Source organism: Pinus tabuliformis, chromosome 2_2 (genome assembly GCF_031772625.1).
Source record: "Pinus tabuliformis cultivar Carrire ecotype Pingquan chromosome 2_2, CPIR1, whole genome shotgun sequence".
Lineage (NCBI taxonomy): Eukaryota > Viridiplantae > Streptophyta > Pinopsida > Pinales > Pinaceae > Pinus > Pinus tabuliformis.
In genome coordinates, this window is record NC_142300.1 from 137170290 (window position 1) to 137314468 (window position 144179).

At 38.5% G+C, this 144179-nt stretch overlaps 1 pseudogene; it reads left to right on the forward strand.

The window, feature by feature from the left end:
* The first annotated feature begins 3742 nt into the window (after nucleotides 1-3742).
* LOC149191689 (DNA mismatch repair protein MSH6-like) lies at nucleotides 3743-120240 on the forward strand (annotated as a pseudogene).
* The last annotated feature ends 23939 nt before the right edge of the window (nucleotides 120241-144179 follow it).

The following is a 144179-nucleotide window of genomic DNA, read 5'->3' on the forward strand; positions in this document are numbered from 1 at the left end:
TAGATAACATGGTCACTTCTATCATCACCATATTGAACCAACACCATACCAATGGTATTGTCAGCGAAGGCCAATTATAGGATATAATCACAATGATAATTTAGAGGATGCAACAAAGGTGCACTAATGGGGGAAGCCTTTAAAGCATCAAATGAATTATGAGAAATGTCATCCCAAATGAATGGGATTCATTTCTTTAGAAGGCAAGTAAAACCATTGGTAAGATCGACATAAATAGGGACGAAACAATGAAGAAAATTTGCCTTTTCCTTAAAACTCTGGAGTTGATGTAAGGAAGACGGAGGTGGAAAATTGACGATGGCCTCCACCTTGAGAGGATCAATGTGGATGCCCTATTTAGAGACTACAAAGCCTAGGAGACAATACAATTCCATGAATTAGACACACTTATGAGGATTCAATCGAGTATTCTAGTGTTGACAACAAAGAAAATTCGCCCAAAGGTGAGATGGATGGTCTTGACGTTTAAGCGAATTTGCAGGTAAGTCGTCAAAATATGGCTAAATGATATTTTTAATATCATGGAAGGAATTAGACATAGCCCGTTGGAAGGTTACACCAATTTTTTTCAAACCAAAATGAATTTTTTTGTAGGTGAAAGTCCTCCAAGGATAGATGGAGGTAGTTTTGTGTTGATCGACAAGAAGGATATTAATATGATTATATCTCGAGAACCCTTCCATGAAAGAGAAAATGTCACTCCCATCACATTCATCGATAATATGGTGAATGAAGGGAGTAGGATAATTGTCCTTGGATAGGCTCGGTTGATATCTTGATAGTCAACACAAACTTCCTTTTTTCATAGTTACCAAAAAATTGTTGGAGACTCAATCTGTTAGTGGAATAGGAAAAATAAATCCAGATTTTAGAAGTTTTTCAACTTCTCCCTTAATGGAACTTGCCTTCTACAGGTGCACTAGATGAAGATGTTTTCATACATGTTTCATGTCTAGATAGGTGGGAATCTCATGTACCATGATACTAGGATCAATGCTAGGAATCTCTTTGTAAGACCAGGCGAAGACATTGCAAAATTATTTGAACAAGGTTGTGTAAATTTTAATCTCATCAGGAGAACAGGCAGCCCCAATGTGAATATTTTTTACAACCCTATGTTTAACTAAGATACCGATGAGCATGGTTTCTGAAATATTGCCTAAATTACCTTCAAAAAACACTTCATGAACCAAGATAGGTGTCTGAAACATAGTAGTCATTTCAGGGAGAAAGTAAAGTACCTAGACAAGTAGGAATTGACCCAGGGCTAGGAATAAAATAGGAACGATGATGAATATAATTCAAAGGGGCTTCTTCTAGAGACACGACTTCATAAATGATTTTGTCGATCAGGAAAGTCTTGTTCAAAGGATATTCAGAATTAGAAGAACCAAGCCAAGGAGTTTGTATATACGAGTCTAGGGAAAATCTCGATTGGTCATGAGTTGTGGAGGCAACTGTAGAAGCCAAAAGGACAATTTGATAAGCTTACTCAACTAGGCTAAGCAACATGGTGTCGCAAAAATCATTGATCTATTCAGGACAAGGAATAATCCATGGGTCATAAGTAGAAGAGATCATGTTAATTGAGGCAACATTGGAGGGAGGAGGAAGCGAAAAAGTTCCCATTAAGGCAGGATCCTTGAAAAGGCCTGTTCCAACACTTTCATAAGGGATATTGGTTTTCCCAACATAAGTCACATTTCCTATTGCAGAATCAGAGGAAAACAAAGCTAATTGATCAACAGTGACAATTTTCCCTTGATGGGGAAATGAAGTACATAGAAGAGAGATGAGACCACACAAAACATTACATGAGTATAGCTCTGACCAAGCATAAGGTTTTAATTGAGATTAACATCAACAACCTTGACATATAAATTAATTGTCTTTCCCTCCCAATGAATGGGTAAGGAGTTGAGAATACCATATGGATGGAAACCTCAACCATTGAAAGCTTATAAAGTGTTTGGAGACTGGTTGAGAGGAGAGGAACCAATGTATTTCCAACATGAGATGGAAATGATTCTTGCCCATAACAACAAATTGTATAAGGAAATAAAGTTGAGGTGGAAAGTGAGGGACATGGTTTTTGAGATCGAAACTAACCAAATTAGAATCTATGGGATCAATCCCTCCAATAGCAGATAGATGAGCCTTCCTTTGTGATGGACACATTTGAAGGAATTCCAAAGCCGACATCACCGAAGGTGCTTGAGCCAAGTCTTATACAATGCTGTAGTGTTGGATAGCTCACGCATTCAGTTTATAGGACGATTTCCAAAGAACACCTTTAGGGGTTGGTCAAACGATGGAATCAGTGCTAGGTTTATCGATGTATAGAGGACCATAACTCGATGGAGTGGAGGAAGAGGGTACATTAGTGGTATCTTTCTCCACTATAGGTTTCTCAGGGGGCAGATAATAGTTTGATCTCGTGGCTACATAAATCTATTATGAGACACTCATAAACACTTAAGAGCTTCAATAGGCTTGGGAATGTGGTTGGTCTACTAATTGTGTCTGCTGAGATGAGAAAGGTTCCTTAAGCACATATGGTGTCCCTATAGTGCCTTTCATAAGATGACTTACTTAGGCATGGTGGGGAAATCCTTGGTGTGATTATCTTCATAAAAAATAAGGCAAGTATACTTAGGTTTCCGTTTGGGTGTGTCATCAGCTGATTGTTTTGGGAATCATGTTTAGGGGTAATCTTGATTAGTTTTTCCTTTACTCTTCTTCTTTTATTTTGAGGATTTATATTTTATGGTAGACTAAAAAACATTTACCTTTGAGGATTTACCAAGATTCTTAGGAGTATCAACAGTTTTCAAAGATGCAGCGACCATAGTAGATTTAGGTTTTGAAGAGTTAGCCAAAGTACTACTAGACCGCAGATCCATAGATCCAATGATGCCATCTATGGGTGTTGAATCTGTCGACTGAGAAGAGGTAGGGCTAGTCGAAGGTCACTAGGCACTAGGTAAGATATCATATAATGTGCCAGATTGTGAATAAACCAAATCCAGATACTGGGCATGGGCAATAGCCTGTTCCTCAGACACACAGTCACCCATGGATATGTATTTAACAATAGGAGGTATGAATTATTTTGTCAACCATTTAGTCAATAGCTGATCTGGGATATTGAATTTGATAAGATGACACCTACGTCTCCATTCATGGATATGATCATAGATGTGAGTGGAAGTCGTCTGTTGCAAGGACGTTAGGAGATGGGTTCTAACTTCATACCAGACATGTAATTGAAAGTGAGTGAGGATAGCCATGACTAAAGTATTGAAGTCTTGAAAAGTACCATGAGGGATCTCTATGTACCATTTGGTAGCATCACCCATTAAACTGTGCTGGAAAAGACATAGTCAAATAGAATCGTTGACCCAAGAGTTAGAGGAACACCATGGATGGTAAGTAATAATGTGTGCTTGGGGGTCTTCTCCAGATTTACTTTAAATTGGGGAAATCAATAGGAATTTTGGTTGGCACTGGAGGCCAATACTGTGAGTGAAGTATTGGGTCATTTTTTAGCCTTGACACATTTGGTAATTCCAACGTCACCAAAAATGGTGGTTGTGGGATGTATGGAGTATAAGGTCTCTGGTGTGCGCCAAACTGAGAATTCTCACTCGCTGAGTTAGGGTCTGCCCCCATTGTGGTGGATTTTTTCCATAAGTCATTTTAACATAAGGACTTTGACCATATGGAGGTTGATGATATGGAGTTTGACGATAAAGAGGCTGACCATAAAGTGGCTAAACATACTGTGTCTAGTGACCATATTGGACATATGGAGTCTGTGAATTAAATTGACAATATTGTTGTTGGCCTTGTTGCATTTGATGCTATTGTTGCAATGATTGTTGGTAAGATCCCTATTGGAATTGGTAAGGAATCTGTTGTTGTGGTCATGAGTAAGGTCCTTGTTGGGGTGGAATAGGAATTTGTGGCCAGGGTTGCTGATAAGGTCCCTATTGGGTTTGGTGAGAAACCTGTTGCTGTGGCTGCGGGTAAGACACTTGTGACTGTGGTTGTGGGTAGGAAACCTACGTATGTGGCTACGGGTAAGACACCTATGACTGTGGCTGCGGGAAGGGTCCTTGCTACAATTTAATAGGAAGTTATGGCCATAGAGGAGGATTACTAGTCCCATAAGCCTGTTTCATTTTAGGAGCATACTGCATTTGAGGACCTGCCTGTTGATACGGAGTTTGGAGATGTTGTGAACCTATAGGAGTATAAGGTTGCTAATAGGAAGGTTGAGTCAAAGGGATTTTTTAAGCTTGTAAAGGTTTCCATCCAACATTTCCTGATACATATGGAATTGATGTTCCACCTGGGTTAGAAACAACACTAATGGGTTGACTTCCCCCAAGAGGGGGTGTGTAGCTTCCACCAGAAGCAGTAGGTGTGTAGGGCAGAGGATAGTTCCCCCCATGCATTGGGATAAATGAATTTGTATGTTTTCCTCTCACATTAGGATCCACAATTATTGTGGATATATAAGGAGGAGAAGAAAAAATCAGACGAACGTGAGTTTCACTTACTGACATTATAGGTTGGATAGGGGTCTGTGCAGTTACTAGAATTTTTTCCACAAATGAGTTGGTAGTAGGCATGACACCAAAATACCAAATGTGATTGTGAAATAGTGAAGTTGCACCATAATTATCTAAAAAAGAATCTCCGAGAGAATTATAACTCGGTGGAACCAAGGGCATATGTAATGAAAGTAGCTCACAAAATAGAAGAAAAGGTAGATCAATGAATTCAAAATCAGACTCTTCAAGGGGTAACCTCCTTTACATTACACAAATGAACAATTCATGGATGATACAAATGACAAGACATCCTTTCTATATATAGGAGTCTAAGGGGTCCCAATACAATCAGAGCCTACATAACAATAATATTGTAGGGGCACAAAAATAACAATAGTGTGCTTCTAAAGGGAAAAATAATAAAAACATGGGGACTATATGGGCACAATAATACAATAAGGGGGTTGCACTAATAACAACGGGTTACACAAGTAGTATAATGACCTAACATGTCCCTCTCCTTCAAAATGTGTTTTTCTCAACACTTGAGTAGTTTTGGATGCTTCTATATAAAAGTGTCATCCTCCCATGTGGAATCTTCAGTGGATAAGTTCTTCCACTTGATGAGATACTCTTAAATTGATCGATTTCATAACTATTGATTTCTTGTTTTTGTGACTACTTCAAGTTCCAATACGATTTTTCCTTCCTCATCAAGTTATGGCAATATTATTTGAATTGGGATCTTCTACAACTTTTGAATGAGTGGCCACACTTCTTTGTCACTCTTCCATTCATCCCTTGCTTCATTTATCCAATCTGGTTGGATAATCGAAATGGCACAAAACAATGCTTCCACATCCTCATCCTTTCTTAAGAGTGCATCTGCAACAACATTTTGCCTCCCTTTTTTGTAGATAATTTCAAAGTCATAACCCAACATCTTTGTGACCCATTTTTGTCATTCTTCTAAAGATAATATTTTTTATAAAAAGTATTTAAGACTATCATGATCCTTTTTTACCTTGAAGTGTCTTCCCATTAGGTAAGGTTTCCATTTCTTAAGTGCATGTAGTATTTCCAACATTTCCTTCTCATAAATAGCTTTGTGTAAATATTTTACTTTGATTGGATGACTTTCGAAAGCAATGGATCTTTCTTCTTGCATTTAAAAAACACCAATTCCATTTCTCGAGGCATAACATTCCATAATAAGGGTTTTTGTGAAGTCTTGCGTAGCTAAGACCAGTGCTTGGAACATTGCCTCTTTAAGATGTTCAAAGGCCTTTTCTTCTGGAATCCAAGAAAATGCATATTTATTTAGCAATGTTGTTAGAGGTGATGCTATTCTCCCATAATTCTTAACAAACTTGTGATAATACCTTGCCAACCCGAGAAATCCTTGTAGATGCTTTATGGATGTGGGAATTTTCCATTCCTTAATGGATTTAATTTTTCTAGGGTCTACTTTAACACCTTCATGAGATAAAATATGACCCAAATATTCCACCTATTGTTCTCCAAAGAAACATTTGGAGATTTTTGCATATAATTTTTTCTCCTCCAATAGTTTGAGCACCTTGTCAACATGTTGAACATGATCCTTCCCAAACTTATTGTAGATTAGTATATCATCAAAAAATACTAACACAAATTTTCTAAGGAAGGGTTTGAAAATGGAATTCATCAAACCTTGAAATGTAGAATGTAGATTGATAAGGCCAAAAGGCATGACAAAAAATTCATAATGAACCTCTTGAGTTCTAAATGTTGTTTTTGGAATGTCTTCAGTCTTCATTCTTATTTGATGATATTCTGAACAAAGATCCAACCTTGTGAAGTAAATTTCTCCATGTAATTCATCCAATAATTCATCAATGACAAGAATGGAAAATTTATCTTTAATAGTAAGCTTTTTGAGCTCCCTATAAAGTGGACACATGCACCATGATCCATTCTTCTTGTGTACCAATACCACTAGAGAAGAGAAAGAACTTTGACTAGGTTGAATTATACCAATCTCTAGAATTTCTGCAACCATACGTTCAATTTCACTCTTTTGGGCATATGGATGTCTGTAAGACCTGATGTTTGGGGGAACACTTCCTGGAATCAAATGAATAACATGATCATGATCATGAATATGTGGGAGGCCTTTGGGAGTCTCAAATACCTTGGAATAATTGTCCAGAAGTTTTTGTATATATGGAGAAATAGATGATTTTGATGTGGGAACCTCTAGTGAACATAATTGTGAAATTACGTTCCATTGTTCTTTATTTAGAAGATTTTTCATGATCTTAGAGTTGATTATCTTTCCTGATTTTCTTGCGATACCCTTAAATTCAACTTTCTTTCCTTCCAAAAAAAATTTCAAGAAAAGTTCTTGAAAATTAAAAGCTATCGTACCCAAAGATTATAGCCATTGGAATCCTTGTAAAACATTAGCACCACCCATTGGAATGGAAAGCATTTGACTATTCAAGACATATTCTCCCACGGATAGATTGATATTATGGCACTTTCCAGAGCAATTTATGGTTCATCCATTTGCAACCATTACTTGACACTCCAGTTCTGGATATAGGAAGTAATTCCTTTCCTTGGCTATCTTGCAATGAAAAAAATTATGGGTACTAGCTGAATCAATCAACACTATTACATTTTTTTTCTTGATATTCCCTTCTATCTTAGGAGTTTGAGGAGTGGTAATTCCTATCAATGCATTACAATATCTGGTCAGAATAATTTCTTCTTTCTCTGGGATTGGTTCCTGGCGTATATCCTCTTCTTTTGACATTTATTGTTCATTTTCTTGCTCCTCTTCCACATCTATGTAAATTAATTTCTTCTCAGCACACTTATGAAATTTAATGTATTTTCTATCACAATTGTGACAAAGTCCTTTTTCTCTTTTTTCTTCCAATTGTTGTGGTTTCAAACTTGTAGGTGTCAAAAGGCTAGGAGCAACAACACTTCCATATTTATAGTTATGAGTGCTAGGATTTCTTGTTGCCATAATTTTGCTTTCAATTTTTCTTGCCAACCTGTATGCCTTCTCCAATGAATCAGGTTCCCAAAGGAAAAGCTCATGTTGGATGTTATCATTTAAAGTCCTTATGAAGACTTCAATCCTATTCTTCTCTCGAATATCATTTACCCTTATATTCAATTTTTGGAAGTCCTCAATGTGCTCTGCCATTGAACCCTTTTGTTTGAGATTTATCAATTGGCTAAAGAAGGTGTTGCTCTTTGTATCCTCATAATGTGCTATCATTTCCTCTGTGAAAATTGACTAGGTGATAAGTGGTTTATCAGAACAAATCCCTCTATACCATAAAAATTGATTCAATTATAAATATAAAGATGCAATATGTTCCTTTTGTGGCAGTTGCACATCATGTAGATCAAAATATTGCTCCATCTGTAGTGTCCAAGTTACCGGATCCTTGCCAACAAATTTTCTCATATATATATTTGGAATATGGTGGGTCTTCAATCCAACATTAGATTATATGAAATCATGATTAACATTTCTTTTGTTCTCATCATGTGTATGCTCTACTAAATTTTCAACATTAGGAAGCCTTTCTTGTAGTGACTTTGTCCCACCTTCCTTCAAACCTTCCATGTATTTCTTCAAATATTTCACATTTCCATTCAATTTTTCTTACACCATTTATCTTATTGACCATATCTTCGATCACATTCTTGAAATCATCCCTCCAATTTTTCTTACTAGGTGTTTCTATTTTCTTGATTCGAGTCATTCTTTTTCTTGCTTTTAGGAGGTCAATCTTGAATCTTTTGTACCTCTGACATTTCAAATATCCAAGGTCTGAAATTTCCACCTGTGGTATTACTATGCGTCCTCTTTCCAACTCCACTAGTTTTGATCGAAATTGGAGTCTCTAAGAAAGAGTTATTCCCAATCTCCCAAGATGACCAAATTATATACTTTTTCAGTAGAGTGAACTTGTATGAAGTTCCATGTGTCACTGGTTCGACCTTTGGACCTGAAAATGATATAAATAAAACTAAAGTCCGGCCTTTTTTTGTAACATCTTACTAAATTTCAATATGATGCTTAGAGAGACAGTTATGACGATTTTCACAGGGTCACTTGTTTGGGATGTAATTTAGGATACTGTAAAAACCCTAACTTCCTTGGATCATATCTCTGCAAATATAGGGAGACAAGATCTGAAATTCGTAGCCATGGTTTATTATGATTTCAACTCAAACAGGTTTTAATTTCAAATTTTGAGACATCGCAGAAAAAATTTTATTGCAAAAATTCCACGATGATCTATTTGGAGCAACAAAACCCTAGAATCCAAAACTCCGATACCAAATGTTATGCAACCAACTCACAAAATAGAAGAAAATATAGATCAACGACTTCAAAATCAGCCTCTTCGATTGGGAAACCTCCTTTATATTACACAAATGAACAATTCTTGGGTGATATAAATGACAAGACATCCTTTCTATATATGGGAGTCTAAGGGGTCCCAATAGAATCAGAGCCTACATAACAATAATATTGTAAGAGCACAACAATAACAATAGTGGGCTTCTACGGAGAAAAATAAGAACAACATGGGGACTATATGGGCACAATAATACAATAAGGGGGCTTCACTAATAACAAGGGGTTACACTAGTAGTATAGGGACCTAACAACATACTACAATAAGGAGGAGGTGTACTTGCCCCCATTGTCATGTAGGGAGTGGAAACATAAGGAAATCCTTCAGGAGGAAGCAGTGACAAAGAATCAACCTTTGTACTAGGAATGCGAGTTTGAGAAGTTTCCACTAGAATACCTTGGGGTGTTGACACTAAAGGTGGGTTATCACCTTTTGTTGCCATGATTGGGAGTAACTCTAGGTTGGGAACCCCAGTTGGTCTAGGAGAAGGACTTAGAGGTACGTTGGGAATATAAAATGAATTATACAGATGTGGAGGTGATAAATACATAGAAGAATCTGATTCAAAGAGTGGATTAGAAGCCCCTGATCGGGGTGTGACAGGATGCGAGACCCATGTGAGGATCGTTGTTATGATTAAACAAGTGTGGAGTAGGGCGGGTGACCCACCCAATGCAACCACTCGCTGAAGGTAATTAAGGGACTGACGACCCGTAACTAAGTGGCAAAGTGGACCTCAAGAGTGATAATTCAAGTTTTGTAAGTGGTGAGTTTGGTGGTAAGATTGGCATTTTTAATGCAAACGTTGTGGTTTCACCTCAAGAGATGTGGTAAGGTGGTGAAGATAGCTTGTGGGACTGGAGACCTATGCCACAGGTAGAGCACCTAGGGTGACAACAAAGGCATGATGGAACAACTCGGTAACTGGTTTGCCTAAAATGTAAACTCCTTTGGCTCTAGAATTACTGGTTCTCACTTTAGTGAGGGCGCGAGAGGTACCACAATCGTTGGGCGAACCATTCTAGGACAGAATGGTGAAGGCAAAGGCTTGTGCAGGAAGCAATGACGCCATCGCAACAACATCCAAAATGACAAGAAAGGGAAAACTCTGTTGGCTTCGTCCAGCAATCCCCAACGTAAAAAAGGAAGGAAAACAGGGGAGGATAACATGCAATATCATGCATGCTTACAATACTGGATCAATGACACAAGTGAAGTCTGTCATCTCATCATGGGAGGTGGAATTGAAAGCCAAGGTGGCTATAGAACTAATTCCAACAGAGGACTGGGAACCTTTCATAATGGAACCTGGACACACACGCGAAAGGCTGACTCTGTTCAAACAATCAGTCCAACTTTATTGGGTAATGAATATGTTACTAGAAAGAGCTATGTCGAAAACCCAAAACATGGATGGTCCCCAACAAACCCAAAAATTTGAACCGAGCCTCAAGGACGTTCAATGGGAAATACAGGAAGTACATGTGCTATTTTGTTGCCTAGGTAAATCCTCTCTATAGACAAAAACGATCCCGCTAGCCTAATGAGTGGGTCTAGCAACTGAAGTGACAACATACTAGACACTTTCCTAAGTTGCAATTGAAAAGAGAGACAAAGAAGATGGCCTACCTTGTTATGATGTCATCCTGATTTCCTTTGTTTAAGACCTTGAATCACTCGCATCACTTGCTCATTCTTGCTTCTCTCAGCATTTATGCACCTTCACAAGAGATTAAGACACAACAAGGCATGCAAATATAAATAACATATTCAAAAACAACCTACTTAACTGATCAAGGAATGTTAAGCTAAATTATACATGAACATACACATTTAGGAAAAATGAACCAAGAGTTGTATATTAATAGAAAATAAGGGGAAGCATACAACCAAGCCTTGACATTGATAGGCTCTCCTTGAATGAATATCCAAGTCCAAGATATGCTCTCTAAGCACTCCTTATCTAAGCCAAATGAATAACATATAGGCACAATCTTGGCATAATGGTGTAAATAGGCAAAGACCAACCATTTGGGAATGGGAGAGGATGAATTTATAGGTTGCGAAAGGGAGATAGGACCTCTCCAAAGATAGGATTAGGCCCTAATCTCAAGGAGGTAGCTCATAGGGATAAGACCAAGAGGCCAAGTTGGGAGGATTCAACCTTATCTATGCTAAACAACATCCATCTCGTCACTCTGGAAGCTTCTAGATCACGAAGCTTCTCATCCTCTTTTGGAAAATTACCTCTTTGGGATCATTGCGGGTATGCAAGGGAATAGAGCGATACCATCGCTGGTCAAGTACAACGCAACATGTGACCATCACTATTTTAAGCCTTATAAGAGCAATGTTTCTCAATTTAGATTTTTAGAGCTATTTTTTCAGGGAAAGCTCAAGTCATTTTCTAATCAATGTCTTAGGAGGGAAATGAGTTGTATACCTGAATGAGTACACTACATAATGGTAATGTTTTAGGCACTTTTGAGTATGTCACAGGGAAGTGCGGGAGGTGTGACAAAATACTGTGTATCAGATGCCCCTAAAGCATGAACGCAGAACGAAGAGTGATGATTGAGATGCTTCATGAGCTTTTGCAAGGACGAGGGCACACACTATCAGGAGACTTGCAAATCAAGGACACATATACATATACATATATGAGATCAAGACATGAATCTATGGGATGGGTGAATCCATCTAGATGATGAAGACTATATGAAAAGATCCATGGTATGGGTGCAACCGTCCAGATAACGAGTATCATCATAAATATAAAGTCCCACAGTATGGTCACAACCATATTTATAGAAGTAACATGTGTACAATCATGAACAATACATAACTCCACACATCCTAAGTTATATCAGACAAAACTGAGGGTCTTGCGCTCCATCCCAACCTGATCAAAGTACGAATTATAACCTGCGAATGAACGTGTCATAGTCGAACATGCTATAAAACCTCCTGATTACTAGCCATTGATGTGGACTGTTAATAGGCACGAGAGGAACCACCCATAATGAAAAAGGCTCTCAAGGTACGAAAGTACAATCCATGAATGTGATAACGAAGCTGAAGTCGAATACTCGTCGAATCAACTGATCGAAGGCTAGTAGTGAAAACCTATCATCAGATGCGAAGAAATTTTCATCGAGGAATGAAAGATCTAAGGTACTAAAAGGGAGTTTTTAAGTCATCTTCCTGGATAATGATCTAAAGTCAATAAGAAGCGACCCATCGAAGGATAGTCAAAATGAGTCTCCCATCATCGACATGAAACAAGGAATAAGGTGGAATGAAATGAGTAGGATCCAAGAATATAGAAAAGAGTCAGACAATGTACAGATAATATACTATACATAAGACTTCTCTTGAACATATCAACAACACGAGTCTGGAGTGTGGAAACATTTGACTCAACATAGGACCAAGGGTCACAATGAGGAAGTGGAATAATAAAATGAAGGTGAAATGGATTACCCAAAAGTGGAAGGACAAGTTACTGAGTGAGGATGTCCCAAACCCAACAAGAGAAATAGATGAGCGTCATGTTCAAGAGAGACATGCTGGCTATACAAGATATGTTTCACTTTCACTTTTTCCCCACTATTTCTAGTGAGTACTTCCTTATTTTTACACAAGTTTGAACAGGATATCATATGCTTGTCGTATAAGTTCATTCTTCGGATGAATCCATCCAAGTAAGTTTTATGGGTCCTAGGAAGGAGAAACTCGGTCTCATCATGGTGACAAGTCTTTTGTCATAAAAAATTTAATGAGTTTGACAGAAGAATAACTCAGTGTCTTTCTCACATTTAAAGAGTTTGAAAAAGAGATTAAAAAGAAAACTCTGAAAAGGTAGAAAAAAATGTTTGAGAGAACCTCTTGACCATATCGACCAAGGTGTACCTTTTTCATAAATAGTCAATCATAGCCCAAAAAAGGGGTAAAAATTTACTAAGATGAATTCAATTCATTTAATTTAACGAGTTTGAAAAGACAAGTACTCGAAAATCTTTTCATTTTTGAAGATTCAGAAAAGAGCTGAAAGATTACTCTTCCTGGAGGAATGAGTGGTATAAAAGAATAACAATTGGTTCTAGTAATGATGGAACTACTTAAAACATGTAATGGTCAAGAGGTTGGCTAATAATACCACTCATTGCATATGTTACTCAAGAAAAGGTAAAACAACCAAGTGAAAGCATATGATCAGCCAAAGAGATGGTGATGATGGAATGGACAAACCAAGGCTAATCTGGCAAAAAATTGGCTGATAAAAACAACAATCATGAGATGTAAAGAGATAAATGGTTTCATTTTTACACAAGCTTGAAACATTAGAAAATATTCTTGATTATACTTGAAGATGGTTTCATTTTTACACAAGCTTGAAACAGAAACAAACTATGCTTGGATTTGGTTTCATTTTTACACAAGCCTTAAACAAAGATAAACTATGCTTGAGATAAGTTTGCATGCCCCCAACATAATGACTCAATATGAGGTACATGCCTCCCCAAGCTTCACTTCATTCACCTAAGTAGACTACTGGTTATTAACACGTGGATGGAATGAAGGTTCACTTACGAGATCAAGTGAAAGATTCGACTGGGATTTTACGAGATCTAATCAAAGACTCGAATTGGAAGGGGATTTGTTTTATTTTTTAACGAGCTTGACAAAGGAAAAGAACCATGATCATGACACTTTGTTTCATTTTTTAACAAGGTTGACATGGTAAAATAACTATCCTCATGGGGACCTATTTCATTTTTTAATAAGGTTGACATAGTAAAATAACTATCCTCAAGGTCCTTGTTTCATTTTTTAATGAGCTTGACACGAGACAAGGAACTCTGATCCAAACCCCTATTTCATTTTTTAAGGAGCTTGAAAAAAGACAAGGAAATCTACTCCAAATCCATTGTTTCATTTTTTAAGGAGCTTGACACAAGACAAGGAATTCTCCTCCAAATCCCTTGTTTCATTTTTTAAGGAGCTTGACACAAGACAATGAACTCTACTCCATGGTCCTTGTTTGATTTTTTAAGGATCTTAACACAAGACAAGGAAATCTGCTCCATGATCCTTTGATCACAGATCAAAAGAGGCCATGGCTTCCAAGAGTTTCTCATTAGATGGGAGAACAACACTCTAGAAGCTATACATTTCGAGGGATCTAAAGGAAAAATTGGGCTCAAATGCCCCTAGTACATGATGTACTACATCACCTATTAGATCATCAGTAGATGTGGGCATGGAATAGGTGGCCATGTAATAAACCTCTTTCATATAAGAACCATTTAGGGAGGATGGTTGATGGGGATTTTTCTTAGGACCAATGAATGTAAGCTAGTCAATGATCTCAATATTTCCTTTATGTGGGAAACATATTACTCGAAAGAGGGAGGAAACAAGAGCTCCCACGATGTAAACATAGTGACAACCAAGGAGTAGATTAAAATCTAAAGGGCCTTGGACAACCATCATGTCTATATAGTGAATCTTTCATCCCAAAGTAATAGGAAACTTAGGAAGGATCCCTAACGGCTGACTGGTTCTTCTGTTAAAAGCTAAAAGATTTTGGGTGACGAGGAGAAGATGAGGAGAACCTAAAGCTTGCCAAGAAGTTGAGGATAGGATGCTAACATATGCATCCTTGTCTATGACTATGCTAGGTACGACCATATGGTAAGTCTGTATTGTAATCTGGAAAGGTACATAAGATTGAAGGCGATATCCTGCTAGTCAACTCCAATCAAAAGAAGTGACTAAACTACTTAGAGGGGGTGTCATAGGAACATGAGAGTTGTTCTCTTGCACTATTAGAATAGGAGAACTTCTCTCACTCACCTAGGGAACAAGAGGATTTCCCTCTAGTTCATTCGAAATTGAAGAAACCAGAAGAACCTGAGCAGTATGGGGTTCACTCTCTACCTGAAAGGTGCAGTTAACTAAAGGTGGAGTCAGGTTTACCGTTTTATCAACCAATGGTAGGTCAAGAATGGACTCATGAAACTCACTTTCAGAGAGAGTGGGGTTGACCAAATATGACTTTTGATCAATCACTGGATCAACTAGTGAAGGATCAGGGGAGAGATTTTGATACTAAATCAGAATATGAGGTTGAGAAGCTATAAGGTTTTCCAACTCTTTAGAAGATTCATCCATAAGAGGACAAAGTTTAATGGGATGATTACCTTCACACAACTTATAGGGAAATTTGATTTTTCCATTTTTCCCATGAGTTTTACTGTGTTACTAGTTGAGGCTTTATCACCAACATGATCACCAGAGGCTGATGAAAAAGGTCGATGTGAACCTGTGGACCACACTTCGAAGACCTTGGGAATAACAAGATGATCTCGAAGAAGGTGGTCACCCTTACATAAAATGCAAGGGAATTTTACTTTTTGGGGCTTGTTGGAATATTTTTCTTCATTAGTTGCATCTGTCACAATAACTTCTTGGTTGCTCCCTTTCTTATTTTCCTTATTCTTCTTCGTCCTCTCCTTCTTCTTCTTCTTAGATTCCGAGTTACTATAATGCAGACTTTCACCAGACAAAGAGGAAGAACGAAGTGAAGGAATAGGTGAAGAAGGCGAGGGGTCAACTTTAGGATCAACATGAAGTTGATCTTGTTTAGGTGGAGGAGAACTTGGTTGAAAAGAAGTTTGGACACTCAGAACCACCGAGGTTGAAAAAAACCAAACTGGTAGACCAATGGTCAATCTAGGAAGGGACAAAGTTGCCATATAAGGAGCACCAGTATTTCCAAAAGAAGAAAAAAAACAAGGATTCCCATTAGAGGGGTTTCCTTGACTCGTAGACTCAGGAAATGTGGCCATCAGTATCAACCTAAGATCTACTAAGGAGTATTTCCACAGGAACGATGTTGTTCTGTGGTCAATTAATTTTAGAATTTGAAACAAAAACTTTGTCTTTTCATGTTTTAAGAGTCGAGAAAAGGATGAAAAGGTGACTCTAGTTTCTTTTGTTGGTTTAGTGAGCTTGAAAGGATAAGTGCTCGATGATATTTTCAAGTTCAAGGAGTCAGAAGAGATCAAAATGACTACTCAGGATACTCTAGGAAAAAGGGATTACCAAGTAACTGTGAATTGCAATATACACCTTAGCAAATAAATTTACTAAGGACTTGACGTACGTGCAGGAAATCTCCCCGAATGTTGTTTTTGGTGTATCATGTTTACAGGGAGACAGACTCAGCTTCCTATGGATAAAGGTTTGCAACCTATGAGGGTATCCCTTTATATAATTGATCATTCGAGAAGCACAAATCCATGCTAGCACTGTCTAATGCAAGAGAGAAAATTGGTGAGTTTTCTAGATGCCGAAACACATCTCTTAGCCTAGACCACTAAGTATGAACGTTAATGTTCCAAATTCTCCTTAGATTAATTGATAGATTAAAAAGTTTATCTTCAATTATGTTTTAGTTTTGGGCTCAAAAGAATGTCACCTGTTACCTATGATGCAATTATATGAGAAGAGGAACAAATTTCATTTCTATGAAAGCTAGACTAATCAAGGGAAGAAATTTCAACCAATAATACATCAAACAAAATGCGTCATGCAAAATATTTACCTTCCACTAAATTTCACAATGAAAAATGTGAAAACAAAATCTAATCTTTCATTTCACTAAATGAAATGCCAAGATGTGATCCTATAAGAAATGAAAATCTCTTTCCTTTCACTTTTGTCTTCCAAATGCAATTTCAAAAGTAAAAATGATTTTTAGTTTTCACTATCCTAAATGCAATTTTTCAAAAGAAAAATAGTTTTGACTTTCCTAAGATGCATTTATATGAATTATGCTTTTCTTTTCATTTTTAATGATTTTATTCACCTAATATAGGTGTTAGCTTTCAATCACTAAAAAATGTGATATATTTTCAATTATGAATCTCAAAAATAACTTTTCAATGCAACTAATCTAATGAATTTTCACGAAAATTAAATTTTGAAATACAAGCTAAAACAAATGCAAATTGATTTTTTCAATGATTCCCATAGAAAACAACATTCAATCAATCAGAAAAACAAACATCTCATTGACACCAACAAAAAACAAGTCATGACTAACTGACTAGAAACCCTAGAACTCAATCAAATTTCACTTCAAAGCCGATGAGACAAATTTTGTAAATTAGTTAAGACAATCAAGAAAAAGCACCATAAACACTCTAGAAAATCACTGATAGAGGACACAAAGGCTGAAAAAAAGAAGAAAAAAACCCCTATTTTCTCCTATACTCTAGGATCATTGCACCTTTCACAGGCAAAAGAGCAATAATTGGGACTGTACTTAACAAATGTGTGATGTCATCGTCACTTTCGGGGATAAACCCGCGATGGGTGAGAAAATTGAGGTGTATGTCACAGGAAAGTACAAGAGGTGTGATAGAATACCTATGAAAAAAGTACCATAAGAATCCTTGTCTTAACCGCATGGAAAAACAACTACAAAGTCTACAACAAAATAAAATGCTAGGTTAGAGTGCAAAGGACCCTGCCCTGATAGAAACATCTCATGATTGACTATTGAGAATTCATGAAATTTATGAAAGTTTTTTTATGTTTTTTGTTGTTTTTATGATTTGGATGGATAACATTTACATTGTCAGTAGTACATATAGATGGGTGATGGATATGGAAACATGTAAAGCTTGGATAGATATACTGAAACAATTTATGTTTTGGATGGATTATGATGCTGATCAGTGGCCAAAAGAGTTGGTTTCCTTTAGGCTGGTTAAGGATGCTAGACATATTTTTGTAACCTGCTTTACATATGATTAATAGAAAGATACTGCCAATATTACACAAAAAAGCAAAAAAACAAAATAAAAGAGTGGATTAGGAGAAAAAATTAAGTAATCTGAAATAGAGTGAGGGCTAGCCAGAGGAGAGTCATGGGACGAGCTTATTGACTCTAGAAGTGGTTAGGAAGTAAGAGGTTGGATTCTTAGGACAATACCAAGTTAAAATCCTTGGTTTTTAAGAGATTCAGGCTCAATGTTATTGATACTTACAACTCTAGGTGAATCGGGTGCATTATTACTTATATCCGAGGTCTTGTTTGGGACTCTTCATGGTTCTAACACAATGTCTTTTCAGAGAATGAATCAGAAATGTTTGTTGGTGAATGCTTTGGACTTAAAACAAATTTTACAATTAACCATTAATTTTGAGGACAAAAGGAGGTTTTCGTTTCATGGGTAATTGGTGATTCCATGGTCAATTAATTTCATTTATAAAAATTAATAAATCAAAAAGGGGTAAAACTAGGCATAAAGGATTACCAAGCAACCATGAACTTCTATATACACCATAGCGGAACCAAGGAATTAAAGTACAACAACGAATCTCCCTAAATGTTGTTTTCATTGTATCATGGTATATAAGGTAGTAGACTCGGTTGTGGATGTATAACAACCTATAGGGGGCTCCCAAAATATACGTGATGGTACATGGGAGTGCTAGTCCATAGTAGTGCTATCTAATGAATAACCATTTGATGAGAGCATTCCCATATAATTATATATGTGGAGCACCTCTGATATACCCAAAAGTACTAGAGAACGGTCCTATACACTTCCGTACATGGAATGGGATTTCACCTCCGAGATACAACACTCAAAAACAATGACAAATACTATGTTTTATGACATCGGAACATGTCTCTAGCCTAGACCTTTAAATTTTTTTTATTAATGAAAAATTATCCTTAGGTTAATTGAAGTAAATTTTAAGTTGATCTTCAATTAAGTTTCAGTTTTAAGTCTCAGAAAACAATGTTGTCTGAACACCTATGATGCAATCTAGAATGAAGAAAATATTCTTTTCAATTCGATGAAAGCTATATAACATAAGGAAGAGGTTCACACACTGATGCAATCATCAAGTATGCAAAAAACAAATCTTCCTATCTTTCACTTTCACTTTCAATATTTCAATAAACCCAACAAAATAAAAATTCAATTCAATTCGTTAGCTTGCAACTACATGATTTTTTCACTTTCCTTTTCAACGCACTCACCAAAGTAAAAATGAATTTGATTCAAATGTACCTACATGAAGACGTTTTTCACTTCTCTTTTGAATGAATGATAATGCACTTATTTCAGCTTTCTGAATCAAGCAATGTGATCTATGCTTAATTATAAACCAAAATGACTTTCCAATGCAAATTAATATAATGCAATTTGAAAAGAATTTTTGAAGTAAAAGCTAAAAAAATGCAAATGTTGTTCCTTAATGATTCACAAAAGAAAAAAATGCTCAATCAACAACAAAATCAGTATCCCAATGACACAAACAAGCAGTAAGTGATGAATCCAATTGACCTAAAACCCTAAGAACTCAATTAGACTTCAATTCTAGTACTTCAAAGCAATGGGATGAATTTTGCAAATTAATAAGACAATAAACCAAAAAACTACAAATCCAAGCACACAGGACACGGAAAGATCGTAGAGGTCAAGACACATTGGAACCTACTGACATAGACCCTAAAATTTCAAAAACTTTGGGGATTAGCACAACTGTTACAGTGAAACCTGTGCTAACAGGGCTTTCAGCTTGACTTTTATTAAGAAAATTGTGCTCGTAGTGCAACTGTTCCAGGAATACGGGTTGGACGAGAAAGGAAAGGAAAAATAAAAATAATTTCAAAGAAAAGTCCAGAATTAACACTTTAAATGACTCATAACTCAAAGTGTCGACCTATACAGAATCCAAATGACTGATGACTAATGGTTGGCCAAACTAATCAAATAGACCAAACACAAGAGATAGGTTGAAAGGGCTATAGGCTCCTTAGTGGAGTCGCCATTTTTTTGTGAATACAATCCCTTCCATGGACAAAAGTGATCTCTCTAGTCCTATGAGAGGATCTAGCAACAAACCAGACAAACAAGTGCATGCTTTCCTAGTTGATATTGGAAAATTCAAAGTAATAATGATAACCTACCTCACTCTGATACTAAGCACTCGTTGATGTCATCATTAGCCTTCTCACTTCTAGGTTAAATGCTCTTTATGCCATCACGAATGAGTATCTACAAGGAATATCAAACAAGGGAGACACAATCATACATAGCATAATTCATTCTAACATGAACTACATGACACATTAAAGAATATCATGCTAAATGAATAATAATTTATACACTTATGGAAAGTAAACACCAGATGTATTTATTAATATAAATGAGGGAAGCATACAACCATAGGTGCCTTGATGTTGGACGCATCATTTGTGGTGGATTTCCATGTCCAAGCCAAGATCTTAAAACACTCCTTCTCCTTAGTTAGATGGGCAACATTTAGGCATATTTTCAGCATAGGAATGCAACCAAGAAATGAAAAAACAATTGGGGAGAGAAGGGATTTCATTTATAGGAAAGGAGAAGGACTTATGGATCCACAAAAGAGGCAATAAGGTCCACATATCAAGGTGAATAACCCTAAAGGTAGGATCAAGGACTAAAAATGGGAGAACTTGACCATATCCTTATTCAACAACATCCAACTCGCCGTTCTCGAGGCTTCTAGTAAGTGAAGCTTCTCCTCCAATTTAGGAAAAAAATCCAGAAGAGGTTCAACGCATGTTTCCTATCAAAATCCATGCTAGTAATGCTAGTTCAACATGACGCAACAAGCCATCAGCGTAGTCCAACAATAATGCAAAATATGTTGATCCTGAAAACTAGGGTTTTAGGAAAAATTCTTCAGAATTCTCTCAGGGAAACTTTTCTTCTCTTCTTGAGGGATGTTTCTATATGTGTTTCATGGTGAGTACACTGACAACTTTCATCATTTTGATGCTTCAAGATATAGGATGGGAAGTGTGACAAAATAATTTGTAACACATAACACAATATTTATCTAGGGGAAAAAATGCTAAAAACCCCGACTATCTATGTTGCACTAATTAGAAGATCTGAGAAGAAAATACAATTCTTGTTTGACCTCGAACAATTCCTACACTAGTACAATCCATCTCTCTTCTTCATAGTCTGACTCTAAACAACACTTAGCCAATTTACTAGCCTTCGAGGCCCCTACTTCCTTGCATAATTCTTGAGAGAATTAGCCTCTATTTAATGTGGAATTTCTCATCCATAACTACAGAATCTATTCATAGGCCCTCAAATGGTTGCATGCACCATCTGTACAACTCAAAATTATAAAACTGATAGTACAATGTCCCTGAACTCTAATCTCAATTGGGTCTTCCTTTGAACGGACATGCATGAGTTATTTATGAGTGAATCTTCAATTAACTCATGTGCTATTGTGGATGCACTGGTGCACTACCCCACTACTAGACCGCTACTAGTTCCTCCAATAGTTAGAACTAGTTTAACTGACCATAACTCAGTTAGACTGAGTTATTAATTACAATTCAAAAGAACTCAGCTTGGGCCCCTAAAATTTAGGGACCACTCTACATGAATCTAGATAGATTTCCAACTCGAATTTATTAAGCCAACTAAGTCAACTTAACTTCGTTAACTATTACAAGTTGATATGATAATAGAATTTTGATTTAATTTGCAATTTAATTCAAGGAAAAATTAAATTAGAATTTATAGATGATATTTTTAACATTTCTTATTGTTATTCCGAATAGTTTGAGGGACTTGTTATTTCATTTCATTTTGCGCTAGAGATATGTTATCTTTTAAGAGTTGGAGAAATTGTTGTTGTGTTAGGTCCCTATAATACTAGTGATTACCCCATTAATATTGTAGTTGTATCCATTATTAATGTTGTTGTGCCCCTATTGTCCCCATATTGTTATTACTGTGCCCCATAGAATCCCACTATTGTTATTTTTGTGCCTTTATATTATTACTGTTACGTTGGTTGGGTTATATTGTGACTCCTTAGACTCCTATATATCGAAAGGAGGTTTTGTCATTTGAATCATCAAAGAATCATTCATTTGGGTAATGTAAAGGAGGTTACCCCCTCAAAGAGGCTGAACTCTAAGATGTTGATCTATCTTTTCTATCTTTTTGTGAGCTGGTTTCATAACATTTGGTATCAAAGCTTTGGATTCTAGTGTTTTGCTGCTCCAAATAGGTCATCGTGACATTTTTGCTATAACTTTTTTTTGCGACATTTCAAATAAAATAAAAACCCATTTGAGAAAAAATCACAGTAAACCTCAGGTTTGAATTTTAGAGATTTTTGCGCTATATTTGCATAGATATGATATGAGGAAGTTGGTATTTTTGCAGACTCCTGAATTACATTCCAAATAGGTGACTTGAGGAAAATCGTCATAACTTTCTCTCTGAGCATCGGATTGAAAATTCATAAGAAGGTACAGAAAGAGGACAGACTTTAGTTTCTTGTATATATTTTTTAGAGCCAAAGGTCAAAACAGGGACATGTGGCACATCGTTCAAGTTCGCTCTACTGAACTAGTCTATAATCAGGTCACTTTGGGAGATTTGGCATAACTCTTCCTTGGAGAATCCAATTGGGATCAAATTGGTGGAATTGGAAAGAGGACACAGAGGGCTACTGCAGTTCATAATTTCAGAACTAGATGATCTGAAATTATAGAGATACATCAGAAACAATATTGAGCTCCTACAAAGTGAAAAAAGGTGTGTAGATTTTTTAAATTTTTTTCTTAAGCTTGGTTTGAAAAATTATTTTGAAGGAATTCAAAGGGAATAGTAGAGCATTATTATCGGTAACTGATGTCCTGAGGAAAGAAAATGCAAACACCTAGTAAGCAACCTAAAAGCTCTAGCATGACTCATGAAGAAGAGGAAAAAATACTACATGATATATCAAAATTACAAGACCAAGTGCAACAAATTTCACTCTCACAAAAGCTAACAGAAGCTAAGATAAATGGCGTGGAATCTAAGATAAAGGGCATGGAAGCTAAGATTGATGATTTGAAGATAGATTTGAAGGCAAATTTGACAAATTTTCTACAAGAAATACTTACTAATCGTGAAAGGGTAGTAAAGAAAACTCATGATGCGAACAAAAGAAATGTTAATCATGATTTCATAGACTCTAATGTTGGATCAAAGACCCACCATATTCCAGAAATCGATATTAGGAAGTTTGATGGCAAGGATCCCACAACATGGATATTACAGATGGAGCAATTTTTCGATCTCAATAATGTGCAAAACACACAAAAGGTACGTATTGCAACTTTATATTTGGAACCAAATCAGTTTGTATGGTATCAATGGATTTGCTCTCATAAACAAATTATCACTTGGGCAATTTTTACGGAAGAATTGACAACACATTATGAGGATACAAAAAGCAACACTTTTTTTAGCCAATTGATAAGTCTCAAACAAAAGGGTTCAATAATGGAGCACATTGAGGAGTTCCAAAATTGAACATAAGGGTAAAAAATATTCTAGAGGAGCATAGAATTGATGTGTTCATAGGGACTTTAAAGGATAATATCCAACATGATGTTCACCTTTGGAAACCTGATTCATTAGAGAAGGCAATTAGGTTTGCAAGAAAAATGGAAAGCAAAATTATGGTAACCAGGAAGCATACCACTCACAACTATAAAGATGGAAGTGTTGTTTCCCCTAGTCTTCCACAACCTATAAGGTTGACACCACAACAATTGGAAGAAAAAAGAGAAAAATGGCTTTGTTACAGTTGTGATATCAAATACACTAAAGGTCATAAGTGTGCTGAGAAGAAATTATTCTACATAGATTGTGAAGATGAAGAAGAAAAGGAGCAAGAAAGGTCAAAATAAGAGGATATACTCCAGGAACAAAGCCTAGATAAAGAAGAAATGAATCTGACCATATCTTGTAATGCATTGGCTGGAATTACCACTCCTCAAACCATCAAGGTAGAAGGACAAATCAAGAAGAAAAAGGTAATAGTGTTGATTGATTCAGGAAGTACCCACAATTTTATTCATTGTAAGGTAGCAAAAGAATTGAATTTCTTCCTATATCCAACACTAGAGTGTCAAGTGCTGGTTGTGAATGGAGGAACAATAAATTTCTTTGAAAAGTGCCATAATATCAAGCTATCCATGGGATAATATGTATTGACTAATGTGATGCTTTCCATTCCAATGGGAGGTGTTGGTGTTGTACTAGGAGTCCAATGGCTACAATCCTTAGGTACATTAGCTTTTAATTTTCAAGAAATTTTCATTAAATTTTTTGTGGAAGGAAAGGAAGTTGAATTAAGGGGTATTGCGGGGAAACCGGGAAATATAATCAGCTCTAACGGTATGACAAAGCTTCTAAAAAAGGAACAAAGAGGTGTAATTGCATAATTATGTTCGCTAGATGTTTCCACATCGAAATCATCTATTTCTCCAGTTCTCCAAAAAGTCTTGGACAATCATTCCAAGGTATTTGAGACTCCCAAAGGTATCCCACCTATTCATGATCATGATCATGCTATTCATCTGATTCCAGGAACTGTTCCTCCAAACATCAGACTGTACAAATATCCCTGTGCCCAAAAGAGTGAAATTGAACATATGGTTGCAGAAATGCTAGAGGCTGGTATAATTCAACCTAGTCAAAGTTCTTTCTCCACTCTAGTAGTATTGGTGCACAAGAAGGGTGGATCATGGCACATGTGTCCGGATTATAGGGAGCTCAACAAGCTCACTATTAAAGATAAGTTTCCCATTCCTGTCATTGATGAATTACTGGATGAATTACATGGATCAATTTACTTCACCAAGTTGGATCTTCATTCAAGATATCATCAAATTAGAATGAAGACTAAAGACATTCTGAAAACAACATTTAGAACTCATGAGGGTCATTATGAATTTTTGGTCATGCCTTTTGGCCTTACCAATGCACCTTCTACATTTCAAGGTTTGATGAATTCCATTTTCAAACCCTTCCTTAGAAAATTTGTGTTAGTATTTTTTGATGATATACTAATCTACAACAAATCTTGGAAGGATCATGTTGACGATGTTGACAGGGTGCTACAACTATTGGAGGAGAAACAATTATATGCAAACAGATCCAAATGATTCTTTGGAGTACAAGAGGTGGAATATCTAGGTCATATTGTATCTCATGAAGGAGTTAAGGTAGACCCTAGCAAAATTAAAGCCATTAAGGAATGGAAAATCTCCACATCCATAAAGCATCTGTGAGGATTTCTCGGGTTGACAAGGTATTATCGCAAGTTTGTTAAGAATTATGGGAGAATAGCAGCACCTCTAACAACATTATTGAAGAAAGATGCATTTTCATGGACTCTAGAAGCAACAAAGGCCTTCGAACATCTTAAAGAGGAAATGTGCCAAGCATCGGTCTTAGCTACACCGGACTTCACAAAAACCTTTATTATGGAATGTGATGCTTCAGGAAATGAAATTGGTGTTGTTTTAATGCAAGATGAAAGACCCATTGCTTTTGAAATTCGTCCAATCAAAGGAAAGTTTTTACACAAAGCTATTTATGAGAAGGAAATGTGGGCAATACTACATGCACTTAAGAAATGGTGACCCTACCTAATGGGAAGACACTTCAAGGTAAAAACGGATCATGATAGCCTTAAATACTTTTTCGAACAAAGATTATCCTTGGAAGAGAAACAAAAGTGGGTCACAAAGATGTTCGATTATGACTTTGAAATTATCTACAAAAAAGGGAAGCAAAATGTGGTGGCAGATGCACTCTCAAGAAAGGATGAGGATGTGGAACCATTGTTGTGTGCCATTTCTATTATCCAACCAGATTGGATAAACGAAGCAAGGGAGGAATGGAAGAATGATGAAGAAATGTGGGCACTTATTCAAAAGTTACAACAAGATTCCAGTACATCTGATACATTTAGCTGGAAAAATGATTCATTATGGTATAGAGATCGCTTATACCTATGTAAGAATTCCTAACTCAAACAAAAGATTCTTATGGAATTGCACACTTCTCCCTTAGGATGGCACTCAGGATTTTTAAAAACTAACCACAGGGTTAAGAAGGAATTTTCTTGGGATGGCCTTAAATCGGATATTCAAAAGTTTGTGGCGGAATGTTTGGTTTGCCAACAAAATAAATTTTAAACAATTAAGACCACGGGTCTATTACAACCTTTATCCATTCCAAGCCAACGTTGGGAGGAGGTTTCAATGGATTTTATCATAGGTTTACCCAAGTCTGAGGGAAAGAGTGTCATCATGGTGGTAGTTGACAAACTTACCAAGTATGCACACTTTTGTGCATTATCACATCCATTTAAAGCCAGTACAATTTCTATTGCATTTATGGAAACAATTCAAAAGCTACATGGAAACCCAAAGATTATTGTAAGTGACAGAGATCCAATTTTCACTGGAAATTTTTGGACATAATTATTTTCTTGTCTCGGTACTCAGTTAGCTCATAGCTCATCTTATCATCCTTAATCTGATGGGCAAACTGAGATAGTAAACAAATGTTTGGAAGGATATCTTTGCTTCTTTGTATCTGAGAAACAGACACAATGGGTCAAATGGTTGCCTCTGGCTGAATGGTGGTATAACACTTCCTTCCATACATCAACAAAAATGACCCCATTTATGACCCTTTATGGATATCAACCACCATCCATCATATCATATTTAAGAGAAAATTCTAAGTTTCAAGCAGTGGAACATCACATCGAGCATCAACAACAAGTCTTCCAACTCTTAAAAGATAACCTCGTGTTGGCGCAAAATAGAATGAAACAACATGCAGATCAACATCGCAGCAAAAGAAGTTTTGATGTAGGTGATTGGGTATTCTTACGACTAGAACCATATAAACAAATGCCCCTCAAGAAAGCTAAGAAGGATAATAAATTATCACCAAAGTATTATGGTCCGTACAAGGTGTTGCAAAATATTGGTACTATGGCATACAAATTGGAGCTTCCTGCAGCTTCTCGAGTGCACCCAGTTTTCCATGTTTCATGTTTAAAGAAGGTTATAGGCGACAAGCTCCCAATTCAAACAATATTTCTAGAACTTGATGAGGAAGGAAAAATTATATTGGAACCGGAAGCAGTCACAGAAATAAGAAATCGATAGCTACGAAATCAATCAATTTCGGAGTATCTCATCAAGTGGAAGAACTTATCCACTAAAGATTCCACATGAGAGGATGAGAATTTTATACAGAAGCATCCAGAACTACTCAAGCATTGAGGACAACATTTTTTTGAAGGAGAGAGGCATGTTAGGTCCCTACAATACTAGTGAATACCCCATTACTATTGTAGTTGTATCCCTTATTAATATTTTTGTGCCCCTATTGTCCCCATATTGTTATTACTATGCCCCATAGGATCCCTCTATTGTTATTTTTGTGCCTTTATATTATTATTGTTAGGTCGGCTGGGTTATATTGTGACTCCTTAGACTCCTATATATAGAGAGGAGGTTTTGTCATTTGAATCATCAAAGAATCATTCATTTGTGTAATGTAAAGGAGGTTGCCCCCTCTAAGAGGCTGAACTCTAAGGCGTTGATCTATCTTTTCTATCTTTTTGTGAGCTGGTTTCATAACATGTTGATGCTTGATGTGATATTCCATTGCTTTAACCTTGGAATTTTCTCTTAAAGTTGATGTGATTTATGGTTGATGATATCCATAAAGTGCAATGAATGTGGTCATTTTTGCTGTGGTATGGAAGGAAGTGTTATACCACCATTCTGCCAAAGGTAACCACTTGGTCCATTTTGATTGTTTATCTGATACAAAGCAATGAAGATATCCTTCCAAACATTTGTTTACTATCTCCATTTCATCACATTTTAGATGATAAAATGAGCTATGATCTAATTGAGTACCAAGATAAGAATATAATTATGTCCAAATATTTCTAGTGAAAATGGAACCTTTGTCACTTACAATAATCTTTGGGTTGCCATGTAGCTTTTGAACTATTTCCATAAATACAGTAGTGACTATATTGTCTATAAAAGGATGATATAATGCACAAAAGTGTGCATACTTGGTAAGTCTATAAACTACCACCATTATGACACTCTTTCCTTTGGAATTTGGTAAACCTGTGATAAAATCCATTGAGAACTCCTCCCACTGATGACTTGAAATGGTTAAAGGTTGTAACAAACCTTGGGTTTTAATTGTTTCATCTTTATTTTGTTGGAAAACTGAAATTTCTGCCACAAACTTCTAAATATCAAATTTGAGTCCATCCCAAAAATATTTCTTCTTGACCCTTTGGTAAGTTTTTAAAAATCCTGAGTGCTCTCCCAAAGGAGAGGTGTACAATTCCAAAAGAATATTTTGTTTGAGTTAGGAGCTTACATAGATATAAAATATCTTTGTACCATAATGAGTCATCTTTCCAAATAAATGTATCAAATGTATTGGGTTCTTACTGCAACTTTTGAATGAGTGTCCACACCACTTTGTCATTCTTCCATTCATCCCTTGATCTAGTTATCTAATTAGGTTGGATAATATAAATGACACAAAGGAATTCTTAGACATCCTCATCCCTTCTTAAGAGTGCATTTGGAACAAAATTTTGCTGACCCAAAATCTTTATGACCCATTTTTGTTGCTCTTCTAAAGATAATCTTTTTTTCCAAAAAGTATTTAAGACTATCTTGCTCTGTTTTAACCTTGAAATGCCTTCCCATTAGGTAAGGGCGCCATTTCTTCAAGGTGTTTAGCATTTCCAACATTTAATTCTCATAAATAGGTTTATGTAAATACTTTCCCTTGATTGGATGATTTTAAAAAGCAATGGGTCTTCCTTCTTGCATTAAAACGACACCAATTATGTTTCCTAAGGCATCACATTCCAAAATAAAGGTTTTTTTGTGAAGTCTGGTTTAGCTATGACCAAAGATTGGAACAATGCTTATTTAAGATGTTTAAAGGCCTTAGGCCCTTCTGGAGTCCAAAAAAAGGCATCTTTATTCAATAATGTTCTTAGAGGTGCTTCTATTTTCTCATAATTGTTAGCAAGCTTATGATAATACCCTGTCAACCTGAGAAATCCTCAAATATTATTTAGGGTTGTGGGGATTTTCCATTCCTTGATGGATTTAATTTTGTTAGGGTCTACCTTAACACCCTCGTGAGATACAATATGAGCCTAATATTCCACCCTCTATACCCCAAAGAAAAATTTGGATGCTTTTGCATATAATTGTTTCTCCTCCAATAGTTTAAGCACCCTGTCAATATGTTGAACATGATCATTTTGATATTTGTTGTAATTAGTATATCATCAAAAAATTCTAACACAATTTTCTAAGAAAGGGATTGGAAGTGGAAATAACCAAACCTTGAAATTTGGAAAGTGCATTAGTAAGGCCAAAAGGCATGGAAAAAAATTCATAATAACCTTCATCAATTTTGAATGTTAGTTTTCGAATTTTTTTTGTCTTCATTTTAATTTGATGATATCTGGAATAAAGATCCAACTAGGTGAAGTAAATTTCTCCATGTAATTCATCCAACAATTCATCAATGATAAGAATGGGAAATTTATATTTAATAGTGAGCTTATTTATCTCTCTATATTATTGACACATACACCATGATCCATCCTTCTTGTGAACCAATACTACTAGAGAAGAGAAATAACTTTGGTTAGGTTCAATTATACCTTCCTCTAGCATTTTTGTAACCATACATTCATTTTCACTCTTTTGGGCATAGGGATATTTTCAAGGTCTAATGTTTGGTGAGACACTTCCTGGAATCAAGTGAATAGCATGATCATGATCACAAATAGGTGGGAGACCTTTGGGAGTCTCATATACCTTGGAATGATTGTCCAAGACTCTTTCGAGATATGGAGAAATGAATGATTCCAATTTTTTAACATCAAGTGAGAATAATTTTGCAACCACACCTCATTGTCCTTTCTTAAAAAAATTTGGTATGCAATTAGAGCTGATTATCTTCCTCGGTTTACTTGTGATACCCTTAAATCAATTTCCTTTCCTTCCTAGAAAAAATTCAAGAAAATTTCTTGAAAATTAAAATATATCATCCCCAAAGATTGTAACCATTGGAATCCTAATACAAAATCAACACTACTCATTCGAATGGAAAGCACTGGATTATCCAATATATATTCCCCCATGGTTAATTTCATATTATGATGCTTCCCTGACCAATTTATAGTTACTCCATTTGCAACCATCACTTGACACTTTGGTGCTAGATATAGAAATAAATTCATTCCTTAACTATCTTACAATGAATAAAATTATCGGTACTACTTGAATAAATACTATTACCTTTTTATTCTTGATATATTCTTCTATCTTCATAGTTTAAGGAGCAGTAATTCTTGCCATTGCATTACAAGATATTGTCAGATTCCTTTATTCTTTATTTGGGGTTGGTTCCTTCTGTATATCCTCTTCTTTTGATGCTTCTTGTTCCTTTTCTTGCTCCTCTTCACAATCTATGTAAAATATTTTTTTCTCAGCACACCTATGACCTTTAGTTTATTTTCTATCATAACTATAAGAAATTCCTTTTTCTCATTTTTCTTGTAGTTGTTGTGGTGTCAACCTTATAGGTTATGGGAGTCTAGGAGTAACACTTCCATATTTATGGTTGTGAGTGGTAGACTTCCTTGTTTCCATAACTTTTCTTTCAACCTTTCTTGTTATCCTTTAAACTTCCCATGAAGACATCAATCATATGTTCCTTTGGAATATCAGTTACCTTGATATTCAATATTTCGAAGTACTTAATATGCTCGACCATTGAACCCTTTTGTTTGATATTTATCAATTAGCTAACGAAGGTATTTCTCTTTTCATCTTCATAATGTGTTATCAATTCCTCCATAATTATCCAAGTGACAATTGATTTACAAGAATAAATCCATTGATAGCATAGAAAGTGATTTGATTTTAAATATAAAGATGTGATACATACCTTTTGTGTGTGTGTCACATCATGTAGATCAAAGAATAACTCCATCTAGAGTATCCATGTTATGGGATACTTATCATCAAACTTCCTCATATCGATCTTTGGAATGTGGTTAGTCTTCAACAAACTATTGAAGTCTCTAAAATCATAATTCATATTCCTTTTGTCCTCATCCTTATTTTCATGGAATACCTTATTCCCACTAGGAATCCTTTCTCACAACAATTTTGTCAAGCCTTCCTTCAACCCTTCCATCTTGAAATTCATCAGTGCTTCCATATATGCTTTTAAACCATCCATTTCCCCTTTTAAACCATCAATCCTAAAATTCATCATCGCTTCCATTTCATCTTTGGTTACTCTTTGCGAGAGCGAAATTCATTTCACTTGGTCTTGTAAATTTAATATAGCATGTTGCATTTCTTCCTCTTCCTCATGCGACATACTAGAGATTTCTATTAGCTTACTAGGTGTATCCATTTTCTTATTTAGAGGCATTTTATAACCAAATAATGATGTCTATGCTTCAATATTCGCTTTGAATCACTTCAAACTAATTATCAAACAAAAGTTATGCAAATTTTAAAAAATACATACCTTTTTCTTGCTTTTAGGAGCTCAATCTTGACGCTGCTATATATCTGTAATTTCAACTTTCCAAGGTTTGAAATTTAATTTTGTGGTATCCCTCTATGTCTTCTTTCCAACCTGACTAGTTATACCAATATTGGATTCTTCAAGATAAAGTTATGCCAATTTTTCCAAGATGACCTGATTATATATTGGTTCAATAGACTGAAATTATATGAGATGCCACACCTCAATGTTTCCTTCAGCCCTAAAAATGAATCAAGAGAAACTATAGTCCATTTAATTTCAGTCACATTTTACGAAATTCAAACTCGATGCATGGAGAGAAGGTTATGATGATTTTACTCAAAAAACTTGTTTGAGACAAAATTATGGAGCATGCAAAAACCCTAACTTCCTTGGACCATATCTCCAAAAATATAGGAAGCCAAGTTTTGGAATTTTTACACAATTTTCATCAATATTTTAGCTCCACATGGTCAAAATTTTAGGTTATGGAGCCTTGCAAAAAAAACTTTATCATGAGAATTCCAAGATGGCATGTTTGAAGAAGTAAAACCTAGGATCGAGACCTATGATACCAAATCGTATGTAATCACATCAAAAAACATAAGAAAATATAGATCAACAACTTGGAAATAAGCGTCTTATAGGGGGAAACCTCCTTTTACATTGTTAAAATTGCAACAAGAAAATCTTCATTTGACTTTGTGTTGGTCAAACTAGAGAAACTTCAAATTTCCATTTCAGTAGAAATCTTGGAGGTATATAAATGAGGTGACATGGCACTTGTCACTCAGCTAGCTTGGTTAATTCGAGTTGGGGAAGCTTGAGTTTTGTCCGATATGATTGTTCTAATTTGTAGCAATCTGTTTCAGTTAATTTGAAACTAGTTCTAAATGGTGGAGGAACTAGTGGAGGTCAAGTTGTGGAAGTGTAACATTAACCACACTTAGTGATCAACTAGTTAACTAATCAATCAACCCAAAATAACTGATGCATACAAAGAATTTGAGTTACCCAATTGAGATGGATATTCCAAGGCATTGTACTATCAATTGTATACTATTCTGATGTGTGCATGCTGTCAGAGGAAGAACCTAGAGGAATTGTATAATCCAATAGAGGGAATTTCCTAAATAATAGGAGATAATTTTCTCAAGGAACAACACAAGGAAATAGGAGCTTGGAGGTCTTGAAAATTTGCTAAGTGTTGGCCAGAGTCAGTCAGTCAAGCAAAGAGATAGAATATACACTTGCAGGTTGTGATCAACCTTGAGCAAGCATATGTATTCTTATCTATTCTTTGATTAATGAATTAAATATAGGAAAGGGTTTTGAGAAATTTCTTTCCCCTAGTTAAATCTCTGTGCACGTGTGTTGTTTCCTTTTGCATGTTTGTTTACGGTTATGAATTAACTTCCGTATAGCAGTAGAATAGATTCACTTCTTGTGATTTAGTGAATTTCTTGAGAAGTTTCGAATCTACCAGCTAATTTCTACAAGGTATCAGAGCTTGATTCAGAATAGAACAAGAAATTCAAAGTTGTGTCTTAAAGGTCCGAATTTGGATATCATTATTACAGGTTTTCTTTAGGACTAAGAAAATGGATTTCAATGGACTAAGGCTAGAGTATTCCTTGGAAGGAACCTCAAATTTTGTTGCATGGAAGGACCACATGGAGGCAGTATTGGATGACAATGGGTTGCTAGAATACATAGAGATAGATGTTGAAGCAATTCAAGAATCTGATGCTTAGAACCTTGCTTAGTGGAAAAAATATGTAGCTAAGGTGAGGATAATCATATTGGAGGGAGTAAGGGATCATATTGTCTCGAATCTCCATAGAAAAGAAACTTTGTTCATGATGTGGAAAGCACTGACATAATTGTTCTAGAATAGTAGTGACCACAGGAAGTTGGCACTGAAGGAAAAAATTCAAAGTATCAAGATGCAGAAGAATGACATAAGTCCACAGTATCTGAGCAAGTTTACATGATGTCGTGAAGAACTTGGAAAAGTTGGTGTTAATTTACCTAAATAAGACTTGATAGTTCTAGCCCTTCTAGGCCTTCCCAAGAGCTGGCATAACTATCAAGATTTGGTGAATGGGAGGAGAATCTACCAAGTTGGGAGAGATTGTGGTATAACTTGGTGCAGGAGGAAATAAGGTAGAAGATGGGAATTCATCTGAGGGAAAAGATGAAGAAAATTGCGCCTTAGATGGCAAGGAAAATAAGGGAAAAGGGTAGAAATCCAAATACAAACTAGAATCTACTAAAGGGGGCAAGAAGAAAGACTTGTCCAGACTCAAGTTCTTTCATTGTCATGAATTCAGGAACTATGCCACCAAGTGTCCACACAAGAAGATGAGAAATAATAACTCAGGAGGAACAACGAATGAAACTTTGGCTTCACAATTTGAGCTTGAGTTTACCCTCATTTCATTCATGACCAACACAATGATTGGGAGCATGTGGTACATGGACTCAGGTGCCCCGTTCCATATGATGGGGAATAGAGAATTTTCCAGTGAACTAGAGTTAAAAGACTTGCATATGCACATTGAGATGGGGGACAAAATAAGTTATAACATGACTGCTATTGGTACAGTCACCTTTTAGAGTGAGTTAGGTTCCCCCCTGAAGATCGAGGATGTCATGTTTGTTCCAGGCCTAAAGAAAAATGTCATCTCTATTGTAGTTTTGGAAGACCGTGGTGATGATGTGATCTTCAAAAAAGGAAATGCATACTTGAGACACATAACCACAAGGTAGGTGAAGAAAATTAGCGTTTGTGTGAAGAACCTATACAAGCTAGATGTGGAGGATTGTGCTATAGTGAGCACAAATGCAGGGATGGTGCATAGTCACAATGTGAGTGAACTTTGGCATAGAAGACTTGGCCATTTTCATCATGGAAGTTTGAAGATTATGCAACAGATAACGAGAGGTCTCCCAAAGGAGCAATAGAGAAGCAAGACACGTGAAAAGGGTGTACCTTGGGGAAGTACATAAAATCCACTTTCCATGATCGGGACAACAAAGTACATACAATCCTTGAAAGGATCCACTTTGATTTCTATTAAACATTATCGGCAGCCTCCATTGACATGCAAAAGTATTTTTTCATTTTTATTGATGAATCCTCACAGAAGTGTTGGATCTTCTTCATGTAGAATAAGGATGAGACATTCTCCAATTTCATAGAATTCATTACACTAGTTGAGAAAGATGTAACACCCTTCTCTCACATCTACCCAAGAAACCGACTAGCGGGGGTAAGCATGTGATGAGAGGCCACTATGATATGATTTTACCTCTTAAGTCACGTTAAGGAAGTGGAACCAACAAAAACACACCATACAGACATTCAATATCAGTATTAGGACCCCCATGAACCCATCCAACCTTTCTTCCCACCAACCCCTGGGTCCCACTCATCTTTTGGACCACTTGACCTCTGGACGCTCTCATGCTATGGCCATGCCAATGTCCAGGGAATTCTAGATGCTCTCATAGGCCTGCAAGCCAACATCTAGGGACTCTTTTTCACAATTTCATGCCACCATCCCTAGGATTTGAGCCACTTTTTCAGGCCCAAAGCCTAGGTCACTGCTTAGAATTGAATGACATCATCAGAATAGTAAAATAGCAAGGAAATGATAGTATAAATGCATTCACTTAAATGAGACCTTGACTGGACCCCTACTATCCATGACAAGCATTTTGTTAAACATATCACGAATATGTAATCTACAGGTGTAAATAATAGATCTGAGCATAGGGCTATTGTACTTAGTTGACAATCGCTAAGAAACATTGATGCCTCAACACATCAACTGCCATCTCATCCATTACATCATATTTACATTGATCATTAATTTACAAGTAAAAACATGATGATATCTATACATAGTTTTTGTCATAAAACATATATATAACTAGCATAATAGCAACATAAATACGAATGAAATCACAACCATATGATCCACATATAAACCAATATAATACTCAAATAAGTACAAGGAGAAATAACCTCATCTTGATGATTAAAAATCGAAACCTAGGATGGGACTTCCACGTTCCACCTGATCGTAGAATAGTTGAGCCAAATATCTCTTTAGCCATTCACCCCCATGCCATATTCCAAGCATGAATGTGGGAACTCATAAAGCACATCAATAAAAAACCATCAAAGGCTTCTAGAGGCCATCCACCTCAACCCATCAAACAAAAATTCCACCTCATGGTCGAACATCACAAAACCATCATCATAGTGGTCTCCATCCAAGCCTTCAGGGGCTTCCAGAGCATTTTTTCCAACTAAGGCTTCCAGGACTAGTAACTCAAACTACCAAGGGATTCCAGAGAATTTTTGCAACCTAGGCTTCTAGGACTAGTAACTCAACCCAAGATGTTAAAGGGCTTCTTGAGCGTTTTTCCAACTAGGGCTTCTAGGAAATAATAACTCAACCCAACCTAAGGAAACATGAGAACAAACTAATCTCCATGGCTATCTAGGAAATGGCTGTTGTGCAGGAAATCCTTTCTGTAGACAAAAATGATCCCTCTAGTCCTATGGGAGGATCTAGCAACAAAAAAGCACAATTACATGCAATATTTCCTAATTCATACTATAAAATGAAAAGGAGGATAGATCTCCTACCTCTCTCTAATGCTAATTTTAAACTTGAATGTTTGGCTTCCAAGCTCATGATCTCCTCTTCGCCAGTGTAGATGAGTGATTTTAAGAAAGATCAAGTGGATACAACAAAACTATGAAAAGCATAACATTTTCTAATATAAATTATGTAACAAATGAAGGAGAATTACAATAAATGGACATTAATTGACACATTTCTAGAAAGAAAACATATATTGTATTATTAATAGATAAAAAGGGAGCATTAAAACCAATGAGGCCTTGATGTTGGAAGCCTCATTCAAGTGAGATTCCAAGTCCAAGCCTTACCCTTCCAACAAATTTTCTCCTTTGTAAATAGGTAGCAATTGGGCATAATTTAGCAGTAGGATGGCAACCAACCATTAGTGTAAGGTCGGAAATTCATTTATAGGGAAGGAGAGGGATTTGAAGATCCATGAAAAGAGGGAGGAGTTCAACATCTCAAGGGATAGATCCATGGAAAGAGGATCTAGGGCCAGGAATGGTAGGTCTAGTTCTAATAGTCATCTACTTGAAACCACATTGTCATTCTCAATCTTTCTAGTAAGATAAGATTCTCCTCCATGTTTGCAAAAGCAAGGTTTTTCTGATAAAAGTCACGCTGGTAGTGCTAGAACTATATAATGCACCAAGTAATCAGCACAAGACACTAGTTACGAAAAACACGTTGGGCTTACAAAACAAAGTTTTTGGCAAGTTTTTCAGAATTATTCCAAGGAAATTTTTCTTCCTTTTCTTCAAGGATATTCTTATGGTAACCACAAAAATGTTTCATGGTGAATATATTGTCCGTGATAACTTTCATAATTTTTCGACACTTGTGGCATCAATGACACAAAGTGTGACATTGCAGGATATCGGACTGGGACTATGAAAAAATATTGTATAACAGATGCCCCCTAAATCATGATGTCATAATGGGAAGTGATGGCTAAGGTGATTTACAAGGAAAGGCAATGACTTAGTGAACAACTATCAGGAGACCTACAAATCAAACATAATAGAATATATATGACATATCTGATGTAAGTATATCTGACAATGCATCTCTGAGTAGGTATCTAGAAATACATGGATCCATGGTGTTGTCTATGAGATGACTCTAGGTTAGTTAGTCATGCCAGAGCATCTAAAATGTTTTGTTTGTTTTTAAAGATTTTGGATGACCAATGTTATGAATAATTTAAAAATAGGTGCTTAAGCCTTAATCGTTACTAAGTTGGATGGAAGGGTTGCTATTTGTCTAGCTATAGTTAATAGATTTAAAATGAATGAATAATAGAATCTTAATGAAATATAACTTGCTAAATTTTCAAACATAATATTTGATTGATTATAAGAAAATAATATAGGAAAACAACGTTTCTTGTAGAAAAAATATTTTTAAATGAATGTAGATGGGTGTGACAATTAATTGATATAGAGGAGTTTATAATAATAGATAGTCTTATAAACTAGTCCCTAGTTATTGCTTATAACTTCATAGGGGATTTAAGACTTATTGATACTCAATATGATCTTACCCAGATCTCTGCATAAAGAATTAAATATATGAAGAAATACATAATGAAATAAACACATAAGAAAAACTTACTAGGAGACAAACTATAGAAGGAAAATTCAAAATACTTCCATTAACTTGATGAAAATATCTAGCTCGCTTACAATTCTATTCTCAAATCTCATCCAAGGGTTCAACCCTTAATAACTTGAAGGAGGAGTTATTTATACAAAAAGTTCTTCTAGATATTTTCAAAACAAAAATACAAAAATAGTGAAACTATAGGAATTTCAAAACTACTAAGTGCTGGCACTATTTTTTAGGAATCTGTTGATGATGTGGTCCCTAAAAAGTGTTGCCAAACTGTCTTTTAGTTGTTGATGAAAGTTAATCGATAAATTCACACAAGTGATCCCATCTGTCTTCAATTGGTATACCAAGCTTTACCAATTTCCTGTAAACTTCATCAACCTCTATGTAATTCTCAAAAGTGGGCTTATTTACAAAAATGTGTTTAATATGATCATGCTTAATTATCAAGTCAAGATCTAAAGCTTCTAACATTTTTTTCACTGTAATATGACCCTTTATGCATGAAAATTTTTCTTTATTAGTTGCTATAGTATAAAGCTTTTGGCAATATTCTTCCAAGCTAATCAACCTATGATTTGGGGCCACTAATCTTGGCAGTCCTCTCTGATTGAGTAAATTAAAATTAAAATGAAACATTTGGACAAAAATATTCAAGGTTTGGAACTTAGTCTCTAACTGAGTCATAAGGTTCTTTTTCTGCAAAAACTTATTAATCTCCACAATGGTTTCTGTTCTGTTTAGAATCTCAATATACTCCAACTCGGCCCTGGTTTTTGAATTAAGAACTCTAATCATGCCAATAGCTTCACTTGGTATGTCTTTGAGAAGTTTCTTCACTTCACCAATAACTATCTAACATCTATTTATAAGTTCCTCTTGCTAAAAAATAATCTAAATAGAGGGCCATACTTCAGTTATGGTTTGACTAATATTTTCCCAAATGATATCCTTGGCTTCGGGAAAGGTTTTAGCCATTAATGACTCACTCTACAACTCTTATATTCTTCTTTTTAACCTATGGGTCTTCTACATTTCTTCAACATACAAAGTGTCATTTTTCATCTTCTGAGCTTCCAAATTCTTAAATTTCTTATGAAGCATTTCATTTTCTTATTTCTGGTGAGTTAGCTCTTTTATGAGTTTGTTTAAATCTTCTTCTGTTGATGTAGATTCTGTTGTGGCTAATGTCAATTCTCCTATTGTTCTGGACACTGTAAAAGGAATAATTGTGATATGAGCTATGGCTAACTAAGTAAATTGCTCTTTTTCCTTAAGAAATTTCTCAATTTGTTCCTCCATAGTCTTTATCTGTACATTCTGCTCAATGATCAGTTTGAGAATTTCTTCCTTGTGTTGTTCACTTTTTGATATCTCCTTGGTCTGAGGGTCCTCTGTGGAAGGTAGTTTGAGCTACTTCCTCAATGTTGTAATATCTGTGTTTTTCTTTTTGATAATATCTTCTGCAGCTTTAACATCAGTAGGATCATATCAAATTTTAATCACTAAGACTTCTAATGACTTGACCCTATTATTATTTTCTAAATATGATATATTTTCAATCTTGAATTGTGACTGCACATTTGATAGAGCAGTTCTAAGTTTTCTTAATGCCATAGAAGTATTGGTCATGGTAGAGAAAAGCATCTCACCGGATTACCTATACATGTCCATTTGATCAATTGGGTGTATCTGATTAGCATCAAAAGAAAATATAGTCTTCTTGTAATTAGAAGAAACCTTGGGAAATGGCACTTAAGCTTGTAGAAAATCCATTTGCATTCTACCCTTTTTGCTGTCAAAAGTTATCAACAACCTATGATGTGAAGTAAAATTCTGCTCCAAAACTATGCATAAACATTTTCCTTTAATGCTTCATTCTTCTACTTAATTTCAAGGAAATTAGCGAAGATGTTTGGCTCCTCTGTTTCACTTGCTCCTATAGATTGAGTGATTTCTATCAAATTCCGTGAAGCTGAAGAAAAATATCGAGTAGTGATTACATGTTCTTATGTCCCTATAGAAACTTGTGAATCATCCAAGTTGATGATGATAGGATCCTTTTGACCCTGGGTAGTAATAATTCCTTTGGAGTCAATCCTTTATTTCTTCTAATAATGTATGAATTCATTTTCTCCAACAACTAATGATGAATATCCTTCTCTGGGCCTCTTGTCCTTCTTGGTGTGAGAAGTAGGAGTTTGAAGACTAGAAGGAGGTAAACTTGTTCTTCTACTTCTTGAAGTGTATTCTTTCCCACTGTTCTTGATATTTGAACTTCTCAATCTCTGGTCTTGGTGTATGATTATAAGGTGTGGTTTTGAGTTCCACCCCTAATTTTGAGATAATACTGAATGGGTCATAAGACCAGGTGAAACTCGGTTGGAAACCCATCTGTTTGAGTATTGCATATGCTTCTAAACCTGCTGATCTAGTATTACAAATGAATGATCCTACTTGTGCCTTTATCTTGAACTGATATCTCCTCTTCCCTGAAATAAAATGAAGTTCATCCATATTAATCATTTGCCTAATATATTCCTGAGAGAAGATTCTCATTGGAACATATTTGGGCAGTTTATATGGAGCCAATTTGAATACATATACTCGAATCTATGTATAGTTCTCGTAAAGGTACCAATCCCTTGTTCTAACTTGATCATTGAGATGCAGGATCATTTTGATTTCTACACTGATCTTGGGTTCACTCTGGCTACTGAGAAGCTGTGCAACTGGGTGAATAAAAGAATCAATGAAGTGCAAAAATATGAACTCAGTTGAGTTCTTCCTAATCAATGAGTTCCACTGTGTGACTACTTGATTCACTTACTGATCATCCTGCATATGTAGAACAATAGGTAACCTATCTCCCTATTGAAAAATAAACATATGTGCTAGCACAAAGGAGTATTTAAACACTCCTTGAGTAGTTATATTCATCAATTTCTCATGCATATCTTCAGCTAAGAATTGACTGTAATTATACATGAAGGAATGCTTATTTTCTTTCAATTAAATGGATAGATAACCTAGGATAAATTCATCTACCCATTGATTTGTTTGGTAGCCTAACAAGAAATAAACTATGGAAATGATGTGTTTAGCTCTCTCAGGGAACATGGATGCTAGATAAGGAGGATTATTTTTAGGGAGCTCAGCATCTTCAGGGAGAAAGATCTCAAAACTCTAATCTCTTTGAGGGAAGGTGAGCTTTTGATATACGTCCATTAACACTATAGTGGAGAAAAAGCTAAGGGAATAATTTTCAGGGATCATAAGATTTTTTTTGATGATTTCTAGAGCGATAAATATCAGAATGTCTCCATCCTGAGCTACCACGGTTCTGTGCAAGGGGTTATACTTAGCTTGACACCACATGACTAGATCAGGAAAAGGATAGGTCTAAGGCAACATGTACAGAGGTATAAGGGATTCCAAGAGATTTATGTCATCTTCAAAGTCAATGTAGGCCTTTTTAAGCCAATTATGTAATTTGAACATGTTGAATTCACATTTCGTGTCTGTAATTTTGAAATACTGGTCAGCTAATGGAATGTGGTCTAGGTCTAAGGCATCAAAGGCCTTTGGGGCTTCCAGTAATGCAGAAGAACTAACATATGGCTTGTATTTCTTCTTAAGAGCAGTGATAACAAAACTGTAATATAGGATAAGAGGAAAAGGAACAGGGATACCTTAAGATGAAGTGTACTGTTTGTAGGCTTGGTAGTGGCATGAACTATAAAGAAAGGATAATGAATTCAAATAATGAAAGAGAAGTTGAGGGAAGTAGGTGTAATGGGGGGAAGGGATATTTATCATCTGGATTGGCTTACCATTACGGGAAAGTCGTTACTGATCTAAAAATTGGGCATTTAATGCAGGGGGAACACAGTAACGGGAGGAAATAAATCAATGAAAATGGATAGGCGGCAACAAATTGGGGTACATGGCATGCAACAGTTGGAGGCAGAAGGCACATGAGATGTTACCATTGATGTAGTATTGGGAAGAGTGGAAGGTAGATAGGTAGATTTCGGTGGGGGTAAGTGGTAATGCGTGAGGGGGTTACAAAACGCAGAGGTGGTGACTCGTTATCAAGGATATCGTGTGAGTACAACAAATTTTTGCACCCCCACCCCCGCCATTATCACATATCATGGTGAGAGGTGCTAAGTGGCTTCCCCACCGTTGATCTGGGTGGGGAGGAAAATCGCCATCACGTTTTTCTCAACCTTTATCACTTGACAACAAATGACTTTTGTTGTTTATGACCTTGGCTAAAAAGCATGTAATGTTTATTTACATAATATTAATCACCATTTAAAAATGTAATTAATGGTAATTGAAATTTAATATAACTTCAATGCATTTAGACTAGCAGGCCTTATTTTCCTAATTCACTAATTAATCCTAATATAATACAACCCTGGCCAAATTTTGAGCATATTATGCCATTTATTTTTCCTATTCTATCCTATCTTCTAATATTTGGCCAAGTTTAAATAGTTTGGTGGACTTATTCACTAATATAAAACATAAATTTAAATGATTTGATCAAGGTTAAACAATTTGATTCAAATCAGAAGAAAATTTTGTGACATGAAAACAAGTTGCACATAAAAACATTTATTTATTACAAAGCAATTTATTTGCATAAAGTGGAATTTAAACAAGCACCCTTATACAAAATTTTGATTTTCTTTTGATGGGGTTTTATTTCATCTCTCTTTTTTGTTTTTTATATTTCCATTTTTTTCTTTATTTATTTATACCCTCTTTTATAAAATAAAAACTAACTTATAAAAAATAAAGCATGTTACAACACATGGCATGGATGTAGCCATCCGAATAGAAAGGATCATGTGTTACAATAATGAATACTTAATAACTCAATGCAACTTGGATTTATCAAACGAAACTGAGGGTTTTCATCTCTATCTCGATCCAACCAAAGTACGAGTCCCACCATATTAATAGATGTGTCAGAGTCAATGATTACCACCCGATTGCTGGTCAATGATGTAAACCGTTAACAGGCACGAGAGAAACCACCAAGGATGACGATGGATTTCAAGGTACAACAACACAATCCACGAGTGTGAAAAATAAAGCTAAAATCAAGAAATTGTAGAATCATTCGATCAAAGGCCAATGATGTGAACATATCATTGAAAGCGAAGAACCTTCCATTGAGGGATGCAAGCTCCAAGGTACTGAAAGGGAGTTCCTAGATCATCTTCCCAGATAATGAGTTGGAGTCGATAGGAAGTGATCTGTCGAATGAGGGCCATAATGTTTCCACATCATTGGCAAGAAACTTAGGATTTTGTAGAGTTGGCAAGAGTGATTCATGATTGTTGCAGAAAAATTCAAACAGGGTATAAGTGGTTTGAATTTGTAGATGGGACTTCTCTTAAACATATCAGTGACACAAATTCATAATTTGGCAGCATTTGACTCAAAATAGGATCAGCGATCATGGTGATAATATGATATAATCAGATGAGAGACATATGGATTCCCCAAACCTAGTAAGGAAAGTGATGAAGTGAGGATAACCCAAACCCGAAATGAGATGCAAATAAGTGTCATGTTTAAGAGTGACATGCTGCCTTTTATACAAAATATGGGATATATGTTTCCTTCCATTTTTCCCCACTATTTCTAGCGAGTACCTATTTATTTTTAATCCCAAGCTTGAAGAGGATACCATATTCTTGTCGTATAAGTTCATCCTTCAGATGAATCCATCCTAGTATGTTTAACAAGCCCTAGGAAGGATTAGCTCTGTCTCGTCGTGGTGACAAGTCCTTCGTCGTTTTAGTTTTATAAGTCTGACGGAGGGGTAATTTGATGTCTTTTTCATGTTTATAGAGTTTGAAAAAGAGGCAAAAAGAAAACTCTAGATGTTCCTTTTCGTAAATAGTTTCTTAAGTCCGAAAAGGTAGAAAACAATACTCAATAGAACCTCGTAGCCATGTGTGACTATAGTATTCCTTTTTTGTAACTAGTCTATCTTAGTCTCGAAAAGGGTTAAAATTATACTAAGTAGATGTCTTTTCATTTACTTTTATGAGTTAAAAAAGGCAGGTTCTCGACAATATTTGCATATTTCCATAGTCAGAAAAGAGTTGAAAGATGACTCGAAGGGGATTCCTTTTTCATTTAGTTTTTACGAGTATGAAAAAAATGATAAATAAAACTCGACAGGTCATCCAAAATTGATTAGTCACCAACTAATAATAACCTATCACTACACATGTGAACAAATGTTACCCAATTCAAGAAAAATATACAAATATAGGTAAAAATATGCTCTAAATGGTAAAATTACTTCAAAACATTTATATAAACTCCAAAAGTAAAAATAAAATTACCATTTGTCATTTTATGAATTGGAAAGCACATGTTTCCCTAAATTACCTCGGTCTTCAATCGAGGCATGTGATCGATCCAAGGCACCATTTAGCAAACCGTCTGTCATAGGTAAGAGATATGCCCTTCCTTTGTAATTTAATAGTAATTTCAAGTAATTTAACCCATATTATAGGTAGCTAGGAGGGTTTGAAGAAAAAAATGAGTTGAGGGTGGCCAACGCAGATTTTACCCATTGGGATCATGCTTCCCTCTATGAGCTTAACAATGCCATTGCGCTGGAAGTGTGAAAAAAATGGGGGACAGATGCATTGGCGCTACAAAATAAATTTTTTCAATATGTATCCAAAATTACTTATTATTTTGCAAATTTTTATCCATAGAACCTAATCAAATAATCTTTCAATCATGTTTTACAGGTCAATCCTTTGAAGAAACGACAATTGAATGGAAGGAAAGAGGCCATGAAGCAGAAAATCACCAAGAATCATAGGATCTTAATTTTCTAAGGTCTCTCTGCAAATGTGAATTTCTCAAGTTCTTATGCACTGTCGAGATCAGATTCCAGGTAGCTTTATTCCAATACTTGGTAAGATGGTGGGATGTAGACCGTTAGATATTTATAATAGGGGACCAAGAGCTTGACATAGAAGTTGTAGACATATAATTTATTACTGGTTTGTCTAAGAGAAGACAATGAGTACAATTGTCTGATTCTCGTCCTAGAGGAGAAAGGACTGACATGCTAATAGCCAGACATTTCCATGGTTCCCGTAAGACAAAAAGGAGGAAGATAGACAAAACAAATGTCACAAATGTTCCATTAAGAACAATTATATGCTATAGCTTGAGTAGCTAGGGTCCAAGATCTGTATGAGGCAAGAAAATCCCACTTTCAATATGCAGTGGATTGTATGAGTTTGACCATGTTCAACTGGTGTGAATGACTACTGGTCAATATCAAATACTAGCTTACCAAGTGCAAGATAGTTAAACTTAGACAATTTGGCTACGAATCAATTTTGGTGAGATTCTTTATATAGCATGTTACAATATTTAGATATCAATTGGTGGAGGTAGAAACTCCCAGACCCAGGGATCCACGTTTACTGTGGTGGGGAGAGTTGATGCCTCATCATGGAGGTGGGAAACAAATGTCCTTTCCACCTGCGTTCTTTGTATGGCTATGTCAACAGCTCATCATGGTGGATGATTGGGCCTATGCTGGGACAAATTTTTTATCTCCCACTGCCACCTGGAGTGTGGTGGAATGACTCAGGTAAAGAACTGTTTTTTATGTTTTTCAAATTTTTTGATGTTTTTTAATTATGTGAACCGAGATTGAGACTTGTGATATTTTTCATATGTGGGACCAAAGAGACCTCCAGGGGTTTCTCCAATAGCAAGGAGGGTGGCATGATAGCTCGAGGATGCACCATATGTTGAGGGAGCTGATTCCATGATGGAGGTGGAGCACAACCTGGGGGCTTTGACTAGAGGCATTCCATAGTATGCTACTATTGATGATGTGCCACTTTAGTATTAGAGGAATACCATGGGGGTATCAGCCTGATTGCATTATCTATTGGCCAAGTTGTTATGGTTGTATCATGTTATCATGAGCATCATTTTGCTGGATAGACATGTCTCTAGTCTTATTTTTTTGCACTTATGTAGGCTCAAGAAGCCATGTGTCTCAAAACACAAATTTTGATTTTTTGATGTAAAAATGTTTTGCAAACTCTTTGTATATACATGCTTTAATTTATGTACCTAATGTTCCTACTATGCCATGGTTTTATTTTTGCATATGTTGCAAATGTCGATCTAAAACATGGTTAGATAATGCATCTGTTAATGTATTTAGATGTATTAGAATGTGTTGATATGTTATGTAATCAAAATTTATTTCCAAGAGATGAACACACAAATGCATTCTTAAAATGTGAGGGTTTTTGATGAAATAATGCCTGTTTAATTGTAATACAATGAGTTGTGAATCAAGTTTAACAACTAACACCCTAATACCAAGAGCAATAGCTTCCAACAATAGTTCGATGACCGCACTATATTATGCTATATTCTTAGTTATATTTCCTAAACATCTACCCTGTAAACTCACTAACTCATCAATGGGAGAAAAGAGTGTTGATGTAGTGGAAGACATATTTCGTGTACTATGACAAGCACCATTAGTGAAACATACATAAGGAAGAGGGTTAGTCAACATCTGCAAACCAAGTGGAATATGCAGTAACCATGGGAAACATGCTTGAAAAAAATGCAAACAATGACACCAAAAGACTACACATAAATGAAACACACACTAATGTACAAAGTATCTATGTAAGATTAAGAATAATACTTTTTTAGGTAGAGCCCATTGCAGGGCTCATCCAACTAATTTCCATCATAATCAACTCACTCATATGAAACCTTTTTAAATACATGTTTGACAATATAGGGTCCATGCCACATGGGTTCGAAATTTCGAGCTCCTAATTTATCGTTAGCTTGATCATGCAATAAAACCAAGTCACCTTCCACATATGCAAGAGGGGTCACAATTTTATCATATTGGGATTTAAATTGTCTTTTTTGTGTCTCAGTTACCAATGCGGAAATTCAATGAGTCTCGTCAAGATTTTCTAAGTAAAGAAAAAATTCTTCTTTAGGTGAAGTACCAAGAAGTAGTTCGACAACTAGCTTCAATGATGGGATCTCACACTCAATGGGTAGAGTGGCTTCTAGAACATACAACAATTGGAAATGTGTGAATTCGTTTGTCTTTTTAGTAGTGGTTCGATATGACCATAAGGCCAAAAAAGAATACGATGGAAATTCTTTTTATGCATCCCAATGGTTCGTTGAAGCATAATGACCAAAAATTTGTTGACAACTTCAACTCAGCCATTGGCTTGTGGGTAATATGGAGTTGAGATATTGTGATGTAAGCCCAATTGAGCAATGAGTTCTGTCATCATGTAATTACAGAAATGGGATCCATGGTCGGTGACTATGGCTTGTAGAACACCGAACCGATCTATGACATGATTAAATATGAATAAGGTTGCAGTTTCACTGTTGGCATTATATGTAGGCATCACCTCATCCCATTTTGTGAAATAATCCAAGGCAATGATGATGTACCCATGCCCCTCGACCGAGTGAGTGTTACAATCCATGAAATTAATGCCCCATTTTGAAAATGGACCAACAATAATAATTGCGGGTAATGGAGCAGGTGGGATTCATTGTTTTCAGTTATAGATTTGGCAAGCGCGAAATTTTTCGACCACAAGAATGAAATATTTGAAAATTAAGTGCCAAAAATAGCTGACGCGAAGGATATTTTGAGCTATTTCATATCCTGACATATGAACACCATAGGATCCAGAGTGGCAATCATTTAAAGATTTCTTAGCTTCCTCATGTGCCAAACATCGTCAAAGGACTAAATCCACACCATGATGGTATAGGGTATCCACAAGAATACGATAAGGTTGGGATTGGTACCAAATTTGATGTCATTTAGAGCGAGATAACTCTGGTCTAAGAGTATGATTTTGGAGATATATGATGATTTATCCACATTGTTAGGCCCCTATACTACTAGTGTAACCCCTTATTGTTATTAGTACAACCCACTTATTATATTGATGTACCCATGTAGTGCCCAAATTGTTACTATTGTGCCACATAGAAACCTGCTATTGTTATTATTGTGCCCTTCAATTATGATTGTTATGTCAGCTCTGATTATGTTATGACCCCTTAGACTCCTATATATAGAAAGGAGGTCTTTTCATTTGTATCATCTAAGAATTGTTCATTTATGTATTGTAAAGGAGGTTTCCCCCTCGAAGAGGCTAAATTCTAAGGCGTTGATCTATCTTTTCTCTCTTTTCTTGAGCTGGTTTCATAACATTTGGTATCAGAGCTTTGGATTCTAGGGTTTCACTGCTCCAAATAGGTCATTGTGGCATTTTCGCTATAGCTTTTTTCTGTGACGTTTCGTAAGATAAAAAAACCCATTTGAGATGAAATCACACTAAACCTCGAGTCTGAATTTCAGAGCTTTTCATGCTATATTTGCGGAGATATGATTTTCGGAAGTTGGTCTTTTTGCAGACTCCTGAATTACATTCCAAACAGGTGACCTAGGGAAAATCGTCATAACTTTCTCTCTGAGCATTCAATTGAAATTTCATAAGAAGGTACAAAAAGAGGATGACTGTAGTTTCTTGTATATATATTTTCAGAGCCAAAGGTTAAAACAGTGACACATGGCACTTCATACAAGTTCACTCTTCTGGAAAGGTCTATAATCAGGTAATCTTGGGATATTGTGCATAACGCTTTCTTGGAGAATCCAATTTGGATCAGATTGGTGGCATTGGAAAGAGGACGCAGAGGGCTACTACAGGTCGCAATTTCAGAACTTAAAGATCCAAAAGTACAGAGTTACAGTCGTTTCAAGATCGAGCTCCTAAAATCAAGAAAAAGTAAGATGAGGAAGTTTGATGGCAAGGATCCGGTAAATTGGATACTTCAGATGGAGCAATATTTTGATCTACATGGTGTAACACTGTTACAAAAGGTATGTATTGCATCTTCATATTTAGAACTTGATCAATTTTTATGGTATGAATGGCTTTGTTCTCGTAAGCAACTTGTTACGTGGTCAATTTTCACAAAGGAAATGATAGCACATTATGAGGACACAAAGAGAAACACCTTCTTTAGAGCAAGGCCACAACAATTGGAAAGAGTAAAAGGGCTTTGTGACATAGTGGAAAGAAAAATTATGGAAAGCAGGAAGCATACCCCTCACAACTATAAAGATGGAAGTGTTGCTTCTCCTAGCCTTCCACAACCTACAAGGGTTACACCACAACAATTGGAAGAAAAAAGAGAAAAAGGGATTTGTTACAATTGTGATAGAAAATGCACTAAAGGTCATAAGTGTGCTAAGAAGAAATTATTTTACATAGAATATGAAGAGGAGGAAGAAAATGATTAAGAAACATCAAAAGAAGAGGATATACTCCAGGACCCCACCCCAGAGAAATAAGAAATGAATCAGACCATATCTTGTAAAGCATTGGCAAGAATTACCACTCCTCAAACTCTCAAGATAGAAGGACATATCAAGAATAAAAAGATGCAAGAAGTGAAAGATCACATCAAGAAAGAAGAAATGAATCCAACCATATCTTGTAATTCATTGGTTGAAATTACCACTCCTCAAATTATCAAGATAGAAGGACATATGAAGAAGAAAAATGTTCAAGAAGTGAAAGATCACATCGAGCATCAAGAAATGAATCTGACCATATCTTGTCAAGGATTGGAAGAAATTACCACTCCTCAAACTCTAGAGAGAAGGACATATCAAGAAGAAAAATGTTCAAGCATAGAAAGATCACATCGATCATCAACAAGAATTTCTCCAACTTTTAAAGGATAATGCTACTTCGACGCAAAATCAAATGAAAAAATAGGTAGATCAACATCATAGACAAAAATGTTTTGACGTAGGTGACTGGGTATTTTTACTGCTACATCTCAAGCAAGCTATTTATGAGAAGGAAATTTTGGCAATACTACATGCACTTACAAAATGACGACCTTACCAAATGGGAAGACTCTTCAAGGATGAGGATGTGGAAGCATTGTTTTTGCTATTTCTATTATCCAACCAGATTGGATAAACGAAGCAAGGGATGAATGGAAGAAGGACGAAGAAGTATGGCCACTTATTCAAAAGTTACAAAAGATCCCAATACAAACAATATTGCCAGAAATTGAAGAGGAAGGAAAAATCATATTGGAACATGGAGCAGTCACAGAAATAAGAACCCAACAACTATGAAATCGATCAATTTCATAATATCTCATCAAGTGGAAGAACTTACCCGCTGAATATTCCACATGGGAGGACAAGAATTTTATACAGAAGCATCAAGAACTACTCAAGTGTTGAGGACAACGCTTTTCAAATGAGAGGGGCATGTTAGGATGCTATACTACTAGTGTAACCCCTTATTGTTATTAGTACAACCCACTTATTATATTGATGTACCCATGTAGTGCCCATATTGTTACTATTGTGCCACATAGAAGCCCACTATTGTTATTATTGTGCCCTTACATTATTATTGTTATGTCGGCTCTAATTATGTTATGACCCCTTAGACTCTTATATGTAGAAAGGAGGTCTTTTCATTTGTATCATCTAAGAATTGCTCATTTATGTATTGTAAAGGAGGTTTCCCCCTCGAAGAGGCCGAATTCTAAGGCATTGATCTATCTTTTCTCTCTTTTCTTGAGCTGGTTTCATAACGCACACCATGGATCAAGAGTGATGATAAGGAAGAGGGATTCATCGAGAATTAGTTCATCAAATATGGTGGTTGTGTCTGTAGTGGAAAGATCATAGATCAGTTTAGAAAAAACCAATGACTTTTTTGACTTAGATTTAGTGAACTTCAAGTTGAACTTCTATAGGATGACAATCCATTTGGAGTATTTTCCCCCAAGCAACTAGCGAGTTAGAATATAAATCATGTGGTTACAGTCAGAGATCACCATGGTTTTGTGTAAAAGGATGTAATAACATAAATGTAGGAAAAACATGGGCTGCTGCCAAGGCCAATTTCTCCACGGGAATAATGAATCTCAGTGTCAAGGAGATTATGGCTTAGGTAGTATACCACATGTTCATTATCATCATCATCGTCTTGAACTAGGACCATAGAAATGGTACTGTTAGTGGCAACCAAGTACATGAAATAGTTGCCACAATAGTTAGGGGAATGTAACAAAGGTGCACTGATGACCGTAGTATTTAATTCATCGAAGGATTTTTGGGAAAATTCATCCCAAATGAATGGGACCCCTTGCTTTAAAAGGTGAATAAAACCCTTGGAAAGCTAAACATAGTTTGAGATGAAACAATGAAGAAAATTTTCCTTCCCTTGCAAACTATAGAGTTGTTGTAAGGTAGATGGAGGGGGTATATTAACAATAGCCTCCACCTTAAGAGGATCAATTCGGATACCTTCTTTGGAAACTAAGAATCCTAGGAGATGACCAAATTCCATGCAAGGCACATTTGTGAGGATTTAACCAGATATCATAGTGTCGACAACGAAGAAAAATCACACAAAGTTGAGCTGGATTATCTTGATGTTTAGCGGAATTGCAAGTAAATCATCAAGATATGGTTGAGCGATGTTTTTAGTATCGTAGAATGCATAATACATGGCCCTTTGGAAGGTTGCACCAACATTTTTAAGGCCAAAGGGAAGATTTTTATAGGCAAAAGTCCCACAAGGATAGATAAAAGTGGACTTATGTTGGTTACAAGGAAGGATATTAATCTGATTGTACCCAAAAAAATCCATCCATAAAGGAAAATATTTGATTTCTGGCACATTTGTCGATAATCTAGTCGATAAAGGGAGTAGGAAATTTGTCTTTAGGACAAGCCCGATTAATATCCCTATAATCAACATAGACACGTATGGTTCCTTGCTTTTTAGTCAATGGGACGATGTTAGAAACCCAATCTATCAATGGTATGGGGTAGATGAAGCCAACCTTAAGAAGCTTTTTAACTTCAACTTTAATAGCAATTGCCTTCCTTGGGTGCACCAGATGAAGGCATTGTCGAACAGGTTTTTCATCTAGGTAAGTTGGGATCTCATGCACCACAATTCTTGTATCAATACCAAGCATTTATTTGTAGGTCCAAGTGAAGACATTGTACAATTATTTAAATACAGTTGTATAGGTTGTAATCTCATCGAGAGGAAAAGAGGACCCTATGTGAATGTTTTCAATTATATCTTGTTTCATAGAGATATCAATAGGCATGGTTGCAGAAATGTTACCCATATTCCCTTTAGATAACATATAATGGATTAAAATGGGAGTCTCAAGAGTAGCAATCATTGTAGGGGAAACCAAAGTATCTAGATAGGTAGGGATTTCTTCAAGGATAGGATGAAAAGAGGAATGATGATGGATATCATTCCAAGGTGTTTCTTCAAGAGACATGATTTCAAAAATTCTTTCGTTAGTAGGGAAATTCTCATTCAAAGGATCTTCAAAATCCAAAGAAACAAGCCAAGGAGTATGCGAATACAGGTCTAGGGCCATGCTTAGTTGGTCATGACTTTTTGATGCAGCCATAGATGACGAAATGACAACTTTGTAAGCTTGTTTGATGGTGCTTAGTGGCATGGTGTTGCCAAGATTAGAAATATGATCAAGGCTAGGGATGACCTAAGGGTCATTACTTGACGAAATAATATTAACTGAGGAAACATTATTGGGTGGAGGAAGGTAAAAAATTCCCATCAGAGAAGAGTCTTTCAAAAAACACACTCTGACATTTTAATAAGGAATGATGGTTTTCCCAATATAAGGTACATTACTAGTCAAAGAGTTAGAGGAAAATAAAGCCAATTGGTCTACTGTGACAATTTTCCCTTTATGGGGGAAGTGAAGTACACAAAATAGAGTAGAAACAACAACAAACATCACGTGAGTACAACTACAACCAAGTAGAAGGTTATAATCGAGATTTTCATCGACAACCTCTACTTCCATATTAATAATATTTCCTTCTAACTGGATGGGTAAAGCATTGAGAATACCATAAGTTCGAAATCCTCTGCCATCAACGGCTTTCGAAGTATTCAGGTACTGGTTGAGAGGAGGGGAGTGAAGGGATTTCAAACATGATATGGACATAATGCATGTGGAGGCTCCTTCATCAACAATAGTTCTATGAATAGGTTTTCCCATAAAAACAATTTGTATGAGAAATGCAAGTTGATGTGGTAGGTGAGGGACATAATTCTTAAGATCAAATGTTATCAATATGGAATTCGTAAGATCAATTCCTCTAATGGCATATAGCAAGGACTTTCATTGTGATGGACACATTTGAAGGACTTCCAAGGCTGACATCCCTGAGGGTGCTTGAGCCAAATCTTCTACAATATTGTAGCATTGGGAGGCTTGCACATTTGGATTATAAGATGATTTCCGAAGAACACCTTTGGGGGTGGTCAGATCATGGAATCAGTGCTGGGTTTCTTGATATGGTGAGTACCGGAATTAGGTGAAGTGGAGGAAAAGGGCATGTTAGTGGCATCTTTCTCCATTGTGGGTTTCTCTGAAGATTGATAGTCTTTAGATATGGTGGCTACAAAAATAGGTTTCGAACCACTCATGAACACTTGAGAGCTTTGGGAGGACTAATCTTATGATTTTTATACCATTTGGGTCTTCTGGGATGGAAAAGGATCATTCATGACAACTGGTGTTCCTCTGGTACCTTTCAAAAGACGACTTACTTCAGCATGTTAGGGAAAATCCTTAGTGTAATGATCATCATCACATAAGGATATTTGGGTTTTCTCTTCGATGAATCATCAGTAGACGATTTTGGGAAAGCTTGTTTCGGGGTATCCTCCTTGCTTTTCTGTTTACCCTTCTTCTTTCTTTTTGAGGATTTATCTGTTGTGGTAGACAAGACAACATTTACCTTTAAAGTTTTAATAGGATTCTTAGAATTGTTTGCAACATTAGGGGTTGTAGTGGCTGGAGTAGTTTTGATATTCGTAGAAGCAACTCGGGTACTATGAGATCGATAAGCCACAAATCTAATGACATAATCTACGGGTGTAGAATCTGCAGTCTTGGAGGATGTAGGATCAGTTGAAGGTTGTGCTGCATTAGGTAACAATTCATACAACGTGATAGATTGTTAGTAAAATAGATCCAAATAATGGGCATGTTATGGCTTATTCCTCAGTTCCACATACACCCATGGCTATGTCTCAAGAAAAAGTGTCAATTAATGACTTAGTGAACCATATCGTCAAAACTTGATCCAAAATTTCAAATTTGATGAGATGACATCTGTGTCTCCATTCATGTATATGGTCAGACATATGGGTGGTAGTCATCTGCTTCAAAGATGTCAAGAGATGAGTTCCAGTCTCACACCAGATAGGAAATTGGAACTGGGTGAGGAAATCCATAGTTAGAGAATTGAAATCTTGAAAAATATCTCGAGGGAGATCGATGTACTGGTGAGCACTAGTATTGAAGCAATAATGCTGCACCTCCTGGGCTACCTACTTTACTCTTATCAACCCGGTAGTTTGTAACAAACTTGGAAGCGATGTTGCTGTATGCACAAGTACTAGTCCTTACTATAGGTCGTCACTTGGTCAACCAACACAAGATCACTAGGGCTTAAGCCAACTTCTATGGATTCTAGAAGAAGCTCCATATGTGATGAAAGGAAAGAAAAATATATGCTATTCTAATTTGCAGAAAGGAGAAACACTGAGAGGTAAAGCAAACCAAGGAAACCCTAATTAACCAACTAACCCTACTTCAAAAATCACTATGAAAACCATGAAAAGAATGCCATTATCTATTCAAAGAGGTAAACAACATCTAACTAAGCCATATCTGGAAGTAAATGAGCAAAAAAACATCTTTTTGGAATTTTATGTATTTTTATGTGAATTTGACATGCATGAAATTTATTTGTTTGTGAATGTGGCAGCGAATAGGTGGAATTGGAGTGTGGTTTTGGGACCTGAGAGGATGTATGATGGTGTGTATGGGTCCTTGGAGGTCTCAGGTGGCCTTCTAGATGCTTTTCCCACACTCAACCTTCAAAATAAAGCCTATAGGAAAATCTACAGGAGGACATAGGAAATCTACAGGAGGAAAAACAACATTCTACAACAGGCCTATAAGACGAGGCTGAGAGCATTTTTGGCAATTTTGAGGGTGTGAGAGTGGGTGGAAAAGGTGGATGAAGGTTGGAAAGAAGTGTTAGGGCACATATCGTCCACTAAGAATCATTAGGAGAGAGAAAGATGATTGGATTTGCTCAAGGAGAGAGGAAGAAATTATATGGAAAATGTAGGAAACTAAGGCAGAATTGAGGGGCGACTTGGGCGACCTATAGGGCATGGATCAAGTGGAGGATGGGATGGATGATAGGCTGGCCTATTGTTAGAATATATTTGCTACATAAACAACTGATAGTCAACCAATAAGATCAAGCAAGCAATGAAAGAAGTGCATCTAGGAAAACAGAGTTTTACATCAAACTAGTATAAACTATGATCTATGAAAGGAAATGTTGATAACTGCTGCAAGAAAGGAAAGCATGAAAGGATACTATCATAAACCAAGAAGTGGGCATGATGAAAAAGTTTTGAATCAAAGCAAACTAGACTATTAACCAACTAAAAACTGCAAATGCTAGGAGTCCTATGAATGAGGGAAATATTTGTTTTTGGGGCAGCAAGAGGGTCTTTGCCTCAGATCATGGTCCCAAAGGGAGGAATAGAGGTAAACTAACTATTTCTAGTCTTTTGAATATTTTATTTATCACTTCTTAACCTTCTATAGAAAGAACAAATGGAAGCAAACTACTGAATCATCAAAAACAACCTATTCTTAACCATAAAGAAATTCATCTGACAACGACCTGATCTACAACTGAAATAAAAAATACAAATACAAGTAAAGAGGAGTTTGGCTTCTTATATTGGGCCCTAACCCAAGAGCTTCAGCTCTCTTAGGCAACTTAGTGCTAACTCAAAAAGGATTCCATCTTTATTTCCAGAACAATAATAAGATTACATGAAATTGTCACAAAATAATAAGCTCGAAGTTGAGCAGACTTTACATAAGAAAAAATTCAACAAAAATATGACCATAGTGAGGCCCTAGGCCTCTCTACTTATACAAATGAAGCTAAAAATAGCTTCCTTAAAATCAGGGAGGCTTGGCTCCCAAAACTCAAGATAATCATCAGTCATCCTACACTTGCTCGGCTGCCTTCAAGTGCATGACTTAGCTGCTTGTACTCTGTGCTGAATGAAGGGGAATTCAAAGTGAGGAGTAATAAATGAGGGGGATTCCCTTCTATAAATCCTCTCCTTTGTCAACTTTGAGTTATTTCTACTATTTTTCTGCTGGATCCTTGATGTTGACCACAAAATTCATCAATAATCCGCATTAAACACATATTAGACCACATGGCATCATAACTAACTCAACTCACTGTATAAGCATAAATATAATCACAAAATCATACAATAAACTAAGAGAATGGTTGATTTGACTAGGTTAGGAGGTAAAATGAGCCCATATAATTACCCATTTATAAGGCTCATCATCACCCACCTACTGAAAGTGTTCTCATCCTCTGAGAAACTTAATCCATCTCCTCATCTTTTATGTCCTTCTTGGCCTCCCTAGCATCCCATGCTTCTGATGTGGTTTCCTCTTCCTTGTCATAGAATCCTACCTTCCTGTCTATAACTTCCCACTGCTCCTACTCTTCTTCTTCTCTTCTTCCTTCTAGCATGCCTAACAGTAGTGGGGGGCTCAATTTGAGGCCAATCCAATTAGCTTTCAGGCTCTGCACGGAGCACTTGTACATTGGCATTGTCCTTAATTCCTCCTTCATCCTCATTGGGGAATGATATTCCCTGATCTATAGACTGTGTGGTAAAGTGTTCCATCTCCTCATACAGGCATGCATACAGTCATCCCCAAGTAACCTTTCTATATCCTCAAAATGTGCAATGTCTTGTGCCTGATCACTTATATATCTAGGGGAAATCTGAGGATTATTTACAAGCATGTTATGTGTGTTGATGAGTGACGTGGGGTCTAATGGCTCAACTTTATCATTAATGGCTCATTCTGCTCCTTTATCATCATCCTTCTTATTTTTTCTACCCTTAACTCTTCATGGCTCATCCATGAGGCCATGGCTATTAGTTACAAGTCCCCTAGCCTAGCATTGGGGTCCCATACATTCATGTCTATGAGGGCCATGTTATGAAGGTAGAATTCTATCATCTTTGCCTTATCTTCTGATGTGATTTGGTCACACAGGTCCATAAATTGCTTGTAATCTTGGAAAGGCATTATGCCTCTTTGTGCCAAAGTCTTTATCTGAAATTGCAACCATTGGTCCCTGATATACATGCCATAGGATTTTGTTGATGTCCTATGTTGCAATGCATCCATGGACCAGTTGGCCATGCATGCTAGTTGGGTCTCTTTCTCTTGTAGCTGTCTTCTTAGCAATTCATTTTTAGTTTCAAGGTGGCTTCTTGTGATTACTTCTTTGTGTCTGAAAATACTTAACTCTCTGCCCATTTCTCTGAGTTTTCTCTCCATATGGCCAATATCCTCAACTCCCTTGGATTTTTCTATTTGCATCCACCTGTGTGTTCTTATTCTCTCTTTCTCTAATTCAAAGAATAGTGGAATTGCAATTTTTTGTGGAATTATTCTCCCCCCCCAAGAAGATTGTAGTAGGAACCAAGATTGGGTTGGGGATCAGGTTCTTATAGATCTATCTCTTCCTCCTTTCCCTGTGGCTATCCTTCTAGCCTTTTCTCAAGCTGCTTGGTCTCCTGTAGTTTTGACAGGGTATCCTATAGAACTGTCTGTGCCTCTTGTAGGACAATTCTTGGGTCTTGTAGTTCTAACTTTTCTTTCCATGTGGGAGATCTAGGAGTCCCCCTTTAATATGTGATAGGTGCCTTGGAAGAGGATTCTTTTCCTTGGGTAGAGGGTGAATCTTCAATAATAATTGGCACTTTTGAAGAAGGCTGGGGTTTCGCTGTTTTGATTCTTGTGCTCTTCCTAGCCCTGAAACACATTGAGGTCTACCTCTTCCTCTTCTGTTTTGGCTTAATTGGTGTGCTGAGGGTAGTTAGAGCAGCTATTGCCTCTATTTCTAGAGTATTAGGGGACACTTCTATCTTTTCTGACCCTTTTTCTCCTCCTTCTATCTCTTTCTCTATATCTATTTGCTCTGTTTCTCCCTGCTCTGTTTCTTCAGCTTTTTCCCTCCTCTATCTTGGTTTCTTCCTTCTTCCCTTCTTGTTCTTCTAAATCACCAGTTGCTTCACCTTCTCCCCCTTGTTTTCCTTCCTCCTCACTACCAATAGGACTGATATCATAGGTCAGGGTCTTTAAGTCATCTTCAGCTGTCATGTTTCAGAAGATTTCCCATGCTATAAGGAGTGTAAATGTATGGAGGGCTTCTTCCGCTAAGATTTTGATTAAACCATGTTGAGCTAGTTGTTCTAGATTTCCTGATTTTACTTTAGTATTAGAGTCAATGAGGGACTACAGGAGGAAGTAGGGGATGCTAAGCTTTTGAGGGGCTGGAGTGTCCATGCCATACCTAAACTCATGAAGAATTCTAAAGTGGTAACCATAGACAATGTTGTACCTCCCCTCATAGGAAATATACTTGATTATTTGATAGCTAACCTCATCCCAAGGATATGGGATGCTAGCCATTCTTATGCCATTTTTATCTTCTACAGGGGTTTCATTGTTTTGGAAGAATCTTTTCTTAGCAGCCTAGCTAATTGGTTTTTCATCCTTACTCCAAGGCAACCCAAGAGGAAGGGCAGTTACTGTTATGAAACTAGCTCAAGAAAATATAGAAAAGATAGATCAACGCCTTAGAATTCAGCCTCTTCGAAGGGGCAACCTCCTTTACATTACATAAATGAACAATTCTTGGATGATTCAAATGACAAAACCTCCTTTCTATATATAGGAGTCTAAGGAGTCACAATATAATCCAGCCGACCTAACAATAATAATATAAAATCCACAAAAATAACAATAGAGGGATTCTATGGGGCACAATAATAACAATATGGGGGCAATAGGGGCACAACAATATTAATAAGGGGTATAAATACAATAGTAATGGGGTAATCACTAGTATTATAGGGACCCAACATGCCCCTCTCCTTCAAAAAAGTGTTGTCCTCAACGCTTGAGTAGTTCTGGATACTTCTGCATAAAATTCTCATCCTCCCATGTGGAATCTTCAACGGATAAGTTCTTCCACTTGATAAGATACTATGAAATTGAACGATTTCGTAGCTGTCAAGTTCTTTTTTCTGTGACTGCTTCCAGTTCCAATATAATTTTTCCTTCCTCGTCAAGTTCTGGCAAGATTGTTTGAACTGGGAGCTTGTCACCTATAACCTTCTTTAAACATGAAACATGGAAAACTGGGTGCAATCGAGAAGCTGCAGGAAGCTCCAATTTTCATGCCATAGTACCAATTTTTTGCAACACCTTGTACAGACCATAATACTTTAGTGATAATTTATTATCCTTCTTAGCTTGCTTGAGGGACATTTGCTTATATGGTTGTAGCCGTAGGAATACCCAATCACCTACATCAATACTTCTTTCACTGCGATGTTGATCTACCTGTTGTTTCATTCTATTATGTGCCAACACGAGGTTATCGTTTAAGAGTTGGATGACTTGTTATTGATGTTTGATGTGATGTTTCACTGCCTGAACCTTAGAATTTTCTCTTAAATATGATGTGATGGATGGTGGTTGATACTCATAAAGTGCCATAAATGGGGTCATTTTTGTTGCTATATGGAAGGAAGTGTTATACCACCATTCAGCCATATGCAACCATTTTTCCCATTGTGTCTATTTATCAGATACAAAGCAACGAAGATATCCTTCCAAACATTTGTTTACTATCTCAGTTTTCCCATCAGATTGAGGATGATAAGATGAGCTATGAGCTAACTGAGTACCAAGACAAGAAAATAATTCTGTCCAAAAATTTCCAGTGAAAATGGGATCTCTGTCACTTACAATAATCTTTAGGTTTCCATGTAGCTTTTGAATTGTTTCCATAAATGCAATAGAAATTGTACTGGCTTTAAATGGATGTGATAATGCACAAAAGTGTGCATACTTGGTAAGTTTTTCAACTACCACCATGATGACACTCTTTCCCTCAGACTTGGGTAAACCTGTGATAAAATCCATTGAAACCTCCTCCCAACATTGGCTTGGAATGGATAAAGGTTGTAATAGACCTGGTGCCTTAATTGTTTCAACTTTATTTTGTTGGAAAACAAAACATTCAGCCACAAACTTTTGAATATCTAATTTAAAGCCATCCCAAAAAAATTCCTTCTTAACCCTGTGGTAAGTTTTTAAAAATCCTGAGTGCCCTCCTAAGGGAGAAGTGTGCAATTCCATAAGAATCTTTTGTTTTAGCTGGGAATTCTTACAGAGGTATAAGCGATCTTTGTACCATAACGAATCATTTTGCCAGCTAAATGTACCAGACGTACTGGAATCTTGTTGTAACTTTCGAATAAGTGCCCACACTTCTTCGTCATTCTTCCATTCCTCCCTTGCTTCGTTTATCCAATCTGGTTGGATAATAGAAATGGCACACAACAATGCTTCCACATCCTCATCCTTTCTTGAGAGTGCATCTGCCACCACATTTTGCTTCCATTTCTTGTAGATGATTTCAAAGTCATAACCCAACATCTTTGTGACCCACTTTTGTTGCTCTTCAGAGGATAACCTTTGTTGTAAAAAGTATTTAAGGCTATCATGATCCGTTTTTACCTTGAAGTGTCTACCCATTAGGTAGGGTCGCCATTTCTTAAGTGCATGGAGTATTGCCAACATTTCCTTCTCATAAATAGCTTTGCTTAAAAATTGTCCCTTGATTGGACGACTTTAAAAAGCAATGGGTCTTTCATCTTGCATTAGAATAGCACCAGTTCCATTTCCTGAAGCATCACATTCCACAATAAAGGTTTTTGTGAAGTCCAGTGTAGCTAAGACCGGTGCTTGGCACATTGCCTCTTTAAGATGTTAAAAGGCCTTTGTTGCTTCCGGAGTCCATGAAAATGCATCTTTCTTCAATAATGTTGTTAGAGGTGCTGCTATTCTCCCATAATTCTTAACAAACTTGTGATAATACCCTATCAAACTGAGAAATCCTTGCAGATGCTTTATGGATGTGGGGATTTTCCATTCCTTAATGGCTTTAATTTTGCTAGGGTATACCTTAACTCCTTCATGAGATACAATATGACCCAAATATTCCACCTCCTGGACTCCAGAGAAACATTTGGATCTTTTTGCATATAATTGTTTCTCCTTCAATAGTTGTAGCACCTTGTCAACATGTTCAACATGATCCTTCCAAGACTTGTTGTAGATTAGTATATCATCAAAAAATACTAACACAAATTTTCTAAGGAATGGTTTGAAAATTGAATTCATCAAACCTTGAAATGTTGAAGGTGCATTGGTAAGGCCAAAAGGCATGACCAAAAATTCATAATGACCCTCGTGAGTTCTAAATGTTCTTTTTGGAATGTCTTCAGTCTTCATTCTGATTTGATGATATCCTGAACGAAGATCCAACTTGGTGAAGTAAATTGATCCATGCAATTCATCCAGTAATTCATCAATGACAGGAATGGGGAACTTATCTTTAATAGTGAGCTTGTTGAGCTCCCTATAATCCGGACACATGCGCCATGATCCATCCTTCTTGTGCACCAATACTACTGGAGCAGAGAAAGAACTTTGACTCGGTTGAATTATACCAGCCTCTAGCATTTCTGCAACCATACATTCAATTTCACTCTTTTGGACATAGGGATATCTATATGGCCTGATGTTTGGAGGAACACTTCCTGGAATCAGATGAATAGCATGATCATGATCATGCATAGGTGGGAGATCTTTGGGAGTCTCAAATACCTTGGAATGATTGTCCAGGACTTTTTGGAGATTTGGAGAAATAGATGATTCTAATGTGGAAACATCTAGCGAGCATAATTGTGCAATTACACCTATTTGCTCCTTTTTTAGAAGCTTTTTCATACTATTAGAGCTGATTATCTTTCCTGGTTTCCCTGCAATACCCCTTAATTCAACTTCCTTTCCTTCTATAGAAAATTTGATGAAAAATTCTTGAAAATTAAAAGCTATTGTACCCAGGGATTGTAGCCATTGGACTCCTAGTACAACATCAACACCTCCCATTGGAATGGAAAGCATTGGGCTAGTCAATACATATTCTCCCATGGATAGCTTGATATTATGGTACTTTCCAGAGCAATTTATTATTCCTCCATTTGCAATCATCACTTGACACTCTGGTGCTGGATATAGGAAGCAATTCAATTCTTTTGCTACCTTACAATGAATAAAATTGTGGGCGCTTCCTGAATCAATCAACACTATTACCTTTTTCTTCTTGATTTTTCCTTCTATGTTGATGGTTTGATGAGTGGTAATTCCCGCCAATGCATTAAAAGATATGGTCGGATTTATTTGTTCTTCATCTAGGCTTTGTTCCTGGAGTATATTCTCTTATTTTGACCTTTCTTGCTCCTTTTCTTCTTCCTCTTCACAATCTATGTAGAATAATTTCTTCTCAGCACACTTATGACCTTTAGTGTATTTGCTATCACAACTGTGACAAAGCCCTTTTGCTCTTTTTTCTTCCAATTATTGTGGTGTTAACCTTATAGGTTGTGGAAGACTAGGGGCAACAACATTTCCGTCTTTATAGTTGTGAGTGGTATGCTTCCTGGTTGCCATAATTTTGCTTTCCATTTTTCTTGCTAACCTGAATGCCTTCTCTCATGAATCAGGTTCCCAAAGGCGAACATCATGTTGGATATTATCCTTTAAAGACCCTATGAACACATCAATCCTATGCTCCTCTGGAATATCTTTTACTATTATGTTCGATTTTAAATTCTGTTCCTTTTTGTGCAAGGGACAATTGTTGCACTTGGTCTTGTAATTTTGATATATCATGTTGCATTTCTTCCTCTTCTTCATGAGTCATGCTAGATATTTTAGGTTCCTTACTAGGTGTTTGCATTTTATTTCCTCGGATCATCAGTTACTGATAATAATGCTCTACTATGCCCTTTGAATTCCTTCAAAATAAATTTTCAAACCAAGCTTAAGCAAAAATTTAAGAAAATATACACACCTTTTTTCACTTTGTAGGAGCTCAATATTGCCTCTGATGTATCTCTGTACTTTCCAATCATCTATTTCTTAATTTGTAAGCTATAGTAGCCCTCTATGTCCTCTTTCTAATGCCACAAGTCTGACCCAAATTGGATTCTCCAAGAAATAGTTATGTGAAATCTCCCACAGTGACTTGCTTATAGACTAGTTCAATAGAGCGAACTTGTACGACATGCCACAAGTCACTGTTTCGACCTTTGGATCTAAAACATGCATACAACAAACTAAATTTTGTCCTCTTTCTGTACCTTCTTATGAAATTTCAATCCGATCACCAAAGAGAAAGTTATGACGATTTTCCCCAGGTCACCTGTTTTGAATGTAATTCAGGAGTCTGCAAAAAGACCAACTTCCTCAGATCATATCTCCGCAAATATCGTGCGAAAACCTCTAAAATTTGGACCCAGGGTTCAACGTGATTCCTTCTCAAATGGGTTTTTTTTTTAGACTTCTGAAACATCACAGAAACAAAGTTATAGCGAAAATTCCACAATGACCTGTTTGGAGTAGTGAAACCCTAGAATCCAAAGCTCTGATACCAAATGTTATGAAACCAACTCAAGAAAAGATAGAAAAGATAGATCAACGCCTTAGAATTTAGCCTCTTCGAGGGGAAACCTCTTTTACATTACATAAATGAACAATTCTTGGATGATCCAAATGAAAAAACCTCCTTTCTATATATAGGAGTCTAAGGAGCCACAATATAATCCAGCCGACCTAACAATAATAATATAAAGCCACAAAAATAACAATAGAGGGATTCTATGGGGCACAGTAATAACAATATGGGGGCAATACGGGCACAACAATATTAATAAGGGGTATAACTACAATAGTAATGGGGTAATCACTAGTATTATAGGGACCCAATAGTGACCCTACTAATAAATTCAGGGGTTATCTCCATGGAAAGGCCTCTAATGGTGACAGTGGCATGTTTTCTCGTGTGAGGACTAAAGAGTAGGCAAATTCTTGAGCAATTTCCTCATGAAACCCTTGGAATTTCTCAAAAACATTCATCTGATTTGCTCGTGTGAATATCTCCACTACTTGGGGACGTGCATGGAGCATGAAGGAGTTGGTGGGCTCCTTCCTCATAAAACCTCCTGTCATTTTGTTTATGCTTCTTTGGGAAACCAAATGTGGAGAAGGAGACAACAATTTTTGAAAAAAAATTGAGAAACAGAGAGGCTGTGTTTTTTTTTAAGAAATAAGAAGAAAAATTCTTTTTTATTTCCTCAACCTAAAGGCTTTATGTCCTCCTCAAAATTAAACCACTGCTTGCATATTTTGATATTCAATGGTTTATACATAGAACCTACCTCCTTAGACTGAGAATTGTGCCAAAACCTGTGTTTTTTCCCTTCAAAATAACTCATTGGCCCTCCTATAGAAGATTGTTGTCCCTCTTGTAGAATTCCTGTAGGTTCTCCTGTAGAACCTGTAAGCGCTCCTATAGAGAATGTTGAGAGTAGGAATATGGGAGAGATCAATCGAGAACAATGGTTTTGAGGCTATGGGGGCTCGAGAAGATTTACAGGAGCGAACTTTCGAGGAGAGAATGAAGGAAAAAGGTGGTGAGAGTGCTCAGGGAGGAGTATTTATTAATTTTTATGGATATCTCCGGTGATGGAGGGTGAGCTGGCCAAGTGTACGTTGGCCATATTCGGACCATTGTTCCCCATTTAGCTTGTCATCATGGCCCTTTCCTCATAATCATCCCTCATGATTGCATCGGAGTTCACAATTCCTCCAATACGTGTCCTTGACATCTTTCCTGAGTTGACTGTGCGCATGTGTGGGTGACATATTCAAATGAGTGGAGTCAACTAGATGAAGGTGGCGAAGTTAACTGGCCACCTTTCCATAGTCCAACCTCGACCATATCATTGTCATTGCATCCCTTCTAATTACAGAAATGCAAACAAAGGAGCAGGTTAGTTACTTACCTAGGATCTGAATGCATTTGCTGTGAGGTGTTGTGGCTCTCTCTCTTTGCTACATGCCTTTGTTTCTTTTGATTCATGCTCTCTGCTTGCTAATGTGTGGCTGTGCTTTGTGCAGGCTCCTCTCTGGTTGGATCTAATCTTCAAGTGTCTTCTTCAACCTTCATATTTTCACCCTCTTTCTACTGATGTTGGATTTTAATGGGATCAACTGCTACAGAATTCCTACAGGAGCTCCTGTAGCCGCTTCTCCCTTGGAAACTTTAGCTTTCTTCTGTGCTTGGAGCTATGAGGATGATGCCAGTGATGTAGATAGAGATGGAGAGATAATAGGTAAGCTTCAGGTGAGGTGGATGGTGTTGTTTCCTTTCTTATTTTTTTGTTTATTTTTTCTTTTTTCCATAAAAACTGGTTTTTCTATGTTTTTCTTGGATAGGAAGAATAATTATGCTTGGGATGTGATGCAGGCTTGGAAATTATGGCAAAGAGGTTTGGATACTGTAGGAGGATATAGATCTTTGATGAAGCTTCCTATTATAGAGATATTTGGGCACTGCAACCCCAATGACATATGTCCATAAACCAAGGGCTTATAAACCCCTAAAAGTGTTGTTTCATACCCTAAAGGAACAAGGTCAGCTGATTACATCATCTCCGAGAAGTTCTCCATGAAAAGCTACTCAGAACTGGTCAAAACTGGACCATACAGGCTGCTCCATGCATAGGGTGCAATGCATCTCACCTATTATGCATGGGGGGTGCGATGCATACTGGAAAACCCTTCTGTAGGGTGCGATGAGTGAGAGCAAACAAATGGAAAAAGCAGTTTACTAGGTGGAAACTCAAAGAATCTTCTAGAAACTGCTCATATGACACTTGCCTCTCTAAATTCACCTAGGGATGAGTAAGAGATCTGAAATCTCCAAGTGGAACCAAGAACTATCAACGAAATGACACTAATCAAAATCCAAAAAGCTAACTCACTCTCCTGTAAACATCTATATATGGATCCCTCATCCTAGAGATCCAAAGGCTGGAATTTTGTAATTTGCAAGGAAGTGATATTAGTTTCTCTTTGAAGACATTGTTGGGTGATCTTGCTTTGTATGAGGTGAAGAGGGATTTCATGCTGGGAGGATGATGCTGGATCAGACAGCCTGGTTGTAATACTCTCTTCTACTACTTCTATCAACAAGGATATTTGAGTTTTCCTCCATATGCTTGTATATCATTGAATCTTGTTTGTGTATGTATTTATATAGTTAATGTACATCTGATCCTACATTATTTATGGTTATAGATCTCTATGCTTTGATGGTATTTTGTTGCCTTGACTCTACAAGTGTTCTTTGAAGTGGGACAAGTGAGAAAGGAGTGGTGAAAGCTCTATCAAGGGAGAGAGGAAACGACTAAAGAGACTAGCGAAACACTTAGGTTGATGCTCTCTGCTTCTCTCTCATCTATCTCTCATAAAGGAAAACACAAGTGAATTTAGTTTATTTATTTCTAAGATAGCTACCCATCTTAGTGGGACTAGTAGCTCTGAATAGACACTAGTTTTCCTGATAACAAAATGGCGAATCCGCTGGGGAGTGAATAGTTTGTTTGTTTTGTTACTATTGTTTTCTTTATAAACCACAGACGGAGCTTAAAGTTAAGCAAGCTAGCCTTCGAATTGCTTTTTCTATGCAACTGCAAAGTAGATCAACGTTGCTTCAGTTAATCTCTGGGTTGGTTTATGAACTGAACATCTAGCTTGTAAGCATCCTAAGTGCCCTGATGGTAGCTCAAATAACATCATTAGATCATCCCTATACTTTGTGTTTACTGACTATCATTAACTAATCTTAAACCCCTGAACTTAGCCGCAAACTGTGAGTGAAAACCAGGCACAGTCTCATCCTTGGTCCATCCCACTATCTCTTCTTGGCAACCTGGATGCATCACACCTCCCATGTGTTGCAGGTGAGATGCATCCTTGTTTCCCTGTGTTACAGGTGTGATGATTGACTAAGATTATTTTTGCCTCCAGATTTTGGTATTTTCTTCATCGTCTTCAGCTTTATTCAGTAGTTCTGCCATATGTGATCAGTATATCTCTATTGAAACCATCTTCCTTTGCATTATTTAGCCTCCATCAGAAGGAATTGTGAATGTTTTTTTATGTATTTTTCATCATTTACAGTTCTCCTTCGGACTATTGTCTTTTGATTTGAAAGTGTCGCAAGTATTGTTTTCAGTCAAGAAAAAGAGTGTCACAAAGCATTCCTCTTTTAGATAGTCGATTACACTTTTGCCAATGTATTTAATTTGAATCATTAGTATTTCAAGTGTTGAAAGCAATTTTAAATTCAAAATCGCAAAGTGTCGTCTTGGCCTTACTTTCGCTTTTGAAAAGAAAATTGTTAGTACTGTTGCTTTGAAAGAATATAGTTCATATCTATACTTCATTTTCTTTTTTTCATTCTCACATTAAGGAAACTGAAAAACAATACACGCATGTGCATTTGCATTAGGACTACATGCTGAAGTTGATTTAGGAAAAGTGCATCTAGTGTGCGCTCTCTACTCTATGTTGAAAGAATTTCATTTCTTTTTCCTTAGTAGCTAGGATTTTCATTGCAAAAGGAAAGTAAGTGACTATTTATCATCTTGGATTGCATATCTAGGAATTGTATATCTACATCACATGGTGAACCTTAAAGGAAAATTTCTTAAGAAAGATCAAATGTAAAATAAACTTCAACGAACATAAAAACATTTTGGAACCTAACGCACAACATTTAAAAGTCTAGGCTAGAGATGTATTCCAGCATCGTAAAGCCTGGTAACTATCGCTTTCATTGAAGGTTGGGTGATTCCTCCTCTGAGATGATAAGTTCTAGTACGGTCTTGTGCTCCCACGTACCATCGAGTATATATTGAGAGACCACAATAGGCTACATCCTTTATCCTTAGGAAGCTGTGTCTACCGCCCTATCGATCACAATGCACTAAACACAACATTCGGGAAGATTGACTGCCGTACTATAAAAAGTATTCTGCAATTTTGTGATTGGTTTGGTAATCCCTCTGTCTAGATTTCCAGAGTAGTCACTTTCGTTCCTTTTCAGACTCCTTAAAAGAAAAGGTCTGTCTAAGCACTTGTCACTTCAGGCTCATTAAAAATCAAAGGCGACTAGAGTCATCTTTAGCTTTTTCTCAACTCTTAAAAATTGAAAAAGCAAGTTGTGTCAAAGCGTTATAAAATTTATTTTAATCGGAATAACATCACTGTTCCCTCATTGGTCTTTAGGTTGAGAAATGGAGTCTACCAATCAAGGATTTCCCCTTGGGGGAAATCTTAGTCTCTTATCCTCTTGGGGGGATATTGGTGCTCCACACATGGCCACATTGTCCCTTCCAGGACTCACAATTGGCTTGCCCGTATGGATTTTCTCGACCTCTGTCATTCAAAACACCACAATTCCTCAGCAATCAAATCAGCAACTAGATGAAGTTTCTCCCCCACCTTCTACTTCATTTGTTTCTCCTCTCCTTCTTCCTCTTCACTTGGTGAAGCTAGTAATGCTGAAAACCAAGTAACTGAGAAGAAGAAGAAAGGGAAGTAGAAGAAGAAGAAGAATCCAATAGCAAAAGGGGGCAACCGTGCATCATCTGGCAAAAATCAACACATTTCACCTTCCAAACCTAAATCTCCATGTGTCATTTGCAAGGGAGACCACTATCATCGAGATTGTCCCTGCATCCCATGGATCTTGAGGGATTGGTCTCCTTGCTTGCACAATCCGGTGTCTTCAACCGCTGACGATCATGTTGAGTGCACACCGTCAACTAGTGAAAACGAAGTCAATGGACAAAAAGGAAGATCCAAATTTCCTTGTAGACTGTGTGAAGGTGATCATGCCCTCCACCGTTGTCCTTTCCTAGACGAAGCTAAAAGAGTCTTGGATAACCGTCTTGCATCACCGTAGTGACTTCCTCCTGGATACAAGAAACCCTTGCCGAGAACATCGCTAGTTGAAAATCTAACTGACACACCATTGTTGTTGGTCAAAGCACCTATCGTTGAAGATAAACCCTCTGAGTCCACACTAGACCAAAGTCAACAGGTCGAGATGGCAGTCGACCCAATATTTTCTTTAGAAGGTCCACTTTCAGATGATACTATCACCAAAGAGAATGAGAACAACACCGTTCAAATTATTTTCGTAAAAACAAACTCCGATGAACATGGGGGAAATCTACCCATTCCTTTACCATAGGAAGGAAGTTCGTTAGAGCTTTATCCAGCTGTTTATTCAGTCCCACCTCCAAGCAATCTAGTCATTTCCTTCGATTGGAACCTACTTGGTAGACCCCGCCTACCATCTAATGTGCCATTCGAAATCATAGTACAAGCTTACAGAATGATCATGGTTGGTACTATCATAGATGAAGGGGCTTCTATGAGTATCCTTTCCTCAATTTCTTAGAAAGCACTTGGTTCGCCATTGCTTCTGCTTAAGATTCGAAATCTGACAGGCTTCAATAAAGGAACCAGTCGACTATTAGGGATCCTTCCAAATTTGCCTATAACTTTGAGAAGGAAAACCATTCATCTAAACGTGATGGTAGTCGAAGGACCTCTAGATTACAATCTAGTCCTTGGGCGTGACTACATTTACAGCATGGGAGCGATCGTTTCCTCACTCTTTCGAGTGATGTGTTTTCTACATGAAGGCTGAGTGGTCCACTTAGTTGACCAGCTTTCATTTCCTGGTTCAAACACAACTATTTGTCAAATGCCATCCCTAACTGGTCTTTTTGTACAAGGAATGTCTCATCAATATCTAGTTCATCCACCTAATGATCGCGAGTGATTCGGTGATTGTGATTGAAACCCAGGAGGCATGCACCCTGGTCTACTTCGGTAGAAAAACCCCAAATATAAGGTAGGTTTTCACATAGGAATATGACTAGTCTGACAATCCTATCCATTTAGGAAAATGGATCAGTCTGGAAAAGGATTCCCCCGTCAAAGGTTAGGTGATTGGAACTTGAATCACCTTTGTCCATTTCGATGGACAGAGCCGAGGGAGCATTTTATCTGCTACATGGATGGAACAATCTTGCTAATGCAAGAACTTCTGTAAGGCAACCTGGAAGATCTATTTCGTTATACCTAGGGGCATGCAAACATTTTTGCATGCAAGTGAAAAGTGACCATTTATTTTCTTGGTTTGTAGGCTCTTAACTCTTTAAACTCATAGGTTGGTCGTTCTTAGCTTGCATAACAAAAGGCTCCGGAGAAAAGTTTCAAATGGTAAAATCTCCCTAAAAAATGAACCTATCGATGAGACATCCTTATTATGCGACTAGCATGAGAAGTTTTACACGAAGTTCAATCTCGTTAAAAAATAAACCTAGCGATGAGCAAATGTTCCCACAAGAGTTTAAGCTCATTAAAAAATGAACCCCACCCCCTGGTAAATAACCATTGCGATAGAATGACTATCAGCTTTTGAACCTTGGTCGTGTTCTTACCATCACCTCCAGTCTTTTTTTAGCCAATCATACGCCTCCATTTGATTGTTTACCATTTTGAGGAACAACTGCGACGAGTGATTCTATTAGCCACCTTCTTTACACTACCATGATTGAAAATGTTCTAAACCTTACCTGGAACCTGTTGCTATCCAAAAACATCACTCGTTCCTCAAAAAACGAGTCTCCTTTAAGCTCTTTTCATCTGACTCGTAAAAAATGAAAACATTGCCGAGAAATTGGCCTCTCCAGCTTGTTAAAGTGATCGGAAGTGACATCCCTCATCTAGATTTTAATATTTTTGGACCTGAGGGATTATTACACAAAAAGATCGAGAGCTTGTCTTGTTTGACTCATTAAAGCTATCAAAAATTCATCCCTTTCGTATCATTTTACACTTTTTCGCACCTAAGGGATTACACTACGAAAAAGGACCACTGGAGTTTCCTTTCCGTCCCTTTTAGACTCTCTAAAATTGAAAAGGAACGAGCTATCTTTGTCATTAAACTCGTTAGAAAAATAAAGGCAAACTTGTCCATGCAAACAAGAGCGAGTTTCACTGTCGCTAGGCTCATTAAAACATAGCGATAAGTTTCCGCAAAGGGCAAATTATAGAACAAGCATATGTTATCCTCCTCATTCTTGACAAAAATAAAGAGGTACTTGTCAACAATCACTGGGGAAAAAGGGGAAGAAAACTTGAATAGCTTCATTGGTAGCAGGTCGCTCTTGAACATGACACGTTCACTCTGTCACCATGATTGAGTCGGGTTGGGTTATTCCGTTCACTAGTCATATCACCATTGGTCCACCGTACCATCCACCTTGGGGTTAATGCTATCAATCCATTTCAGTGTTGCCAATATGTTCAAGAGAAGTTGCTCAAAGAATTCACAAACCTAGCCAACATCTCATCCACTGCAATACCTTCACTCTCCATTTTTCATGATCGCCACCATGAACCTTATATCATCAGATCATTTTCAACTCCACAAGATCATTTGCTCCATTCGTGTCGTAGATGTGGGATTAATTAAGGCCCTCCTACGATGGGTATCTTCTTGTTGACATCAACTCATTATCCAAGACATTGACTTAGGAACTATTATCACTTAGGTTTTCCCCAAAGTTGTAAGAAAGGGAAGGATGCCGAGGTAACCACAGACCAATATTTTAGATATAGATTCTAGCCAATCTGTATCCAGAGAGGGCTCTCTCTTTATGATTTAGCTTTGTTTTTAAAGGTGTTAGGCTAGTTATGAAGTTCAGGGGTTTTGTTTTGAGTTTGGGTGGTGAGATTCAATTAAACAGAGAGGTAAAACAGAATAGTTCAGTCCATTGGGCGCGATGGAGTCAAAGAAAAAGCCTTTCTGGATTTGGTTTCTTAACAAAGGATGGCTTCATAGAGCAAGGTAGTCAAACAGGGAACAAATGAAGGATTGAAACAGATGGAATGGGATCAAATGGGTGAAGGGCAGTTAAGAATCCTTCAACATATTGAAAGAGGGAAAATGGATGATTACTGATAAGGAGCAGTTAAGAATTCTTTAACAAATAATCAACATGAAAGAATCAGGAAACAGGAGCAATTAAGAGTTCACTGCTTATTCTAATTCTGAAGAAAACATAGAGAACAATAAAGACTGAAAACAGAGTGCAATCAAGCATATTCTGAAATTAACCTTTTTCTTTATCATTCAGATTATGAAACACAAATGATATAGTAAACTAGAAAACTATAAAACACAAGATATAGAAGACTTATTGATCCGGATTTTGATTCAATAATTCTATGACAAGTCCTCTGCTTCAATTCTTCATCCAGTGGGCCAGACAACAAATGTTTCCAATAGTTTTTTATTCCAAAATTTTAGTATTACACCATAGTCTAGGAAATCCACACACCACAGACTAGCCCCAACTACTCTAATCGACGGGGTATTTATACACAAAATATGTACAACCTATATCTCATAACAGCTGTGAGATAATATCTAGTTTTTAACCTAAAATAGTTTACAAGAAAAATAGAAGCGGCTAACTGATGTTGTGCTGGAGGCAGGCCTTTAGGGTTCAGCTTGTAGCTGTCCTCTATAGTAACTCTGCGCCGACTACCTGACTTAAATGGGCTCTTTAATTCTGATCTGCTTTCTTTAGTTCTGCTTTGACATTTTTATCGCTGATCTGATACACTGTAATGCCTGTCTGATACTCTTTAATGCTGCTCCGATACACTTTGATGCTTCAACTGATACTCTTTGACTTGTTTTGATGCTCTTTAATGTTGAACTGACCCATGCTCACCGCTGTCTGGTATCTCGCCCAAATTTCCTTTTTCCAAGGGTAACAATGTAACTATGGATAAACACCTATTTTTGGGACACTGGAGGTTGTTCTATGCTCTTTTGCTTCATAACACTTAGCTCTTTCTATGGATGGTATGCTAAATTCCTGTGGAGATTGCTGATAATTCCTGGAAATTGATGCGCTGATAGCCATGTATTGAGAAAATTCACAGGTACCTGTGTCGAAAGAGGAGGAAACTAAAAAATGGCAGGTCGGTTGAGGCCACGAGCTCGTTGCTAGAGTATTTTCTGGTCAGGAGGCGGTCGAGAATGAACTGTGAACTCGGTAGATATTATGCCTGGAGTGCGAAACATAGAGAAATGCAACAAAAATGACCTTTTTACCCTTTTAATTGACAAAAATATTTTTTGCAGGAGTTTATGATTTGAAGGACAGATGACATCAGTGGATGTATGGGGAAGGTCACATCATTAAAGGGACAGATGATGTCAGCAGAGGGTGATGTGGCAGGTGACATCAGCAAAAGGACAGATGACGTCAGCGGATGACGTCAATGGGTGGGGAGGTGGTAAGCAGTTTTTCCCGCATCACTTTTGGGGCTGGGCAATGACGTCATTAAAGGGACAGATGATGTCAACGGAGGGTGACGTGGCAGGTGACATCAGCAAGAGGATAGATGATGTCAGCGGATGATGTTAATATGGGGGTGGTAGGCGGTTTTTCTCGCACCACTTTTGGGGCGGGGCTGTTTTGGGCGAAGGGCTAGCGAACATAGCGGGTGCGCGACGCGTGTCCTTGGTACGGCACCAAAACCATTGGTCTCCCGCGGGTTAAATAGTGGTGGTTAGGGGGGTGGCGATATGGTTTTGGACCATCGGATGAATGGGCAGAGATCTGATGGTGGATGGGTTATGAAAATGGCGGAAGGTTAATACAGCGGGCCCGGCGCAATAAACCATGTGTTAAAATGTATCGGGGATGTTTCCATTGGTTCGGGGCTTGGTTATTTAATTAACCCGGATGGTTTATTAAATCCATAATTGTGCAGTGGGGGAAAGGTTATTAATAAATTTTGAATAAATCTATTAATCCCTGACAAATGTTTATGGTTATATTTCAACCGGGGGCGGGAATATTAATAATGGGGGGTTTTTGTTATATATTTACATAATACAATATGGGAATATAGCAAAGGATTTATATAATAAAAGTTAGTGTTAATATGACTTATGAAGTGGAAAGTACTAACTTATATGGTTAAAAACATAGGCTAAATGGGAAAAGTGGTTTTATATGAGAAATATGGCTATTCTCCTAAGTAAAATGGGGTTTTACTTAGGCAATTGATGAAATGGAATGAGTGGCTTGTGAGTGATATCTAAGCAAATCTTAATACCTTTGGGGAAGTTAATGAATGATTTTGGGAAAAGTATGAAGGGGAGTTAGTCATAAAATCTTGCCTCACCTGAGCTGCATCAAAAAATATTTGCCATGGCACTTGTGATAAGTAAAAGTTAACATATTGAGTGACATGATCCATCATAAGTATCCTTCTGCAACACCAATCTACTTACCCTGCCTACTTTGCCTAACATTTTTTCTTCTCTTTCTTTGGGTGCACTTAGACTAGTAAACCCTTTTCAACTTTTCTTTTCTTTTCCATGGCAAGACTACCTAAGTCTGCACTTATTACTTCCAAGGGCTCAGATTAAACTATTGAGCTCCTTTGCTTCTCTACCTATCTACTTATCTGCCAAGATTAAATAGTTTGGTCAGATTTTTATTCTCTATCTCTAAACATGAAATTCAAACATGAACTAGCCAAGATTGAGCTGTTTGGCCATTCATCAATTGTGGCATGATTTTAACAAGCTTCACACAATGCTTTATTTACAGAAAAATGGAAAAGTAGTGGCATTTTGGACTTGCACACTTTTCTGGTCTTTCTTTGTTTGGGGTTCATTTCTTTCACTTTTTTGATCATTTTATTCTTTTTACCCTTTGATTTTTCTTTTAGGGTATACTCTCTTTACATTTTTTTACATTTTTTTATTTTTTGATAATATGGAAAACCTTTGCAACAAGGAAAGAGATGAACATATTACAGAGCTCAACCAGTCAATCATGAAATATGACACCTATTGGTATAGGTGTATAACTGTGGCTCCACTTGGGGATGGCTTTCCCTGGTGGAAAGACAATAATAATAGGTTAGATAGCTTTATGAGTAACTTTTACTATGCTCTAAAATATTTCTTTGCTAGTTGCTTTATTGTATATATGACAGCACACTTGTGAAGCTTAGGGACTTCTCTTCGGGCTTCAACTGTAGCAAGTTACTATCCAATCCAAACTGTAACATTATTAGGGATATAATATGTACATGTTTAGAGTTAGAATTAATCAAAAAATTGAATCAAAGTAATGTTTCAACATTCGACCATTCACTGGTTCTTCTTCTGTTTCTGTGCAATCCAGGTTCTTTAGAAAGTAAGTATTATTCCCTTGCAATGCCTAGATGATGAATGGCCCTTTCCACAGGAAGTCAAACTTCCCATGTTTTCCTTTGTCTTCTCTCCTGGAATCGCACCTTAGAACTTTGTCTCCAATGTAGAAGTCTTATTCTTTGGTCCTTTTATCAAATATTTTCTTGAGTTTTTCTTGTAACACTTGGGATCTTTGGTGCACTTCTTCTCTGGTCTGCTGCAAATGGAAGGTCTGATTTATTCTCCTTTCAATGTCATTGGGTTCCACCTGAGCTTCTTGCAGTAATTTCATCACTGGAACTCCTAAATATGAAGGAAAAACAGCCTCCATGCCATAAACTAACTCATAAGGGCTAGTTCCAATAGATCTCTTTGTAGTAAGTCTGTCTACCCATAGTGCATTTGTAAGTTTCTTGTTCCAGTTTTTCTTATTCTCTTCCAAAAATTTCTTAATAATATTAATCATGATTTTATTGGAGGACTCAGATAGACCATTACCTTGAGGGTAATAGGCTATGGAATGGCCTACAGTGATATGGTATTTGTTACAGAAGTTTATCAGTTTCTTGGACTTGAAGGAAAGAACATTATCGGTTATGATCTTTTCAGGACAACCAAATCTAGACAAGATATTGGTTTCTAAGAATCCTATAATCACTGTATCATTGGCTTGTCTAGAAGGAATGGCTTCTATCCATTTGGTGAAATAGTCTATGGCAGTAAGGATCCATTTATGTTAGCCAAAAGATGGAGGGTGTATTTCTCCAATGAAGTCCAAACCCCATTGTTGAAAGGGATTTTTAGTGGAAATTGGTCTCAAGGGTAAGGGTAATAGTTTCCTTTTGCCTTCAAAAATTTGGCATTGGTAGCAAGCAGTGACAAACTTCTTTACATCAGTGAACAAGTTTGGCCATTAAAATCCAGCCCTAAGGATTTTGTTTGCAGTTGATTTCTAGTAAAGGTGTCCACCACAGTCCCCTGCATGAAATTCTTTGAGAACTTTGTCAGCTTCTTCTTTTATTAAACAATTCAATAGAACACATTCATGATTTTTCCAAAAAAGAGCATTGTCTAAAACACAGAATTTTGAAGCTTTCATCTTTAAAAACCTTTTCTTTGTTCTGGATAACCCTGGAGGAGCCTGCAGGTTTAATAATACATGAATTATATCAGCATACCAAGGTGATTCTAAGAAGGCCTAGCTGATTTGTGGAGTTGCCATCTCCTGTTCATTATCCAGTTCATTAATATCCAGGGCTTGAAATTTTGTTTCAGTCATGAGTTTAGCCAATCCCTGTCCTTTTATCAGCTTTGTAGGTTTTATTTCAATATCATACTCTAATATTTTAGCTATCCATTTACCTTGTTTGCCTTCAATTCCATCCCGAGTCAGGATGTCTTTGACAACAACATTTGGTACATAAGCTACTACATGGGAGTACAATATATAGACTCTGAAGTCTTGAATAGCTTTCATAAGTGCAAAAGCTTGTTTTTCCATGATTTTATAATTCAGAGATGCATCTCTAAGAGCTTTACTAAAAAAGGCTATGGGTTTTTCACATCCTTGATCATCTTTTTGGAGTAAAACAACTGCTATAGTGTGTTCTGATGCAAATGAGAAAATTATGAAGTCTCTATCAAACTTTGGACTTGTGAGGACTGGTGTTCTAGTCAAAGCCATTTTAATCCCTTCAAATGCTTGTTTGGCCTCTACTGTCCATTTGACCTTTGAATCCTTTTTTAACATATTGTTTAGCAATCTAGTTAAATCAGCCAAATTAGATATGAATCTTCTCATAAATTTAATCTTCCCTAGGAAAGCTTGAAGTTCCTTGACATTTCTAGGGTGGGGTATTTGCAGAATAGCTTCTATTCTAGCAGGATCGATTCTGATGCCATATTTGGAGATGATATGGCCTAACAGTTTTCCTTCTTCTAGAACAAACAAGGAATTTTTAGGATTTAATGAAATACCATATTTTCTGCATTTTAGGAACACTTGTCTCAAATGATATAAATGTTGCTGATCTGATCTAGAAAACAAAGTGAGGTCATCTAGATATACAACCAGAAAATCATGAATTTCTTTTGCAAAAGCTATGTCCATTTCTCGTTGAAAGGTTTCCCCTGCATTCTTAAGTCTAAATGGAATTTTAACATATTTGAATGTACCCCATGGTGTTGTAAATGCAGTTTTTTCTTGGCCATCAGGATGAACCAGAGTCTGATTAAAACCTGAAAACCCATCCAAAAGTGAAATCCTAGAAGCCACTACTACTCTTTGTAAAATAAGATCCATCTTAGGCAAAGAAACTTTGTTTACATTTCTTAAGTCAACACATAATCTGATTTCTGTCGTTTTCTTCCTTGTAGGCACTAAATTAGACACCCACTCCAAAAATCTGATTGGAGCAATTCCTGCATCATTCATTCGTTTGATTTCTTTTTCAATAAAGGAAGTAGTACAGGTTTGATTCTTCTGAGCTTTTGTTTGAATGGTTTTTATTTTCCTTGAGGGGTATTGTATGTTGAATTACAAATGTGTCGTAAAATTTCAGGTCTTCATAGCTCCAGGCAAAAACATCGTGAAATTATTTGATCAGTTCAACATATTTGAGTTTTTTATCAGGGGGCAAAGATTTGGACAATTTTACCATTTTTGGATTCTCTTTAGTTCCTATGTTGTAGTTTTCAATGTCTGCTTTTGGAGGTTCCATCTGGGGTTTCTTTGGAATGTCATTAAAATCAAAGAGATATTCCAAAGGAGTTAATCCTTTGGGCAAATGATTATCTTTCAAATTGATAATTTCAGTTTCTCCTTCAATAATGTCATCAATATCTATTTCTTTAAGATCCTGTATTTCTTTTTTGGTAAATTTCATTGGATGAAGCATTTGAGTTTCATTTTCTGCTAAAATGTCTCTTTGTATTTGATTTGCTAGATGGAAATCACTAACTATATCTCCACCTACGTTAGTGCTGGAAAATTCCTCTATTAGGGTTAAAAATTTGTTGATCTGGTTATCACTTTCAAACACTTGCCAGTTCTTTACATTATCGGGTATGACTGGCCTATGTCTAATTTCTGCTATGAATTGATGATTTGGTTCAAATGGTAATTTATAGGTGCTCGCAAACATTGCTAGGCTATGAGATTGCGAATTATGTTTTCTCGGGATTTTGGCAAGTCGAGTTTCTAGAAATGTATTAAGGATCTTTATGGTTGTTCTTCTATACTCTTTCAATTTGGGATCATTTGTTGAGAACTTCCCTTTTATCTGTTGAATGATTAAATCAGAATCTCCTAGGACTGACAATCTAGTTGCCCCTAATTTCTTGACCAGTTTAAGACCTAGCAATAGAGCTTCATATTCAGCCATATTATTAGTGCATCTAAAGTTTAACCTGTAGGCATGGCCTTCAGCATGATTGTAGGTATGACCTTCAGCATGATTGTTTTCAAGATTGTGCACCTAGACTCCTACTCCTGCTCCTAATTTGTTCAAAGAACCATCAAATTATAAGTACCAAAGGATTTCCTGTTCACAATTAGCATCTGGTGTTTCAGGGATCTGTTTAGTAGGGAGATCTGGTTTTTCAGTTTCTTCTGGTTTATCTGATGTTTCATGATTTTCAGAAATTTCTTGGATTCGGACACTAGACCTTTCGTTTGCAATTTTTTTTGTTTCATGTGCTAGAAGTTTTATTTCATGTGGGGGATCAATTTCAGCATTGTATAGGATAAAGGAATCCATATCTGAATGTACTGAGTAGATAGGGAAATTTTGAGGTTTCTCTTGACTACTTACTACATACTTCATTAAAGTTTCTTTGTATAGTCTCTTGGGTTGACCAAACATTGAAATAGTAGCGTAAGACATGTCTAACTGTAGAAATCCTTGAAGCTTTGCACCCCAAGATCTAGACAATAACATACCATACTTTGGAGGAATATTAGCTACTACTATGTCTATTAAGATGGTTTTGGCAGTATATTGGACTAGTGACACACATAAGTCCTTGATTAAACCCAAAAATTTGACTTGACTTGAATCAAAAGAGAAAAGGTCTTTATATGGCCTGGTGATGTCAAGGTCAAGCTTCTCCATTACAGATTTAGGCATTAAGTTATGGGAAACATCAGAATCAATCATGGCATTATGGAGTATTTTATCATGTATGTTTAAACCCACATAGAAAGGAGGAACTTCTCCCTCTACTGTTTTTCCATTTACTCCAGGGCCAAATATCAGTTCTGGCTGGTCATCAAAAATGTTTACTGAATCTTCATTCACAGAAATTTTGAGTGATCTGCTGATTTGACTTCTGTAGACATCATGTTTAGCTAATTTTGATAATGGAACAACTATCTTTAGTTTGCCTACTTCTGTCTCAAGGTTGAAAGGTTTTTCGGTCTGAGTTCTTGTATTTTGGACAACTGAATTTTCTATGTTTTTCTCCTCTTCAAGAGTGGGATTATGGGATGAAGTTGTTTTTGAATCAAGTTCTAGAGGCTCTTCTTCTTTTCCTTTAGCAGGGGTGGAAGTGGAAGGTTGCCTGTTAAGTGGTTGATTGTTTGATATATCTTCAACGATTGGATTAGGATCTGTTTTAGAAAGAATATGTACAGGGGGGTTGTTGATCTTACCTTTGTTAGGCCACTTGGTATCTTTCTTTTTGTTGATTTCAGGAACACCTATTCTTTTGCTCCTTAGATTGTAATGTTTGTGGACTTCATAAATTGTTGTGTCATATCCCTCCCTAAAGTCAAATCTTTCAGCTGACTGAGTTTGGAATTGTTTAAGGATGTGAGCTTCTTGATCCTTTTGGGTCAAGAAAACTTATTATTCATTGTTGAGTCCCATCAAATTGATTTGAATGTCTTCTGTTGGTTCATCAGAGGTTGAGGCTTTAGCATAATTTTCTTGAAATGGGGGCCTAATATTTTGGTCAGGCCCTGTCTTTCCAGTGTTAGGATTTTGGTTCTTCCTGAAATTTGGATTGCTCCCAGTATTTCTTGGTTGACCATCCCAAGGGGATTTTCTCTTGATTATTTCTACTCTATATTCAATTCTATCAATTCTTTTAATAATCACATCTAATTTCTGTTCAAAGGCAGAAGGTTCTTCTTTGAATGGTGTCCTTCTTTCAGCTCTAGCTCTAGACCATTTAGATATTAGGTTGGCCTTAACACTGACATCTATACTCTGCATCTCTTCTAAGTCTCGAGGAGCTCTTTCCCTAAGTTGATATTCCATATCAGAATCAAATGCATCAAGGAATTCGATCAAGGCCAAATGTGGAGGAGGTCTGAGATTCTGAGGAATAGAATTGTAAACATTATTGAATTTGGTATAGTAATCTTGGACAGTTTCTTGTGTCCCTCTTCTTAGGTTTTCATACTTTGATAAAATGTGGAGAGGATCTTTCTCCTTTTCCCATTTGTTCAAGAAGGTCTGATAAAGAGCTTGTGGGTCATTGATACTATTTGCAGGGAGGGCTCTAAACTAGGTTCTAACATCGCCAATTAAACTTTCAACAAATACTTTCATCCTAAAATCATCATCATCAATCTCATAACTTTCAAAATAGTTTGTCATTTTATTGGTATTTTGTTGAGCTGTGTAAGTGCCAATACCTTCGAAAAAAGGGATTTTACTTTAATAGTCTTGGGGCATGGCCCCTATATTGGCAGGTAAGTTTAGGGGAGTATATCAGTTTGCCATGGTTGCAGAAATAGATGTTGTTAGAGTCGGTCTGGTCAGCCCTCTCAGAGATCAAAAATATTTGTGCATTTCAATTTTAGGTGTCCCACTCCATTCATTCAGCTACATTTCACTAGGGACATCCCATGATCTGACGAAGAAAGTCATGCTAGTCATTTTCCCTCATGTTTGGCCCCTGCTGGCTCAGGTGTTGGTCCATAATCATCGAAACTCATGACAGTCCAGGTCTGGTCCTTTACAGGACAAAGTCATTTTTTTATGATTGGGTCTAGGAATTCATCAATTTGGTCTTTGAAAACATGTCTAGAACAAGCCATGTAGGCCAGAGGGAGGCCTTACATAGCTATGGTTCAGAAAGCTTCATCATCACCTGAAGAGACTTCGACTCCTATTCAAAACCCTGTTTTGAAGAAAAGTCAAACAAGCTCAATTACGACAATTTTTTTTTCAAAAAATCACCAGTTGAATTTTTAGATGCAGATATGATTTACATGGCCCAATGCTATTTCCTACAGTCCCTGCAAAGAGGTGCCGAAAATTTCATCATTTGAGCCAAAATGTCAAAGGGAAAGTGAAAATCAGTGTGTCTCTTTGTCAATGAAAAAGTGCAAAACTCAACATTAGAAAAGGGGTTTTCAAAGAGACAAAAATCAAACCCATCTCCTCCAAGGCTATAAATACATGTTTTGACCCAAACCAAAAGAATTGTTCTCTTGCAAGCTTTGGAGAGACATTGCAAAAGTGAGAAAGCGAAATTGTGAGTGTCTGAGTGAGTGAGAGTTGGATTTCGAGGGTGCGGCGCATACACAGAGCGCGCGACGCACACAGAGGGCACGGCACACACACAGCTAGCCCGCAGTGGGAAATTTACAAGGGCATGACGCACACCCAGCATGTAGTGCACTGGGCTTGGTGCACGACGCACACAGCCAGGGGCATAAAAAATTTCCAAACCTCTTCAAGTCTTGGTGAAGGCTAGCAAAACAAGAGGTAGGCCCTGTGGACACCTCTTCTCCATCAATTTTGTCATTGATATGGTATTTATGAGATGTTTAAACGTCACCCAAAAGCATAAGGTCAACCATGAAAAAAATCACCAAGAAAACGATGGCTGGGGTTATAAAAATGTGATGATAGCACCAAGGTTTCACTCCACTCCCCTTGTCCCCTCACCCATCATCCTTCTCATCTCCCCTTGACCATTTTTCCTAAGAACCCCACCCTAAAACCACTACATAACCCTTTCCCTATCCTTACAAGCAATTCATGGTGAAATTCTGAGCATGCGGCGCACACACAAGGAGGCGCGGCGCACTGGAAGCCGGTTCACAGAGTAAAAATGCCACTGGAGCAGCGCACTGGGTAGTGCGTGCGACACACTGAGATATAAGCCCAGAAAACCACCAATTTTCCTAAAAATTTTGTGAATGCCTATCAAACTTGAGAGGTAGACCAACTAGCTTCACTCTTGGCATTAAACTTGAGAAGAATACCATGATTTTGATGAGTATAAATCTAATACCAATTTTTTTTTTAGTAAACAAAAGAATACACAAAGAAATCAAGCTCCTAGGGTTTTTGCTACAGGAATAGTGTTGTCAAAGTGTTCTCCTACCCTGCCCCTATCACCATTTTCACTGCATCATTTTCCCCTTATCATCACCCTAACACCACTGTAATCATATTCCTTTTTCCCTGTCCTCCTATGACTCAAAAAACCCAAACCCTACCCCACCAATACTATACCAAAAACACTCCCAAACCCCTGATAAATCTCTCCCTTTAGCCCCTATTCCCATTTCATCATTCCTCTCCTAATACTCCCTGTTTTATTGTCCCCTTGGTGACAGAGTTTCAGAGCATCTACCAGTTCCATTGGATTCAGAGGCCAGCATAAAACTCAGGGTACAAACAACAGTAATGGCATCAAAAATTTCATCAGAGTATGAGGAGGGGACCCATAGTGACACATCTTCAGGAGAGGGGGCCCATAGGAGACATCACTGGATTCGCAGACATCTTAGAGATGAGCCAAACACCCTCACTGAGTTGCAAGCATGCCCTCTTGCCATGTCTTGTTTCCAGCACTTGGCATGTTATGAATTTTGTCAAAGGGTGGTAAATGTCAAAGTCCATCATGAGTTGGCCCGTATTTTTGCACTTCATCTACAGGGAGGTCAATCTGTCCTGGCTGGGGTCACTTTCACATTGACATCGGAAACCATATCAGTGGCAACAGGAATACCGAACATTGGGGAATAGTGGCATAAGAAAAATAAGGTGGAGAGGCATCATTATGAGCCTTACATCAAGGACAGCTGTTTGATCCAGCTCACCAGAGTTTTTCCATTCAGATTTTTGAGGGATGAGTATGCCCCACTCATGAGATTGATCATGAAGTATTTCAGTTGCGAGGGGAGGTTTTCTCGCCATTATGCCTATCACATTAGGTTGCTCATGCACTTCACCAGGGTGCGGATGATGAACCTCCCATTTTTCATTTGCAACAACATAGAGAAGATGAAAAACTTCATGCAGCACAAGACCCCTCGACAACAGCTAAACAATGTCTATCATTTTGCTCTCATCCGGATTTTGGTGGACCATCAGTTGGGATTGCAGGGTATTGCCTGGGAGGACTTCATCTCCTGTGATTTCTTCAGCGCTCCACCAGTGGTATTAGAGATAGAGCATGAGGTAGGGGGCCCATCTCATTAGTATGAGCGACATGAGACTTCCACTATGCCAGTATATATCACCTATCAGAAAGGTAGTAGACCCTTATTTGCAGCAACAAAGCGATTGTTATCTCCACCCGGGGTGGAAGGGGCCTCACTTCCGACATCATCACCACAGGAGAAGGGTAAGGGTAAGGAGCCAATGCAGGTGGAAGGACCATAAGGTGAAAAAGAGACCGAATTCATTCTCCTTCAGGACGATGAGACAAATGCAGAACCAACAAATGAGGAGCTTACTAATATCATCCAAGAGCAGCAGTCAGCGATTGACTCCTTGTCCCTTGACTTGGAGAGGGCCAAATGGAACATGAACTACCTGGAGCAGAGGAACAAACAACTGGAGGACCAACAGACGATCATGGAGTTGCAGAACATCCGTGAGCATCGCTAAGCTGCTCAAAGGAGAAGAGTTCAGCCCACATCACTGGAGCAGGCGATCAATGAAGATTGGGAGGCCTATCTAGAGATCAGGAACATGCAATTGGAGAGGTTTCTGGACAAATCTGACTAGGACCTTGCTCTATTGAGACATATGGCTTTCCACTACAGGGTGCGAAACATGAGTGCACAGGCCCGGATAAGGAGTTTGAAAGCAAAACTGAGGAAAGCCACAAGAAGGGCAAAATGGGCAAAAGAGAAAGATAGGCTTAGAATCTTGGCTAAGGCCTCCTTTGCTCAGCATGGCACCCCATAGAGAACTTCCAGCCCAAATTTCCAAAAATTTGGGCAAATTTTGGTCACATGGTGATTTTTTGGACAAAAAACAGGAAATTCCTCCCAGTGGCGCGACGCTAAAATTCTAGGGCTCCAATCGAGGAATGGTTTACATTTTTGGATTCATCATGGAAAATCACGACTATTGGTGTCCGGGCAAGAAATTTTGACAAGATCTGGGTCTCCTAAAGGTCAAAAAACACCCAAAAAAGGCCTCTCTGCCACGTTTTTGACACACAGAAAGCAGTCTTGGGAGAATGAAGATTTGGAGGGGAAAATGAGCACCAAATTTGGAAATTTCAGTGGGTTTAGAAAGTAGACAGAATAGGCTTTCCAACAAGCTCACTTGGGAACTTTTTGGACACCTAAAAGTGCCCCAAAATAGGCCCCAAAGTAGCATGACGCACAGAAGAAAAATTGGCAATTTTATTCTGTTTCGCGAAATTTTGGTTCGCGACTTCTCCAAGTGGGCCCGATCATCTACACTTCAGGTTTTTGGCACCAAAGCTGGCATTTAAAGATTTTTTTTCTCCATATTGGCTTCTATCCAAGTGGTGAAGAAAGGTAAACAGTCACCCAATGCCAAATGTCATGTTTGTAGCGCTGCACCTATAGCTGATGGTTGGCTCTCCATCTCCATTTTGTAATGATTCGAGTAACTTCCCAACTCCTGGGCGTTCTATCTCTTCCTCACACATTCTATATATTGTAGGAAATTTATTTGCAAAGGGTTGGCTGGCTTGTAACTTCTGGGAGACTGTGGGAAAGAAACTTTGTTTCTTCACTGTGTATTTTTGACAGAGAATTAATGAAAGGCAGCGACTTTGTTTCATGAGATTCTTGTGGTTGTGAGTGTAGCAAATGTATTTCTTATGTGTTCATATGTATTTAGTTATGTTTCATAATTCATTTCATGCTCATTCCCAGTGAAATTTTCTGAGTGAGATTAGTAGAATCCAATTTTTATTGCTTTGCCTGTGGGAAAATTTCATGTTTTCAGTGTTTCTCTTCTGTTGAAAAGGATTCATGTCACTATGCCCTTTTCACTTTCTTCAGCATTCTTTTCATGCCGCGTTACCTCAAACTAAAATTGTTACATTTTCCGCCTACCTTGCCTCATGGAATAATCTGTGACTTTGTATTAAATTCTCTATTCTTTGCTGAGCGTCGGTCCCACAACATCCCAGAAGCTTAGTCATTCATAAAATTGTTTCCAGAATCCCTATTCACTTACTAGCCTAAGGTAAATATTACATTGTAAGTCACCTCAGACCGCTTTCGATCATCTATTCACTGAGGGTGACTCGGAGAGAGCCCTCTCCTGTTCTGGTAGGGCTAGCTACCAGACTGAGCGTGGTTTGTGGTTACCCTAATTTTTGCCTTCCTTTAGCCTAAGGCAGATTTAGGTGCTAACATAGTGGCGACTCCACTGGGGAACTAAGTTGAAATCAAATCCCCTTGTTTCATAATAATTCTAGGCTTCCGGATGATGAGCTTAGGATTGGAAAGGCTGAGTAAGTTGGTCGTGTCTTGTGATTTTTCTCAATAGCACGTTGGCTTCGAGGAGATATACCAGATCCAATCCAGACCCAGATCCTCCTCATATTTATGAAAACCCCAATTTGATCCCAAGACTCCTTCGTCAAGAAAGCACCATAACTCCCGTGTTCAAATCCCGTTCATGTCCCGACATTTTCGAGTATCTCAAGAGCTTGAGTTTGACGAACGATTTGAGATATCACTATTTGAGGCTAAATCCAAAAGGGCTGTTGATTATACTGTCCCCAATCCGCAATTTCTTGTAGACCTTGAAACAGAAAGAGCTAAAAGATTAATTGATAATTACTTTGCAACACAGCCCCAAACTCCAATTGCAAGCCCCTTGCAAACTGTGCACACTCCTCCAACACCTCCAAGATCAAATCCACCAAGAATGATGGCTGCCCGTTTTGCTCCCCTTGTTCTGCCCCAAGTTCTAGATGACATGCCAACGGATTATCAAAGCAAAATCCCATTTTTTTATGGCACTCCTAATAACATTACTGCAGGTGATGTGAGGAAGTGGTTCAGAGGTTTGACGGCTGCAAGTATCACTACCTTGGCTAAACTACAAAGACAATTTTTGAACCGGTGGGAAGTGAAAAATAATCCCCTTCAAATTCTGGCCGAGTATGAACAAATCGAACAGAATGCCAGTGAGTCGGTCCAAGATTATTGTGTTAGATTTAATGTAGTTTACAATGAAATTCCAGACCATCTAAAGCCACCTGTGGGACTAGCGATGATGAAGTTTCCAGATGGTTTTGATGCTGACATGGTATACTAATTAAGAGAGAGAGAACTGGCTACAATGGAAGACATGTAGAAAATTGTGGTCAGCGTTGAGGCAAATCTGTTGTCCAAAAGAGCTAGAGTGAAAGCAGAGAAGAAAACCACTGTGAAAGAAGAATCCTCTTCAATGGATCAGCTTCTCAAAAAGGTAGAGTAGATGCTTGAAAGGGTAAAACTTGACAAGCTAGAGCCACAAGTTAGGAGTCCTAACTTTCGTGGCCAGCAACAGCCACAATATAGAATAAGACAGAGAGATTAGCGAACTCAAGAGCAGATCGCACAACAGCCGGTACAAACACCTTTGTAGCAGAATTTTGTACACAGACTGGAGACAGATGAGGACGGGAATGTAATAGGCGAAGAAAACCATCTCTTTACTCTGGATCAGTTGCCTACTTACGTTACCGAAGAAGAAGAATGTGCAGTGAATTCAGCTACACACCAAGACACTGATTTTATTCTAGCTAGCGACACCGTGTTGGAAGAAGAATCAGAAGAATATCAAAGGGTGTATATGAATGCTCTGTCTGCACAACAGAAGCGATATTCTCTTAGGAACAGAGATGTGTTGGCCAAACCAATTCAGAAGGAGGGTGAGACAACAAAAAATGATTCATCAGCTACATAAAGAAAAGGAAAGGAGGCGGTTGGTCTAGAGAGTAGCAAATCAAAATCAACAGAACAATCACAGCAACCAGCCACATCAAAAGAAAAGGAAAGGAAAGAGACCCCAGTCAAAGAGGTAGAAAGAACTCCCGCTTTCAGCCTAGAGAACGAGATTTCTAAGTTAAAGGTATCCATCCCCTTGACTGAAATAATGAAGAACATCAGTTATAGAGGATAGATTTCTAAAATGTTGAATTTGGACCCAATGTACGACATGGTAAATGTAGAAGATGATCAGCTTGAAATTATTTTTGGACCAGCAATGAATGGTGAGTCTCTTGATAGCGATGTGCCACCCTTTTATATCAGTTTACGATTGCATGATTTTGTGTTGCACAATGCCATGTTTGATTCCGGAGCTTCTCACAATCTCATGCCCAAGGCTATCATGGATAAGCTTGGTCTGGAAATCACCCGACAATATCATGATCTTTATTCATTCGATTCCAGTAGAGTAAGGTGTATAGGACTCATCAAAGACTTAGTTGTGAGTTTGGATCAGCTTCCTATGAAAAACGTTTTGATGGATGTGGTGGTAGCAGATATTCCTCCAAGGTTTGGCATGCTTCTTTCCAGGTCTTGGGTAGCGAAATAGAAAGGGACACTACAGCTGGATTTCTCCTATGCAACAATCCTGGTGTTTGGACAAATGAGGAAGTTATATTGGGGAAAAAAATGAAATATATGATCACAAGCAAGGAGAAACCTATAAATCATCCTATTAATTATGTACATACAGATTTAGAGTCTTTTGTTTTGTTTTCAGATAGTTTAAATGAGATAGATAGTTAGATAGTAGAAGTAGATGACATACCGGAAATAACAGAAAATTTCAGAGAAATTTTGAAGAAAGAAAGTTAAGAAAAGCAGGAAAATGTTGGGCAATCAGCTGAAAATAATGGACAGCAAGTAGACAAGGCACGGAAAACAGATTTCCAGCACTTACAAGAGGAGGAAGAAGGCTTGTGGACCATGGATTTCGATGGAGAAGTAAGGAATGATCGCACTGGAATTGGAATTTGGGTACGCAGTCCTTTCTCTGCCCTAAACAAAGTTCTTAGCAACGTGAGGGTTTGCTCTTACAAGCTGGCCTTTGAATGTTCAAATAATGAAGCTGAGTATGAAGCTCTGATTGCTGGCCTAAAGATTCTTAGAAAGTTGAATTCAAAGAGGATTCGGTATATGGCGAGTCCGAGTTGGTAATAAAATAGGTCAGAGGTGAGTATCAAGAAAAACATCCTAGGAAGCAGGCCTACAGTAATGCAGTTTTAGATATCTTGACATTATTCTTAGAATACACCTTGACATGTGTGCCTCGTATACAAAATAGTATTGTTGGTGCTATTGCCAAGGCAGGGAGCAGCTTGAAGATCCCCATGAACTCCAACAATAAATTTGAAATCCATGTCAAGCATTGTCCAACCATTCCAGACAATCAGCGACATTGGCAAGTGTTTCAAGATGATGAGGAGATTAAGGATTTTCTGCTCAACAAAGGAAAGTTCAAAGAAACCTCAATTGATGTAGAAAATGATGAAGGCAAAGGGAATGGTATAGATGAAGTGCAGATCAATCAAATGGACGTATTGTAGCTGAGGAATAACATCATTCCTAAAGGCTTGATACCTCTAAAGTAACTTTTTGATCAAGATGATGTAGCCCGCAAGCCGACATTGCAGCTGACAGAGAAGGGTGTAGAAGAAGTCAACATTGGTACAGTTGCCAATCCAAAGTTGGTAAAATTGTCCAAAGCATTACCACCAAATATCAAGGATAAATACATTAGTTTGATGGCTTCATTTGCAGATGTATTTGCTTGGGATTATACCTATGATACAAATATTATTCAGCACATAATACCTATCAAGCCCAATCAAAAACCATTTAGACAAAAGCTGAGAAGGATAAATCCAAAGTTGCTTCCATCTATCGAAAAGGAGGTAAATAGGTTGTACAAGTCATGTATCATTGTGCCCATCAGATTTTCAGATTGGATATCTAACTTAGTGCCTGTACGCAAGAAGACTGGTGAGATCTGCCTATGCATTTATTTTAGAAATCTGAACAAGGTCTCATTGAAAGACAACTATCCACTGCCCAAGATGGACCATATACTTCAGCGAGTAGTGGGGGCATCTCGTATGTCACTGCTTGATGGTTATTCCGGATATAACCAAATTTATGTCCGTGAAGATGATAGAGACAAGACAACATTCACCACTCCATGGGGAACCTTTCACTATGCCAAGATGCCCTTCGGTTTAAAGAATGCAGGTGCCACGTTTCAGCGGGAAATGGACTTGGCTTTTGCAAATGAGAAGGATGTGTTTTTGGTGTTGTACTTGGATGATTTGACGGTATTTTCCAAATCTAATGAAGAGCACGTGCATCACCTAAAAATTGTCTTTCAAAAATGCAGGAAATATGGTCTATCGCTGAATCCTAAGAAAAGCTTGTTTGCCATGGAGGAAGGAAAATTACTTGGGCACATCATTTCAGAGGATGGCATTCATATAGAGCCAGCACGTGTGCAAGAAATTTAGAAAATCGATCTACCCAGGAACAAAAAGGAAATACAATCATTCAATGGTAAAATGAATTTTCTGCGTCGTTTTGTGCCTAATCTTGCAGAACACTTAAGAGAAATGACCAACATGCTTACGAAGGACAGCCAGGTGAAATGGAAAGAGGAGGCTATAAAATCTTTCAACTTGGTCAAATTGGCCCTTTCTTCAGCTTCAGTTCTAGTCAGCCCAAACTACACTCAGGATTTCATATTGTTTTCATTTGCTTCTAGCACACTATGGCAGCGGTATTGTTGCAGAAGAGAGATGATCATGAAAGACCCATTGCATTCTTCAGCAGGGCTATAAGCGATGCAACTTTAAAGTAAAACATCATTGAGAAGCAAGCCCTGGCATTGGTGAAGGCATTGAAGGATTTCCGAGTGTATATCCTACATTCTCACATTCTGGCCTATGTTCCTAATACCTCTGTAAAAGATGTTTTAATGCAGACTGATCCGGAAGGGAGAAGAGGCAAATGGATTGCAGCCTTACTGGAACATGATGTGGAGATAAAGCCTACAAAGCTGGTCAAAGGACAGGGGTTGGCAAAGCTAATGGCCGAATCAAACTTGCATGCCTTGGACATAAATCTGATCGCTGCCATGTCCGATGAGAATGAGGAAGGAACGTTAATTCAGGTATCCGAAATGTTTGCTTTGTCCCCATGGTATTCATATATAATATATGTGCTAAAAAATCTATCACCACTGCCTGACATGACTAGAAACAAAGCGAGAACACTCAAATTGAAGGCTGCCAAGTTTTGTATTTTGAATTCTGCACTGTATTGGAAAGATCCCGGTGGCATTTTGTTAAATTGTCTGGTGGAAGAGGAGGCAAAGAAAGACATGGAGGATTTCCACAGAGGCGAGTGTGGCGGTCATCTTTTTTGGAAATCAATAGTGAACAAAATTTTGAGAGAAAGGTACTACTAGCCTACTTTGTGTTTTGATGTGCATAAGATGGTCAAACGTTGTCATAAATGTCAAATTTTTGAAGGAAAACATAGATTGTAGCCTTTGCCACTTAAGCCTATTGAAGTGAGCGCTCCCTTCCAGCAGTGGGGGTTGGATTTCAATGGGGAAATTTGTTATAGACATTTTTGTGCCTTACAGCTATAAGCATGAAATGTCCATAAACCAAGGGATCCTAAGTCCCTAAAAGTGTTGTTCCGACCCCTAAAGGAACAAGGTCAACAATTACAGCTTCTCCCAGAAGTTATCCACCAGAAACTGCTCAGAATCAGTCAAATCAGGATCATTTCAGCTGCTCCACTGGCTAGCTGCATTGCATAGCACCCAAATACACTAGCTAGGTGTGTTGCAATGCACCTAAATGCACTACCAGGGTGCGTTGAGTGGGAAATGACAAATGGCAGTGTCATTCCGCGAGGTGGAAAGACAATGGAAGCTTCCAGAATCTTCCCCAATGACACTTGCCTCACTGAGTTCGACCAAGGATGAGTAAGAGGCTCTCAGTCTCCAAGTGGAAGCAAGAACTGACAGAGAGAAGACACTAGTAAAATCATAAGCTGACTCATCCTCTTTGCATACATCTATATATGGATCTCTCATCCCAGAGATCCAGAGGCTGGAATTTTGTACATCGCAGAGAATTGATGTTGGTTTTGAGATAGATATCAGAGTATTGGGTGATTTATGCTTTGTTGGAGGTGAAGAGGGGCTTCTGTGCTGGGAGGTTGATGCTGGATCAGGACATCGGTTGTAACTCTTCCTGGATCTTCTTGTTATATCAATAAAACTATTTGAGTTTCTCCTACATGCTTGTGTATCATTGATGTTTGTTACATTTGTATGTTTAGCTTAAATTTGATCCTAAGCTATTTATGAATATAAATCCATGTCTTTGTGTAGTTTTCTTCTTCTGTGCTCTTACAGGAACTTGGTGAAGCTGGGCAAGTAAGGGAGCAGGTAGCTGGAAGCTGTCAAAGGGGAGAGAGATTGGATCAAAGGACTAGCGCAAGACACAGGTTGGTTCATCCTATTCCTCTTCGTTTATAGTTCATAAAGAAGAATACGAAAGTAGTTTTCTCTGTTCGTTTCTAAGGTCACTGTCACACCTTAGTGGGATAGGGTCGTTCTGAATAGACACTTTTCCCGTTAAAAAAATGGCGACTCCACTGGGGACGATTGTCTAGTTAGTTTGTTTGTGTTTCTCTTGTTGTTTGTTTCATAAAATTAGAAGTAGCAATCGAACTGCATTTGCCATTAACAAATGCAAAGTAGACATCTGCTACTTCAATCCATTCACTGGATCTGTTTATGATCTGAACAGCTGATTCACAAATGATCTGATTGCCCTTTGTGATAGCTCTTAGACCTCTTTTAAATCTACCCTCTGATTGTGCATTACTGATTGCTTTTACTTGGCCAAAAACCATAGATTAAACTACAAATCGTGACCCAAAACCCGGATAGAATTCTCGTTTCTGCCCCAGCGCAGGCTCTGTGAAGAGGTTCTGTATTTCAACGCAGTTCCCGAGAGGGCTACCTGCGCTGCAATCCAGTTTCTCTGTGTAACAGGTGCGCTGATCAGCCTAGCCTTGTGCAGCTGAGGTTCTTTTTTTCAGTTTTGTCTCTGATTTTTGCAGCCTGTGATTAGTATATGTGTCTATTTAAAAACCCCTTTTCTTTGCCTTAATTCCGCCTCCTTTATTCAAAAATACTGTAGATGTTTTTGTGTGTTTGTTACATCATTTACAGTTTTCCATTGCAAAAGTAGAATAGTCATATTGTCGTCCTTTGATTTAGATCTGTCGTAACTGTCGATTTTGATCTTAGGAGAAAGTTTATTTGCTGTTGACAGTTGATTATGCTTTTACTTTTTCCCTTGGTTTGAATTTGTGACTTTCTAGTGTTGAAACAAGTATTTATTTCAAAATCATAAAGTGTCGTAATCATCTCTACCTTTTGATTTCGAAAAGAAGCTTGTTTGTGTTGGTCACTTGAAAGCAAATTCAGATTTGTACATCAACTTTCTTTTTAGGCATCAATATTAAGAAAGTGAAAAACAAATACATGCACATGTGCATTTGCATATTGACAGTCTGTTTGGCTTGATTTAGGAAAGTGCATTTACAGTGTGCTCTTTGCTCTTTGTGAAAAGATTGTGTCTTTCTTTTCCCCTTGTAGCTAGGATTTTCATTGCTGAAAAGAGATAAAAGTTTGCTTATCATCTTTAGATTGCATTTTAGGAATTACATCTACATATTGTGGTGAACCCAAAAGGCAAACTTCATAAGAAAGATCAACTTAAAATAAATTCAATGAACCTAACAACGCTTTGGAACTTAACACACAACATTTAGAGGTCTAGGCTAGAGACGTATTCCGGCGTCGTAAAGCCTGGTAACTGTTGTCCTCACTGATGTTTGGGTGATTCCTCCACTTTGAGATGATAAGTGCCAGTACGGACTTGTGCTCCCACGTACCGTCGAGTATATATTGGGAGACCCCTATAGGCTTAAAACCTTTTATCCATAGGAAGCCGTGTCGACCGCCCTACTGATCGCAATGCACCGAACACAACATTCGGGAAGATTGACTGCCATACCGTAAAAAGTATTTTGCATTTTTGCGATTGGTTTGGTACTCCCTCTACCTAGATCTCCAGAGCAGTCCCTTTCGTTCCTTTTCAGACTCCTTAACGGAAAAGGTCCATCTGAGCACTTGTCACTTCAGGCTCATTAAAAATCGAAGGAGACTAGAGTCATCTTTTGTTTTTTCTCGACTCTTAAAAATTGAAAAAACAAGTTGTGTCAAAGCGTCTAAAATTTATTTTAAACAGAATAATCATCATTTTTCCCTCGTTGGTCTTCGAAGTTAGTCTCCCTTCATCGCAAGTTCTTGTAGAATCGTTGGAAAATATCTTGGATAGACTAGATATGTCTGAACAACCGTCGACATCTAGGACTGTGTCATCTGACACAGCAGCAGCAGAACCTCTTGCTGCTACTCCAACGATGTTCGATGGTATACCATCTGTCCCGGCAAGTTATCAACAACAAGCCGGAGTCCAATCGGGGACTGTTTTGACGACATGGTCAGTTCCTATTTCTTCATCCGGATTATCATCTGGTATTTCTTATGTTGAAACTCAACAAATTGATCCAATTTGTCTTCAAAGGCCAATTTACCCATTAAGTACTGGATTTCCACCATATGGAGGGAAGTATGCCTTTTCATTGTTCCCTCCCGTAGAACAACCATATGGGAGTTTACAACAAAGTTCAGGTCAAACTGAAATTACATCCAGCGGTTGGGTACCAATACTGCCTCAGCAACCAAGGGTTGTATATTCAATGCAACCAGTCCACCCTTTGTCGAATATTCCCACTATACCTGCTATGGTGACTGTGTCGCAAGTACAAGAGTTACCTGTTGTATGTCAACCCCAAGTTTCTCAGGTTGCGATACAACAACCTCTTGTCTCAATGATTCAATCACAACCTCAGGTTAGTGCCTTCTTATCTGGAGCGACTCAGGCTCAAACAAGTACTATGACTCCTCATCTTGGTCAATCATCCAGTATTGGTCAACAGCAAATGGTCCAACAACCAGAGCTGGTTCAAACTCAACAATCCCCATTCCAGCAATCATATCAAGGACCTGAGCAACAAGTCTTTATAAGTAATGGGCAATCGCATTTCCAAAGTGGTTATCAACAACCATATTATAATGTTTATGCCCATCAACCTTGTCAAAGTTGCCAGCATCAAATACATTATGTTGCTATGCAAAGACCCACTGCTCAGGCGATTCCATCTTATCCTAGGTATGCTTCACCTAACCTGAATCAACAGTTGCCCTTTGTAGCAACTCTAGAATTACCAGATCTAAATCGGCTGACGAATGATCCAATTGCTTATGCCCCTTGGTGGCCAGCGATTCCGCATAAACTTCTGTTAGATATTCCTAAATTTAACGGAAATCCGGGTGAAGACCCGTCGAATCATGTGATGACATTTCATCTGTGGTGTTCATCAAACACCCTAAACGATGATTCGATTAGGCTTCGCCTTTTTCAGAGGACGTTAATTGGTCTGACGGCAAAATGGTACATCGAATTGCCTAGAGCTTCATTCGACAACTTCAGTAACCTAGCCACAACCTTTTTAACCCATTTTCAATTACCGATAAGGTACGAAACGGGAATGAAACTCCTTACCAACTTCAAATAGACAACGGCCACTCACATATCTGATCATATACAAGAGTGGCGACGTCGTCGTAGAATGGTAAAAACGTATGTTCCCGATCAGCTCTTAGCTGAATGGTTTATCAAGTCATTACTACCTTCCATCACGGAAGATGTGGCAAATGGGGAGGTCATAACAGAAGAGCAAGTTATCGCTCATGCGCAATATTTGGACTTGATTTACACTCAGTCCGGCACGCTCTACGATAAAATACCTGATGCTCCTAGGCCGGAATTCTCAATTCCTCCTCCTCCTAAATCAAGCAATGACTCTCATGCCAGCGATGGCGTGATTGGTGCAATAGCCACGAAATCGACAAAGGCTACATCTAAAAAGGCTTGTAAGATTTCCAGTCAAAATGCAAATGAGGAACTTCTTGCCTCGAAATTAAATGCCGTGTCGACCGACAAGGGCAAAAAACTGAAGCAACCAGGGGGCCAGAAGAAAAAGAAAGGGAGAAAAAAGAAGCAGGATGAGTCATCTCCTGAAAAACCTTCTACAAACCCTTCTGGGCAAAGGAAACCCCCTGCGGGGTGTCATATATGCGATGAGGATCATTGGACGAGAGATTGTCCACATAAAGCTGAAGTTAAGAAACTCTTTAATAGTTCAAAAACCTCAGCAGTATTGACTGATCCTTTTCCAAACCCGGGAACCAAACTTGTTGCTAATCAAAATGCTTCTCGATCCCAAGTTCTTATGTTGTCTATCTCAGAGCAGCAAAATGACGCTTTGACAAGGAATAAAGATTACGGGAATCCACAGATGTCGAATAACAAGGCTAATGAACAACCTGATAGTTCGACAACAACTTTGACTGAAGTTGTGCCACCCATCATTCCTGAACCAATGATAAAGTCACCAAAGGGAGTAGTACACAAATCGACATTTAATCCTCGTTCAAAAGTAGCACAGAATTATAATATAGTAGAGGACTTGGCCCAATCGCCATCCGCTATGTCGACACTTGAGGTACCGCAAAATTGCCCCTCCCAAAAGCAAGCTTTATTATCAGCAATATGTGGGATTGGCCCAATGGATTCCAATCTTGTGGCCTTTGATCATAAAGGATATGACCCTCAATTACCAGCTCAACTAGCTTTCCTTATTCATGTGAAATCCCTCAACAAAACTATTCATCGAACAATTATTGATGAGGGGGGATCCACATGTATTATGTCGATGAGTTGCTGGGAAAATTTAGGCTCACCACCCTTGTCGCGATCTTCAACAATGTTAAAAGCATTTGATGGACGATCATACACTCCATACGGGATTTTAAGTAACTTGAAAGTTGAACTAGGGGGCAAAACAGTAGAAATTGATGTTGAAGTAATCGACGGAAACCTCGATTACAACATCCTACTGGGAAGGCCCTGGATATATGCCATCGCCGCAGTTGTGTCGACCTACTTCACGAAGATTGCATTTCCCTTCCAAGGAGGAATTACAATCGTCGACCAACAAACATTTCTCCCCAACAGTTCACAAGTTATGGGAAGCATGCCAATGATCCACGGAAGCAACCATTCGCTTCAAAATATTGGAGTTGGCCTCCTAAAAGACCCTGCCTTAATGGGTAATTTTGCCCTGCCGCCTCCGAGTAATTTGGCGAAAGTGGCCACAATGGAAACCTACAATATGAAATCTTCTATATCTAATGGATTTGGAAGATTCCTGAACATTTTGTCAGCATGGATCATCGCCATTTTAGAAATATTGTAGCAATCAATTTTCTTGGCCTGGGGGGCAACCCCAAATCAACGCTCATCGAGTGTTTGGATAGGTAGGTCTAAGGAATATGGCACCTCTTCAAATCCTTGGTCACATGTACATTCTACAAACGAAGGAATCATTCAATCAATGATGAAAGAAGAGGCACCATGGGAAGATTATCACCATCACTCCCATCTTCCATATTACCATGAAGATTATTCCAGCAACCTTAATCATCCTTCAGTTTTTGATTTTCTATCAAATACTGTAAATACAGTGGATGCCGAGGACGATTCTTATCTCATGTTGACCTCGTTAAAAAATGAAATGACTCCCTTTCCAAATCGAGTCTTTGATTACAATCTCGTAAAATCAAAGTCGAGTCTTTCGAAGATCTCCAAGGTAAACCTTCATTCCAACCAACGAGTTGAATGCAATGATGCTTGGGGGGGCATGCACCTTGATTTGCGTTATTATGCTGGGGGCATGCAAACTTATCAACGAGCAGTGTTACTGCAAGGTTCAAGCTCGTTAAAAAATAAACCCGCATCGAGCAGTTTTAGCACATAGTTCAAGCTCGTTAAAAAATAAACATAAGACATGAGCAAATGTTTCCACCCGCATTTAAGCTTGTTAAAAAATGAACTATTCCCCGGTAAATAACCACTGTGAATGTAGTACTTCAGCCATTAAAGCCTTGGTCGTGTTTGCACCGTCACCTCCACTTTTTCATTGGCCGATCATTCACCTCCACTTGATTGTTTACCCATTTTGAGGAATAGCTACGAAGAGTTATTTCACTAGCTATCCTTGTGACACTGCCGTGATTGGAAAATTCCAAACCTTACCTGGAATCAGCTGCTACCCTTTTTATCACTCGTTCCTCAAAAGACGAGTCTTCTTTAAGCTCTTTTCAACTCACTCGTAAAATATGAAAAGATTTCCGAGTTTTTGCTTTCCAGCTCGTTAAAGCGACCAGAAGTGCTATCCCTTCTCTAGATTTTAATCTTTTTGGACCTGAGGGATTATTGCACAAAAAGATCGAGCGCTTGTTTTGTTCGGCTCGTTAAAACTATCGAAAATTCATCCCTTCTGTATTGTTTTATACTTTTTCGGACTTAAGGGATTAGATGACGAAAAAGGAATTTTGGAGTTAACTTTACGTACCTTTTCAGACTCTCTAAAAATGAAAAGGACCGAGTTATCTTTGTCGCTAGACTCGTTAAAAAGATTAATAGCGACAAACTTGTCTTTAGACGAGAACGAGTTTCACTATCGCTAGGCTCGTTAAAACATAGCGATGGGTTTGCCCGAAGGGCAAATTATAGAACAAGCATATGTTATCCTCCTCAAGCTTGACAAAAATAAAGAGGTACTGGTCAGCAATGACTGGGGAAAAATTGGGAAGAAAACTCAAAGAATCTTTATTGGTAGCGAGTCGCTCTTGAACATGACACTTCCACTTCGTGTCCGAATCGGGTTGGGTTGTTTCATTCACCGGCCACATCACCATGGTCACGCCATACCATCCACATTTGGGGTAAATGCTACCAATCCATCACATAAGTGTCGCCGACATGTTCAAGAGAAGTCATCCATAGAAGTCACCTGTGTCCCATCCACTACCATACATTAGACTTCATTCTTTCATGACCGCCATCCTGAATCGTATATCATCAGATTGTTTTCACCTCCATCAAAATCATTTGCTCCGTTCTGTGTCATTGATGTGGGATTCATTAAGGCCCTCCTTTGACGGATCACTTCTTGTCGACATCAGCTCATTATCCAAGAAGTTGATCTAGGAACACCCCATTCAGTACTTTGAAGCTTGCATACCTCAATGGCAAGTTTCTCACTTCCGGCGACAGGTATACATCAATGACCTTCGACCGAAAGATTTTGCGTGGTGTTCGATGCCAAGTCCTTTATTCACACCACGTGAATTGTACTACAGTACCTTGAGGGTCATCATAATTATCGGTGATTCCTCTCGCGCTTGTTAACGGTTTACATCATTGACTGGTAATCAAGCGATGTCTTTCCATGTTCGACTTCAAAACATTTCTCACATGGATCGACTTGTACTTCGAGTGAAGATCGGACGAGATTGAAGACCCCGGATCTAGTTTCATCCATCTGGGCTGCGATATATATTCAGGAAAAATAAAGACATTTAAATGTACAGCATTGCAACACAGATAATAATTCTACCAAAAGGATGATGGCTCTATCAGAATCATCAGTCTACCATGAGACGATTGTCTGTCCTATGTACATGAAAATGAATTTATAAAGTTGAGCATGGGAATGCCCACCTCAGCTAGATCATGAAAAATAGTATGAAGATAATGTATTGTATTGTATCTTATTACAGGTCTCCTCCCAGCCTTGAAAGAACTTCGGATCCTCCTAATAAAGCATTTCACCCGATAAATGGCCTCATACTTTAGGGGTCTACTGTTATAGACATTTTTGTGCCTTACAGCTATAAGCATGAAATGTCCATAAACTAAGGGATCCTAAGTCTCTAAAAGTGTTGTTCCGACCCCTAAAGGAACAAGGTCAACAAATTACAGCTTCTCCCAGAAGTTCTCCACCAGAAACTGCTCAGAATCAGTCAAATCAGGATCATTTCAGCTGCTCCACTGGCTAGCTGCGTTTCATAGCACCCAAATACACTAGCTAGGTGCGTTGCAACGCACCTAAATGCACTACCAGGGTACGTTGAGCGGGAAATGACAAATGGCAGTGTCATTCTGCGAGGTGGAAAGACAATGGAAGTTTCCAGAATCTTCCCCAATAACACTTGCCTCACTGAGTTCGACCAAGGATGAGTAAGAGGCTCTCAGTCTCCAAGTGGAAGCAAGAACTGACAGAGAGAAGACACTAGTCAAATCATAAGCTGACTCATCCTCTTTGCATACATCTATATATGGATCTCTCATCCCAGAGATCCAGAGGCTGGAATTTTGTACATCGCAGAGAATTGTTGTTGGTTTTGAGATAGATATCAGAGTATTGGGTGATTTATGCTTTGTTGGAGGTGAAGAGGGGCTTCTGTGCTGGGAGGTTGATGCTGGATCAGGACATTGGTTGGAACTCCTCCTGGGTCTTCTTGTTATATCAATAAAACTATTTGAGTTTCTCCTACATGCTTGTGTATCATTGATGTTTGTTACATTTGTATGTTTAGCTTAAATCTGATCCTAAGCTATTTATGAATATAAATCCATGTCTTTTTGTAGTTTTCTTCTTTTGTGATCTTACCGGAACTTGGTGAAGCTGGACAAGTAAGGGAGCAGGGAGCTAGAAGTTGTCAAAGGGGAGAGAGATTGGATCAAAGGACTAGCGCAAGACACAGGTTGGTTCATCCTATTCCTCTTCGTTTATAGTTCATAAAGAAGAATACGAAAGTAGTTTTCTCTGTTTGTTTCTAAGGTCACTGTCACACCTTAGTGGGATAGGGTCATTCTAAATAGACACTTTTCCCGTTAACAAAATTCTTCCCGCCTCTTCTGGACAACATAGATGGATCCTTACAACGACAGAATATTTCACAAAATGGATTGAGGTAGCCCCTACCAGACAAGCCACAGACACAGTAATCATTTCATTTCTCGAAAATAACATCTTGTCTCGCTTTGGTTGTCCAAACAAATTAATCACTGATAATGCAACAACTTTCAAATTGAAAAGGATGGTAGAATTTTGTCATAAATATCACATAATTTTGGGTCGTTCAACTGCCTATCATCCGCAAGGCAATGGATTGGCGGAATCTTCGAATAAATCTTTGGTCAACATCATCAAGAAGCTACTGGAAATAAATAAGAAGAGCTGGAACAAGAGGTCGGTCCATGCACTTTGGGCAGATCGGATCAGTCAGAAAAAGTCTATTGGTATGTCACTGTTTGAGCTTGTTTATGGAGTTGACACAGTATTCCCCGCCTATCTTACTTCCCCAGTGGTCAGACTTCTTCAGGAGGCCAGCAGTGAAGAAGATCCCATGCAGAGAAGGCTGAATCAAATGACCCACTTGCAGCAAACAAGAGAAGAAGTTTTCAAGAACACATCCAAGTTGCAGGAGAAGATAAAGAAAATCTATGACAGAAAAGAAAAAGTGGATAAATTTCAGTTGGATGATGTGGTACTGAAGTGGGATGCAAGGAATGAAGAGAAAGGCAAGCACAGAAAGTTCGAAAATCTTTGGAAAGGTCCTTTCAAGATTACGCATATAGGGGTCAGAATGCCTTTCTTCTGAAGGAAATGAACGAGGAAGATTGTCCTGGAGGGCCGATCAATGGTCGGCTACTCGAGTGGTATCACTACTGATCTATTAATGTTGCTTCCACTATCATTTTAAATACCATTTTTATTGCAGTTTGGTTTCAATCTGTAAAGTTAGTTTTTGAGTTATTTCAATGTCAAGTAGAGCCAATTTCTTGGTCATTTCAGTTTTATAAATAAGTCAGAGTCCTCTGTTGTTTATCGAAATGATGACTCCATAGCCCAATGGACAAAAGGCACTATCTAGCTCCTCTAGAGATATGTTGTTCTTGGCACCTCCAAGGAGCTACCATCCCCCATTGGAGCCAATGTTTTAGTCGGTCTGGTCAGCCCTCCGTCAGAGATCAAAACTCTTTGTGCATTTCAATTTTAGGTGTCCCGCTCAATTCACTCAACTACATTTCGCTAGGGACATGCCATGATCTGACGGAGAAAGTCATGCTATTCATTTTCCCTCATGTCTGGCCGCTGCTAGCTCAGGTCTGGTCCATAATCACTGAAACTCATGACAGTCCAGGTCTGGTCCTTTATAGGACAAAGTCATTTTTTATGATTGGGTCTAGGAATTCATCAATTTGGTCTTTGAAAACATGTCTAGAACAAACCATGCAAGCCAGAGGGAGGCCTTACATAGCTATGGTTCAGAAAGCTTCATCATCACTTGAAGAGACTTCGACTCCTCTTCAAAACCCTGTTTTGAAGAAAAGTCAAACAAGCTCAATTATGACAATTTTTTTTTCAAAAAATCACCAGTTGACTTTTCAGATGCAATTATGATTTACATGGCCCAATGCTCTGTCGTACAGTCCCTGCAAAGAGGTGCCAAAAATTTCATCATTTGAGCCAAAATGTCAAAGGGAAAGTGAAAATCAGTGTGTCTAAAGGTCAATGAAAAAGTGCAAAACTCAACATTAGAAAAGGGGTTTTCAAAGAGACAAAAATCAAACCCATCTCCTCCAAGGCTATAAATACATGTTTTGACCCAAACCAAAAGCATTGTGCTCTTGCAATCTTTGGAGAGATATTGCAAACTTGAGAGGTAGACCAACTACCTTCACTCTTGGCATAAAACTTGAGAAGAATAACATGATTTTGATGAGTATAAATCTAATGCCAATTTTTTTTTTTAGTAAACAAAAGAAGACACAAAGAAATCAAGCTCCTAGGGTTTTTGCTATAGGAACAGTGTTATCAAAGTGTTCTCCTACCCTGCCCCTATCACCATTTTCCCTGCAACATTTTCCCCTTATCATCACCCTAACAACACTGTAATCATATTCCTTTTTCCCCCTCCTCCTATGACTCAAAAAACCAAAACCCTACCAAAATAAATTCAAACCCTACCCCATCAATACTATACCCAAAACACTCCCAAATCCCTGATAAATCTCATCCTTTAGCCCCTATTCCCATTTCATCATTCCTCTCCTAATACTCCCTATTTTATTGTCCCCTTGGTGACAGATTTTCAGAGCATCTACCAGTTCCATTGGATTTAGAGGGCAGCATAAAACTCATGGTACAAACAACAGTAATGGCATCACAAGTTTCATCAGAGTATGAGGAGGGGACCCACAGTGACATATCTTCAGGAGAGAGGGCCCATAGGAGACATCATCGGAGTGGCAGACATCTTAGAGATGAGCCAAACACCCTCACTAAGCTGCAGGCATGCCCTCTTGCCATGCCTTGTTCCAGCACTTGGCATGTTATGAATTTTGTCAAAGGGTGGCAAATGTCAGAGTCCATCATGAGTTGGCCCATCTTTTTGCACTTCATATATAGGGAGGTCAATCTGTCCTGGCTGGGGTCACTTTCACATTGACACTAGAAACCATATCAGTGGCAACAGGAATACCGAACATTGGGGAACAGTGGCATAAGAAAAAGTAGGTGGAGAGGCATCATTATGAGCCTTACATCAAGGACAGTTGTTTGAGCTAGCTCACCAGTGTTTTTCCATTTAGATTTTTGAGGGATGAGTATGCCCCACTCATGAGATTGATCATGAAGTATTTCAGTTGCGAGGGGGGGTTTTCTCACCTTTATTCCTATCACATCAAGTTTCTCATGCACTTCACTAGGGTGCGGATGATGAACCTCCCATTTTTCATTTGCAACAACATAGAGAAGATGAAAAACTTCATGCAACACAAGACCCCTCGAACAACAGCTAAACAGTGTCTATCATTTTGCTCTCATCCAGATTTTGGTGGACCATCAGTTGGGATTGCAGGGTATTGCCTGGGAGGACTTCATCTCCCGTGATTTCTTCAGCGCTCCACCGGTGGTATTAGAGACAGAGCATGAGGTAGGGGGCCCATCTCATCAGTATGAGCGACATGAGATTTCCACTATGCCAGTATATATCACCTATCAGAAAGACAGTAGACCCTTATTTGCAGCAGCAAAGCGAGTGTTATCTCCACCCGGGGTGGAATGGGCCTTGATTCCAACATTAGCACCATAGGAGAAGGGTAAGGGTAAGGAGCCAATGCAGGAGGAAGGACCATCAGGTGAAAAAGAGACTGAATTCATTCTTCTTCAGGATGATGAGATAGATGTAGAACTAACAAATGAGGAGATTACAAAGATCATCCAGGAGCAACAATCAGCGATTGACTCCTTGTCCCTTGACTTGGAGAGGGCCAAATGGAACATGAACTACCTGGAGTAGAGGAAAAACCAACTGGAGGACCAACAGACGATCATGGAGCTATAGAACATCTGTGAGCATCCCCAAGCTGCTCAAAGGAGAAGAGTTCAGCCCACATCACTAGAGTAGGCGATCAATGAAGATCGGGAGGCCTATCTCGAGATCAGTAACATGCAATTGGACAGGTTTCTGGACAAATCTGACCAGGACCTTGCTCTATTGAGACATATGTATTTCCGTTACAGGGTGTGAAACATGATTGCACAAGCCTGGATAAGGAGTTTGAAAGCAAAACTGAGGAAAGCCACAAGAAGGGAAAAATGGGCAAAAGAGAAAGCTAGGCTTAGAATCTTGGTTGAGGCTTCCGTTTCTCAACATGGCACCCCATAGAGAAATTCCAGCCCAAATTTCCAAAAATTTGGGCAAATTTTGGTCACATGGTGATTTTTTGGACAAAAGACAGGAAATTCCTCCCAGTGGCGTGACGCTAAAATTCTAGGGCTCCAATCGAGGAATGGTTTTCATTTTTGGATTCAGCATAGAAAATCATGACTACTGGTGTCCGGGCAAGAAATTTTGACAAGATATGGGTCTGCTAAAGGTCAAAAACACCCAAAAATGGCCTCTCTGCCACTTTTTTGACACACAGAAAGAAGTCTTGGGAGAATGAATATTTGGAGGGGCAAATGAGCACAACATTTGGAAATTCTAGTGGGGTTAGAAAGTAGACAGGATAGGCTTTCCAACAAGCTCACTTGGGAACATTTTGGACACCTTCAAGTGCCCCAAACTAGGCCCCAAAGTAGCACGATGCACAGAGAAAATGGCACACTGCACAGAGGAAAAATTGCCAATTTTCTTTCGTTTCGCGAAATTTCGATTCGCGACTTCTCCAAGTGGGCCCGGTCATCTACACTTTGGTTTTTTAGCACCAAAGGTGGAATTTAAAGAGATTTTTTCTCCGGATTGACTTCTATCCAAGTGGCGAAGGAAGGAAAACGGTCACCCAATGCCAAATGTCATGTTTGCAGCGCTGCACCTGTAGCTGATGGTTGGCTCTCCATCTCCATTTTGTAATGATTTGTTATGAAACCAGCTCAAGAAAAGATAGAAAAGATAGATCAACGCCTTAGAATTCAGCCTCTTCGAGGGGGCAACCTCCTTTACATTACATAAATGAACAATTCTTGGATGATACAAATGACAAAACCTCCTTCCTATATATAGGAGTCTAAGGAGTCACAATATAATCCAGCCGACCTAACAATAATAATATAAAGCCACAAAAATAACAATAGAGGGATTCTATGGGGCACAGAAATAACAATATGGGAGTAATAGGGGCACAACAATATAAATAAGGGGTATAAATACAATAGTAATGGGGTAATCACTAGTACTATAGGGAACCAACATGCCCCTCTCCTTCAAAAAAGTGTTGTCCTCAACGCTTGAGTAGTTCTGGATACTTCTGCATAAAATTATCATCCTCCCATGTGGAATCTGTTAGAGTCGGTCTAGTAGCCCTCCATCAGCGATCAAAACTCTTTGCATTTTCATAAGTAGGTGTCTCATCAGTGTCAATTTTTGCATTCCATTAGGCATGCGATAACCCTGATGGAGGAGCTAGTGTTTTTGTTCCCCTCTTGGCATTGCTGGATCAAAGTTGTTTCAGTCCTTAAACTCTTTTAAAGCTTACTTGTCTTGTCATGAAATCAAATTCTAGGTCTAGGGTTTTGGTCAAGTTTTTCTTCAAGGTCATTGTCTTTGAAGGTCAATAAGTGCCCAGCAAGCCAGAGGGATGTTTTTCAAAGTGTTTCTTCGAAAATTTCTATCTTGTACAGTTAAATTTCACCTTGGATTTAAAAACCCTGTTTTTAAAGCCAAGGTCATTTTTCAAAATTTTGTAAAAAATGGTAAAATTTCAAAAGGCTTCAAAGGACAACATGTAACCCTGGCTCCCTTGCCAAGATCCCTCAGATGTTATCCCTGCAAAAAGTATCGAGCAAAAGCATTAAATTAGTCAATTTCAGGATAAAAGGAAACCAAAAACATCAAGTTTATAAAGTGTCAAAGAAAAACATTATAAGGTGGTTTTGGGCATGAAATTAATTCAAATCAAGGTTATAAAAGCCCAATCTCCCTCCATCGAGCCTCATTGTGCATCTAAGTCATTGAGCAAGTGATTGCAAGTGAGTTCGAGGCAAATTTGTGAGTTGCAGAGGCGCACGACCCGTCAGACCAGGCGCGCGACCCGTCAGGTGCCCTCCGATAGTGAAATTTTTTAACGGGCGCGACCTGTCAGTGGCGCACGACCCGTTGGGTGAGGCGCGTGACCCGTCAGCGCCCTCCTTATCAAACTGCCTGCAAATTCATCCAAGGAACCACCAAAATCGCCAAATTTCCTAAGGTAGGCCCTCCAACTTAAAAATTGTTGCTTGTTATGGTAAAAGGAAATCGTGATTGCATTTTTAAAGATCTATATTTGCAAGAGAAAAGCTCCATGTGGCTGTGGTTTAATATTGTAAAAAAATGGCTAGGGTTTTATGCTGTTTTAAGGTATTCCCTTGTAATCATTTTTCCCCATTTCCCATTTCATTTTCCTTGGCTTCCTATGTAAATTTCCCTTTTAAATTTGTAAATAAAAACTAAACCCTACCCCTCTTCCCTAAAAAATAAAAAATCAAGCCCTAATCCTACCTCTCATAATACCCATGTAAACAAATTTATATAATGATGCATATGCAATGATTTTTCCCAAAAATACCTGTTTTATATATTTATTCCCATTTTCCCTTTAAAATGTCCCTCCCCTAACATTCCCCTCGTGCTCCTTGTCCCCTTGAAATAGCATTTTAATCAGTATTTTATCAAGCAGAAACAAAAGTACATTTCAGCCACTTTGCTCCTTAAACAATGTCAGAAACCGAAACCAATTACGAGCAAAGTGATGAACAGGCATCAGCTTCAGAGTTTGAGGTACAGAGGAGGCCTCACAAAGGTGGAAAGGGTGGTCATCATAAGAGAGAGGAGCCCACTTCTTTGACAGATTTACAGGCTTGTCCTATGGCAGTATCATGTTTCCAGTATATGTCTTGTTATGAGTTTTGCGAGAGGATCTCTCGGATTCAGCATCACAGAGAGTTGGCTCGCCTATTTGTTTTACATTTGCATGATGGACATGTCAACCTTGCTGGGGTGGACTTTACATTGACACTTGAGATGATTGCACAGGCCACAGGGATACCTAATGTCAGAGAGGTATGGAATAAGCGCAAGGTATTGGATAGTGTTCATTTTGAGCCTTTCGTTAGACCCGCACTCATGAGACACTTGACAGGTGTGTTCCCCTTCAGATTTCTCAGGAGTGAGTATGCTCCCATGATGAGGCTCATCATGCTCTATTTTACCTATTAGGGCAGATTTTCACAGGTATATTCGTACCATATTCACCTATTGATGCATTTCACACAGGTACAGATGATGAACATCCCTGTTTTCTTCTGCCAGAACATTGAGAGGATGGTGTCTGTGATGCAGTGGAAGAGCCCGACACAGCAGTATAGGAGCCTTTACCATTATGGTTTGATTCAGCTTGTGGTCTTACATCAGTTGGCTCAGCAGGGCATCTCATGGGAGGAGTTTATCTCTCGTGAGCTTTTCACAGCACCACCACCGCCACATCCTGAGGTTATTCACGAGGAGGGAGGACCATCACAGCAGCATGACATCCCTGTGATTAGACATGTCAGCTCCTCACCATTGGTCACTTATCAGAGAGGCCAAAGGGCCTTATTTGCAGCAACTCGGCGAGTACTTTCTCCACAGAATGTGGAAGGGGTCTCGCCTTCTTCATCAGCTCAGCGAGTGTTATCTCCACAGCAGGTGGAAGGGGCCTCACTTTCTTCAGCAGCACAGGTATCAGGGAGAGGCAAACAGCCCAGGATTGATGAGGGACCATCAGGTGTTCCAGATATAGAGCTTATTGATCTTGATGTCAGTTCTCCTAGCCGAGAGTCAAAGGAGATCATTTAGCACCTTAGAGCTGAAAATGATGCATTGCAGAGGAGATTAGAGGGGGCACAATGGAAAATATCATATCTAGAGCAGCGCAAAAAACAGTTGGAGGATGAGCAAGCTCTTGATGAGTTGTGGAGGATCCGTAGTGACCGCAACTTGAATCGAAGAAGACCCGGTGATCCATTGCCTGCTGAGCGAGATTCTATGCTTATCCAGCTCAATTCTCATTTGGAGAGGTTGTTGGCTAAGGCCAACCAAGATAAGAAATTGTTGAGAAACATGAAGAACCATTATTGGGCGTGGATGCACGTGTGCAAGGCGAAGATGAAGATGTTCCAAAGGCGGTTGGACAAGGCACAAAAAAGGAGAAAAAGGCCCGATCCCCTCCACATCTTGGTCGAGGCTTCCTTGAAGGAGAAAGGCACTAAATAGCTCAGCCACAGCACAAATCCCAAGAAATTTTGAGCATTTTGGGTCAATTTTGGTTTTTTCAGGCAATTTACAGGTTTTGTCCCTTTAACAGGTCTCACCCCCCGTGCGACCCTTTCTCTTGGCAACTTCATTTTGAAAAAACTCAGCATTTCCAGATTTTTCATGAAAAGTTACATATGATCAATGAAAAGTTACATATGCTCATCCATTTCCAAGAGATTTTATGAAGTTTTGGGCCTCCAGAAGGTCAAAAAACAAGCAAAAAATGACTTTCTGCCACATTTTTGAGACACAGAAAGCAGTCTTGGGCGATTGCAATTTGGGAGGGGCAAATGACCACCAAATTCTGAAATTCCAGTTGGGTTGGAAAGTAGACTCACAGACCTTTCCAACAAGCCTACTCTTGCCCAATTTGGACACCTGTAAGTGCCCCAAACGTGCCCTCAAAGGCGCGCGACCCGTCAGGTAGAGGCGCGCGACCTATCAGGCAATTTTCTCAAAATTTCATTGTACAGCTCAGAAAAACGCAGATTTGACCATGTTTGACTTTTTGGAGTGGATTGTTATCCTCCTTGATGTAAATAATGTAATTTTTTGATACTTTTACACTTATGTATCTCTTCTGGAAGATTCATTCATGAAATAGGTGAAAATTAAATGAATGAATTGGTTTCCTAGCTTATAGAGGCAAGTTGTTTTGACTGCCTAGTTTTCAGTGCTTAGTTTAGAAGTGGTTGAAACAGCTCCTAGGATAGTGAGCTCGACCCCTAGAGGCAGGGAAAGATGTTAGATGATCTATATTATGTACTTTCTTGCTCATTTTCATTGTTGGACTCTTGAGGGAGAAGCTATCATTGTATTATTCACTGTATCTCTGCAATTTTTGGCTAAGGAAGACCAGGGTTTTGCAGTCCTTTTTGGGATTCTTGTGGTTACATGTATTGATGGTGTGTTTCTCTATGTACTTGTAAGTGTGTTATGTGAATCATTTCCTTTCTTTTCCTTCTGCACATTAAGCAAATGAAGTGTTAAAGTAGAACTCATGACTGTCATGCTCTGCTTTTAAGTTTGTTTAATTTCAATGTTTTCTACTGTTTAAGGAGAATTCAAAGTTATTGTTTGCTCTCCTTAGCTCCTCACCTATCTTTCTCATCCATTCACCTCATTCTAAGGCATCAATACTGTCTCCTATCTTGCCCCAAAGAACCCCCTGCAGAAACTGTGTCCAATCCCCGCACCCAAAATTGCCATTTCCTCAATTTGCCACCAAAAACCCTAAAAATCCCAAATCAACCCTTTTGATCAGTTTACTAGCCTAAAATCAGTGTTACCCTATTGGTTATCTCGCCCATTGAAGATCTTTGTCAAGATATACCGGAGAGAGCCCTCTCCCGCCTCGTAGGGCTAGCTACGAGGCTAAGTGGATTGATGTTGCCTTGAGGCTTACCTTTCTCAGCCTGAAGTGAAATTTCAAGAGCTAACATATTGGTGACCATACCCCAGTTGTGTTGATATGTTGAAATAATGGACTCCATTTCCCAATGGATGGAGGCACTGTCTGCTCTCCCAAAGTTCTGCGGTTCTTGGCACCTCCACGAAGCGGCAGCTGCCATCCCAATTGGAGTCGATGTTAGACTCCGTCTTACTAGTCTGTTGTCTTGGAAAAGAGGAGTGCAACAAAATGTGCTTTAAAAGTTGTTTTGAAGATGACACAGAAAAAGACTCTGGTCAAGTAGTGAAGATTATGGAAGTGTAACACCAGATGTTTTCAACTATACAACTCGTTCTCAAGAAATGAAGTTACTAATAAAGCTGAATGTGTTTATAGTGATACTGCAGCAGATAATAAAACAAAAAGTTTACCTGATGTCATTTGTCAGGTAGTAAGTGCAGGGGAAAATGGGCAGTTTGCTCTCTCTGCATTTGGAGGCTGTCTGTCTTACCTGCGGCAGGTTTTGCTAGATCAAAGTTTGCTAAGTTTTGGCAAACTTGAGATCTTTCCTTGTTCAGATTTTGTGACTATGCAGTCTGCATCTGATAAAAGCAATCTGGTATTTTCTTCCCAATATGCTCATCTTGTTGAACCTTACATGGTCCTTGATGCAACTGCCTTGGAGAATCTTGAGATTCTTGAGAACAACCAAGATGGCAGCGCCTCAGGCACTCTTTTTGCACAGATAGATCACTGTGTAACAGGATTTGGAAAAAGGTTGCTAAGAAAATGGCTCGTGCGACCTCTAAGGCGTGCAGAGCGAATCTTGGAACGTCAAGATGCTATAGCAGAGTTAAAGGGTGCGGTTGTAGATTTTGGTTCTTCGATCAAGTTTCGGAAAGAATTAACGAAGTTGTCAGACATGGAGCGAATGCTTGCACGCCTCTATTCAAGCAGTGGTGCTGCTGGAAGGAATGCTGATCGAGTTGTTCTTTATGAAGATGCAGCAAAAAGCAACTCCAGGAATTTATTGCTGCTCTTCAGGGATGTCGGTGTATGATCCAAGCTTGTCTGTCTTTCAATGACAGTTTGGATGAGGTAAAATCCAGTTTGTTACGGCATATTTTAACTCCAGGTAAAGGTCTCCCTGATGCGAGGTCAACTATTAAACATTTTAATGCTTTTGATTGGTCAGAAGCAGAAAAGACTGGCCGTATTCTGCCTTGTGAAGGTGTGGATAAGGACTATGATGCGGCTAATAGAACTGTGAGAGAAATTGAAATAGAGCTAGAAAAACACTTGGAAATGCAGCGGAAGTATTTTGGAAGTGATATGATAAATTATGTTACTGTTGGAAAAGAGCACTATCAAATATAGATACCTGAAAGTCTGCTTGCAAAAGTTCCTCAGGATTATGAAGCTCGGTGTTATAGACAATTTTGTGCCTTACAGCAATAGGCATGAATTGTCAATAATCCAAGGGATCCAAAGTTCCCTAAACATGATGTTCCTACCCCTAGAGGAACAAGGTCAGCAAACCAACAGCTCTCAGATCAGTTCTCCACCTGAAAACACTCAAAAACAAGCAATCCTGAAATCAAAGCAGGTGATCCACTAGGCTTCTGCGCTGAAACTCAGATCCTCCATGGTGTACCTGCATTGCAAAGCAAGTGGAACAAAGGCCACCTGCGCTGAGCGAGATGGGACAAGTGGCACACTGAGTCATTGCTCCAAAAATGACACTTGGATCAAGGATTTCGCCTTGTGATGAGTCAGAGGCTTTGTTTCTCCAAGTGGAAGCAAGGTTCTCCAAGTGGACTCAAGAACTGAAGATCAACTAAAGATTAACTGAAGAGAGAGAGGACACAAGGCAACTACACATCAGTTGCAAGCTGACTCATTCTTTCTCAATTCATCTATATATTGAGCTCTCTCCTATGAGCTCAAGGGGCTGGAATTTTGTGCAAAGTAATGCTATGCTGTTGGTTTCACTATAGAGCTATTGGGTGATTGCTTGAGGGAGGTGAAGAGGAGAAATTCTTTCTGCTGGGAGGTGTTGCTGGATTAGGACCTTCAATGGTTGTAACACTCTCAGAACCTTTACTTCTTCATTAATAAAAGCTATTGAGGTTCTTCTATATGCATTTGTTCCAATGATGTTTTGTGATAATTGTATATTTGGTTTATGCTAATCCGTGAATCAGTTATGATTGCATGCCTCTTGTAGTCTCCTTCTTTGTCATTTTGTAGGATCTCATTGTAGCTGGGCCGGCGAAAGAGCAAAGAGCTGGGAGCAAGCGGCCATAGAGAAGAGTTTGAATTCGACATTAAGCGCAAGGCAATGGTTAGTGCATTTATCCACTCTCTTTTGTTTTCATAAAGAAGTAAACCTTAAGTAGTTTTCTTTACAGTTGTTGCTGAGGTACTATCACCCTTAGAGTGGGATAGGGTCATCCGAGTCGGATAATTTTCCCTACAACAAACTGGCGACTCCGCTGGGGATCGTATCTGTTTGATAGTTTGTAGTATTTTGCTATTCATTTCCTGAACAAAAGAATACCAAATCGAAAAGCTTTTGACTATATCAAAAGCGAAGTAGAGGGCAGCTACTCTAGCTCATTTCTGAGCATGTTCATGATTTGAAGAGCTGATCTACAAGGATCCTTGTAAGCTCTTAGTGATAGCTTTTCATCCTCCTAATCATCCCTTTGAGTGTGCTTGACTGATTGCTTCTGATTTGAGCAAAAACTGTGCATTTTTTAGAAAATTGTGACCCAGAAACTGTGAAAACGCAACTTTCGTTTTCCAAAGCAGGTAGTACACAGGCTACCTGCTTTGCAACGCAGGTCCCGAAGGGGCTACCTGCGCTGAGAGCCAGACTGGCTGTGCAGCACCTGCGTTGGCCCAATTTTGCCTTGTGCAGTTGGGGTTTCCTCCCTTTCTCTTGCCTGTTTTCACTATAGATTTGGCAGCCAGTTACCAGTCTTGTACCTGTTCTGAAACCAACCTTACTTGCCATCATTCCGCCTCTGTTATATAACGAAATTGTACTTTTTCTTTGTATTTCTTACTCATTTACAATTTCCCATAACGAGGAGTAAACTAGTCTTGCTTTTGGCCTCTTAGATCTGAACCTGTGTTAGGCATTTTGCTAGTCTAAAGAGTTAGCTTGTTTGCTGTCCATAGCTGATTAGTCATTTTACTTTCGTCATTATGGTTTGACTTCATGCATTTCCAGTGATTAAGCAAGTAAATCTTAAGGTGTCTTTTGATTTTGGACAAGCTTGTTTGTTTTCACTTTAAATCGAAATCAAAGTTATATAACAACTTTCTTTTTGTAACCCATCTACATTAAGAAAGGGAAAAGAAAATACATGCATTGTGCATTTTGCATTTGACTGTTTGCTTGACGATTTAGGAAAAATTTGCCTTTAGTGTGTGCTCTATGATCTGTGTGAAAATATTTGCCTTTCTTTTCCCTCAGTAGTTAAGGTTTTCAAAGTTGAAAGATTGAAAAGTTTGCTTCTCATCTTAGACTGCATTCAGGAATTTGTTACATACATCTCATGGTGATCCTTAAAGGCAAACTGCTAAGCAAGATCAACATTAAAATAAATCCAATTTACATAACAACGCTTTGTAACATAACGCAAACACATAAAGGTCTAGGTAGAGACGTGTTCCGGCGTCGTTAAACATAGTGACTGTCGATCTCTACGAAGGTGGGTGATTCCTCCTGAGAGTCGGTGGCACTAATACGGACTTGTGCTCCCACGTACCGTCGCGTATATATTGGGAGACCCCTATAGGCAATTATCCTTTATCCATAGGAAGCCGTGTCGGCCGCCCTACTGATCGCGATGCAGTGAACACAACATTCACGAAGATCGACCACCCGTACCATAAAACGTATTCTGTGGTTTCGCGAAAAGTTTGGCACACCCTCTGCCTAGAACTCCAGAGAAGTTTCTTTTGGCCTTTTTCAAACTCTATAACTGAAAAAGTCCATCCGAGCATTTGTCACTTCGGGCTCGTTAAAACATCGAAGGAGACTAGAGTCATCTTTAGCTTTTTCTCGACTCTTAAAACATGAAAAAGCAAGGTTGTGTCTAAAGCGTCGTTAATAAAAATTTATTTTAAATCGGAACATAATCACCTGTTATTCCCACGTTGATCTTTTAGTTGAAAAGTATGGAGCCCACCAACCAAGGAAGTAACCTTGGCGGAAGTCCCAATCCCTTCTCCTCTTGGGGAGATGTTGGTGCGCCTCATATGGCCACATCGTCACTTCCAGGATTGACAATTGGCCTACCCGTATGGCTCTTTTCAACTAATGTAGTGCAGATCGCCACTAATCCTGAGCAGTCGAATCAACAGTCAGACCAGTCTAGAACTACCCACCAGCCTTCCACTTCTTACAATACTTCCTCTGATCCTTCATCTTCGCAAGGTATAGCCGGCAAAAGTCAGCCTCCCATGGAGAAGAAAGAAAAGAAGAAGAGAGAAAAGAAGCAGAAGGGGCCTATGGCGAAGGCGACTGGGGGCAAGCAAAAGACATCTGACAAAAATCCACACACTGCACCGACCGGGCCTAAATCGCCATGTGTCATTTAAAAAGGGACCCACTTCCATCGTGATTGTCCTTGTATTCCCCGGATACTAAGGGACTGGTCCCCAAGGTTGCACAATCCGGTAGCATCAACCTCTGGTAGTCATGTTGATTGCAGTCCGTCAACTAGCGAGAGTGAAGGACGAAGAGGGAAACCAAGATCACCCTGTATGCTGTGTGAAGGCGATCACGCCATCCACCGATGTCCATTCTTAGATGAGGCGAAGAGAGTTTTGGAAGATCGTCCGGTATCACCGTTACGACTTCCTCCTGGATACCAAAAACTCGTGCCTAATCCCTCGATAGTTGAAAATCCAGCTGGCCCGCTCAAGTGGTCAGCTGAAGTGTCGGTCATTGAGAATGAACCTGCTGAATCCAGACCAGACGAAAGTCTAAAGGTCGAAACGGCAGTTGACCCGGTTCTTCCTTCAGAGGTTTCATCCTCAAATGACTCCGTCATTGAAGACCCATCTTCAAATGACACCCTCACTGAAAAGGATAAGGATGACACCGTCCATATTCTTTTCATCAACACAGACTCTGATGAGCATCAGGGCAATGCGCCCATTCCTTTAACGCAGGAAGGAACATCGTCAGGGTCGTATCCGGCCGTGTATTCGGTCCCACCACCAAGCAACCTAGTTGTATCCTTTGATTGGAATCAACTAGGCAGACCCCGGTTACCAGCCAGTATCCCATTCAGAATCATAGTCCAAATCTACAGAATGGTGATGGCTGGAACTATCATTGATGAAGGGGCATCTGTGAGTATCCTTTCCTTTATTGCTTGGAAAGCACTGGGTTGCCCGGCGCTTTTACTTGAGATAAGAAATCTATCAGGTTTTGATAAAGGAACCAGTCACCCGTTAGGGATTCTCCCCAATGTTCCAGTTACATTGAAAGGGAAGACAGTTCATATGAACATCATGGTCGTCCAGGGACCCTTGGTTTATAACTTACTCCTTCGACGAGACTATATATATTGCATGGAGGCAATAATGTCCTCGCTCTTTAGAGTCATGTGTTTTCCGCACGAAGGAAGAATGGTCAAGCTCGTAGACCAACTTTCATTTCCAGGATCACGCATCGCAAATAGTCAAATACCATCCCTTAACGGTTTATTCACTCAAGGAATGCCACCACCCCCGGTTCTACTTCCCGATGAATGCGAGTAATTCGGAAAGAAAGAACTGGGACCCAGGGGGCATGCACCCTGGCCTGCCTTGGGCAGAGAAAACCTTGGGTATAAAGTTAATCTCCGCAGAAGAATGGACTAGTCCGTACCCCGTCCGAAAAAGGAAGAGAGGGTTGTTCTAGGATAAAATTCTTTTGTCAAAGTTATGTGAGCGAAAAGATCGTCTCCCTTTGTCTAAAAAAGTAGGCTCTCCTAAGGAGGAGATCCATTTGTGACAGCAAGTAGCCACCATCTTTGAATGTCAAGCCTCACCCATTAAAACAATATGTTTTGAAGGATAAGTAGGGGCAGTCTCCAAAGAAAGAGATGAAATTGCTGAAACAAGTGGTCACCATCCTTAGCAACCTAATGATAGACACCGCCGAAAAGAGAGTTTAGTCTGCGGCAGCAAACAAAACCATTTTTCGGATAATAAGTAAGAGGGCCTCCCTTCGTAACACCAATGTTTTATCTGTTGCGATCTTGCAAAATCAAAAAGTGAACTGATGGGAAGACAAGTACCGTCGGCACCGAAAAATAACGAGAAGACAAGTATCGTTAAAAAATAGCAAGACGACAATTAGAAAAACAGAGGTGGGACAGGGGAGGGGCAGCCTTGAAATTATACTTTATACCTGGGGGCATGCAAACCTTTCGGAGTGCAAGCACGGGACGACTATTTATTTTTTTTAAATTTTTAGGTCCTCCCTTTAAACCTATAGGTCTAACCCGTTAAACTCGTAGGATTAGCCGTTTCCAGCTTGCATAAAGAAAGGATGAAGGGTAAAAGTTAAAACCTGCCAAATTGGAGTAATTAGTGAGGTATCGCTCCTTAAATAAGATTACCTCACCTAAGGCATTCCTTGTATTAAGACTGGTAAATCGAGCAGTTTTAGCAATGTTCATGCTCGTTAAAAAATAAACGCAAGAATTCGAGCAGTTTTTGTACAGAGTTCATGCTCGTTAAAAAATAAACATAAATTGTGAGCAATGTTTCCCTATAGTTCAAGCTCATCCAGAAAAAATGAACCGGTAAATAACCTTGAGAAATGTAACCTTTGATAGCCATGTTAAAAGCCCTTGGTCGTGTTTATATGCCATCACCTCCATCCGTTCATTTGGCCAATCGTTCATCTCCATATGTTTGTTTACCCATTTTGAGGAACAGCTGTGAAGAGTGATTTCACTTAGCCATCCTTGTGACACTGCCGTGATTGGAAAATTCCAACCTGTACCTGGAATCTGTTGCTATCCCTATTTATCACTCGTTCCTCAAAAGACGAGTCTTCTTTGAGCTCTTTTCACTGACTCGTAAAATATGAAAAGTTTGCCGAGTTTTGGCCTTCCAGCTCGTTAAAAGGACCGGAAGAGCTATCCCTCCTCTAGATTTTAATCTTTTTGGACCTGAGGGATTATTGCACAAAAAGATCGAGTGCTTGTTTTGTTCGGCTCGTTAAAGAAATCGAAAATTCATCCCTTTTGTATTGTTTTATACTTTTTCGGACTTAAGGGATTAGATGACGAAAAAGGAATTTTGGAGTTAACTTTCCGTACCTTTTCAGACTCTCTAAAAATGAAAAGGACCGAGTTTTCCTTGTCGTTAGACTCGTTAAAATGATTAAATAGCGACAAACTTGTCTTTAGACGAGAACGAGTTTCCCTATCGCTAGGCTCGTTAAAACATAGCGATGGGCTTGCCCGAAGGGCAGGTTATAGAACAAGCATATGTTATCCTCCTCAAGCTTGACAAAAATAAAGAGGTACTGGTCAGCAATGACTGGGGAAAAATTGGGAGAACCTCACAGCATTAATGGTAGCAAGTTGCTCTTGAACATGACACTTTGTCCTCCGTATCACATCGGGTTGGGTTGTTTCATTCACCGGTCTCATAACCATGGTCCTCGCCACACCATCCACAATTGGGGTAATGCTACCAATCCATCACATCAGTGTCGTTATATGTTCAAGAGATGTGGTTCTGCAAAGAGTCAACCGTGTCCCATCCACTGCCATACATTATCCTTCATCCACTTCATGGCCGCCACCCTGAATCATACATCACAGTTTGTTTTCACCTCATCACAATCACTAGCTCCGTTCCGTGTCACTGATGTGGGATTCATTAAGGCCCTCCTTTGACGGATCGCTCCTTGTCGACATCAGCTCATTATCCAAGGAGTTGATCTAGGAACAACCCCTTCAGTACTTTGAAGCTTGCATGCCTCAATGGCAAGTTTCTCACTTTTGGCGACAGGTATACATCAATGACCTTCGACCAGAAGATTTTGCATGGTGGTCGATGCCAAGTCCTTTATTCCCACCATGTGAATTGTACTGCCGTACCTTGAGGGTCATCATCCTTATCGGTGATTCCTCTCGCGCTTGTTAACGGTTTACATCATTGACCGGTAATCAAGCGATGTCTTTCCATGTTCGACTTCAAGAAATTCTCACATGGATCGACTTATACATCGAGTGAAGATCGGAAGAGATTGAAGACCCCGGATCTAGTTTCATCCATCCGGGCTGCGATATATACTCAGGACATAAAGACATTTGATATGTACATCATTACAGCAGATGATCATCCTTCTCAAAGGATGATAATTTCAGTAGAGAATTATCAGTCTACAATCAGACGATCGTCTGTTCTATGTACGAAAATGTATTTATAAAGCTGAGCATGGGAATACCCGCCTCAGCTAGATCATGAAAATGTATGAAAAATAATGTATTGTATTGTATCTTATTACAGGACACTTCTCAGCAGATTGAATGAACTTCGGATCCTCTCAATAAAGCATTTCACCCGATAAACGACCTCACACTTTAGGGGGCATCTGTTATAGACAATTTTGTGCCTTACAGCAACAGGCATGAATTGTCAATAATCCAAGGGATCCAAAGTTCCCTAAACATGATGTTCCTACCCCTAGAGGAACAAGGTCAGCAAACCAACAGCTCTCAGATCAGTTCTCCACCTGAAAACACTCAAAAACAAGCAATCCTGAAATCAAAGCAGGTGCTCCACTAGGCTTCTGCGCTGAAACTCAGATCCTCCATGGTGTACCTGCATTGCAAAGCAAGTGGAACAAAGGCCACCTGCGCTGAGCGAGATGGGACAAGTGGCACACTGAGTCATTGCTCCAAAAATGACACTTGGATCAAGGATTTCGCCTTGTAATGAGTCAGAGGCTTTGTTTCTCCAAGTGGAAGCAAGGTTCTCCAAGTGGACTCAAGAACTGAAGATCAACTAAAGATTAACTGAAGAGAGAGAGGACACAAGGCAGCTACACATCAGTTGCAAGCTGACTCATCCTTTCTCAATTCATCTATATATTGAGCTCTCTCCTATGAGCTCAAGGGGCTGGAATTTTGTGCAAAGTAATGCTATGCTGTTGGTTTCACTATAGAGCTATTGGGTGATTGCTTGAGGGAGGTGAAGAGGAGAAATTCTTTCTACTGGGAGGTGTTGCTGGATTAGGACCTTCAATGGTTGTAACACTCTCAGAACCTTTACTTCTTCATTAATAAAAGCTATTGAGGTTCTTCTATATGCATTTGTTCCAATGATGTTTTGTGATAATTGTATATTTGGTTTATGCTAATCCGTGAATCAGTTATGATTGCATGCCTCTTGTAGTCTCCTTCTTTGTCATTTTGCAGGATCTCATTGTAGCTGGGCCGGCGAAAGAGCAAAGAGCTGGGAGCAAGCGGCCATAGAGAAGAGTTTGAATTCGACATTAAGCGCAAGGCAACGATTAGTGCATTTATCCACTCTCTTTTGCTTTCATAAAGAAGTAAACCTTAAGTAGTTTTCTTTACAGTTGTTGCTGAGGTACTATCACCCTTAGAGTGGGATAGGGTCATCCGAGTCGGATACTTTTCCCTACAACACTCGGTCATCAAGAAAGCGTTTTCGCAGGTTTTGGACACCAAAGGTTAAACAACTATTACAAGACCTCGCTGATGCACAAGGACAACGAGAAGACCTACATGCAGGCCATCTATCAAAGACACCACTAAGCTATTGAGTGATGAAGTTGACATCCCGTACTTACGTGCTAAAGAGTTGGGACATCCAATTTTATCTAGCCTAAGTGGAAGTGGGTGCTTTGTTCCGAATGATGTGAATATAGGTGGTCACAGAAATGCTTGTTTCATGCTTCTTACAGGACCCAACATGGGTGGAAAATCAACTCTTCTTCGGCAAGTATGCTTGGAAGTTATCTTGGCACAGCTTGGGGCAGATGTTCCTGTTGAAGAGTTTGAATTTTCACCAGTTGACCGCATATTTGTTCGTATGGGAGCAAAGGACCATATCATGGCTAGGAAAAGTACTTTTCTTGTTGAACTCTTAGAAATGGCATCTATGCTGTCATCTGCAACATGAGATTCACTGGTAGTATTAGATGAACTTGGATGTGGAACTGCAACTTCTGATGGACAGGCAATTGCGCATGCAGTGCTAGAACATCTTGCCCATGAAACTGGATGTCGTGGCTTGTTTTCTACTCACTATCACCACCACCACTTTCACGAATGATGCGGGTGCCCCAATAACATATATTTACAATAAAAAAGGCTTTCTCTTTAGATATGGAATCGGGTGATGTGAACCCCGCCAGAGCACTAAATCCCGTCCTCATTCACGCCACTAAGACATCAACCGCAACAGGAAAATTGGAACCAATTTACTATTTCAAGACCTCAGTTAATAAGTCAAAAGATCTGCGCTCCAGTTTATTAGTCATCAGAGGATTTTTAGAGGGACATTGTATTATTTTAGAATAGATGTAACACTCCTTTCTAATTTTTGTAATTTCAGTTGGAACAACGCCCCTGTTTTGGGGGTCGATCTGTTGTTTTTTCTAGAATAGTTTATTTAATGTATTAAATAATCATTTGTAAAGTTAGAGAGTGGGAGAGAGAATTCTGAGTGCTGGTGGAGGAGAACAGAGAGTTCCATTGTTCAACTGTTTGACAAAGATTTTAATAAAAAATGCAGCTCTGACCCCTGAGATTCCTGTGGTATGACAATTTAGCATAAGTTTTCCTTCTGTTTCATATGTAACCTGCTATGTTTTCATTTCACTTCATGATCATTTCTAATTTGAACAAATGAAGTGTTAAGGTAGAATTCATCATTTGTATGCTCTGCCTTTAAGTTTGTTCAATATTTAATGTTTTCCTCTATTTGACAAGGATTCATCTTCTATGCCCTTGTCAGCTCCTCACCAGTCTTGCCATTCCATTTAATCTCAATTTGATGTTAAATTTCTTGCCTACCTTGCCTCAGGGGATAATCTGTGTTCTTGATTACATTTCTCTGCTCAAACTGTTACTTTGCCCATGCAGCCCAGAAAAACCCCGTCATTTTATTAAAAACCCCTTTATATCAATTTACTAGCCTAAAATCAGTTTCTTTTAAAGTCATCTCAGCCCCATTTAGAAAACTTTTTGCTGAGATAGACCAGAGAGAGCCCTCTCCTGCCCCATAGGGCTAGCTACGAGGCTAAGTGGTTTGATGTTGCCTTGAAGTTTACCTTTCTCAGCCTGAGGTGAAATTTCAAGCGCTAACAGAATCTTCAACGGATAAGTTCTTACACTTGATAAGATACTCTGAAATTGATCGATTTCGTAGCTGTCGAGTTCTTGTTTCTGTGACTGCTTCTGGTTCCAATATAATTTTTCCTTCCTCGTCAAGTTCTGGCAATATTGTTTGAATGGGGAGCTTGTCACCTATAACCTTCTTTAAACATGAAACATGGAAAACTGGGTGCAATCGAGAAGCTACAGGAAGCTCCAATTTGTATGCCATAGTACCAATCTTTTGCAACACCTTGTACGGACCATAATACTTTGGTGATAATTTATTATCCTTCTTAGCTTGCTTTAGGGACATTTGCTTATATGGTTGTAGCCTTAGGAATACCCAATCACCTACATCAAAACTTCTTTCACTGTGATGTTGATCTACCTGTTGTTTCATTCTATTTTGTGCCAACACAAGGTTATCCTTTAAGAGTTGGAGGACTTGTTGTTGATGTTCAATGTGATGTTCCACTGCCTGAACCTTAGAATTTTCTCTTAAATATGATGTGATGGATGGTGGTTGATACCCATAAAGTGCCATAAATGGGGTCATTTTTGTTGCTGTATGGAAGGAAGTGTTGTACCACCATTCAGCCAGAGGCAACCATTTAACCCATTGTGTCTGTTTATCAGATACAAAGAAACGAAGATATCTGTCCAAACATTTGTTTACTATCTCAGTTTGCCCATCAGATTGAGGATGATAAGATGAGCTATGAGCTAACTGAGTACCAAGACAAGAAAATAATTCTGTCCAAAAATTTCCAATGAAAATGGGATCTCTGTCACTTACAATAATCTTTGGGTTTCCATGTAGCTTTTGAACTGTTTCCATAAATGCAGTAGAAACTGTACTGGCTTTACATGGATGTGATAATGCACAAAAGTGTGCATGCTTGGTAAGTCTGCCAACTACCACCATGATGACACTCTTTCCCTCAGACTTGGGTAAACCTGTGATAAAATCCATTGAAACCTCCTCCCAACGTTGGCTTGGAATGGATAAAGGTTGTAATAGACCCGGTGTCTTAATTGTTTCAACCTTATTTTGCTGGCAAACCAAACATTCTGCAACAAACTTTTGAATATCTGATTTAAGGCCATCCCAAAAAAATTCCTTCTTAACCCTGTGGTAAGTTTTTAAAAATCCTGAGTTCCCTCCTAAGGGAGAAGTGTGCAATTCCATAAGAATCTTTTGTTTTAACTGGGAATTCTTACAAAGGTATAAGTGATATTTGTACCATAACGAATCATTTTGCCAGCTAAATATATCATAAGTACTGGAATCTTGTTTTAGCTTTCGAATAAGTGCCCACACTTCTTCGTCATTCTTCCATTCCTCCCTTGCTTCGTTTATCCAATCTGGTTGGATAATAGAAATGGCACACAACAATGCTTCCACATCCTCATCCTTTCTTGAGAGTGCATCTGCCACCACATTTTGCTTCCCTTTTTTGTAGATGATTTCAAAGTCATAACCCAACATCTTTGTGACCCACTTTTGTTGCTCTTCAGAGGATAATCTTTGTTATAAAAAGTATTTAAGGCTATCACGATCCGTTTTTACCTTGAAGTGTCTTCCCATTAGGTAGGGTCGCCATTTCTTAAGTGCATGGAGTATGGCCAACATTTCCTTCTCATAAATAGCTTTGCTTAAAAACTTTCCCTTGATTGGACGACTTTCAAAAGTAGTGGGTCTTTCATCTTGCATTAGAACAACACCAATTCCATTTCCTGAAGCATCACATTCCACAATAAAGGTTTTTGTGAAGTCCGGTGTAGCTAAGACCGGTGCTTGGCACATTGCCTCTTTAAGGTGTTAAAAGGCCTTTGTTGCTTCCGGAGTCCATGAAAATGAATCTTTCTTCAATAATGTTGTTAGAGGTGCTGCTATTCTCCCATAATTCTTAACAAACTTGCGATAATACCCTGTCAACCCAAGAAATCCTCGCAGATGCTTTATGGATGTGGGGATTTTCCATTCCTTAATGGCTTTAATTTTGTTAGGGTCTACCTTAACTCCTTCATGAGATACAATATGACCCAAATATTCCACCTCCTGGACTCCAAAGAAACATTTGGATCTTTTTGCATATAATTTTTTCTCCTCCAATAGTTGTAGCACCCTGTCAACATGTTCAACATGATCCTTCCAAGACTTGTTGTATATTAGTATATCATCAAAAAATACTAACACAAATTTTCTAAGGAATGGTTTGAAAATTGAATTCATCAAACCTTGAAATGTTGAAGGTGCATTGGTAAGGCCAAAAGGCATGACCAAAAATTCATAATGACCCTCATGAGTTCTAAATGTTGTTTTTGGAATGTCTTCAATCTTCATTCTCATTTGATGATATCCCGAACAAAGATCCAACTTGGTGAAGTAAATTGATCCATGCAATTCATCCAGTAATTCATCAATAACATGAATGGGGAACTTATCTTTAATAGTGAGCTTGTTGAGCTCCCTATAATCAAGACACATGCACCATGATCCATCCTTCTTGTGCACCAATACTACTGGAGCTGAGAAAGAACTTTGACTCGGTTGAATTATACCAGCCTCTAGCATTTCTACAACCATACGTTCAATTTCACTTTTTTGGACATAGGGATATCTGTACGGCCTGATGTTTGGAGGAACACTTCCTGGAATCAGATGAATAGCATGATCATGATCACACATAGGTGGGAGACCCTTGGGAGTCTCAAATACCTTGGAATGATTGTCCAGGACTTTTTGGAGATCTGGAGAAATAGATGATTCCAATGTGGAAACATCTAGCGAGCATAATTGTGCAATTACACCTCTTTGCTCCTTTTTTAGAAGCTTTGTCATACCATGAGAGCTGATTATCTTTCGTGGTTTCCCTGCAATACCCCTTAATTCAACTTCCTTTCCTTCCGTAGAAAATTTTATGAAAAGTTCTTGAAAATTAAAAGCTATTGTACCCAAGGATTGTAGCCATTGGACTCCTAGTACAACATCCGCACCTCCCATTGGAATGGAAAGCATTGGGCTAGTCAATACATATTCTCCATGGATAGCTTGATATTATGGCACTTTCCAGAGCAATTTATTGTTCCTCCATTTGAAATCATCACTTGACACTCTAGTGCTAGATATAAGGAGCAATTCAATTCTTTTTCTACCCTACAATGAATAAAATTGTGGGCGCTTCCTGAATCAATCAACACTATTACCTTTTTATTCTTGATTTGTCCTTCTATCTTGATGGTTTGAGGAGTGGTAATTCCTGCCAATGCATTACAAGATATGGTCGGATTTATTTGTTCTTCATCTAGGCTTTGTTCCTGGAGTATATCTTCTACTTTTTACCTTTCTTGCTCCTTTTCTTCTTCCTCTTCACAATCTATGTAAAATAATTTCTTCTCAGCACACTTATGACCTTTAGTGTATTTGCTATCACAACTGTAACAAAGCCCTTTTGCTCTTTTTTCTTCCAATTGTTGTGGTGTCAACCTTATAGGTTGTGGAAGACTATGGGTAGCAACACTTCTGTCTTTATAGTTGTGAGTGGTATGCTTCCTAGTTGCCATAATTTTGCTTTCCATTTTTCTTGCTAACGTGAATGCCTTCTCTAATGAATCAGGTTCCCAAAGGCGAACATCATGTTGGATATTATCCTTTAAAGACCCTATGAACACATCAATCTTATGATCCTCTAGAATATCTTTTACCCTTATGTTCAATTTTTGGAACTCCTCAATGTGCTCCATTACTGAACCCTTTTGTTTGAGACTTATCAATTGGCTAAAAAAAGTGTTGCTTTTTGTATCTTCATAATGTGCTATCAATTCTTCCGTAAAAATTGCCCAAGTAATAAATTGTTTACGAGAACAAAGTCATTGATACCATACAAACTGATTTGGTTCCAAATATACAGTTGCCATACGTACCTTTTGTGCGTTTTGCACATTATTGAGATCGAAGAATTGCTCCATTTGTAATATCCATGTGGCGGGATCCTTGCCATCAAACTTCCTCATATCGATTTTTGGAATATGGTGATTCTTCGATCCAACATTAGCATCTATGGAATCATGATTAAAATTTCTTTTGTTAATCATAACATACCAAATGTTATGAAACCAGCTCAAGAAAATATATAAAAGATAGATCGACGCCTTAGAATTCAGCCTCTTCGAGGGGGCAACCTCCTTTACATTACATAAATGAACAATTCTTGGATGATACAAATGACAAAACCTCCTTTCTATATATAGGAGTCTAAGGAGTCACAATATAATCCAATTGACCTAACAATAATAATATAAAGCCACAAAAATAACAATAGAGGGATTCTATGGGGCACAGAAATAATAATATGGGGGTAATAGGGGCACAACAATATAAATAAGGGGTATAACTACAATAGTAATGGGGTAATCACTAGTACTATAGGGACCCAACATGATTCGAGTAACTTCCCAACCCCTGGGCGTTCTATCTCTTCCTCACACATTCTATATATTGTAGGCAAGTTATTTGCAAAGGGTTGGCTGGCTTGTAACTTCTGGGAGACTGTGGGAAAGAAACTTTGTTTCTTCACTGTGTATTTTTGACAGAGAATTAATGAAAGGCAGCAGCTCTATTTCATGAGATTCTTGTGGTTGTGAGTGTAGCAAATGTATTTCTTATGTGTTCATATGTATTCAGTTATGTTTCGTAATTAATTTCATGCTCATTCCCAGTGAAATTTTCTGAGTGAAATTAGGTAGAATCCAATTTTTATTGCTCTACCTGTGGGAAAATTTCATGTTTTCAGTGTTTCTCTTCTATTGAAAAGGATTCATGTCACTATGCCCTTTTCACTTTCTTCAGCATTATTTTCATGTCGCGTTACCTCAAACTAAAATTGTTACATTTTCCGCCTACCTTGCCTCACGGAATAATCTGTGCCTTTGTATTAAATTCTCTGTTCTTTGCTGAGCGCCGGTCCCATAACATCCCAAAAGCTCAGTCATTCATAAAATTGTTTCCAGAATCCCTATTCACTTACTAGCCTAAGGTAAATATTACATTGTAAGTCATCTCAGACAGCTTTCGATCATCTATTCACTAAGTGTGACTCGGAGAGAGCCATCTCCTGTTCTGGTAGGGCTAGCTACCAGACTGAGCGTGGTTTGTGGTTACCCTAATTTTTGCCTTCCTTCAGCCTAAGGTAGATTTAGGTGCTAACAGATGTGACAACTAGAGCAGTAGGGATAACAATGGGAATGTGTGTTGTAGATGGAGGAGTGGAAAGGGTAGTTTGAGGTGCTGATGATGAACTTGGAGAAGCTATAGTAATCATAGAAAGGTTTGGTGTTTTTTCAGAGGTAAGCTTAGATTGAATGGAGTTCTGCAAATTTTTGTCAAGGTGTGAACTAGCAGAATTTTCTTGGCTCTCTTGGCTTCTAAGGATCCTAGGAATCAGATTAGGATTTTCAAACACAGGTGGGGGATTAGGATCAGGATTTGATCTGGTATAATGAATCTTTTCTGAAGCCAGTTTCTAGGTGTGTTTTTGGTTTTTTCTTGGAATAGTTTGACAATACAACTTTAACAGTCTCTTCTAGGAAATTTTAGATGTGGGAATTTTGAACTTTCCTAAAGAATTATTTAAAAAATAGGAACTGATCATGTATTTGAAACCCACTATTCAATCTATTAGCTAGACCGGAGATAGATTGAAGTAGCATTCATTTACTTCTACAATTGAAAAGCAAAAGAAGTTTCAAAGTCTACCTAGCTAACTTCAGGCTTCGTCTATAGCTTATACAGAAGATAGTGGTAACAAACAATTATTCAAGTCCCCATCCAAGTCACCAATGATGTTATCACTCAGGTTTTCCCAAAAGTTGTAAGAAATGGAAGGATGTTGAGGTAACCACAGACCAATATTTTAGATACAGTTTCTAGCCAATCTGAATCCAAAGAGGGCTCTCTCTTTATGATTTAGCTTTGTTTTTAAAGGTGTTAGGCTAGTTATAAAGTTTAGGGGTTTTGTTTTGAGTTTGGGTGGTGAGATCCAATAGAACAAAGAGGTAAAACATAATAGTTCAGTCCATTGGGCATGATGGATTCAAAGAAAAAGGCTTTCTGGATTTGGTTTCTTAACAGAGGATGGCTTCACAGAGCAAGGTAGTCAAACAAGGAACAAATGAAGTATTGAAACAGATGGAATGGGCTCAAATGGGTGAAGGGTAGTTAAGAATCCTTCAACATACTGAAAGAGGGAAAATGGATGATTACTGATAAGGAGCAGTTAAGAATTCTTTAACAAATAATCAACATGAAAGAATCAGGAAACAGGAGAAATTAAGAGTTCACTGCTTATTCTAATTTTGAAGAAAAAACAAAGAACAATAAAGATTGAAAACAGAGTGCAATCAAGCATATTCTGAAATTAACCTTTTTCTTTATCATTCAGATTATGAAACACAGATGATATAGTAAACCAGAAAACTGTAAAACATAAGATATAGAGGACTTATTGATCCAGAGTTTGATTCAAGAATTCTGTGACAAGTCCTCTGCTTCAATTCTTCATCTAGTAGGCCAGACAACAGATGTTTCCAACAGCTTTTTATTCCAAAATTTTAGTATTACAGCATAGTCTAGGAAATCCACACACCACAGACTAGCCCCAAATACTCTAATGGAGGGGGTATTTATACACAAAATATGTACAACCTATATCTCAGAATAGTTGTGAGATAATATCTAGTTTTTAACCTAAAATAGTTTACAAGAAACATAGAAGCGGCTAACTGATGTTGTGCTGGAGACAGGCCTTTAGGGTTTGGCTTGTAGCTATCCTCTGTAGTAACTTTGCGCCGACTGCCTGTCTTAAATGGGCTCTTTAATTATGATCTGCTTTCTTTAATTCTGCTCTGACATTTTTATCGCTGATCCGATACACTTTAATGCCCGTCTGATACTCTTTAATGCTGCTTTGCTTTGCCTTTAATGTTGCTCTGGTACACTTTGATGCTTGAACTGATACTCTTTGACTTGTTTTGAAGCTCTATAATGCTGAAATGACCCCTGCTCACCGATGTCTAGTATCTCACCCAAATTTCCTTTTACCAAGGGTAACAGTGTAACTATGGATAAACACCTGTTTATGGGACACTGGAGGTTGTTCTGCGCTCTTTTGATTCATAACACTTAGCTCTTTCTGTGGCTGGTATGCTAACTTCCTGCGGATATTGCTGAGAAGTCCTAGAAATTGATGTGCTGATAGCCATTTATTGAGAAAATTTAGAGGTACTTGTGTCGAAAGAGGAGGAAACTGAAAAATGGCAGGTCAGTTGAGGCTGCGAGCTCATTGTTAGAGTATTTTCGGGTCAGGAGGCAGTCGAGAATGAACTGCGAACTCGGTAGATATTATGCCTGAAGCGCAAAACGCAGAGAAATGCAGCAAAAATGAACTTTTTACCCTTTTAATTGAGAAAAAGATTTTTGGCGGGAGTTTATGATTTGAAGGACAGATGATGTCAGCAGAAGTATGGGGTAGGTGATGTCATTAAAGGGACAGATGATGTCAGTGTAGGGTGACGTGGCAGGTGACATTAGCAAGGGGACAGATGACGTCAACGGGGGGGGGTGGTGAGGGTTTTGCCCACACCACTTTTGGGGCTGGGCGGTGATGTCATTAAAGGGACAGATGACGTCTGTGGAGGGTGACGTGGCAGGTGACATCAACAAGAGGACAAATGATGTCAGCGGATGACGTCAACAGGGGGGTGGTAAGCGATTTTTCCCGCACCACTTTTGGGGCTGGGCGGTTTCAGGCGGAGGGCTAGCGAACATAGCAGGAGCGCAACGTGTGTCCTTAGTACAGCGCCAAAACTGCCAGTCTCCTGCGGGTTAGATAGCGGCGGTTAGGGGGGTGGAAATATGGTTTTGGACCGTCAGATGAATGGGCAGAGATCTAACTGTGGACAGGTTATGAAAATGGTGGAAGGTTAATGCAGCAGGCCCAACGCAATAAACCATGTGTTAAAATGTATCAAGGCTATTTTCATTGGTTTGAGGCTTGGTTATTTAATTAACTCGGATGGTTAATTAAATCCATAATTTCGCGGCGGGGGAAAGGTTATTAACAAATTTCGAATAAATCTATTAATTCCTGACAAATGTTTATGGTTATATTTCAACCGGGGGTGGGAATATTAATAATGCGAGGTTTGTGTTATATATTTACATAGTATAGGATGGGAATATAGCAAAGTATTTATATAATAAAAGCTAGTGTTAATATGATTTATGAAGTGGAAAGTGCTAAGTTATATGGTTAAAAACTTAGGCTAAAAGGGAAAAGTGGTTTTATATGAGAAATATGGCTATTCTACTAAGTAAAATGGGGTTTTACTTAGGCAATTTATGAAATCGAATGAGTGGCTTGTGAGTGATATTTAAGCAGATCTTAATACCTTTGGGAAAGTTAGTGAATGATTTTGGGAAAAGTATGAAGGGGAGTTAGTCATAAAATCTTGCCTCGCCTGAGCTGCATCAAAAAATATCTGCCATGGCACTTATGATAAGTAAAAGTTAACATATTGAAAGACATGATCCATCACAAGTATCCTTCTGCAACACCAATCTACTTACCCTGCTTACTTTGCCTAGCATTTTTTCTTCTCTTTCTTTGGGTGCACTTAGACTAGCAAACCCTTTTCAACTTTTCTTTTCTTTTCCATGGCAAGCCTACCTAAGTCTGCACATATTACTTCCAAGGGCTCAAATTAAACTGTTGAGCTCCTTTGCTTCTCTACCTATCTACTTATCTGCCAAGATTAAACAGTTTGGTCAGATTTTTATTATCTATCTCTAAACATGAAATTCAAACATGAACTAGCCAAGATTGAGTTGTTTGGCCATTCATCAATTGTGGCATGTTTTTAACAAGCTGCACACAATGATTTATTTACAGAAAAATGGAAAAGTAGTGGCATTATAGACTTGCAAAATTTCCTGGTCTTTCTTTGTTTGGAGTTCATTTCTTTCACTTTTTTAACCATTTTATTCTTTTTACCCTTTGATTTTTCTTTTAGGGTATACCCTCTTTACATTTTTTTTTTGATAATATGGAAAACCTTTGCAACAAGGAAAGGGATGAACATATTACAAAGCTCAACCAGTCAATCATGAAATATGACACCTATTATAGGAGTATAACAGGAACAACCCTTTCAGTACTTTGAAGCTTGCATGCCTCAATGGTAATTTTCTCACTTCCGGTGACAGGTTTACATCAATGGCCTTCGACCGAGAGATTTTACGTCGTGTTCGGCATCAACTCATGTATTCACACCATGTGAATTGTATTGCAGTACCTTGAGGGCCATTATCATGGTCGGTGATTCCTCTTGTGCCTGTTAACAGCGTACATCATTGGCTGGTGATCAAGCGATGTCTTTCCATGTTCGACATTAGAACATCTTTTCACATGGACTAACTTACACTCTGGGCTAAGATTGAATTAGTTTGAAGACCTCGAATCCAGTTTCATCCATCCGGGCTATGATATATTCAGGAAAATAAAGACATCAAATGTACATCACAACTGCACAAATAATCATCCAAACTAAAGGATGATGGCTCTACCAGAATCATTAGTCTGCCACACAGATGATTTTCTATTTTATGTACATGAATATGAATTTATAAAGTTGAGCATGGGAATACCCGCCTCAGATAGATCATGAAAATATTATGAAGATAATGTATTTTGTTTTATCTTATTATAGGTCACCTTCTAGTTCAATAAACCTCGGATCCTCATTATAAAGCATTTCACCCAACATCAAAAGATTTATGACCTCATGCTTTAGGGGGCAACTATTATAGAAATATCTGGGCACTGCAACCCCAATCACGTATGTCCATAAACCAAGGGCTTCTAAACCCCTAAAAGTGTTTTTTTATACCCTAAAGGAACAAGGTCAACTGATTACATCATCTCCCAGAAGTTCTCCATGAAAAACTACTCAAGAACTGGTTAAAACTGGACCATACAGGCTGCTCCATGCATAGGGTGTGATGCATCTCACCTATTACACATGGGGGGTGTGATGCATACTGGAAAACCCTTCTGTAGGTTGCGATGAGTGAGAGAAGATAAATGGCAGAAGCAGTTTGCTAGGTGCAAACCCAAAGAATCTTCTAGAAATTGATCATATGACACTTGCCTCTCTGAATTCGCCCAGGGATGAGTAAGAGATATGAAATCTCCAAGTGAAACCAAGAACTATCAGTGAAATGACACTAATAAAAATTCCAAAAGCTAAATCGCTCTCCTGTAAACATCTATATATTGATCCCTCATCCTAGAGATCCAAAGGCTGGAATTTTGTAATTTGCAAGGAAGTGTTGTTGGTTTCTCTTTGAAGACATTGTTGGGTGATCTTGCTTTGTATGAGGTGAAGAGGGCTTTCATGTTGGGAGGATGATGCTGGATCAGACAGCCTGGTTGTAATCCTCTCTTCTACTACTTCTATCAATAAAGCTATTTGAGTTTTCCTCCATATGCTTGTATATCTCTGAATCTTGTTTGCGTTTGCATTTATATGGTTAATGTACATCTGATCCTACATTATTTATGGTTATAGATATCTATTCTTTGATGGTATTTTTTTTTGCTTTGACTCTACAGGCGTTCTTTGAAGTGGGACAAGTGAGAAAGGAGTGGTGAAATCTCTATCAAGGGAGAGAGGAAACGATCAAAGAGACTAGTGAAAGACTGAGGTTGGTACTCTTTGCTTCTCTCTCATCTATCTCTCATAAAGGAAAACACAAGTGACTTTATTTTGTTTGTTTCTAAGATAGCTACCCATCTTACTGGGACTAGCAGCTCTGAATGGACACTAGTTTCCCCGATAACACTTCCCTGTCCCTCAAACTTCCTTTTATATCCATTTCTGGCTCTTTGTAATTCCTATAGGAGCCTCCTGTAGAAAACACATAGCCTCCTATAGAAAACACAGTTTTTGAAAAAGAAGCACAGTGAGGTGAAAAGAATGCAAAGAATGATGGAGAAAGGTGTGGGAAGGTAGGATAGGTGCTGGTGTTATTTTTAGGGCTCCCTTGGCACCTTTTGCTACTTCCTGTAGTCCTCCTGCAAACTTGCAATGCAACTAGAAATTCATTTCTCTCTCTTTTTTTTTTGAAAACAACTAGGGTGCCTCAGGGAGGTTTTCACCCCAATTGCCTGCCTTGGGTGCCTCCAAGGGAGGTTTTCACCTAGGGATCTTATTTTTCTTTCTTCCTTTTTTTTGACATCACTGGGCCACCTCAAAAGCGGTTTTCAACCCAATGATGGGACTCAAGCGCCTCATGGAGGTGTTCACTTGAGTCCTTATTTTTTATTGTTTTTTTTCTTTTTCTTCAGTGAGTGGGTGAAGTGGAGGCTAAGAAATACTCCACTACCATCACTATATTATTCAAATATTCAATGAAATCTCGCTTGGAGAGGGGTTTCTTGTAGAATTTCAACTAGTGTCTATTGACAAGCATGGGGATGTCTTCATCATCAATGGTTCTGATCAGAACTGAACCATTATCATTGCATTTCTCCACAGTGTAGAGTCCCAGCCATCTTGTCCTTAGCTTGCCCTTGAAATCTTTGTATCTCTAATCATAGAGTAGTGCCCAATCTCCCTCTTGGAATTGCTTCTCCTTGATATGTTTTTCATGCCATGACTTTCTCTGAAGCTGAACTACCTCTATATGGAGAAGGGCTTGCATTCTGTGTTCATCTAATCCATTGAGCTGAAGTAGTCTTTCTTTTTGTGCATGGCTGAGGTCTAGGTCCAACTGAGCTGCCATCCTCAGGGCATTGAATTCAAATTCTATTAATAGCAAAGCCTTCTTCCCATAGATCAGCTCATAGGGTGTGAACCCTGTAGTGGTCTTCCATGTTGTGTTGTAGGCCCAGTTGACCTCAACTAATTTTTCCACCCAAACTTTCTGTTGCTTCTCACTACCTTTGTCAGGATCCCTTCCAGTGCTCTGTCAGTGACCTCCACATGTCCATTGGCTTGTGGATGGTAAGGGGTTGAAGTCCTATGCTTGATTCTATGATATGTGAGCAGGTCTTCAATCAGATTGGAAGTAAATTGACTACCTTGATCTGTGACCAATTCTCTTGGATACTCGAACTTGTAGAAGATGCTCTCTCTAAAATATTCAGCTACTTTTTCCTCTGTTTCTACTTTGATTGCTTTTGTCTCTGCCCACTTTGTCAGGTAATCAATGCACACAATGATGTATTGCTTTTGCTTTGAAGGAGGGCTGATAGGACCCACAAAGTCCATGCCTCACTTCTCAAATGGCTCAAAGGTCACTTGAGGTTGCATGGGCGTCTCATCCTTTGGGGTAGGTTTCCCCATCCTCTAACACCAATCACACTGGCTAGTATATCTCCTCACATTCTGATGAAGAGTGGGCCAGTAGTAGCCTTCTTACAGTATCTTGAAGGAGGTTCTTTTTGTTGCAAAATGACCTCCACAAGGCCCCTCATGACAGGTCAGGAGGATGTCAAAGACTTCCTCCTCCCTCACACATCTTCTCAAGATCTGATCTGGGCCAAGTTTGAAGAGATTGCCCCCAATATAGGTGAAAGGGGAACTTTTCCTTACGATCTTTCTCTTCTCTTTTGAGGTTAGGTGTGGTGGAAATTGTGTTGAAACTAAGTATTTTGCTATATCAGCAAACCATGGAGAGAGTATTGAAATAGAAAATAGGTGTTCATATGGCATTTGATCATCCACCCTTCCTTCTTCACCTGCAGGAAAATTTACTCTAGACAAAAAGTCAGCAACAACATTTCTTTACCAGGCTTATCAATAATGGTCAAATCAAACTGCTGTAGTAAAAGCAACTATCTAATAATGCGAGCATTTACATCTGGTTTGTTCATTAAATATCTAATTGAAACATGATTAGTGTGTACAAAGGTTTGATAGACTATGACATAATGTCTGTATTTGTTTAAGAAATGCATGATAGCTAGGAGTTCCTTCTCGGTCACTGTATAGTTTAACTCGGCCTTTGACAAGTTTTTTCTTATAAAGTATATTACATAAGGCAAATTTTCATTAATTTGTCCCAAGGCTGCTCCTATTGCTTTGTTCAAGGCATCTGTGTGAATGTGAAAAGGTAGGATTTTCATCGGGAAATCTAGTGTCTATTCAGAACTGCTAGTCCCACTAAGACAGGTAGCTATCTTAGAAACAAACAGATTAAAGTTACTTATTTTTCCTTTACGAGAGAGAGATGAGAAAGAAGCAGAGAGTACCAACCTCATTCTTCCGCTTGGATCCTTGCTTGTTTCCTTTCCCCTTTGACAGAATCTCGCCACTGCTTCCTTACTTATCCCGCTTCAAAGAGCACCTATAGATTCACAACAGCATAATACCATCAAAGCATAGAGATATTTCACTATAAACAATATAGGATTAGATATATATTGACCATACAAATGCATATACCGACACAATATTCAGAGATACAAAAGAATATGGAGGAAAACTCAAATATCTTTATTAGTAAAAGTAGTAGAAGAGAAGATTACAACCACTTGGTCTAACCCAACGCAATCCTCCCAGCTTGAAATCCCTCTTCACCTCACACAAAGCAAGATCACCCAACAATGTCTTCAAAGAGAAACTAGCAACACCTCTTTGAAAATTATCAAATTCCAACCTTTGGATCTCTGGGATGAGGGATCCATTTATAGATATTTCCAGAGGGGTCAGTTATCTTTTGGGATTTTGATTAGTGTCATCTCTCTGATAGTTCTTGGTTCCACAAGGAGATTTTAGATCTCTTACTCATCCCTGGGCAAACTCAGAGAGGCAAGTGTCAAATGAGCAATTTCTAGAAGATTCCCTGGGTTTCCTCCTAGCAAACTTCTTGTTCCATTTGTCTTCTCTCACTCATCACATCCTATAGAAGGGCTTTCCAGTATGCATCACACTTTTTGCATGTGGTAGGTGAGATGCATCACACTTGTAGCACTAGGTAGTCTGTATGGTCTTGCTTTGACCAGTTCTGAGTAGCTTTTCATGGAGAACTTCTGGGAGATGATGTAATCAGCTGACCTTGCTCCTTTAGGGTATGAAACAACACTTTTAGGGACTTAGAAGCCCTTGGTTTATGGACATATGTGATTGGGGTTGCAGTGCCCAAATATTTCTATAACAAGGGCCCAGTTTGGGCCTCTCATAATTGGGGCAGTCACGAGCTTGCTCTTCAAGGTATCTAAGGCTTCTTGACAGTTTTCTGACTATATAAACTCGACATATTTGCCTAAAAGGCCACACAAAGGAGAGGCTAGCTTGATGAAATCTTTAATGAATCTCGAGTAATACCTAGCTAATCCTAGGAAACTTTTGACATCTCACACTTTTTGAGAAGGTGGGACCCTTTGGATGATGGCAATTTTGTTGGGGTACACCTGCAATCCTTGTTAAGATATTGCAAGACCTAGCACGGTCCCTTCAGTCATAAAAAATTCACATTTTTCTGGATTGAGGGATAGGTTCATCTCAATACACTTGTCTAGAAATTTTCCTAGATTAGATAAGGCTTCCTGAAAGTCAAAGCCATAAGGAGTAAAGTCATCCATTTATATCTCTACTGCATCATGAACTAATTCAGAGAATATACTCAATACCGCTTTTTGGAAAGTGGTAGGAGTGTTACACAAACCAAAAGGAAGGACTCGGTATGCAAAGGTACCCCAAGGGCAAGTGAAAGTGGTCTTATCTTGGTCTTTCGGGCTGATTTGAATCTGATTGTACCCTCTCAACCCATCTAGGAAAGAGAAAAAAAAATTCCCTGCCAGACCATCTAACACTTTATCTATGAAAGGTAAAGGAAAATGGTCCTTTTTAGTAGCTTTGTTCAACTCCCAATAGTTGACACAGATTCTTCACTTACCATTTCTCTTTGGCACTAGCACCAAAGGAGAAACCCAGTCATTGTCAGAGATGGGATAGATGAATCATGCATCAAGCAATTTTTCCAGTTCTTACTTAACAATATCTTTAAGTGTTGGGTTCATCTTCCTTTGAGGCTGCCTAACTGGCTTGCAATCATCCTTGATGTATATATGATGAGTACATACTGAGGGGTGCACTCCCTTCATCTCCTTATAACTCCAAGCAAAGGCATCTAGGTGTTTTCTCAGCAAGCTACACAGTTCCTTCTCCTGGGAAGTGGATAGAGATGGATTGATTTTCAAGGTTATTTCTGGGCCGAACTCTATATTCTTAACACAGAGAGAGGTGGAGTCAGCCACATATATATATCAGTTGAGGGGTTGTTTTGGGTTTCTCTTACTATGTCCTCTAATGGTGATACACTGGGAGGTGGATTCTGAATCAGATTTTCAATCATATCATCCTCATCTTTCTGTTTTCCACCCATGGCGATTTCTAACGCACAAAGTGGTGTAGAATAGACTTCATCCTCATCTTCCTCCTCCAACCAGAGAGGTAGATCATGTTCTAACAAGGGTTGGGCAGGAGGATATAGGATTAACTGCTTGGACATATGCCTATTTTTTATGGTAATGTTCCCAACTTGACAACTGATGTGGGCATCGGTAGTAGCCAACCAGGGTCTTCCTAGAATGAGAGGATACCCAGTGAGCTTTACCTTTGGCTGGAGAATTGAGAAATCAGTAGGGTACACCATCAAATCTTCCACAATCCCCTGAGGGGTCATGGTGGAGCGGTTTGCTAACTGTAGTACAGTCGTGGTCTTCCTCAAGGAGCCCTGGAGGTTGAGTTTGAGCATTGTGTCCTTTGTCATTACATTAATGGTAGCTCCCGGATCAATCAGGGTGTGTGGGATCATGGTTCCATTTATGTGGACATCAAATACTGGGTTTCCATGGTGCATATATTTTGGATAGATTACTTGCCCCAACATTAGGTCGAACAGTTGCCATATGACATTGATGGTTGGGGCATCTCTCTTACACCTTCCTGGATGCCTAAAGCACTTCTCTTTGATCAACCTATTGTAGATAGGCACATCTATGATGGCTTGGAGAATCATATCTTCACACATAAATGTTTTAATTCCCCCAGGAGTTCAGTTTCTTCTGGGGTAGGCTAGACTGTCACGGATAGTCTCTTAGGAAAGGGTGGAATTGCTTTAGGTTCACTTTCCTCCTCTTCATCAACCTCCCTGGGTGGAGGCTGGCTATCTGGGAGAGCTTTCCCAAATCACAATTTAATTTCCTAAATCTCCACAACATAAGTTGGGAATGATGGTTCCCCACTATACACTTGTTGATCCTGTCCGTTGTTCTAGTTCGGATTTGGTTGGGTAGGCATTTGGGGTTGCTTTGGTGGAGTAGGAGGTAACAGTTTTGGTTGGACAGGTGGTGGAGGCAAAAGAGTGTGAGGAGAGTTGTATGGGGCCTCCACCCTTGATGAGATGCATTCCACTAAGGTTGCGACTGAGCATAAGATTGAAATGAATGGGTGGCTGGTTGGGCATGATATTGAGATGTGAAGGGCCGAGGAGGAGGCGTGGACCAAGAAGGATGAGCAGGGGGCCCCCAAGAAGGTATGGATATCACTTGGTTGGGGTTGTAGTATGCCTGAGATGTCCCTTGCATTCCCTACTGGTATGGTCTAGGTCTGTGCAGTCTCCTTTGGTTTAAGTAATAGAGATATTTAGTGACTCCCTTAGCCCGTAGATATATAGCTTTATGTTCGGGTAAGGAAGGACACTTATTTGTAGAATAAGTTTCTTCACATACTAAACAAACTTCTATAGAGTTCAATGGAAATTTATTCCTAGGATGCCTCCCGATGAACCTAGGGAAAAAAATGGCCAAAGCCCTCCCTGCTTCCTCTTGTTTCCTTCTGATATGCAAGGTATCCATTTGCATGGCAAGAGTCTGCAACATCTCACTCTTGAAGTCTTCCAGCATGTTTCCAATTTCTCCTTTAATGGATGAGTTAGAGGAAGAGGTATTGGCTATGGGTTTACTCCCCCTACCCTTCTTTCTGGCTGCTCTAGAATGGTTTATAAAAATATTCTTTATGTTCTCATAGGATAGTTGGTAGATGTATCCCCCAGCCAGTAGATGGAGGGTGTCTAAAATATCTTCCCGAATTCCCCTCAGTAGGACTAGCTTCAGAGACTCAGGGTCAAGTGTACACCTGACCCTTTTGTAACTGAGCTGGAACCTCTCCTCATAGTCTTCCAGGGACTCATCACTTCTTATAGTCATTCAGAAAATTTCTTCTTTAGTATCTTTGACCTACAATAATCTCGATACTTGTTGTTAAAGGATAACTGCATCTGAGCCCAATTTGTGATGCTATTACCAGGCAATCCCATGAACAAACACAATGATGCATCCTTGAGAGTAGAAGGGAGCAGTTTCAACTTTTTCTCATCTTTTGCATAGTCATAGGTTCGACAGATAATAGCAAACTAAAACAAGAAGGTGTCAATATCTTCTATAGTCAGACCATGGAAATGAGGTAGGGCGAAAGAGCTTATATTATTCATTTTGGTGTCCCCATTGGTCTCCTGAATGGGAAAGGTACCCTCTATTCTTTCTCCATTCCCCATAGCATTTTTGTGTTCAGCCATTGGCTCCAAAGGAATGTTTTTTTCTTCTTCTTCACCTATAGGTTCTTCAAATATGTCTAGTTGTTCACTGGAGGGTTATTCTTGATCGTAACCATCGAAGAAGAGAGAAGGTTAGCTGTGTGAAGCAGTGGGGGTGTTGGGCAAAATTTTTCCTGAATTATCTTTATTCCTACGAGGTATGAAAGGAAATATTTTTGGTTGGTTTTTGTTTCTTTTTCCCCCCACTGATAGTACTTGCAAAACTAAATTGATTGAACAAAACAAATTGCAACTAACCGAAATGAACTTGATGAAATGAAATTTGCATAATTGAAAAGGAAATCAAGGAAATGCAGAACTGAAGGAAAATAAAGGACTACTATACTTTTGCTGAAATGAAATTTGAAAAATTGAAAAGGAAAGCAAGGAAATGTAGAACAGAAGGAAAAGAAAGGAATAGTCTATTTTTGCTTAAATAAACTATTAGCAGAATGTTGCAAGAAGAAAATATAAGAAAGAAGTAATCACAGAATACTCTGACGCTTCCCCAACAATGGCACCAAAAAGTGGTGAGGAGCAGTATTGCAACAATAATAATGTACCTCATGGGTTGCCTACTTTACTCTTATCAACCCGGTAGTTTGTAACAAACTTGGAAGCGATGGTGCTGTATGCACAAGTACTAGTCCTTACTGTAGGTTGTCACTTAGTCAGCCGACCCAAGATCACTAGGAGCTCAAGCCAACTTCTATGGATTGCAGAAGAAGCTCTCCATGTGATGAAAGGAAAGAAAAATAGATGCTATTCTAATTTGCAAAAAGGAGAAATACTGGAAGGTAAAGCAAACCAAGTGAACCCTAATTAACTAACTAACTCTACTTTTGCAAAAAGAACTATGAAAACCATGAAAATAATGCCATTATCTATTCAAAGAGGTAAAAAAAATCTAACTAAGCTATTTCTGGAAGTAAATGAGAAAAAAAACATTGTTTTGGATTTTTATGTATTTTTATGTGAATTTGACATGCATGAAATTTATTTGTTTGTGAATGTGGCAACCAATAGGTGGCGTTGGAGTGTGGTTTTGGGACTTGAGAGGATGTAGGATGGTGTGGATGGGTCCTAGGAGGTCCCAAGTGGCCTTCTAGAGGCTTTTCCCACACTCGGCCTTCAAAAGAAATCCTACATGAAAATCTACAGGAGGACACAAGAAATCTATAGGAGGAAAAACAGCGTTCTACAAGAGGCCTACAAGAGGAGGCTGAGAGAAGTTTTGGCTATTTTGAGGGTGTGAGAGTGGGTGGAAAAGGTGGATGAAGGTTGGAATGAATTTTTAGGGCACCTAGGTGTTAGGACTCCAAATTGACCACTTTTGACCTTGTATTTTTGCTATAATATTACTCTCTTCAGTCCATAAGTTGAAAGCTTTTGATTATATAATGACCTAATCATTCCAAGGTATGAAGCAACTCTCCTCATTACTATATGTTTAATCATTCATTTCATATTCATGTTATCTTTATAATTAATCTTTGGAGAAGTTAACCAAGTTGCTAAGTAACCGTTGAACTGTCTAAAGTCTGCAGAAATTATAGTACGTAGTTGCTGCAACACCAGAAACAACAACTACATAGTTGCTGCAACACCAGCAACAACAACTATCTAAAGCAGGGAAAACGTTATTTTGCAACAACTGGAATACCGGAAATGACAAACAGAAACTATCAGAAGATCGGTAGAGTTCCATGCTGACACAACACGATCAGCAACTGTCCAGAAAGGGTAAAACATAGTTACAGTTGCTGAAACACCAGGAACAACATGAGTTTACTAAATCAGCAACAATGGTGAAGCGGAAAAGGATAGTACGAGGATTCCAAGAAGATGGTTGAGGTTTGTTTACCAGCTGTGTAACAGTAAGAGACCCAAGAAAGAATACACCGTCACACTGTTGTAACGGCATCCTGTAACAAGGATGGATTTCTTATTTTTGACAAAAAGGTTAAACTGAATGAACCATGGCGGTCTATTGTAATAGATGTCTCCTCTATAAAGAGGAGACATCTACATTAGAAAGGGGAGAAGAAAGGGAACAATTTGTAAGGGACATTTTGAAAGACAAAAGTGAGTCTGAATCTTCATTGTAACTGGACATTTTGGCAGATGAATAAAAGGTTGTTCTGAGCATCTAATTTGGCAGCTGTGTTCTGGGGAATCTTGTGAGAGGGATAGGGCCCACCTTCTTCACAAGATTCACCCATTTATTTTCTGTTAGTGTGTGAGTGTGTTTGATAATTTCCTTTTGCTGGTACTCTGTTTGGATTCAGTAGCATTACCTCTGATAATTTCCTTTTGCTGATACTCTGTTTTGTTAATTGCTTGATATTGTAAAAGAATACTTCACCGGTGATTAGGAATTGCAGTGTGTGTTGGCAATTTGGTTACAGGGGCAGGTGCTGAACATCCTTACCCTGAGGATAGGGTCCTGATCCTCTGCTAACAGAGCAGCCATTATTTTTCTTTGCAGAATTGTATTCTTAGTTAACTGCTTTCATTTCATCTCTGCAATATATTTTAACTGCTATAACATAGAGTAAGGGGTTTGACAGAAGATAGAATTGTGTATACTACAGCTTTTAATGCTTTTAGAATTAAGTACATATAATACGAGGTCACCTTTGAAATAAAAGGACTTTCCCGGGTTGACAAATTAATGTGGTACTCGACTATTTAATCAATAAACAATTCAAGTAGCCAAAATTTTGGCATCGTTGCCGGGGAAGGCGACTAGAGATTTTAAAAGCACTAATGATTTCTTTTTAAGAATAACAGGTGCATGAGAGGACGTAGGAAACCTAATTTCACAAGCGGCAAAGGTGGGGAGGAAGAAAGACCTTCATTGACGAAATTATTTCAAGGGCTAAGACATCACAGAGGACGAGTTCCCAGAGACCTCAGATCCAGTATTCCTCACAAACAGATCGACAGATGGAGGAGGTACTAGGACCTGAAAGGAAGCTGGAAGTACCAGAGCACACTGAGGAATCGGTAGAAGAACCTGAAGAGACAGAAGATACTAAAGATAGAGCAAGTGATTCAGGAAAAAGACCAATGGAGGATAACAGAGCAGAAGGAAGGGGGGAAACTCACTCTCTACCCTGGAGTTCCCTATTGGGGAGCTCCCAAGAGGGGCAACCCCTATGAAAAACATTCCACTTTCAGCATTACCCAACTTTCATGGGTTATCGTCTGAAGACCCGGATGAATTCCTCTTTGAATTTGATATACTATGTAGGAGTTATTATTATGTGAGCCCTAATCAGAAACTAAAACTGTTTCCAGTAACACTGAAAGGGAATGCATTAAGGTGGTTTATGAGCTTAGGAGCTCAGGTAATCACTACCTGGGATCAGATGAAAGAAAGTTTTCTGGCCAAATATCAGGATTACTGTCGAACAAGAGAGAGGAAGAAAGAGTTGTTTAAAATGGTTCAGAAGGAGGACGAGAATCTAGAGGACTTTGTGGAAAGATTGTAGTATAATCTGCAGCGGTCTGACCACCCTACCATGAGCAAAGATATTCTGAAAACAATACTGTTGAAAGGGGTAAGAGATGACTGCTTGGACATGTTAAATATGCTTGGAAAAGGGGATATTCCCAAGGAACCATTTGATGAAATTATCAACCTCTGTATGAGATGTTCAAGAGGAGCAGTAAGCAGACCAAAAAGTAGGGACAGCGTATACTCAAGAGTCCAGAAGTCAGCAAGTGGAGGAGCAACAAGGGCTGAAACAGGTAATTTGTTGGAAGAATTTAAAACTGAAATGTTAAGCTCTTTTGCCTCACAAATTGATGCTCTACAGGTAAAAAAGAAACAGGCAAAAGTAGAAGCCGCCCTAGCTATTTTTTGTTCTAAATGCATAGAAAAACACCCACTCAGGGAATGCCCACTAGATAAGGTACCAGTCTGCACGATCTGTGAAAAGGACCATGAGACCCAGCAATGCCCCTCTCTGCCGGGAATAAAAGCAGCACTGCAGTTAACTGAAGAAGAGGCTGAAGCGGTGTACCTGATGACATAGAGGAGGCAATGGCCATAAAGACAAGGTATGAATTCTAACGCAGCATTTAGTCATTGGAATAATCATTCTCCTTTTCAAACGAATTACCCACCCATGAACCAAATGTAGTACCCACCCTTTAATACGATGGATTTTTTACCCATGCAGCAACCAAGTCTTCCTTTTCCTGATCCTACCATGTGGAATCCTTGGGCTCCCCAGTAATCATATTTTAATCAATGGAATCCGAACTGGGCAGCCCAGCAGATGCCATTTCCTCAACATCAACAATCTCTTTCCTTACCATCAAACACTCCTCCGAATAACCAAGCAATTAGACCACAACTGCCTATGCAACCTAACCCCAACCCAAATAATAATAAAGCTCTGCAAGTAATTGATGTTCAAAATCAGCCTGTCTCTCCTATGCAATGTAACGATATCCATCTCCGTTCAGGGAGAATTATTGAACCCATCATTGATGACATTACTGAATCTGATAAAGAGGAATTTGGAAAAGAAAAACCAGCTAATAATAATGCTGAAACAATTGAATCAGCATCTAACAACAATGCTCAAACAGCAGATCCACCATTCCCTGAACGTCTGGCTCTCACCAAAATGCTTGAGCAGCCTGCTTTTAACCTTTTAGGTGAACTGCAGAATTTATATGTTAAAATTCCATTGTTGGAAGTGCTAAGAGATGTGCCCATTTATGTTAGGACGATTAGAGATATCTGTATAAAAAAACCTGGAAGAAAAGATGAGGACCCCCTCACAGTTCATGTGATGGGAGAACTGACTGCTTTAATGACAGAAAAAGATCCTCCTATGAAATATGGTGACCATGGTCACCCTACAGTTACAGTTCAGGTTGGAAAAACCCTTGTCTCTAAAGTTATAGTAGATTTAGGTGCTGCAATAAACATTATGACGCTTGAAACAGCACAATTGCTGCAGTTAAAAAACTTTATTAGGGAAACTCTAACTATTCTAGAGCTGGTTGATCGCTCTACAATTAAACCTGAAGGAGTCATTGAAGACCTAATAATTTATGTAGAATCTTGGAATTACCCAGCTGATTTTGTGGTGTTACAAACTAAAACAAAGTTGAGGGGCCATCCACTGATTCTAGGAAGACCTTTGCTAGCTATAGCAGATGCTTTCATCAGCTGTAGATCAGGATCAATGACCATCTCTAATGGGCAG